The 123,173-nt window shown below is 46.3% G+C and overlaps 6 protein-coding genes across 13 annotated transcripts; 4 read left to right on the top strand and 2 right to left on the bottom strand.

Annotated features, from left to right (window-relative positions):
• The first annotated feature begins 309 nt into the window (after window positions 1-309).
• KIFC1 (kinesin family member C1) lies at window positions 310-21,777 on the top strand. 3 transcript variants are annotated; one of them, XM_081295617.1, is made up of 11 exons: window positions 310-467; window positions 13,040-13,177; window positions 13,311-13,410; window positions 13,920-13,973; window positions 14,089-14,139; window positions 14,346-14,746; window positions 15,810-16,589; window positions 17,174-17,464; window positions 17,575-17,648; window positions 17,787-17,862; window positions 21,592-21,777. In XM_081295617.1, the coding sequence occupies exons 2-11, from the start codon at window positions 13,151-13,153 to the stop codon at window positions 21,634-21,636; spliced, it is 1,899 nt and encodes a 632-aa protein (XP_081151743.1). In that variant the 5' UTR covers window positions 310-467; window positions 13,040-13,150; the 3' UTR covers window positions 21,637-21,777. The 3 variants fall into 3 exon arrangements, with proteins under 3 accessions (XP_081151743.1, XP_081151741.1, XP_081151742.1); XM_081295615.1 differs by lacking the exon at window positions 310-467 and adding an exon at window positions 477-662; XM_081295616.1 differs by lacking the exon at window positions 310-467 and adding an exon at window positions 477-662 and having other exon boundaries at window positions 14,352-14,746.
• LOC308650505 (PRELI domain containing protein 3B-like) lies at window positions 7,348-8,687 on the bottom strand. The gene is made up of 2 exons (XM_081296516.1): window positions 8,009-8,687; window positions 7,348-7,695 (listed from the first exon to the last, which is right to left on the bottom strand). The coding sequence occupies exon 1, from the start codon at window positions 8,595-8,597 to the stop codon at window positions 8,010-8,012; it is 588 nt and encodes a 195-aa protein (XP_081152642.1). The 5' UTR covers window positions 8,598-8,687; the 3' UTR covers window positions 7,348-7,695; window position 8,009.
• A 1,015-nt stretch (window positions 21,778-22,792) lies between the features above and the next one.
• PHF1 (PHD finger protein 1) lies at window positions 22,793-28,229 on the top strand. 3 transcript variants are annotated; one of them, XM_081296514.1, is made up of 15 exons: window positions 22,810-23,382; window positions 24,066-24,240; window positions 24,327-24,408; window positions 24,510-24,605; window positions 24,995-25,095; window positions 25,207-25,355; window positions 25,533-25,628; window positions 25,830-25,898; window positions 26,043-26,166; window positions 26,265-26,332; window positions 26,502-26,606; window positions 26,731-26,920; window positions 26,991-27,105; window positions 27,366-27,446; window positions 27,610-27,816. In XM_081296514.1, exons 2-15 carry the CDS (start codon window positions 24,082-24,084, stop codon window positions 27,672-27,674), a joined length of 1,500 nt encoding a protein of 499 aa, XP_081152640.1. In that variant the 5' UTR covers window positions 22,810-23,382; window positions 24,066-24,081; the 3' UTR covers window positions 27,675-27,816. The 3 variants fall into 3 exon arrangements, with proteins under 3 accessions (XP_081152641.1, XP_081152640.1, XP_081152639.1); XM_081296513.1 differs by having other exon boundaries at window positions 22,826-23,382; window positions 27,011-27,105; window positions 27,610-28,229; XM_081296515.1 differs by lacking the exon at window positions 26,991-27,105 and having other exon boundaries at window positions 22,793-23,382; window positions 26,742-26,920.
• A 269-nt stretch (window positions 28,230-28,498) lies between these two features.
• Window positions 28,499-30,033, bottom strand: CUTA (cutA divalent cation tolerance homolog). 2 transcript variants are annotated; one of them, XM_081295947.1, is made up of 7 exons: window positions 29,929-30,033; window positions 29,795-29,846; window positions 29,333-29,541; window positions 29,105-29,164; window positions 28,939-28,984; window positions 28,804-28,853; window positions 28,499-28,668 (listed from the first exon to the last, which is right to left on the bottom strand). In XM_081295947.1, the coding sequence occupies exons 2-7, from the start codon at window positions 29,834-29,836 to the stop codon at window positions 28,542-28,544; spliced, it is 534 nt and encodes a 177-aa protein (XP_081152073.1). In that variant the 5' UTR covers window positions 29,837-29,846; window positions 29,929-30,033; the 3' UTR covers window positions 28,499-28,541. The 2 variants fall into 2 exon arrangements, with proteins under 2 accessions (XP_081152073.1, XP_081152074.1); XM_081295948.1 differs by lacking the exon at window positions 29,929-30,033 and having other exon boundaries at window positions 29,705-29,841.
• Window positions 30,034-32,055: 2,022 nt separating this feature from the next.
• Window positions 32,056-63,436, top strand: SYNGAP1 (synaptic Ras GTPase activating protein 1; the record flags this gene model as incomplete). 2 transcript variants are annotated; one of them, XM_081296701.1, is made up of 19 exons in its annotated part: window positions 32,056-32,122; window positions 35,382-35,503; window positions 37,665-37,770; window positions 43,884-43,975; window positions 44,395-44,516; window positions 46,350-46,503; window positions 46,719-46,817; window positions 48,761-49,384; window positions 49,512-49,656; window positions 49,857-50,001; window positions 51,486-51,722; window positions 51,857-52,058; window positions 52,255-52,433; window positions 53,123-53,164; window positions 53,548-54,619; window positions 54,984-55,157; window positions 56,482-56,693; window positions 57,842-57,932; window positions 61,573-63,436. In XM_081296701.1, the coding sequence occupies 19 exons, from the start codon at window positions 32,056-32,058 to the stop codon at window positions 61,717-61,719; spliced, it is 4,032 nt and encodes a 1,343-aa protein (XP_081152827.1). In that variant the 3' UTR covers window positions 61,720-63,436. The 2 variants fall into 2 exon arrangements, with proteins under 2 accessions (XP_081152827.1, XP_081152828.1); XM_081296702.1 differs by having other exon boundaries at window positions 56,488-56,693.
• A 904-nt stretch (window positions 63,437-64,340) lies between these two features.
• Window positions 64,341-67,394, top strand: ZBTB9 (zinc finger and BTB domain containing 9). Of its 2 annotated transcripts, none has more exons than XM_081295968.1 (2): window positions 64,341-64,616; window positions 64,783-67,394. In XM_081295968.1, exon 2 carries the CDS (start codon window positions 64,844-64,846, stop codon window positions 66,281-66,283), a length of 1,440 nt encoding a protein of 479 aa, XP_081152094.1. In that variant the 5' UTR covers window positions 64,341-64,616; window positions 64,783-64,843; the 3' UTR covers window positions 66,284-67,394. The 2 variants fall into 2 exon arrangements, with proteins under 2 accessions (XP_081152094.1, XP_081152095.1); XM_081295969.1 differs by having other exon boundaries at window positions 64,341-64,556.
• The last annotated feature ends 55,779 nt before the right edge of the window (window positions 67,395-123,173 follow it).

Genomic DNA, 123,173 nt, shown 5'->3' on the forward strand with positions numbered 1-123,173 from the left:
CGAACCCGACCGGGAGAATCGGTGCTGGAGCTCCAGTCTCATCGACCTGGTTGGGGGTAACGTGTGCATTCCCCGCTGCAGTCGCGAGGAGGCGCTTGTTCCACTTCTTGCCCTGCACGAGTCCAGTTTCGCGCACGCGCGATTCCTTTTCTTTAGTCCCTCCCGCTCCCTCCCAGCCAGTTACGTTTGACCAGTTACGTTTGTGCGGCGTTCTCCACGCATTTTCTGACGTAGGGAGCGGCGGTGGGGAGCGGAGAGGAAGTCTAGCACGCTTACTGTTGGAGGAGGGAGGGGTGAGAGGAAAAACCGGGGCCGGAAGTGGAATCCTTTCGCTTAACTCCTGGGCGCCCGCGATACGCAAAGGAGAAGGCGACGGTCTGGCGGGTGTGGCCTCTGGAGGCGGAGGGCCCTGTGATTGGTCCTGGGCTGTGGCGACGGCGACGATTGGCCCCTGAGTGTGGAGCTAGGTGAGAATGGATGGTTGCCGTTAAAATTCAAAAGTGGCGGGCGTGGCGCGGGGCTGCTAGCCGCCGAGATCCGTAGCGCGCGTGCTCTGTGTGTCGAGCTGGTGCGAGAACGCGGGTCCCGGGAATCCCGGCGCCCTGTCCTCTTCCATTGTACTCAGTGGAGTGCGTGAGGCCGAGGTGGACATGGAGTCGCAGGTTAGTAGAGTGGCGCGCTTCTCCGGCTGGGATGAAAAATAACTGCCGGCCACCTGATGCTGCCGAGTCCGCGGCACCCGGCCGGCCTGGGTCATGCCTGCCTGGAGGGCGGAGATCCGTGTGGCCCTGCGACCGTGGAACGGGCGAAGGGGGCTGTGGAGACCGCAGGGAGCAGTTCCAGGAGATCGGAGGCGACGGCTGTCTAGCGGTCTCCAGCTTCAAGTCTTGGCGGCCGGGACTCCCATTCATACCTCCAGGATTTCCCATTTCGAATTCTCAGTCTGGTCTGGCGCGTTTCGCCTCTCGATTCTTAGGATTGTAGTATGTGAGAAGGGAGAGTTCTGAGATGACCTCTGCCTCTGGGGAAATGGTGTCTGAGGCCCACATCCCTGTCGTTGAACTTTTGTGTTGTCTTTCTGCTTCGAGGTGTTTAGAAAGGAGAGAGAAGGAATGGGGTAATATGGACTGAAGGATTCCATCCTCCCTCTTTACCTAAATTTTGTCGAGATTTCAGCCCAGTGGGGCTGGTTAACTTTAACTCTTTCTCTTATCAGTGCTACAACCTCTCAGTGGCAATATGTGTATGTATATGACAGTGTGTACTGACCTCCGGTGTCAGGAAATGTCTCCTGCCTGAATCCTTTGTTTACTATACTTTCACGTTTGTATTTACCCAAAGTCAGGATTCACCCTGAAGAGGTTCTTTGTACTCTGACAACCAAAGAGCAGTACAGTGTAATGTGATTGAAAAATAGTAAAAACTCCTCAGTTCTGTTCTCCAAATATTTACTGAGCACCTACTATATGCTGGACACAGTTGTTGGGACTTAGGATGTAGCAGTGAATAGGACACATCAGTCTTCTTGCCATGCAAGAGGCCTTGAGTTCAGTCTGCAGCAGCAACAGAAAAGAGATTCCAGCATCATGGAGCTGCCATTCTGTGAGAAGATATACAGAAACTGTAATAGAGTATTAAATAGAGTGGTCTCAGTAAGTCCCACTGAAAGTTTTAAGAGTTGATTGAAGGCCTGAAGAAAATAAAGGAGTTAAACAAGTTGATATTGAGAGAATCCATCAGAGCAGAGTCCCTAAATAAAGAGTTGCACAGTAAGTGAGCAAGTGGGAAAGTTGTGGGGCTGTGAGGTAATGAGGATTAGGGTTGCTGATCAAGTTTGTTTCTGCAGGAACTAATGTAAGGACTTTGGGTTTTGCTCTTAGTAAGATGGAGATTCATTGGATGTAAGTTTTAGGCAAAGAGAGATAAGGTATTAGATTTAAGAGGATCCCACTGCTGCATGGCGATTATACTGTAAAGGGGACAAGGAAGGAAACAAGGAGATCTGTTAGGACATCGCCTTGTAACAGAGTCTCTCAGCCTTGATTTATTGTAAGTTTACTGTTTGTGTGTGTGGGGGCTGTCCTGTTCATTTTTGATGCTTAGCACCCCTGGACTCTACCCACTAGCTGCTAATAGCAACTCCTGCCTAGTGATAACAGTCTAAATGTCTTCAGATATTGTTAAATGTCATCTGGGGGGTAAAACTACCCCCAGTTGAGAACCACTGGAGTATGATAATCCAGAGTGTTAGCCGTGGAAAAAGTAATAACAAGTGGTTGGGTTCTGGGTGTGTGTAAAAATTTTATTTTGGTGGCAGGGTACCAGGGATTGAACCTAGGGGCACTTAACCACTGAGCCATATCCCCAGCAGTTCTTATTTTTTATTTTGAGACAGGGTCTCGCTAAGTTGCTTAGGGCCTAGCTAAGTTGTTGATGCTGACATTAAACTTGCAATCCTTCAGACTCCTGAGCCACTGGGGTTACAGGCATGCACCACCACACCTGGCTCATAAAATATATGTATGTATGTATGTGTGTATGTATTTAAAACAATTTTTTTAAAATTGTAGATGGACACGATACCTTTATTTATTTATTTTTATGTGATACTGAGGATTGAACTCAGTGCCTCACATATGTGGGGAAAGGGTTCCACCACTGAGCTACAACCTCTGAGCTATAACCCCAGCCCCTAGGTATATTTTGAGGACGTAAGACAATGAAAGGACTCTGGGCTTTTTGGCTTGATCAACTTAATGATGGAGTTATGTCAACTGATATGGAGAAAATTGCAAGAGGAACAAGTTTGAATGGGTGATGTATAGCTAAAGGTTAGGTATTAACTTTTTTTTTTCTTCCTGTTTGGTACTTGGGATTGAATCAGGGGGCACCTTACCACTGAGCTACAGCCCTTTTTGTTTTTTGAGTCAGGGTCTCCCTAAGTTGCCAAGGCTGGCCTCAAACTGCCCTAGCCTCCTGAGTCATTGGAATTATAGGTGTGTGCCTCCACACCTGGCTAGTTATTAGACATCTAAGTGAAGTTGAAGAGTCAGTTTGATGTTAAGTTCAGAAGTGAGGTCTGGGTTAAAGATATAAATTTGGGAACTCTCAGCATATCAGTGGTATTTGAAGGTATGGGAGTGGATTATAATTAGAGACAGAGCATAGACGATTATTAATGTTTAGAAAGTTACTGGTGTATTTGCGGACAACAGTTTTGGTGGAATGGTAGGAATGAGAGCCTGATTGAAATGGATTTAGAACAGAACTTGGACACAGTGACTATTTTTTTTTTCTTTTTTAGTTGTAGATGTACATAATACCTTTATTTTATTTATTTATTTTTATGTGGTGCTGAGGATCAAACCTAGTGCCTCACACATGCCAGGCAAGCGCTCTACCACTAAGCTATAACCCCAGCCCCAACAGTGAATACTTTAAACAGTACTTTTTAGTTTTTGTAGTTGTAGATGGACAGCATGCCTTTATTTGTTTATTTTTATGTGGTGCTAGGATTCAAACCCAGTGCCACATATGTGCTAGACAAGTGCTCTACCACTGAGCTACAGCCTCAGCCCTAGACAATACTTTTGAGGAATTTTGCAGCAAAGAGCAGCAAGGAAAAGGGTAGTAGCTGGCTAGGAAAGCACGGTCAAGAGACTTTTTTAGGTTGAAAAGCATGTTTGTGTTTTATACGACTGGATTGCTCTATTAGAGTGTGAGAAGCTAATGATGTAGAGGGGAGAAGGGAGGGTTGCTGGAGCCACATTCCTGAGCTGGCAAGGAGGGTGGGATCTGCATGGGGAAAAGGGGTTGCCTTAGAAGCAGTCATCCATCTGTGATCTTGTGGCAAAGTGGATTTAAGAGGGGTTGGATGAATATCTGTTCTTATCCTTCTCATTCTGGAAAGTTGAGGATCATAGCTTTTTTTTTTTTTTTTTAATACTCGTATTTGTTTATTTTTATGTGGTGCTGAGGATTAAACCCTGTGCCTCACATATGTGAGGCAAGCACTCTGCCACTGAGCCACAATCCCAGCCCAGAGGATCATAGCTTTATAGATGGGAGAAAAATAAAAAACTGACTTATGAATAAACAAATCTTTAAACATCTTTCCTTTCTTCATCCACCTTCCCTTCTTTCTTCCTTTTGGTTCTGGGGATGAAACCCAGCGCCTCACACCTGCTAGGCTAGTGCTCTACCACTCTTCAGCCCCAGAAAAAGTTTTCTGCATCCAAGGGCATAGTTCTGCAGGAAATCTAAAATAGTAGTATATAGAGGAAGAAAGGCACACATAGTGCTTGATGTTGAAATATTTAAAAAGAAAAATTGGTTTTCATACTATATTTGAATACACTAAATTAAAATAAGCATTTGTGGGCTGGGGTTGTGGCTCAGTGGCAGAGCACTTGCCTTGCACATGTGAAGCACTGGGTTTGATCCTCAGCATCACATAAAAATAAAAAAAATAAAGATATTGTGTCCATCTATAACTAAAAAAAAGCTTTTTTTTTTAAAGAGAGAGAGTGAGAGAGGATAGAGAGTGAAAGAGAGAGAGAGAGAGAATTTTTAATATTTATTTTTTAGTTCTCGGCGGACACAACATCTTTGTCTGTATGTGGTGCTGAGGATCGAACCCGGGCCGCACGCATGCCAGGCGAGCGCGCTACCGCTTGAGCCACATCCCCAGCCCCTAAAAAAAACTTTTTTTTAAATTTTTTTTTTTATTGTTGGTTGATCAAAACATTACATAGTTCTTGATAAGTCATATTTCACACTTTGATTCAAGTGGGTTATGAACTCCCATTTTTACCCCGTATACAGATTGCAGAATCACATCAGTTACACTTCCATTGATTTACATATTGACATACTCATGTCTGTTGTATTCTGCTGCCTTTTCTATCCTCTACTATCCCCCCTCCCCTCCCCTCCCCTCCCCTCCCCTCCCCTCCCCTCTTCTCTCTCTACCCCCTCTACAGTAATTCATTCCTCCCCCTTGTATTATTTTTCCCTTTCCCCTCACTTCCTCTTGTATGTAATTTTGTATAACCCTGCGGGTCTCCTTGCATTTCCATGCAATTTCCCTTCTCTCTCCCTTTCCCTCCCACCTCTCATCCTTGTTTAATGTTGGTCTTCTTCTCGTGCTCTTCTTCCCTAGTCTGTTCTTAGTTACTCTCCTTATATCGAAGAAGACATTTGGCATTTGTTTTTTAGGGCTTGGCTAGCTTCACTTAGCATAATCTGCTCTAATGCCATCCATTTCCCTCCAAATTCTATGATTTTGTCATTTTTTAATGCAGAGTAATACTCCATTGTGTATAAATGCCACATTTTTTTTTTATCCATTCGTCTATTGAAGGGCATCTAGGTTGGTTCCACAGTCTTGCTATTGTGAATTGTGCTGCTATGAACATCGATGTAGCAGTGTCCCTGTAGCATGCTCTTTTTAGGTCTTTAGGGAATAGACCGAGAAGGAGAATAGCTGGGTCAAATGGTGGTTCCATTCCCAGCTTTCCCAGGAATCTCCATACTGCTTTCCAAATTGGCCGCACCAGTTTGCAGTCCCACCAGCAATGTACAAGTGTACCCTTTTCCCCACATCCTCGCCAGCACTTGTTGTTGTTTGACTTCAGAATGGCTGCCAATCTTACTGGAGTGAGATGGTATCTTAGGGTGGTTTTGATTTGCATTTCTCTGACTGCTAGAGATGGTGAGCATTTTTCCATGTACTTATTGATTGATTGTCCTCCTCTGAGAAGTGTCTGTTCAGGTCCTTGGCCCATTTGTTGATTGGGTTATTTGTTATCTTATTGTCTAATTTTTTGAGTTCTTTATATACTCTAGATATTAGGGCTGTATCTGAAGTGTGAGGAGTAAAGATTTGTTCCCAGGATGTAGGTTCCCTATTTACCTCTCTTATTGTTTCTTTTGCTGAGAAAAAACTTTTTAGTTTGAGTAAGTCCCATTTGTTGATTCTAGATGTTAACTCTTGTGCTATGGGTGTCCTATTGAGGAATTTGGAGCCCGACCCCACAGTATGTAGGTCGTAGCCAACTTTTTCTTTTCTTTTTTTTTTTTTTTTTTTTTTTTGTGGTTTTTTTTTTTTCCAGAGAAAGTTTTTATTAATAAAAAGTTTTTAATTTCTTTCATTTTTTATGAGATGCTCAAGAGTTCAAGAGTTGCAGTCATCAATACTTTATTTAAATATTCAGTCCTCTTCAATGAATTTGCTGGCTGTGATTATATTTTAACAAAATTAACAAATTATCAGCTATTTAAAAAGATGAAACTAACTGTATTGGAAAATGAAAATAGGATTTTATCATTAGATCAGAATAAAAAAAATCAAACGAAGGACAAAAGATTTTAAAAATTTGTTTTCCATTAGGATATTACACCTTTTTTTTCCAGAAAAAGTATAACAGAAATTATACAAGTCACTTTTTGTGAAACATTAATATTTAGCAATGTTTTCTTTAGCTGAAATGTTATTTCAATTGTAAAAACCATCTCTGGTTACAAAAAAACATAATCAGAAACCTTATCAGATTTAACTTGCTTTTACAAATATCCTAAGAATTCTTTAGCTAAACAGTATTTTCAATAGAAAAACATAATTTAAAAAAGTTTGGTATCTTTCTGTCGTTTTTATGTACACATATTAACTGGTCTCTTTATAGAAGGTGATCTCATTAAGCACTGTAAAATAAAGGCAAGAGCTCATCACCTTTTAACAAAAATATTTTGTATGCAACAACTGCAAGTATCAAAGATATCATTTAGTGATTAAAACTGCTTGCTACAAAATATTAAACAAAGTACATTTATTGGATTGTTTTTCACTTTTCAGCCACCCATCTGGCATCAAAAATAAGGACATCCCATTAATAAAACCTGCAGTGCAATTGGCTCAGTGGTTAGTTTGGGCCACTCTGTCCCCACCTTTCATTATTCTTTTTTCTCCCCAAACGCCCCCACACCCCCACAGTGGCACCATATTATTAAAAACATTAAGTACCTGGGATTTATGCCTCACATCAAGACATCATTTGAGTAATTTCAAATGATGTACAGCTCTTCATGTAAAAAAGATGTTTTGTGGTCACAATTACCTCAAAAAGTAATTATATTCAAATAACCTGACATATCATGCCTTAGCAATTACAAAACCATGATTTTGACACATGGCAATTTATAAGTTAGGCAAATGTGAAATGCTAAAAGATGTGAACAGCTGTTCTGTTTAAGTGTTCTGTTTAAGAGTGCGAAACTCAGGTAATGACTTTATTTTTTTAGTTAACATAACCAGCCCACGGTACAGCATGCTAAATCATAAAGTACAAGTCCAAGGAAGGTAATACCTTTACTAAGTTACAAAACTTTGGCAAATCAATACAGTACTCTATAATACAATAAAATATTATTTATGTTGGAGTCATATATTAGACTTAGTGATGATTTTTACTCCAAAAACATCATTTAAATACCAAATCAAAACACTGTGGTTTTTAGCAGAGCAAGTTATTTTATACAATTTAATGTCTTTTAAAACTACACAAATTCTTATTTTAGAGTCAGTTCCCCCATGCAGGCTGCACTAGTCTGTATTAGCAAGGTGAGTGTGTGTGTATGAGGAGAGGCTCTGCTTGCTTGGCTCTGGGGTTGGTCCAAAGTCAGGTACAGTTCCAATGCCTGAAAAGTGTTAAAATTCTATTTTAGGGAGACTCAATGTCAATACCCATTTCTCTGGAGTACTTAAAAAAAATTGTTAAATTTCACATAAATACCAGAACCCTAGAAATTAGTCATTTCAAGCCACAATAACCTCAGATGATCCCTTGGATTTTAAAAGTCCTGTATCTTTTTGTTTTGATCAAAAGTCACATAGCCTTACTCCAGATTATTAGAAAAAAACTTCTACCTAAAATACAGTTGTACTTTTTAAATAACAAATAAATACACTGTCTGCTTGGAGAGACCTGGGGATTTGATATTCTATACTGACTTTATAATTTTTCTACAAATGCCGCTGCCGCCATTGGTGTCCTTATGCTTCCTCTTGCTGAAGCCGTCAACTCTTCAATCTCAGCATTTAATTTATGTATTACCCATTCCATTGCTTCTCGGCCTTTACTAGCATTAGACGATATTGTAGTCGCCATCAGTCCTTCCAGGTAACTGCTAAGGCTGATTCCCTGCACAGAGATGATGGCTTCCTGAGTCAAAATAGTCTTTTCTGGGTCTTGAGGATGTGGTTTGTAGATAAGTCTCTCATCCACTGAAACCATATTTGTAAAGGAAATATTAGTCGATTTAAGTTCCATTGTTTTCTCTACAGGATCAACTACAGAATGTTCTTGCCCATATGTTTTGGTTCTTGCTGAACCAATAAGAGACTTCACGATGGAAGGCAGTCCCCACTCTGTGCTAAGAAGTCTGTGGCTGTGCAGCTTTCCAGAGGGATCTATATGCCTGTCCAGCACATCAACTCCAACCACACTCGGGTTCATAGGGTTTGGGTATTTCTGCATTGCAGCTGTTGTAACAGTTTCCCATGGGTGGTCGAAGACGTGCTCCGAGGTCCAGATCTTCATGGTGCCGGCGGCCTGAGTCCTGTCCGGGAGACTCTAGGGGACAATGAGGCCACACTACCCAGCCCCACCCGCACCCGGCGGCCATGCAGCATGCAGGCACCATCCCCAACTTTTTCTTCAATCAGATGCCGTGTCTCTGATTTGATATCAAGCTCCTTGATCCATTTTGAGTTAACTTTTGTGCATGGCGAGAGAAAGGGATTCAGTTTCATTTTGTTGCATATGGATTTCCAGTTTTCCCAGCACCATTTGTTGAAGATGCTATCCTTCCTCCATTGCATGCTTTTAGCCCCTTTATCAAATATAAGAAAGTTGTAGTTTTGTGGGTTGGTTTCTGTGTCCTCTATTCTGTACCATTGGTCCACCCGCCTGTTTTGGTACCAATACCATGCTGTTTTTGTTACTATTGCTCTGTAGTATAGTTTGAAGTCTGGTATCGCTATACCACCTGATTCACACTTCCTGCTTAGCATTGTTTTTGCTATTCTGGGTCTTTTATTTTTCCATATGAATTTCATGATTGCTTTCTCTATTTCTACAAGAAATGCCGTTGGGATTTTGATTGGCATTGCATTAAACCTATAGAGAACTTTTGGTAATATCGCCATTTTGATGATGTTAGTTCTGCCTATCCATGAACAGGGTATATTTTTCCATCTTCTAAGATCTTCAATTTCTCTCTTTAGGGTTCTGTAGTTTTCATTGTATAAGTCTTTCACCTCTTTTGTTAGGTTGATTCCCAAGTATTTTATTGTTTTTGAGGATATTATGAATGGAGTGGTTGTCCTCATTTCCATTTCAGAGGATTTGTCGCTGATATACAGGAATGCCTTTGATTTATGCGTGTTGATTTTATATCCTGCCACTTTGCTGAATTCATTTATTAGCTCTAATAGTTTCTTTGTTGACCCTTTTGGGTCTGCTAGGTATAGAATCATGTCATCTGCAAATAGTGATAATTTAAGTTCTTCTTTTCCTATTTTTATGCCTTTAATTTCTTTCGTCTAATTGCTCTGGCCAGTGTTTCGAGAACTATGTTGAACAGAAGTGGTGAGAGAGCCACATCCCCAGCCCCTAAAAAAAAACTTTTTAAAAATAAGCATATTTTTGTGCATGAATGGGAAAAAAATCCACCTCCTTTTTATTTGTATGGTTTGGCTGTTTCACCGTTTAAATATTCCTTCACTGATAGACATTTAGTTCCTTCAAAAATCATAGAGTGTTGGCTGGGGTTGTGGCTCAGCCGAAGAGCACTTGCCTCGCACATGCGAGACTCTGGGTTAAATCCTCAGCACCAAATAAAAATAAATGAATAAAATAAAGGTACTGTGTCCAACTATAACTAAAAAATAAATATTTTTTAAAAATCATAGAGTCTTAACCATGTAGCAGACATTGTAGTAGAGCCTGTGGTTAGTTATGAACAAAATAGACAAGTTCTTATGGTACTCATAATCTAATGTAGGGAAAGACAATAAATAAACTACAACTAAAACAAAACCAAGATATCAGGTTGTTTCAAATTTTATAGTGATACTCAATGACTTTTTTTCCTCTTTCTCTTATGATACTGGGAATTGAACCCAGGGTGCTCTACCACTCAGCTACATCTCCAGCCCTTTTAAGTTTTATATTTTAGACAGGGTCTCACTAAAGTTGCTGAGGTTGACCTTGAGCTTGGAATCCTCCTACCTCTGCCTCAGTTGGAATTACAGGTATGCTACCACCATGACCAGCTTGAACATTCTTGAATATACCTCGCTGTATCACATGTAGCTCAAGCTCCCTTTCCCAAAACTGAATGTAGCATCTTTTAAAACACAACCCTATCGCCAGACATGGTGGTGTGCATGCCTGTGGTCCTAGTGATACCGAAGACAAAAGGAAAGAGAATCGGAAGTTCAAGGTCAGCCTTGGCAACTTAGTGAGACCCTGTCTCAAAATAAAAAATGAAAAGGACTGGGGATGTAGCTCAGTGGTAGAGTTCCCTTGGGCTTAATCTCCAGTACCACAAAAATGGAAAGGGGAAAAAATAAATAAGTAAACCCAGCCCTTCGGGTACTCTTGGATTTCTCTGTATCCAAATGTAATTGTACTTACAATAGTATATGAATCTACAATGATCTTTTTTTTTTCCAGCGTTGGGAATACAACACATGGTAGACAAGTGCTTTGCCACTGAGTTATATCCCAACCCTACAATGACTTTAGAATTTAAAAACAACATAACCAGCCCTTTCTCCTGTGATATGGATAATGGAACTGTAGTAGACCCCTGGGAGTCAGCCTGAACTCCTCATCTTCCTCCCTGCCTGTATTCTTTTCCAAGTCAGTTCCTAGTTAGATCAGTAATTCATTTCTCGTGTTTTGGCCCCTCTTCTTCATCCCCACTGCCCAACTTTACATCTGGTACGTTAAATTCTCTCATGTGTCCAGAATGGTAAGAATCATCTATGTCCTTGGGAGAATTGAGAAAATAGTATTCTGTAATTTTAATTCTTGTTGAGCCCCAGTTGGGAAAGTCTGCCTGAGAGAGTAAGCTCTGGGAAGGCAGAGACTTGCTGTTCATTACTCAACCCAGCACCTAGAGCAACATCTGGACATCAGCAATGCAAATGTCCATCAGATCTGTGGATGAATGATATAGTTTCTAATATTATACCATTCTTCACATTGCTCACAGTTCACTTTTGTTGTTATTGTTGCAGATGGGACAGAATACCTTTATTTATTTTTATGTGGTGCTGAGGATTGAACCCAGTAGCTCATACATGCTAGGCAAGCGCTCCACCACTGAGCCACAACCCCAGCCCCACAGTTCACTTTTTTTTTTTAATTTTAATTTTTATTTTTTTTTATTGGTTGTTCACAACATTACAAAGCTCTTGACATATCATATTTCATACATTAGATTGAAATGGGTTATGAACCCCCAATTTTACCCCAAATGCAGATTGCAGAATCACGTCGGTTACACATCCACAATTTTACATAATGCCCTATTAGTAATTGTTGTCCACAGTTCACTTTTTTAATACCAATGTAGTCATTCTCTTCTAACTAAAAATCATCAGGCTCCCTCCTGCCTTCAGGGTCCAGATCCTTTACATGCCAGATTGACCAGCACAATTCCCTTCTGTTGTTATCTGCTCACTCTATGTACGGCCTATGCGTTCAACTGAGTAGAAGAGATTGTCATTTATTACATACACCCTCCTCACTCTCTACCTGGAATGTTTGTCCTTGACTTAAACTCATTAGGCCAACTCTTCCTTATCCTTAAGACTACCTAAAGATACTCTTCTCTATCCAAATGGGATGCCCACACCTTTCTCTGGTCTGGATTTAGTACTGAAATTTCTCTGTCCCAAGAACCCCTTAGTTCCCAGGAAACCAAAATGATTGGTTACTCTGGATGTGAGCAGCCATGGAGTGAGCATAACCCCCAGGTACTGAATTAAGCTACTTCAAGGAGACATCTCTCTTTTCCCACTGCCAACGTTATGGTCTCTAAATTGGTCTTTCTACTTACTTGACTTCCCCATGCAAGTCAGTATATTTACAACTGAAACATTTAATTATTTATTTGGTACCAGGAATTGAACCCAGCAGTGCTTATCCACTGAGCCACATCCCCAACACTTTTTATTTTTATTTTTAGGCAGAGTCTCACTAAGTTGCTGAGGTTGGCTTTTAAAAACTAGCTGGCTCTTCACAGTATGCAGAGATAAAGTTTAAACTTCTTAGACTGGTATTACAGTCTTATAGGGCAGCATGGTCCAACCAGGCTGGATTTTAAATCTGTTTTACCTCTCAGTGCCTTCCTTCCATCATCTGTAAAACTAATAATTGGCACTAATAACTAATTAGTGTTATTAACTAATAATATCCCCTCAGTGGGCTGCTATGAAGATAAAGTGAGTTGATGCAGATAAAGCATTTAAAACAGTGCTCAATAAATTCTGCCTGCTTCTTTCAACCAGTCTTCAGTCTTCTCTGTCTTCCATTTTCTGTCTAACATCTGTCCAGCTTTTCTCTTAGGTTGCTCCCACTTTTATGTCATGCCCCTCTTCTGTCCATTGTTATTTTGCTGGCACAAAATCTGAGTCTAGCATTTGGGACAGGTGGTACTCAGTTAGTGCTTACTAATGGTGACACTGGGAATTAAGGTTGGGGGGTTAAAATGGGGAGTTCACAGGGAATTTGTGCTCCTGGATATTATCTTTTGAGGGGAAGTACCAGGGATTGAACTCAGGGGCAACCACTCAGCCATACCCCCAGCCCTATTTTGGGTCTTACTGAGTTACTTAGTGTCCTGCTTTTGCTGAGGCTGGCTTTGAACTCACAATCCTCCTGCCTCAGCCTTCTGATCTGGTGGGATTACAGGCGTGTGCCACCATGCCTGGCCTGGATATTATCTTAAAGGTCACTTTTCCCAGCAGAGGTGCCCCTTATTGGAAGTGAAAAAGAATATAGAGTTGAAGACACCGCTGGTCAAGGGTCCTTCCCAACTGCCTCTCTCAAGAAGTAGGCTCAAGAGGGGGCCTAACCAGATGGAAGATGCGTTGGAGCCTGCAAAGGTGAGCTGGGTGTGGAGAGCTGTGCATGTATATATGTGTGAGTGAGGGTGTGTGTGTGTGTGTGTGTGAGAGAGAGAGAGAGAGAGAACCAATAAGGGAAGTGACTATGGACCCTGTCTTTACCTTTCTCCAGAAACGTACACGAGGTGTGGGCGCAGCAACCAAAATCAACATGTCCCGCTCCAGAGTACCACCCCTCACCACAGTACCACAGACACAAGGCCATACTGCAGGTGGGTTCTAGGGGTGGACAGGAACCACGGGCATGGGTGTGCAGTGCTTGTCTACTCATGCTTTTCTTTTTCAATTTCAATCTGTTTTGAATAGGTAATAACATTTTACTTGGTTCAGAATTCCAAAGGCAGGAAGAGGTTATACAGTAAAGCTTCTTTCACACCTTTGTCCTCTAGGTACCAAGTTTACTTTCCCTGGGGCAACTCCATGTCCTAGGGATATTCTGTGGGTATATAAGCAAATATGAACATCATCTCCCACTTTTTTCACATGAATAATAGCATACTTTACATATGGTTTTATCACTCTATTCTTTTTCACTTGTCTCACTCCACCTTGCTTCTTGGCATGGTGAGTAATTTCTGTCCTAGGAGGGGTGTCATCAGGAGCTGATCATATGTAAGGGATGAGAGAAATTATCTCTGATCTTTAGAAAAAGTATGCTCCGTGCTTCTGGCTCAGACAGTACATGATTGTTACGCATTTCCTCTCTCCCTTCTCTGGATAGTTCAAAAAGTTCCCAAGAAGACAGCACCCCGTTGTTCCACAGCTATTACTGCAGGTAATTGTGCTTAAGAGCTGGGGCTGAGAGGGAATTGGGGTATGTGTTAAGGGAAAATGGTGGAGGTAGAAGGACGTTGGTTCTACAATTCTTTTGTCAACTTCCAATTCTCTAGTGTTGAAGAACCAGAAGCCAGTCCCTGCTGTTCCTGCCCAGAAACCTGGCCGTAGGTGACAAACATAATCATTGGGTGAAAGGCTGGGATAGGGAAGAGAAGGTGGTGAGTGCCCAGAAAAATCCATTGGTCTCTTCCCTATTTAGAGGGGAAAGAGATAGGTATGGCATCGGGTGTGGAGGCCCTGAAGGCCAGAAGGGAGGAAGGATAGAGCACCAAGATTCCATTGACTTCTGTCTTTTTTGTGTCCATGTTAGCAACAGCTGTTCCTCCCATAGCGGGAGTAAAGAAACCCAGCAAACGTCCTGCCTGGGATTTAAAGGGTCAGTTATGTGACCTAAATGTAGAGTTGAAACGCTGCCGTGAAAAGACTCAAACATTGGACCAAGAGAACCAGCAGCTGCGGGAACAACTTAAAGAGGCCCAACAACAGGCCAAGGACTTGGGGACAGAACGCAGTACCCTAGAAGGGGAGTTGGCCAGGGTACGCACCCAGGCTGAGCAGGGCCAACAGCAGCTTGGGAATCTGAGTGCCCGTGTCCTAGAGCTGGAAGAAAGGCTGGGCACACAGGAAGGTTTAGTGCAAGTCCTCCAGAAAGAACAGTTGGAATTACAGGAGGAACGGAGGGGGCTGACAACCCGATTGGAGGAGCAAGAGGTAAAGGCAGGATTCTCCAAGTGCAAGCCCCCTTTCCTTGCAGAGGTCATGCCCTCTTTCCTTTCCAGCCTCCCTTGAAGTCTCTTTGGGCCTAGAACTCCTGAACCCACCTATCTGTAGCACTATGCCTCTGTCCTCTACCCCAGTCCTTTATTTTTTTAATTTTATTTATTTTTTAGATTAGATGGACAGCATGCCTTTATTTATTTATTTTTAATGTGGTGCTAAGGATCAAATCCAGTGTCTTGCACATGCTAGACAGGTGCTCTATCACTGAGCTACAGCCCCAGCCGCCCAGTTCACTTTTGACTATTGCTTTCTGCCCCAACTTCTCCCTATGCTTCCTGTGTATCTCTCACATGGATCTGGGTCTTGCCCTAGTCATCTACTTTCCTATTTTTTTTTCAGTTCTCCAGCTTGAATACAAATATCTGTACAAATCTTTTCCCTTGTGCTTTGAACTCCTTGGTGAACTCCAACTAGACTGAATTACTCGCAGTTTCCCAAATGACTCAATTCTCACTTCTGGCACTTTGCATGTACACTTTTCTCTCTTTTATTTATTTATTTATTTGATATGGGGGATTGAACCCAGGGGCACTTAATTTCTGGGCCACATCCCCACCCTAACCCTTTCACTTTCCTCTTTCTGGAAAATTCTTTCTGTACTTTATCTTTCCCTTGGTTCACTCCTATAGTTTTGGGTATCAGCCTAGATATCTTCCTCATGCCCCTCCTTGATATTCCCATAGCACTTTCTATCCTAGTACTATGATTCCTTCTTTTTCTCTTCTTTCCTTGTACTATAATTCCCTCTTTTCTTTTCCCATTTTCCTTTCTTCTTTTCATCCTTCTCACATGGTAGAAAATCATTCTATCACAGAGCTACATCCCCAACCCCTGATTCCCTATTTTCTTATCTCTTTCTCTACCAGACTAACACCTCAGGGGCCAAGGAGCCCACCTCCACACCCTCTCCCCACCATTTCATTTTTGTTACATGACTTTTTTTAAAATTTTTGGTTGCATATCACCCTGTGTGTGTGTGTTCTGTTTTGGGCAGAGGAGGCTACAGGCATCAGAAGCAGCTCTGTCAAGCAGCCAAGCAAAGGTGGCATCTCTGCAGCAGGAGGCTGCAACCCAGGCAGCCTTACTGGCTGAGCGAGGAGACCGTCTCCATGGGCTAGAGATGGAGCGCCGGCGACTGCATAACCAGCTGCAGGAATTGAAGGGCAATATCCGGGTATTCTGCCGGGTTCGTCCTGTCCTTGAAGGGGAATCCACCCCATCCCCTGGCTTCCTCTTGTTTCCTCCTGGCCCCGGTGGGCCCACTGATCCTCCAACTCGCCTTAGCCTCGCCCGATCTGATGATCGGCGTGCAACCCTGAGTGGGGCACCAGCCCCCACTACCCGCCACGATTTCTCCTTCGACCGGGTATTCCCACCAGGAAGTAGGCAGGATGAAGTGTTTGAGGAGATCTCCATGCTTGTCCAGTCCGCCCTGGATGGCTACCCAGTATGCATCTTTGCCTATGGTCAGACAGGCAGTGGCAAGACCTTCACAATGGAGGGTGGGCCTGGGGGAGATCCCCAGTTGGAGGGACTGATCCCTCGGGCCCTGCGGCACCTCTTCTCTGTGGCCCAGGAGCTGAATGGCCAGGGCTGGACTTACAGCTTTGTGGCAAGCTACGTAGAGATCTATAATGAGACTGTTCGAGACTTGCTAGCCACTGGGACCCGGAAGGGCCCAGGGGGCGAATGTGAGATTCGTCGTGCAGGACCAGGAAGTGAAGAGCTTACTATCACCAATGCCAGATATGTCCCTGTCTCCTGTGAGAAAGAGGTGTGTACCTATGGGGACTGGAACAGGAGAATGGGGAAGAGAGGGCAGGGAGTTACAGATGGAGCAGGAAAAATTTGAAAGATAAAAGATGAGTTATGGGGATGGGTTATCACATCAGTTCTGACTAGTCAGCTGTAAGGTGACAGACCTGCCTTAGCAATCAGGGAGTAGAGAGGAAGGGACAAGAGTCACTCAGCTCCTGCTGGTTGCATCACAGGTCTCTTCCTGCTGTGTGTCTTGCTCAGTTCACTGTAGCCATGCTGGCCTTTTGGCTGTTCTTCAAACCACGTCATAATCCTGGTTCAGAATCTTTTCTTGAACACTCCTCCCCTGGAGATCTCAAGGCAGTAGGCCATCTGCACTCTCTTCTCTAAACTGCACACTCTACCCACCTTCACAAAACTTGTTCTCTGGTTTTGCTCCTTAGCATTCTCAGACATATGGTATATTTTATTTATTTTGTCCTTTCATTGATTAAAAAAGAAAGCTTCAGGGTATTAGGGGCTGGCATTCATTGCCACACCTGACAGTATCATCTCTGACTTCATGAATGCCTTTGCCTCTTGGCTGTTCCCCATTCCCAGGTGGAGACACTGCTTCATCTGGCCAGCCAGAATCGGGCTGTGGCCCGAACAGCCCAGAATGAGCGATCATCACGCAGCCACAGTGTGTTCCAGCTGCAGATCTCTGGAGAGCATGCTGCCCGAGGTTTACAGTGTATAGCCCCCCTTAATCTTGTGGACTTGGCTGGAAGTGAGCGGCTAGACCCTGGCTTAGCCCTTGGCCCAGGGGAACGGGATCGTCTTCGGGAAACACAGGCCATTAACAGTAGCCTGTCCACACTGGGGCTGGTCATCATGGCCCTGAGCAATAAGGTGGGAATGGGAACAAGGGCAAGTGAGACTTGGGGAGCCCTGGGATGGCGCATGCAGAATACTGCTCTATCCTAACAGCCAGTCCCTTCTTTCCACTACCAACCCTCTAGGAGTCTTATGTGCCTTACCGGAATAGCAAGCTCACCTATCTGCTGCAGAATTCTCTGGGTGGCAGCGCTAAGATGTGAGTGAAAAGGGCAGCTGGAAGGGATCTGGTAGGAACTATGATGATATTGAGGTGACGGGTAGGAAGGGGGAACAGTGGTGACCTGTCAGCCTCTACTTACCACTAATGCTGGTTGGACCTTTTATCTTTCCACAGGCTCATGTTTGTGAATATTTCCCCTCTAGAAGAGAATGTCTCGGAGTCCCTCAACTCTCTACGCTTTGCCTCCAAGGTGCGATTACTACCAAGCCCAGTCCTTATCAGAACCCCTGGCTAGATGTAAGGCATCTCCATCCCAACCTCCTCTTCTTTCTGCTTGAGAGGTAGAGGCATTTATCAAAAAAAGGATTTACTTTTTTTTTTGGTACTGTGGATTGAACCCAGGGGTGCTTAATCATTGAGCCACATCCCAGCCCTTTTTATTTATTTTGAGACAGGGTCTCACTAGTTGTTTAGGGCCTCCCTAAGTTGCTGAGGCTGTCTGAACTTGCAGATCTCCTGCCTCAGCCTCCTGAGTCGCTGGGATTACAAGTATGTGCCACCCTGCCCTGTTTGCATTAAGTTTTTAAAAATAGGTGACTAGGGGCTGGGGGTATGGCTTAGTGGTAGAGTGCTTGCTTGGTATATGTGAAGCCTGGGTTCAATCCTTGTCACTGCAGAAAACAAAAACCAAATAGGTGACTAAATGGTCAAAACTATATGTTTCAAAAAGAAGCTATATGCATATGCATTTCTTATTGCCTTATGTGTGTATATAGTTTTGTGCCTTGTTTGTAATATTATTCCTCATCAGCACTCAGGGATCATAGAATTATTTTTAGGTCTGCCTAGCATTCCACTGTGAGGATAACACCAAAATTTATCCACCAGTTCCCTCTACTGGACACTTGGATTGTTTCCACTCACTTTCTATTATGAACAAAGCCACATTGACTAACCTTGAAAACATGTCACTTTGTCTTCTTTTAGTTACATCTAACTAGGGAAATACTGTTTGAAATGGAATTGCTAGAACAAAAGAGATAGGCTGGTTTTTCAGAGCATTCCAAATAGTGTGAAGTCAGCCTCCAAATCCCACAAGGGTCAATCAGCCCAGTGGCCATGAACTCTCAAGGACACGTGGTGTTCCTGTTAGAGTTACACAAGTCAAGGGAGTTTCTGTTTCAGGGAATAAAAAAATATATATATGTATTTTTCCCCTGAACCTAGAGCCTTTCAGTGAGTTTCTGGCATTATTTGTGGTCTGATTGTGTCTGCCCTTCTGGTGTGCTTAGGCTTCCCCCATGCAGTACTGGCTTGCTACCATGGAAGCTGTCTCAGCACCTGCATTGGCTGTGCTCAGGTTTACCCCTGATATTTGGCAAGTTCAATTAAAAGGGCATTGGCGTTTGTTTCCAACTATTTATATATGTATTTTCTTAAATATTTATTTTTTAGTTGTAGATGGACACAATACATTTATTTATTTTTATGTGGTGCTAAGGATCGAACCTAGGGCCTCAAATGTACTAGGCAAGCGCTCTACTGCTGAGCCACAACCCCCAGCCCTTATGTATGTGTTTTTATTTTGGCATTGGAGATTGAAGCTAGGGCCTCCTGCATACTAAACACATGCTCTACCACTGAGTTATATGCCCAGTCTTTTAATTATATCAACATGCAGCCATATGAACCTTTTTTTTTTTTTGGATAAGAGAGATTGAACCCATTGGCACTTAACCATCAAGCCACAACCCCAGACCTTTTTGTTTTCTATTTTGAGATGTAGTGTCTTGCCTAGTTGCTTAGGACCTAGCTAAGTTCCCGAGGCTGGCTTTGAACTTGCCATCTTCCTGCCTCAGCCTCCTGAGTCGCTGGGATTATAGGCATGCACCATTATGCCTGGCCAACCTGAATTTCTTTTTTCTCTTTCTTTCTTTCTTTCTTTCTTTCTTTCTTTTTTTGAGAGAATTTTTTTGGTATTTATTTTTTAGTTTTCGGTGGACACATCATCTTTTTTTTATTTTTATGTGGTGCTGAGGATCGAACCCAGCACCCCACGCATGCCAGGCGAGCACACTACTGCTTGAGCCACATCCCCAGCCCCTGAATTTCTTAATATCCCCTAATAACCAGTTAAGTTCATCTAGTTGCCTTAGTTAAGTTTTACTTAATTAAATTAAGTTTGTTAAATCAGGATCCAGGGCTGGGGATGTGGCTCAAGCGGTAGCGCGCTCGCCTGGCATGCGTGCGGCCCGGGTTCGATCCTCAGCACCACATACCAACAGAGATGTTGTGTCCGCCGAGAACTAAAAATAAATAAATAAATAAATGTTGAAAATTCTCTCTCTCTCTCTCTCTCTCTCTCTCTCTTCTCACTCTCTCTTAAAAAAAAAAAAAAATCAGGATCCAAGCAAGGGTTGCTCATTTCATTTTTTGGAATATTATTGTAGTCTGCATCAAGCCCTCTACTCCCTTTTATGCCATTTGTTAAAGAAGTAGAACAATTTGTTCTACTTAATGTGCCATATTCTGGATTTGGGCTGGTTGCTTCCCCTGCCATCTACAGGTATTACTTCAGATATTGTAGGTTTGGCTCCAAAATACTAAAAATACAAAATAGTAAAATAAATCAAATGTTGCAATAATGTAAGTCACATGAAATTTTTGTTTCCTAGTGTATATAAGAGGTATGTTTACATTATACTGTAGTTTATTAAGTCTGTAATAGCATTAGGTCTTAAAAGTACATACCTTGGGGCTGGGGTTGTGGCTCAGTGGCAGAGCGCTTGCTTGGCATGTGTAAGGCACTGGGTTTGATCCTTAACACCACATAAAATAAATAAAGGTATTGTGTCCATCTACAGCTAAAAATATATATATTTTAAAGTGTACGTACCTTAACTGAAAAATGGTAAACAGTACTAATGATCATCTGAACTGTTAGGAAAAATGGCAGCAATAGAATTGCTCAATGCAGAGCTGCCACAAAACTTCAATTTGTTTGGAAAAAAAACAAAAACAAAAAAACCCATTATCTGCAAAAGTGCAATAAACTGAAGTGCAATCAAATGAGATATTCCTGTGTTTGGATGCTCAGTTCTTAATAGAAAAAAAAGATGCTGAATTCTGATTGATTTCTCAGTATTTAATTGATATCTAGCAACTCCAAAGATGGTTGTTAAGGTTTTTATTGGGGTGGGAGGCAGACAGTAATTTTCTACGTACTTATGTATTTGAAGTCTGTTCTTTGTAGTTATTATTCTTTCTGATGCTCAAATTACCCCATCTTTGGCAATATGAGCCCCTGCAAGTTGGCTCCTGTGTTCTTCATTTTAGGGGTAGTGCTGGGGATGGAACCCAGAGCCTTGCACATGTGGGGCAAATGCTCTACCGCTGAGTTATATCCCTTAGTCCTCCTGTCCTTTAAAAGGAATCGCAGCAATCTTTTTATTTTATTTTATTTTTTTAGTTGTAGATGGACAAATGCCTTTATTTTATGTGGTGCTGAGGATTGAACCCAGTGCCTCACATGTGCTAGGCAAGTGCTCTACCACTGAGCCACAACCCCAGCCCAGTTATCTTTGTTTCAAGATTCACCTTGTATATTTCCTCCTCCCGTGTTAGGATGATCCATTTTCTAAGGAACCCTAGTTCTTAAGTTTTTTAATATTTTGTCTAGGTTGTTTTATAGTAGAAGGGTTAGGATGTCTCTAGTCCAGGGTGTTGCTGGAAATGAAAGTATTCTCTCTGCTCCTATGTCTTCATGTGAAACTTCCATCACTTCTTGGGCCTTTTCACCTTCAAACCTCAGTGGTAATAGAAGGAACCTTAAGTGGGACCAGCATGAACCTGTCTTCAGAGCCCTTTATTTCAGTATTCCCTAAGGGCAGCCCTAGCATGGGGTGGGGGGTAGTAGAAGAAATTGTTCTTCTGGTTGCTCTGTAATTTGTTTTTATCCTGTCTAACCTTTCATCTCCAGGTGAACCAGTGTGTGATTGGTACTGCTCAGGCCAACAAGAAATGAAGATGGATCCAGATCTTATTTGTGTGTGTATGCGCACTCATATGTTTTTGTGTGTATGTGTTGGGGAGTGGGGAATGCCTTATTGGGTGGAGGGCACTATGTACCCCAGCTTATCAAATAAAGAACAGTTCTTGATTTTTATTTTTTTTAATTAAATTATTTATTTATATGTGGTGCTGAGGATCGAACCCAGGGCCTTGCACGTGCAAGGCAAGCCCTCTTCCGCCGTGCCATAACCCCAGTCCCCAGTTCTTGCTTTTTAAATAAACGTTTTATTAGCGGTTGGCAGAGGAAGCAATTTTTCACATCTGTAAAGATAGAGCTTTGAATTGTCCACTCTGCTGTTTGTGTGGTTGGTTTTGTTGTGCAGTACTAGAGACTGTACATAGGGCTCCTTCATGGTAGGCAAGCTCTACCACTGAGCTATATCCTCATCCCTTTTTATTTTGACAGTGTCTCACTAAATTGCCCAGGGTGGCCTCAAACTTGCAATCTCCTGCCTCAGCTTTTCAAATATGCTCCAGCGCGATTGTGTTTTGCAGATCCATGACTAGCTTTTCACCCATTTCTTACCTGGTCTGGAACATTCTCCACTCTGTAATACCCCCTCCGTGTCGTTCGCAACTGGAGGCTGTGCCCTTAGCTACCACCCTCACCTAAGTTTCCCCTTCTCGCAGGTCATCCCACCCCCAAGCAGGAATGCTCTGCGGGTGGGTGTGGAAAGGTGGGGATCTGAGGCTAGAGGCGTGGCCGGAGTGTGCTACCACAAACTGCTGGCTTTTTCCTCCCGCCCTTTTCCTTCCTTCGTGTTCGAACGTCCCGGGCCCTACCCGCCCGCTGCCCATTGGCTGGCTCTAGTGGGCGTCACCACCTTGGGTACTATATCTCTACGTCCTTGCACCGCCCTGAAACCGCGGGTTGGGACGAGCATGCGAAGAGGGCGCACACACCCACCTACTGCCTCGCGCCAACCGCGATGGGCCACCGCCCCATAAAGGAGGGGCTCAGTCTTCCCAGGTGCCGTACGCGGGAGGAGCCACGCGTGCGCACGAGCGCGGCGGAGGGGGGACAACTTGCCACGGAGAGGGCGGGGCCGGGGCAAAGGCGGGAGGAGGGCGGGGCGCTAGGGAGGAGGGCGTGGCAGGGGCAATGGGAAGGGTGAATGGAGGGCGGGATTGTGAACTGGGGCTGGGGGCGGGACTTGGAATGACCATGGGGGTGGGGCAGTTAACGGATGTGCCATGGGGCGGGGGGCCAATCTGGAGGCAGGCGGCCGAGGAGGGGGATTCCCTCTTGCCCCAAGGGCGCGTCTCCCATTGGAGGAAGGGGCTGCGGGGATTCCCTCTCCCTCTGGATCCGGCTATCCGCGCCCCCCTCCGCGGAGCGGCAGCCTCTTGCTCGGCGCCCTCCAGGCCGGTTGGAGGTGAGGGAGGTGGGGTGAGGTGGTACCCGCCCCCCACTTCGGCTCCTCCTTCCCCCACCTCGTCCTCCCCTCCCATCACCCTCCCCCCCAGTCGGTCGGTCCCTCCCCTCTCTCCCCCCGCCGCCTCCTCCTGCTGCTGCCGCTGCTTTGGCTGCTGCGTCATACGCCCCAGAGCTGCCGGGACGAAGGGGCTGGGCCTGGGGACCCCCCGGCCTCCACCTGCACGCCCCCTGACGCCAGGACTTGCCCTCCCCGCGCGGGGGGCTAGCCCAGGTCTTCTGCGTCGGCCCCTGCCCAGCTCCCGGCGGCCCCAGCTGTCACTGGTAAGAAGGCGGCATGAGGCGCCAGTGGGGGGGCAGGGAACCGGGGGTCGGCGCGCAGGGCGCGGGCGGGAGAACCCCGCCACCCTGGCCTCGGGTCCGGGCTGGGCCGACTCAAGTCCCTTCTTGGACTTGCGGTCGTGGGGAGTAGAGACCGGGACTGGGACACGCCCCCCTCCCGGGGCACTCAGGGAAGTTATCTAACCCAGGGGCGGGGAGCCCCGAATTTGAGGGTGACCTGACATAACCTGGCACAAGGATGATTGTTCCGAATGAGACATGCAGGCCTAGGGGGAAAGTGGTGTTTCTACTCTGAAAAGCGTCTCTGAGCCCAATTATGATACCTCTAAACAGCTGGGGAAGGTGAAACTGAGTGGTAACCTCTGGTTCTGCAGCCGTCATTTCTCCTAGGAGCTCAAGGCTAGGAGCTAAATATCCCAGGAGAGCTCTGAGGCTGGGAAACTAGAGAACTGGGTTGGGGGGTTGGGGTTAGGAAGAGGAGAGCCAGCCACTAGAGTTGGAAGAGCTAGTGAGTGGTGCCCAGTGGTGTCCTATTCAAGTATGTGAGGGATCTGGAGACTGGCTTGAAGATGCTTGCTTGGTCCGTGGTAGGAGAAAAAGGCAAGGAAAATGGGGAAGCTTTCTCAGCATTTATAACCTTTTTTCCATCTCTTGTTTCGGTTTAGGTCACCCCAGGATGCAATGGCGCAGCCCCCCCGGCTGAGCCGCTCTGGTGCCCCCTCTCTCTGGGACCCAGCTTCCCCTGCTCCCACCTCAGGCCCCAGGCCTCGACTTTGGGAGGGTCAAGATGTGCTGGCTAGATGGACTGATGGGCTGCTATACTTGGGCACTATCAAGAAGGTAAGACCTTTAATCTCTGACCTCTCACCTTTTCTCTATTCCCTTTATGTGTTTCCTATTTCATCTTTTGTGCTCACCCATTCCAGGTGGACAGTGCTCGAGAGGTGTGTCTGGTCCAGTTTGAGGATGATTCCCAGTTTCTGGTTCTTTGGAAAGACATTAGCCCTGGTGAGACCCTAAAGATCTGCATCCAATGGAAAATAGAAACTTGGCTTGGTGGGCACAACAGGACTTGAGGGCTGGCCTCCTGACATTATGTTCCCTCATAGCTGCTCTCCCTGGGGAGGAACTCCTCTGTTGTGTCTGCCGCTCTGAGACTGTGGTCCCTGGGAACCGGCTGGTCAGCTGTGAGAAGTGTCGCCACGGTGAGAGGACAGACCACCTGAATGGTCTAATTTGCCCTGCACCTTCTAGATTGCCACCAGCCCTTTCCTCTAGCACTGGTGCTTATGTCCCCTGTCCTGGTTTAAGTTCCCAGGCCACCACTCTGGCCAGTCTCAACCCTGTAACCTCATCCCCTTCCAGCACTGGGAGAGGTAGCCAGAGAGAGGATGCTATGAAGTTCTATAGGCAGAGGGTAGCTCACATTTTTTTTTAGTCATATGACTTTGGGCAAGACCCCAAACATCTAGGAGCATTAGTTGACTCATTTATAAAATCAGAATAATATACCCACCCCAGATTATTCTGTCTCTGTATCAACCACACACAGGCATTCAATACAATAACAACAATAAACGTTGTCGTTTTTCAGCTTATCACCAGGACTGCCACATTCCCAGGGCCCCAGCCCCTGGAGAAGGAGAGGGCTCTTCCTGGGTCTGCCGCCAGTGTGTCTTTGCAATTGCCACCAAGGTAATGGCATCTCTTTGTTGCCCCTTACTGTGGGAGCTTCCCACCTACAGCCTCTCCTAAGCCATTCATCTCCTACCCTTCTGAGGCCTCCTACCTGTTCTTTCTTTGCAGCGGGGGGGTGCACTGAAGAAGGGTCCCTATGCCCGGGCCATGCTGGGTATGAAGCTGTCTCTGCCATATGGACTAAAGGGGCTGGACTGGGACGCTGGACATCTGAGCAACCGACAGCAAAGCTACTGTTACTGTGGTGGCCCTGGGGAGTGAGTAATGAGGGGTGACAAGTTATGGAATGATTGATATGGTTGGTAGATTGTGAGAAATGAAAGAACAGGGTGAAGGAAACACTGCAGGGGAGGGGAAGTAGGTGACAAGGAGAGTTTGGGGCAGTTAAACAGGTACAGGAAGTATTTGGAGGCCACAGTTCTGTTCCCCAACAGGTGGAATCTGAAAATGCTGCAGTGCCGGAGCTGCCTGCAGTGGTTCCATGAGGCCTGCACCCAGTGTCTGAGCAAACCCCTCCTCTATGGGGACAGGTGAGGCCAGCACAGACTCTCTAAGAGCCTAGGACCCCCTCTGGCTCTACTCCACCCTGTTCCCCCACACCCTCTGCATTCCAGGCTTTTCTTTTGCAACCTTTCCTCACCTGCTTACCTCTCTCTTGCCTGGGAGTTTTGCATTGTCTGTATGAAATTTACCCAAATAAGGTGTGTGTTCTCCCTTTTGCTGACATCCAGGTTCTATGAGTTTGAATGCTGTGTGTGCAGGGGGGGCCCTGAGAAGGTCCGGAGGCTACAGCTTCGCTGGTAAGCTGGACTGGGCATGTCCTCAGCATAACTCCTTCCTCAACACCCCCAGTTTTTCATCCTACATGCCCTCAACCACTTACCTCAGAACTCCCCTAACTTGTGTAATTATTTCATGGTCTTAACAACTGGATGTTTCTCTAGGGTGGATGTGGCCCATCTTGTTCTCTATCACCTCAGTGTGTGCTGTAAGAAGAAATACTTTGATTTTGACCGTGAGATCCTCCCTTTCACCTCTGAGAACTGGGACAGTCTGCTCCTGGGGGAGGTAGGAAATAGTAGAATTTGGGGGATTAGGGTGGGACAGAGAATAAAGAGAAAGGGGGAATCACTGCTCTCCTAACCTTTTTCTTTCTCTTCCCCCAGCTTTCAGATACCCCCAAAGGAGAACGTTCTTCCAAGCTTCTCTCTGCTCTTAACAGCCACAAGGACCGGTGAGTTGGAAGGAGCAGGGAGGCAAGAGGGAGGCCCAGAGAGATGAAGATCTGGATGTCTGGGAGGGGAAAGGCTGCAAGCACTTGGGGACCATCTCTGAAAGGGACTAAAGAATAGTATGGGGGAATCTTGCAGCACAACCTCATACCATTTCTCTCCTCGCCCCAGTTTCATTTCAGGAAGGGAGATTAAGAAGAGGAAATGTTTGTTTGGTCTCCATGCTCGGACTCCTCCTCCTGTGGAGCCCCCTGCTGGAGATGGAGCCCCCACCAGGTCACTGGTCCAGGGAGGATGGGGGAAATTCTCAGGAATTAGTCTAGGGGGGTACATGTATAAAGCTGGGGAGGTCTTTGGGGTGTCCGGGAGGGGGCTGGGGGGATAAGGAGGCCTCTTACAGCTTCCCTTCAGGGCAGGGCCCTGGGGGAGGGGTCTCACGTCCCCTGGGGAAGCGCCGGAGGCCGGAGCCAGAGCCCCTGAGGAGGAGGCAGAAGGGAAAAGTGGAGGAGCTGGGGCCACCCTCAACAGTGCACAATCAGCCCGAGTCCCAGGAGCAGAGGGAGCGGGCTCGTCTGCAGAGGGCACTGCAGGTACAGGGGCATGGGGAACCCCATGAGTCAAAAGATGGGGTGTGGGAAGGAATCAAAGATTCTCTCTCAGTCCTCTGCCCCTTCTTGTAGGCCTCAGTGTCTCCACCACCCCCCAGCCCTAACCAGAGTTACCAGGGCAGCAGCGGCTACAACTTCCGGCCCACCGATGCCCGCTGCTTGCCCAGGTTAGTGCTCCTCTGCCCCCCCAACCAGATATATGCTCCCAGTTCTTTACATCCTCCAGACTTGTCACTTAGAATTCTTTCCCTTCTCCCTTGGTTACTCACTACTTGTCCTAGTGAGATGTCTAGAACCAATGTCTGGTACCCAATATTATTCTGGGGATGGGGGTATTCTGGGAGTAGTGTTTAAAGTCTATTTCCCTGGGGGGAGAAAATCTTGTTTCCTTGCTTCAGGTCTTGACTTTCTTCCTCTCCAACCCCAGCAGCCCCATCCGGATGTTCGCTTCCTTTCACCCTTCTGCCAGCACCGCAGGGACCTCTGGGGACAGTGAACCCCCAGACAGGTGAGATTCTATCCCTTATTACCAGCGATACCCCTTCCCCTCTGTGGTCGCAGGTCTTTTATTCTCAAACCATTTCTTTGCTCCTCTGATCCACAAGTGGCCCCCATTTCTGGTGAGTCTTTGTCTACACCTGTCTCAACTTAGAATTACATTCTCTCCCTAGGTCACCCCTGGAACTTCATATTGGCTTCCCCACAGACATCCCTAAAAGTGCTCCCCACTCAATGACTGCCTCATCTTCCTCAGTCTCAGCCCCCTCCCCAGGTCTTCCTAGACGCTCAGCACCCTCTTCTCCCCTGTGCCGTAGTTTGTCTCCTGGGACTGGGGGAGGAGTCCGAGGTGGGGTTGGCTACCTGTCTCGAGGGGACCCTGTCCGGGTCCTTGCTCGGAGAGTACGGCCTGATGGCTCTGTGCAGTACCTGGTTGAGTGGGGAGGAGGGGGCATCTTCTGAACAGACTGCCTCTGCCCATCTCCCCATTCACACACACGGCACTTTCGTACCCTGACCTCTGACCTCACCTACAGCTGGGATGTACCTGGAGAGATAGGGGGTAGTTCTCCCTATTGGCCAGGCTGGAATCCAGGAGATGGGTGGGGAAGAGGCTCTCTCTTCTCTACCCCCTTCAAGATTCCTGACCCCTCATCCTCTTCCCATTTCCTTTGATGTTATTTTGTTACAGCTTTTTAAATATTTTTTAAAATTATTTAACCCCTGGGTGCAGAGACTGAAGAGGGAGGGATAAGGGATTCCGGACTCTGTATGATTGAAATAAAGAGAAATAAACAAACCTAGTGGTTATGAGTCATGTCTGAAACATGAACAGAATACAGAGACCTACACTTCTGACCTTCCCTAACCAAATGTGCATATGTTACAAGAAATTAAGGCAAAAGGCAATAAGAACCAGACAGGATTTAGTAAGGGCCCAGTCATCATCATCACGTGGAAGTCAAAAGTGTTTTTTTTTTTTTTTAATTAAAGAATCATGGCAGACCCCAATGATACAAATGTATGAATTGCCAAGATCATTTTAATGTCATGTGTAGATAATTAAAAAAAAAAAAAAAAAGAATCATGGCAGGAACAGGGCTCATCATGGTTGGACTGTGCTGGAGTCAGAAACTGACTCTGTGACCTGGCGTACCCAGTGAAGGTAGGGGGAGTTCCCCTGTTCCACAGGCAAGGCAATCACCTCAGCCACTTCATAAGGATGCACAGAACTGCAAAAATAATAGGGAAGGAGGAAGATTACTCAAATATTTACCCTAAGAAGCCCACCCCTCAGACAATTGCAGACTGCTCAGCAATTCCCAATCCACAATACCACATCCTCTCCCCTATCTAAAAGTTCTTACCGAACAAAATCTGTCAAGGCTGGGACCAAGGAACTTTGGGTTTTAATCATCTAAGGGGCAAAGTAAAACACTGTTGAATCAAGACATCAGAGGTCAAGGGAACTGGAGCAATTTGGGGTGGGGGATGTTTCTCACCATCAGCACTTCACTGTCTTCTTCCATCTCTCCCTTCCACTCATAGCTGAAGAAATCAGAGAAACAGAGGGAGAGAAAGTCTTGGGAATGAAAGACTTTTTCCCCTAGGAAAAGGCTCCCTGTCAGCCTCTAAAGTTAGATTAACTTTCCAATTCTTATGACTCACATGGATGTAATCTGAGGGATGAGGTTGACGCAGGCTGCTAGGCGCTTCTCCACCAAAGCTCTGAAGGTGAAGAGAAAGCCCCATTCAGAGTGCCCCGGGAAAAGGACTTTTGTTCAGGCAGCCCAGAGATGGCTTCCAAAGATGGAGAGCAGGAAGAACCACCCTTCTCCTCCGCCCCCAATTCTCCCTTCATGACAATACTTTCTAGCCCTACACCAAGGTCCCCACCTGGCAATTTCCTTGGCGACCTTTTCGTTGGGGCAAGTGACAAAGGCTGCAGAAACCGATCCTGGAACATAGCTAGAGCCAGATGCCGTAGTGGGCTGGGACGGGGGGCTTCCAGAGGCCATGGTCAGCAGTGCTCGGGGTAGCAACAGAAGGCGGGAGGCCACAGGCAGCAACGCAGGCATCCAAAGACAAGACAGGAACAGAGCGGCCTGAGAACAGGGGGCGAATTCGGTCTCTTCCCCACAAATACCCCCGGAAATGGCACCCCAGAATGCTTTGGCTGGGATAGAGCCTCAGGCTGTGCCCTTCTTATTCTGCACACTGAAGGAAAATGTCCCTGAAAATTAAGCCCAAGACTCAGTTTTCATTCACACCTCAGCGGGCCAACCCCTGGGATTTGGGGTGCGGGGGGTGGTCTAAACTTCGAAGACCGGAAGGGAGGAGGCGGGGCCAGGCACTCACCCCTCCGCCGAGTAGAGCTGCGGACGCTGGACCGCCCCGCATGCAGCCTATACTGGTAAAGGAGGAGTGATATCAAAGGCCACACATTACACGGAGAAAGGACCCCAAACCCAAGAAGAGGGGCCTCTTCTTACCTGGGTGGCAGCCACGTGATAAGAAAACAGCGCACCCCACGTGACAGTAGAAGCTGGAGGGCCGGGAGTCTCCAGAATCAGCCAATCCTGGCCCTCACGTGGCGCGGATTGCCCCGCCTCCTGATTAGGGAGGAGCGAAGGGGATTTGGCCAATGGACAGCTGGATCCGCAGAAGTGCGCGTAAATGGCACGCCCGTTTCCGTGAAACCCAAACCCGCCAGTGGCTGGCGGAGGAGAGCCTCTGCGGCGTTCCACTGTCACGTGAGGGGGCGGGTCCGCTCGAGCGGTTCTACCTCCCGGAATGATGCGAAGATGCCAATCGCAAGCCAGTCCCACAGGCCACGTGATGAGAAAGCTAGAACTAGGGGGGTTGCAGACCCCGCAGACTCTATGCGTCAGGCGGTGAAGTCCTTATACCCCAGAATGTGCCTAGTAACAGCCCCATCACTATTTCAGAGGCCTTAAGGAGTGGGAGGGTCTGAGAAGACTGAACCTCAGGGGTGAAGAGAGCGCCCCCTGTTCAATTAGGATTGAGCTGTGCCTGGGTTGAGGAATGAACAACTATGATCTGAGGAGATGCCAGCTGTCCCTGGGTAGGGGGCAGTGATTAGGCAGGCGAAGGCATGGCATGACAGTGGCTAGGTGAGGAGAGATGCATTTTAATCGGACAGGGGTGAGACCCTGTCAGTGGGATACAGGATGATGGGAAGAGCTTAAGGGCACTCTTAACTGAAAATCCAAAGCTTGAGGTAGACGGTGATTCAGAGTTGAGGGTTGCAGGTTAGGGAGAGTAGCGATGGTCCTTCTGTCCCCTCTCCTCTGCAGGATTGGTCCACCTCTGAGCCTTGGGTCTCCTTTCCTTAACCCATCCCCCAAGGAGCCAGGACCTGCCCTACATAACCTCCCTGGGGCCCAAGCACATTCAGTGACCCAAAAATAGAGGGGCCAATAAGAGGCCAGAGAAGTGGGAGGAGACAACAGACAAAAAGACTCTGCTACCCAATAGTCCCCCTCCCTCGAAGATCTGGGGTCACTGATATGGTGGGCGTGACTGTGACTGGGAGTTTCCCAAGCTAAGGTCAGAATTCTCTCATATTTACCTCCCTGGAGTTGGGGGTCTCCTGTGATCTCTGGATTTGGGGCTTATCTCAGATCTCTGAGGGGTTTTCCAATATTTGTGTTGGAATATTTCTCAGGACTGAGTTTCTTTTATGTTCTTTAGGGAGCTTCTGTGTTTCAGGATCCAGTGGTCACTCTCCCTGAGGTTTTTCAAATTATTATGAGTTTTCAGTCTCTAAATTCCGGGTCTGGGCTAGCTAAGTGTCTCTTTCTCTGTCTCCCACTAAAACTGGACTTTCTCTCAGAGTTAACCAGTCTCTGAGTCTGGTCCCCCCTCCCCCCTTGGGATCTGAGTTTGGGGTCTCAGATCTCTCGCTGGGCTTGAGTTCTGAGACCTAATTCTGTGTCTGGGTCTTTCTAATCTGGGTTTCATCTTTTTCTTGAGTCTAGGTCTCAGGTTTTAGTCTCTAAAATCTAAGATTTCTGTGGCTGTGAAGAACCTTTTGAGAGTGGATCCTTAAGATCTTGATCTTTGACTCCCCTCTGACGGGTCTGGGGTCTTTTTTCCCCCTCCTATATCAGGGATCTCCTTCCCTTTAGATTTGGGGTCTGTGTCTCAAATTAACCTGCCTGTGGTTGGGAATGACTCTCTGAGTCTGGGGTCTGTCAATGTCAGGGTCTGGGGTCTGCATCTTCATGACTGTTTGCTCTCATGTGTGTTTGAGGCAGGGGTCTTTTTCACTCTCTTTAGCTCCCTGGGTCTCCCTGGGTAGGGATGGGGGCTGCAGTCTCTCCCTCCTCCTCCTCCTCCTCCTCCTGCTCTCTTCTCTCGCTCGCTTCCCCCGCCCCCCTCTCTCTCTCTCCCTCTCTCTCTCTGCTGCCGCTGCTGCCGTTGGCTCTTATTCTCCTCCTCCTCCTCCTCTCTCCTCCTCTCTGCTCCTCTCTGCTCCTCTCTCCTCCTCTCTCCTCCTCCTCCTCCTCCACCTCCTCCTCCTTCTCCCCCTCTCTCTCCCCCTCTTTCTCTCTTCTCTTTCTCCCCCGTCCCCCCGCCCCCTCCCCCCAGGCCTGATGAGCAGGTCTCGCGCCTCCATCCATCGGGGGAGCATCCCCGCGATGTCCTATGCCCCCTTCAGAGGTACGGTGGTGGGGGAGGGGGAGGGCCAGATGGGGGGGCAAGAGGGGGAGGGGCAGGGGGCGGGGGAGAGCCGGGGCCAGGGAAGGGAGGGAGCGGCTGAAATGGAGGGAGAGGAGGACCGGGAAGGCTGGGGTGGGAGCCATGGGGAAGGAGAGACTGGAAGCTAGAGGGATAGGGGTAGGTAAGGAACGGAGGGGCTAGGAAACAGGCCTTGAAGGGTGCTTAGAGAAAAAACGAAGGGGAAAGAGAGCGCCAGAAAGGGGTGGAAAGGTAGGAGGATAGGGTTGGGGGAAGAGCTACAGAAATAATTTGGCGGTGGGAGCTGAGGGATGGGGAAAACATCAAGGAAATAGAGGCACAGAGTCTTAGGAGAGAAGATGAGAAGGAGAAATGAAAACATAGGGGTGAAAAGAGAAGCCAAGATTATGAGGGGAGAATACCGTGGGGGGCTTAGAATGGTAGGGGTTATAAAATGAAGAGGATGAAAGGAAAGAAGAGGCCAGATGGAGAGAGAGGGAGGCAGTGGGGGGGGATGGAGGGTCCAGATGGAGGGAAGAGAGGAGAGAGGGAAAGGATTGGGGGAGGGGAGGCCAGGGTACGTGGAGGGCCAAATTATGTGTATATTTTTGGGGGGAAGATACAAGGAAGATTGAGTGATGCAAGTTAGGGACTAGGTTGGGATCCTGCTCCCACTTTGACCCTCATTAAGTTCCTTAACAAGTAAAATGCAACCCTAGGGGTCTTATCTGTGCTCTTCATCTCACCACTTTTACCCCCCTCCCCCACCCCATATCCTTATTTCCATTCCTCCTCCCTTCTTATGCTGTCCATCACTTATATCTTTCCCCCCATATGATGTCCGTTCCTTATATGAGTCCCCTTTCTGTCCTTCCCCCATATCAGTTCCCACTCTGATGTCCATTCTCTCTTGCATTTGTATCTGGTAGCCGCCTTATATCTATACCATGTCTCTTGAACTCCTTCTTGACCTCCATGTCTTAATCTCCCTATTAGGTCTTCCTTGTTTCTTCTGCCCCATGTGTGTTTGAGCCTTTTTGGTGTATTCCCCTGTCCCTAGGCATTTATCATCATCTTTTCCTCCTTGTCTTTTAGATACTTCCTATTATTTGTCCCTGGCCCATCTTCTTATTTCCAATCCCACTCCCCATCTTGTCACCACAGTCTGTGCCTACTGACTTTCCCTTTGTACCCCAAGTTTTTATCAGCATTCCTCTTTTCTTGTCTTCTCTACTTTCTTGGGTATTGGATATTTGAGGTGCAAAGATAGAGAGGGTTTTGATGCTTATAACAGGGACTATAAAGGATCCTTATCTGAATTCTTACAGGATTTCTCATTCTGGTAAAATTTCCCTCTTTCTCAGTCATGTTCCTTTGCCTCCCAGATCATTTTCATTCTTGCTTAAGTTCCAGAGTCTGTATGCATGTTTGTTTCCAGAGTTGTGTCTAAGATAAATTCCCTATATTTTTCCCTGCTTCCAGGACAAAGATACCCCCTGAAGTCAAACTTGCTTTCCTAAACTGCAGCTCAAACCACCCCTTCCCATTAGTTACATGTATCAACAGATTTTTCCTCTGGGTGAACCAAGTGCCTGAGTGCAGTGGGCATGTTACCTGCAATGTCTGTGGTCTCAGATTGGGTATCAGTGATCATTGTATCTAGAGACTGTTGAGTCTCTGAGATGGCCTTGAGACAGTAAAAGTTTCAGAGCATTGCGGTTTATAGACATTTATGTTCTGGGGGGTTCATCTGATCTGCAGGTTGAGTAAATTTGGTATATTTGTGGACAGACAGGGGCTGGACTTTTTCAAAACTCCTACTCAGGGCATTCTGTTGGAATGAAACTAAAAGATCAGTTCTGCTGCAATATGCCCATGTTAATTATCCCATAAATGGGACAGAATTTTATTTTTTCTGCTTCTAAACCCTTTCTTACTCTTGATACCTTAAGCCTAATTTCTGTTACTTTGCTGACACCAATTTGACTTCTTACGTTCCCATAGGTCCTGTCCCCTTGTCCCCCTGTGATGGTGTGTGACAATGGAATTTGAAGAAGAGGAATTTTGAAGGGGGGGGGGCATGGCAAGGATAGCAAAAATGGGGAAGAGAGACCCTGGGGCATGTCTGAGCATGGGCCATCCCTGATTTGCTGTTACTCTCTTCTGGTAGGTTTGTTCTCATCTCCAGCTCTTAACTTGGAGATTTCTATGTCACTGGATATTCCATTTCCCCCCCATATACTCTCTTTGTTCTTTAAACTCCTCATTATGCCTCAGGAAGGCTCCTAACTTGTGGAATTGGCTTTCATTCCATCCATGGGCAGTAGATGGGGAGGAGGAGATTGGTATTGAATCTTTAATGCCTGGACATGGACTGGGGAAAGACATCAATTTGGTCTATTCATCCAAAGGACATATTTCCCACCTTCTCCCACCCTGGCTCTTCCATAGCCAGATGATGACAAAAGCCATGTTCTCTCTTCCACCAGAAGAACCAGAACCTTCCCAAAGGATGAATAGGGTAGGACTAGGCGAAGGGGAAGGAAGAAGTGATGGGGGAGGAGGTCCTCTCGGGCCTCTCCATCAATAGGAAAGCCCTCCACTTCCTCTTTTCCAAATGTTTAGCTCTCAAAAGCTCATGACCCAAATGTTCTTATACACATACCCTATCCTTCTTCCCCACAGCTGTATAGTTTTCTCCTTACTCTCTTACATACAAGTGCTTCTGTTCCCAGAGTTGCTCCTAAATTCCCTATGTTCTTCCCTGCTTCCAGGAGAAAGATACCCCCCGAAGTCAAACTTGCTTCCCAATACATTCATTCCACCTTCTAAGTCCATCTGATGAGTGGCCTCCCTTTTCTCAGACTCCTGTCACCAACCTGTTTTTCTTCTACCAGTTGCACTGCACCTCCACCTTTATATTTTTCTCAAGTGGATGAATAGTTCCTTTACCTTTCCCTGCCCGCAATTTTGTTCCTCTCTGTCATAATATATTCCCCTCCCTGAAATCTTTCTGCAAGTCTTCATAGCCTCCTGTGATGTGATTCCTCTTTTTTCCTCTAGATGTAAAAGCTTATTTTTTGTTCCTTTAAAGTTGCTAAGTACTACCCTCAACTATGATCTCCTCAAGGCGGGTGGGGTTCCTTTCTTCCACTTTGTGGAATTGTTTCTTGCCATTTAGGCCTGTGCTCCCAAATGCATAGAACATCCCTTACTGTTTCTGTGTGTCTCCATCCCCCAGATGTACGGGGACCCCCTATGCACCGAACCCAATACGTTCATTCCCCGTATGATCGTCCTGGTTGGAACCCTCGGTTCTGCATCATCTCGGGGAACCAGCTGCTCATGCTGGATGAGGACGAGGTGAGCAGGGTGAGGAGGTTGGGAAGAGACCACACTGGGTAACTTGGGAGAATGTGGACAGAACAATGGGAAGAGTCCTTTTAGTGAAGGGTAGACAAAAAGAAGGTAATGAGAAACATTTGCAGGCAGTAGCAAGAGGGTAGCATTGAGATTTGGGTTGGGGTATGATAAAAAGGACATTCTCTCATCTTGGCCTGGGGGTCTTTTGAAAGTCATAGGCAGTTTTGGAGAGGAAATATAGCTCTAAAGATATGGGGGTGCCTTCTGTTTTTATCCTGTCCATATTAAGGGATAGGTTTGAATAGGGAGGAAAAACTGAAGGGCTTGGAGAAGGGGTGAAGAAATGGGAAGTCTCCCCTTCAAAGTAATCCTGAGGACCCCTTTCCTCTTCTCCAATGATCAAGACTCATCACTCACCAGTCCTTTATCCTGAGCATAGTGTAGGAAGGGGAAATGAGGGATTCAGAAAAAAGGCAGAGGACAGTGGAAGGAACAGGAGGGTACTGGGAAAGATACAGATGTTACTAGTTCTTGGCTTGAATGGGGTGAGGACTGCAGGTGCCTGAGATTAGAGTTTAGAGAAACACTGAGGTTTGTTGGGACTGATTGAATATCAAGAAGGAATATAGTGAAGGAGATGTCTGTGGAGAAGGGGAACTGAGAGCATAGGAGTTGCCTAAAGGTGTAGAGGCAAGGACTGGCCAGAGTGAAGGAGATGAAATGGACAGATGTATCTTATGGGAGGTGGTGGCCATGTAAGATTTGAGAGCCAGGGTCATGTGGATTCCGATTTGGGAGAAGCAGCATTAGCAGCAGAGGGTCCCTCAGAGGAAGCAGGATACAAATATGAAGGGTGGATGCCCCATAGGTGTGATTTCAGCAGTTGAGGGTGTTTGGGGGACAAGCTTTAGAGTGATAGGGTAGGTAGCCTGGAAGGCTAAGAAGTGGTGAGAGATGTACCTGAAAGCTACTGGGGATGGTGTTGTGAGGCAAGGCTAGAATTGCAGTTAGGGCTAATCAGGGTGTGAAGGGTCCTGGGAGGCAGATGAGTGTGTGGAGATAGCTGTGTAGAGATTTTCCAGACCACAGAGTAAAGAATAGGTGTCTAGGAGAGGACATGGTGACTCTCTGGAGGAGTCTTAGGTTTTAGACATTGCAAGGCATTTGAGTGATTCACTAGTGGTCATCAGCCTTGACCAGGGATTTGGAGACTTTAGGAAAACTAGAACCAATAGGAATAGGGACTGGTGAAAGGATAAAGAGGGAGGACAGTGGGTGGAGCAATGAGGGAAGGACAGAAATGGGGACTGACTGAGAGGACCAGTGACCAGGCAGCTGAGGGGCAACAGGAATGGCTAGAGTTTGGGGTAGGAAGGTGATGGGAGGAGAAGCTGGGAAGAAGTAGATAGAACTAGGATAATGAACAGTTCGACTTGGAACTGGATGGGTTGTGGGATTGACGCTGGGGTTGGTGGGGGTGGGCTCTGGGTCTTGTGAGTCCTGGTAGGACTGGAGGGTTGGACATATTTGCCAGGGGATCTGGAGGTGAGGCTTAGGGAAAGGTAATGACTAAGGGAACAAGGGAACTAAGAGATGGGGGGGGGGTTGGGGGTGGAAGTAGATGAAAGGTGGGGGGGAGGTGACCAGGCCCTCTGGGGGGAGGGGAGGTTGGGTCCCAGTCTGGCCGCAAGCCTGGCCGTGGGAGGGAGACAAGCTGTGGATCCTGATTATAAATGCAGCTTCTGCTACCCCCGTGACAGGCTCGGAGGGAGAGAAGGGGTAAGGGAGGTGGGAGGTTGGGAGAAAAGAAGGGAGAATGGACGAACTGAAGGTCAAGGGGAAACTGGGTTCAGGAGGTAGCTAACTCCTGAGGAGTTGAAGGAAGATCTGAGAAGGGCTTGGGAGAATTCTCTGAGGGGTGCTGCGAGATAAATGCAGGGAGCACAGAAAAGGGTGAAAACGGGAAGATATAAGAGGGAGAGAAAGGGACCGGGGAGATGGGAAAGAAATCCCCTCACCCCAAGCCACCTGGCGAGAGTGGGCAGGGGCAGGGGCGGAAGGTGGCAGGCGGCTTGGAAAGGGGCCCAGCCTTCCGTGGAGGAGGCGGGAGAGGAGGAACTGCGCGGGCCAGTGAGGTCTGACACACCCCCGCATCCCCTAGATACACCCCCTCCTGATCCGGGACCGGAGGAGCGAGTCCAGCCGCAACAAACTGCTGAGACGCACAGTCTCCGTGCCGGTGGAGGGGCGGCCCCACGGCGAGCATGGTACGGCGGCCGAGCAGGCTCGCGTGCCCCGGACAGTCGCGGGGACAGGGCTGGAGGTGGTCGGGCTGGCGGCGCGGGGGCGTCGGGCACAGGGGGCGCTGGCAAGGGGCGGGAGGAGGCGGAGACCGAGTCTCGCAACTCCTAGAGGAGACGGCGCCCTCGTCTGGGCTGTGGAGCGGGACAGAGGCTGTGGGTGAGAAACCCCAGCGCGTCCTTGCTCTGCTTCGCTCCCTTTTTCCTCTCCAGCAGCGAAGTTTGACTATTTTCCCGGTGCTTTTAAAAATAGTCTCTTTAGATCTTTAGCTTCCTGTCCGAGTGTTCCTGTCCCTGCCCCTCCCAGCCCTTGGTCTGGGATCTTGGAGAGATTGACCTAGTTCCCGCCCTCCCCCCAGACCTCTGTCCCACCCCCTGCTCCGGATTCTTCTTCTAGATCTGCAGGTCTGTGGCCCATTCCCTCTTTCTTGCCCCCTTTTTTCTCTTTTCATCAACTGCTCTATTTTCTGCAACTGTATCGCCCCCCTTTTCCTCCCCATTTCTCTTTATTTTCTGTACCCCTCTTGACTCCCCAGTCTGTCCCCTCTGCTCCCAGTGGAAATCCATTAGACCCTCCTTTCTCATCTCTGTCTGTAGAGATATCTGCTCAGTCTGTCTCTCCAATTCTCTCCCTCTCTCCATCTGTCTCTTCCCCTCCCTCCCCCTTTCTGCCCCCCCCACCCCCCCTTTAGTCATTTAAAAAAAGATTTTTGTCTTCCTGAGAAGTTCGCTTAAAAGGTTTCCATGGGAACAGTGAGGGGATATGAAGGCAGAGAACAGAGATCTGCAGCCAAGGTGCAGAGAGACGCCCTCAGTCCCGGAAACCCCCTCGCCACTGCCCCCTTCCTCTGTATTTCCCTCCCAGGACTTGGGATCCAGATCCCCCATCCCTCCAACCTTCAGATGATCTATTTCTCCTACCAAATCCCCCACCCCTCAGACATCCAGGGTTTCAGTTTCTTCTTTAGAGAGCCAGTGGCCTTTCCACATCCTTTGGCTCCCTCCAGCCACCTTGTGATAGGTCCAGACCTCTCTACCCTTGGGGGCCTGTTCTGGGACCCTGAGTGGATGGTCAGGGATGTGTGTCATTGTTATGGAAACCTCTGACCAGGGGTCTGTGTAGGTAGCTCATCTCTGAGGCAAATCCAGGTGGTGGTTGTGAAATGTGTACAGAGAATATGTGTGATGTTTTTCATATCTGTGTCTATGTGTATGTAATGTCCATATCTGGTGCATGTGTTTCTCTGCATGTGTGTGTGTATACCTTTGTGCCAGGCCAGAATGGTCACATGCTCACAGAGCATGTTTATCAAATATCCTGTGGTTGGCTGCTCTGCCCACATATTCTCCATCTTTCTCCTTCCCCTGAGTCCTCAGAATCTGGGGGTCTCTGGCATGGGTCTTGGGTGGAGGCACCATGTGTGTTTGAAGTTGGGGTAGTATGTGGAGGTTGCTGTATGGGACTGGGAGGGGCTCCAGGGCTATAAATATATTTGGGGAGAGGGTTTAGTCAAAGTTTGATAGCTGGTGACTGGGGTCTTCAGAGGGACATGGAATGTGTAGAGAACATGGAGAATGTGTAGGAGACATCAGGGTCGTTGAAGTCTTGGGGGCTTAGATCTGCGAAGGTGTTTGCTGAGGCTGTGGACTCTTCAGCCCGAGAGAGGTTGCCGGACCTTTGAGGGGCATTGGAATCTAGGGCTCCTCCTCTGCTGGGTGGAGCCGCGAGCCCTCCTTTCCTCCGCGATTTTTTTTGGGGGGAGGGGGTCCTGCTCAAGAGGGGATGGTAGAAGACCCGGTTGGTTTGGGGGGTCCCCTTACCCCCCTCCCCCGTCTCTCTCGCGCTGTCTCCGGGCGACGGGGCTCGTGACAGAGGCGGCCACGGCAGCAGCGGTCGCCTAGCAACGGCGGCGGGGCCCGGGCAACGGCGGCAGCGGCGGGAGCGGCGGCGGAGGGAGCCGTTCCCGCGGCCGTCACCGCGCGGCCGCCCGGGCCGTCCCGGGCCCCGCCGCCGCCCCCACCGCGCCGGGCGGCGCAAGCCGGGCCGCACCGCCCCCTCTCCCCCCTCCGCACCCCACCCCCTCCCCCGCGCAGGGGCGGGGCCCTTCCCCCACCGGGGACACCCCCGAGCCCCCCCGGGGGGCGGTGCGAGGTAAGGGCGGGGCCGGGCGGACGAGGAACGCGCGTGGGGGGGCCGCGCGCGCGTGGGGCGGGGGCGCGCGTGTGCGTGGGCGCAGGGAGGGGGGTGGGGAAGCCGCGGCGGCGGCGGCGGCAGCTGCTCCCTCCGCATGTTCTCGCTGCATCTTCCGAGTGGGGGGAGTTATGGTAACTGGAGGGGGGGTGCAGTGGAGGTCGGGTGGTCGGGACGGCCTCTTGGGGACAGGGTTACAAGCTCGCGGGGGCGGCTGGTCAGGGGGGTCTTGAAGCCCCTGCTAGAGGGGCAGCCTGTGGGTTTTCGTGTGTGTTCATGTCTTTGCTCATGTCCCCTGTGTGTCGGTGCCATGTGCACAAGGGGCCCAGTTCCTCGTGCACACATGTGCAGCCAGCCATGTGCAAAGCGTGTCCTGTCTTATGCTGCCTCTTCCTGCCTAGGGGTCTGTTGGGCCAGCCACTATCTTAGTGGGGCAATCCATGGCCATACTGATTCATGTCACCCCTGACCCTGAGCTTGCATGTCTATGGTTGGGGCTCACTTCTCATCAGTCTCCTGTGTGTAGGAATGTGTGACTGGATGCATGAACAAAATTTTCTGTGTCCCTGGTGGCAAGTGTATGTCTTTGCATGTGTGTTCTAGCTTTGGCCTGAGTATCTGTGTCAATCCCAGCACTGGTGTCCAGGGCGTGTCTGGATGTGGGTGATGTGTGAGTGGTGAGGGGAGAAAGTGTGTGTGTGCTTCTTGGAATCCTAGTGTGTATGAAACACCTTTGGACTAGGCAGGTGTGAGCCCCTGCCTGGTCTGGAGTGGGAATAGAAAGGCTCAAAAGGGAAGGAGTGAGATAAAGAGGAAAAGTGGGGAGGAAAAGGGAGAGGAGCAATGAGAAAGGTTTCTACAGAGGGGAGAGTATGCCAGGGAGAAAAGAGAGCTGGAGAATGGGAACATGGAAGAGAACTCGCCAGACTTCAAAAAGGGAAGAGTGGTAGGCTTAAGATGGGGAACTGGATGGAGATGGTGGGAGAAGGGACCTCAGAGATGGGGAGCAGGGAGAGGAGAGAGGCCTTTTGATAAAGTAATCTGTGAAAGAAGGGAGGGGAGATTGGAGAGGGCACTGGATTCAGGCAGGCCCTGTAGGATCAGATTTGGTTGGATCAGGTGAGGCCACATAAGTATAGAGGGTGGCTCACAGAGAGGCCTGTCATGGCAGGGACTGTTTTTAGAGGTTCATGTTCCCAGTGCAGAGCACTGTCCTCTATTTCTTTGCTCTCTATCCAACGCTGTTCCTCATCCTTCTGTGGCAACGTTTCTGCCCAGGCTCCCCTTGAAAGCTGCCAGCTGAGTGTGGAGAAAAAGGCCAAAGGGAAAGTTAGGGTTTTGGGGGATTGGAGGGCAGGGACAAATTCTGTGGGTGGTGGCAAGATTAGAGACATTGGAGAAGCAGGAATCTAAGCCCTTGTTCTGTGTGTGTGCAATTGTGTGTATACAGGGTGTGTACATGTGTGGGTGTGTGCACAATGCCTGTGTTACGGGTCTGTGTAGGTGGCTGTGATGTGTGTGCATGCGTGTATACATCGTGCAGGAGATGGGACATGGAGACCCAGCAACTCAGTGTATGCTTTTCAGGTTTGCTCTGTGAATGTGTAAGACTGTGTTCTGTGTTCTCTGTACATGTTGCTGCATACAGCACTAATAACAGGATGTTTCTGTCACTCTGCCTGCCTTTCCTCTGTGTTTCTCTTATTCTTTTCTTTGCAGTAATGAGAGTGTTTGTAAGCATGTGTCTATGTGGCCTTCATGTACCTGTGACTTGAGTTCATAGGTTTTAGCTTCTGGTGATATGTATAAGGTTATATTATCTCCAAGAATCAAGCAAACCAGGTACCAAATTCTTTTTTCTTCTGGTAATGCTTTAGTTCCAAAGCAGAATTTTAGTGGATTCAAAGTTAGACTTTATGCCTTTAATAGAGGAGCTCGTATGTAAAAATAATGGCTGAGCTAGGTTCCCTGAAATGAAAATGGGGCAGCTCTACCTTGAAAAGCAGAGAAATGTGACTAGGAGGAAGATATTTGGCCCTGGGATGCACTGTGTAGTGTATAACAGAAAGATAATGCATTTGCTCCTTGGTAGCAATCATGGATGCCGGTATTGAAGGCAGGGAAGAACTGGGGAAAGAGAAGGAGGTTGTCCTGAGACAGAGTGGATGTGATTGCGCTTTTCATGTGAATGAAGGATTTTGTCTTTTGGGAATATGGGGGAAACCTTTGTGTGGTTGGGATCATAGTGTATGTATTGTACAGGGATGGAATATAGTGTATTCAAGTATGTGTCCCAGGAGTTAAACTGGTATTCTCCTATGTGGGGGACACGTGTATGTCTTCAGGTTACATGTCCATTTCTGTAATGTGCGCTTGCATGATTGCCCAGAAGACTCAGGCCACAAAACCCACATTAGTGGCTCACATGTGGGTGTTTTGGTTCAAGTATGTACACCACTGTTGCAGTGTTCACACATGTGTAAGCGTGTAGGGTGTGTGGGCCTCAAAGTCTGAGAATATGGACCTGTGCTCACAGCTGTCTGTATGTCTCATAAGCACATAGATTCTTATTTATTTTTGTATTGTGGTTCTGATATACACATACCCCCACAGGTCAGTGTATGTTTCTGTGTTCTACACGTGTTCCTGAGGGACTGATAGGGTCCTTGTATGATGGGATCCAGATTTTGTGTGCAAACCTCTAATGCTTGGGTTTTACAGGTAAAGGGAAGCTAGGGACTGATTCTAGGGCAACTTGGGGGCAATTTGCACTTCTGGAAGCAGACAGTGGAAATGTAGTATGGCCCTCTCTTGTTTTGTTCCGGAACCTTGAGGGTTAACAGGCAGCTCTTCCGGTCCACCTCCCCTCCAGCCTGTAGCTTCATGTTGCCGTGGAGATGGTGGCCCCGCCCCTGATGCAGCACCTGCCCCCCCATTGGCTGCAGTGGTGACTGTGGGGCTGAGGGGGGAGCCCAGGCCTGGGCAGCCATTCTGGAGCTGAAGCCGGAGCTTGGCATCCCCCCCACTTTCATTCTCCTCCAGCCCCTTGGCCCCTCTAAATTCCCTGGCAGCAGAGCCTCAGCTTCCCTCTTTGGATCTACCATCCCTCTAGGCTCTTGGCAGGCTGAGCTTCATCCGCATTCACCTCCCCTCCTCCTCCTCTCCTAAACCTTAGTTGGGAGTCCCCAGCACCCCCCAATCCTCCCCACTCCCCTGCATTCTTTTCTTTTCTTCTTCCCCCTTCCCTTCTAAGTCCCTGCCACTGCAGTGCACGTGGAACCGGCTCCTTCTCCCCACCCCCCCATCTGCCTCTTAGATTTTCTCTCTCCAGCTTCTCCCCCAGCCACTCCTCACAGGTCCCTTCTAAGACTCCCCCCTCTGTCCAGGGAGGGGGTCATGGGAGGCAGCTCTGGCCCTCCAGACAAACAGGGGTCTGGGAGGTGCAGGGCAGGTAGAAGATGTCCCCAGAGAGGAGGGGAAAGCCAGCCTATGGGCAATGACCTTTAACCCATCTTTCCCCCCCAGCTAGCCCCTTCTGGGGGGGTGGGTGGGCACCGGGACCTAGCCTCCCTGGATCTTCTATGTCCTTCATTACTGGGGTTTTACTGACCCCCTTGGCCATGCGCCCCTGCTGACTGCCAACACTAGTCATGGGCTTAAGGCCTCCCACTCCGTCCCCCTCTGGGGGCTCTGGCTCGGGTTCCTTGCCCCCTCCTTCCCACCGCCAGCCTCTCCGCCGCCGCTGCTCTTCCTGCTGTTTTCCGGGGGGTAGGTGAGGCCGGAGCTGAGGGGCAGAGGGAGGTGGGAGAATGCAGTGGGGTCAGGGGTGGAAACCTGGGTTAACAAGCCCCTTCCCCAACTTCCCTTGGGGCCCTTTCCTCTCCTCCAGAATACCACTTGGGTCGCTCGAGGAGGAAGAGTGTCCCAGGGGGGAAGCAGTACAGCATGGAGGCCGCCCCCGCTGCGCCCTTCCGGCCCTCGGTGAGTGAATGGAAGCCAGCGCTTGCCAGATGTGGCTCAGCTGGGTCCCTCCCCTCCAGCCCCAGCTGGAGCCCTAGGATTCTGAGAAAGGGGACTGGAGGGAGAAAGATTTTGTGTGTATGTGTGTCCCCACCTCTTTGGTCTCCCTCTTCTTGGCTCTGCCCCCTGCTTCTTGGACTAGCCCTCCCACCTATTCCAAGCTAGTGTGTGTGTGTGTGTGTGTGTGTGTGTGTATTTCCTTCACTGTGCCCAAGGGAGCAAGGAAGACAAGCTGGTATCAGGGCTCCTGTTCCCTTTCCCACCTCTAGGGACTTTTCTCCCATCCCACCTTATTTTAGGGACTCTATACCAGCTGAGGGGTAAGTAGGTAGGACTGACCCTGCCCCAACCCACCCCTATCCCCATTTCCTCCCCCCCAGCAAGGCTTCCTGAGCCGGAGGCTTAAAAGCTCCATCAAGCGTACGAAGTCACAGCCCAAACTTGACCGGACCAGCAGCTTTCGCCAGATCCTGCCTCGCTTCCGAAGTGCTGACCATGACCGGTACAGGGGAGGGAGCATGCGGGTTGAGATATGTGCAATATAGGGGACCTCTAGCGGTATGGGAAGGGAGGGGGTTATCTGAGGGCAAAGGTTGAAGGGCTCATGTTGATTGAGGGGTGTTATGGTGCAAGGAGAAAACAGAGAAGAGCTAGGACATGGCTGCAGGCGGCAGGAGAAGGGTGGGACATAGGGAGAGGACAGGCAGGCAAGGAGGCGAAGGTAATGCCAAGGAGGGCATCTTTAGCCTGACGGAGGGTGGGCTCAGGATCAGAGGAGCTGTACAGAAGGACAGAGAAGAGCCACACAGCCTGCCCATAAGGAACTCTGAATCCTAGGAAGTGGGCTCACTGGTTGGTGGAGGGGCAGCAGTGAGAGCTAGGTGGAACTGCCTGAGGGAAGGGCAGGAGGGGCAGGAGCAGCAGGTTGGAGTAGTGCTTGGGGTGACTGATGTTAACGGGTACAAGGTGGAGCTCATCGTGAGGGAAGGAACAGTGTAGAGTATTACAGAAAAAGGCAAGACCGGCACCAGTGTGCAGGGTGACATAATGGGGATCAGGGGCTGCAGGATTAATCCATGGACTGAACCATGAAGAAGCCCTCAGAGAAGTCCAGAGGGCACTGTCCTGAGGCAGGACTGAAGGAGACCTTTTGGTGGTTGTCTCTGTTGTTTGCTTCTTGGGGTCCCTCTCTGGGTATCCCTTTTACCCAGTCATCCCTGCAGAACCCTGTCCTCCCTTTCCCCTCTGTCTGGCCACCCCCGGAATTGGGCAGGTAGGGAGGTTGGGATAAGGTGAGTCAAACCTTTCCCTGCCCCCTTCCCATGTCACCAGAGCTGGATTTGGGGCCGGCAGGGGGTGAGGGCATGGTATTCCTGGCCGCGGGGGCGGGGGGGCCGGGGGAGCGTGGCGCGCTGACGGCAGCCAGAGCCTGTGATGACGGGGCTGCTATAAATAACTTCATGGAGGCTCCCACACCCGAGCTCCCCCTCCCGCTTCCCTACTGCTCTCTACTCTTTATCCCCTACCCATCTCCATGCTGCTCGCCATCCTGTCCCTCTTCATTCCGTGCCCCTAGCCCCCTTTTTCTTTTTCTTCCCCACAGTGATTTTTGCCTTTCAGCATCCATCGCTTTTCCTGCGTCAGTCTAGCTGCCCCTTCTCAGCCTCTCGCATCCTCTTTCTGCACATGCTTTTCCTCCTGCTTTCTACTTCTTGCCTTGCCTCCTTCCCCTCACTCCCATCTCCAGTGTCTAACCTTCATTCTGCTCCTTTCTCTTGTTTCTTACACTCTTCCTCACTCTTTCCCCTGATTCTACTGTAACTTTGTCTCTTATTCATTCATTCATACTTTGAATCATGAAATGTTATTGGGCACTAACTAGCTGTGTGCCAGGTCCAGGCCAGACAAGGATCTTCTGTGTGATTCTCCAGTTCTTATGTTGTGATCTTCTGTGCGACTCCCAGCTTTGCCCTTATGTTGAGACTTTGGTTTCTAGGGTCACCTAGAGGTCCTTCCTCCAAGGGGCCCTGGGCCCACCTTGGTTTTTTTCTCTTTCTTCTGCCAGGTCCATTCCTGCATTTAGGTATTTCTAGGTGTTCCCATTCCTCACAGCCCCTTAGATGTGAATAGAATGACTGGTTTCTCTCATATCCCTCATGTCCTTCCTGAGGGGAGGCTGGGTTTCATTCTGTGAATTTGTGTCTATGTACAGAGTGGTTCAGGAGGCCTTTTCACCAAGTCTCCATTCTAAAATCACACTGATGAGTCAGGACCCCTGAGTCTTTAAGAAGAGTTTGGGGTCCTGACCCTCTCTCTTGAACCTTCTGCCTGCCAGGGCCCGGCTGATGCAAAGCTTTAAGGAGTCTCACTCCCATGAGTCCTTGCTGAGTCCTAGCAGTGCAGCTGAGGCCTTGGAGCTCAACTTGGATGAAGATTCCATTATCAAGCCAGTGCACAGCTCCATCCTGGGCCAGGAGTTCTGTTTTGAGGTATTGGGTCTAGTGGGCTTAGGACCAAAGGGCAGGGATGCTGGAGGGTAGAGACAGAAAGTCCTAGAGGAATTGGCACAGGGGTTGATGTCAAGAGGATGTCAGAAACCTCTTGGGGCTAGGATAGGCCAGGGAGGAAGAAGTTGTGGAGAATCTTCAGTTCTTAGGAGTAAGCACCCTCTGGAGTCCCATTCTCAACTCCACACCCTTTCTAGGTAACAACGTCATCAGGAACAAAATGTTTTGCCTGTCGGTCTGCAGCCGAACGGGACAAATGGATCGAGAATCTCCAGCGGGCAGTAAAACCCAACAAGGTATTGGGGAGTAAAGGGGACCTGCATGGCATGTCTGGGGCAAAGAATGAGCCACAGGGGGCCTAGTGAGTAAAGGAGTGGGAGGCTTGGGGGAGGAGGAGACAACCTTGTAGGGGCCCTGAATGAGTGGGGGTGTCCACCCCCATTATTCTTAACCCCCCCGTTTCTTTTCCCTTTTTTTTTATACTGTTACCCTACTTTGTGATCTATATCCCTACTATAGAAATCATAGACTTAAAAGAGAGTTGATGGTACACTAGAAGTCCTCTAGTGCAGCTTCCTGTCAGGCAGGAATGCCTCACTGACATCCCAACAGGTGGCCACTCAGCCCCTACTTACAGCATTTTTGCAGAACATACAAAATTCAATTAGCCAGATCTCTGTGCCTCTATGAAATTAGTGAGAATGGAGTGGACTAGATAATCTCTAGGGTCCTTCTGGAGCAGAGGTTCTACAAGTCTGTGTTTTTCCCAAAACTTCTACTTCCCAGGAGAAGTGCTCCCAGTTCTGTCATCTAGGCTGTGTATCCCACTTTCTAGCAAGATCACAGTTCTGGTCACTCTCATCTTGGGAAACTTGTTTCTCACTGTCCTTCTTAAGAATTCTGACCCGGAGCTGAGGTTGTGGCTCATTGGTAGCGCATGTATGACACAATGGGTTCAATTCTCAGCACCATATACAAATAAATAAAATAAAGGTCCATCAAAAACTAAAAAATATTTTTTAAAAATTCTTTTTTTTTAAAAAAAGAGAGTGAGAGTGAGAGAGAGAGAATTTTCAATATTTATTTTTTAGTTATCGGTGGACACCTTTGTTTGTATGTGGTGCTGAGGATCAAACCCGGGCCGCACGCATGCCAGGCGAGCGTGCCACCGCTTGAGCCACATCCCCAGCCCCTAAAAAAAATTCTGACCCATGCAGAGTCCAAACATTTTGCTTTTTTTCAGCACATTAGTGCTAATTAGTGTTGAAAAATGTCACCTAAACCTCACTGTGAGCTTGTGCTCAGTTATATCCCCAGGACATTCATACACCAGCTATCAAGCCTCACTCATCCTGTATTTATGCAGTTAACTTATTTTTTTCAGTTTCTGATGATCTCTATAGAACTTTTCCATTTTCCTCTTCAGAATCTGTCTTAATATTTTTGTTTTATTATTCTAACTTTTTTCCCCAATACTGATTAGCGTCTAAAGAACTACCCTTCTATGTTAGTTTCTTAAGCTGCTGTAAAAAATTACCACAAACTAAGCCTGGTGTGGTAGCATATGCCTGTAATCCTAGTAACTCTGGAGGCTGAAGCAGGAGGACTGCAAGTTCAAGGCCAGTCTGGGGAACTTAGTGAGACCTTATCTCAAAATAAAAAATATGGAAGAACTGGGGATATAGTTCAGTGGTAGGATGTACGGGGACAGAGGGGGATTACCACAAACTGGGTCACTTAGAGCAACAGAAATGTATTCTTTGACAATTCAGGAGGTCAGAAGTCCAAAATAAAAATTAGCAGGGCCACATTTCCTCTGAAGCACAAAGAACAGTCCTTTCTTGCTTCCTCATAGCTCCTTGGAGGTTGCTGGCAGGCCACGGTTTCTAGCTGCATCCATCTAGCTTTTGCCTTCACCTTCACATGGCGAGCTCCTTCTGCATGTCTCATATCTCCAAATCTCTCCTTGTAATAGAAACACCAATTATTGTTTTAAGGGTCCACCCTATCCAGTATGTCCTTAATTTGACTATATCTGTAAGGACCATATTTCCACATAGGATCATATTCACAAGATCTAGATAGACGGTGAATGTGGGAGAGACTCTCTTCAATCCAGTACAGCTTCTCAGCTGTACAATTGTTGTCTGGATCCCACTTTCTCATTGTCTCCTCTTTTGGTGTCTCCATCTCACTGTCCCCTCCCTTTTATCTACCCTATCCACCACCCCCACACCAGGACAACAGCCGCCGGGTGGATAATGTGCTGAAGCTGTGGATCATAGAGGCACGGGAACTGCCCCCTAAGAAGCGGTACTACTGCGAGCTCTGCCTAGATGACATGCTGTATGCACGCACCACGTCCAAGCCCCGCTCAGCCTCTGGGGACACCGTCTTCTGGGGCGAGCACTTCGAGTTTAACAATCTGCCGGCTGTCCGCGCCCTGCGGCTGCATCTGTACCGTGACTCAGACAAAAAGCGCAAGAAGGACAAGGCAGGCTATGTAGGCCTGGTGACTGTGCCCGTGGCCACCCTGGCTGGGCGCCACTTCACAGAGCAGTGGTACCCTGTGACCCTGCCAACAGGCAGTGGAGGGTCTGGGGGCATGGGTTCGGGAGGGGGAGGAGGCTCGGGGGGTGGCTCAGGGGGCAAGGGCAAAGGAGGTTGCCCGGCTGTGCGGCTGAAGGCACGTTATCAGACAATGAGTATCTTGCCCATGGAGCTGTACAAAGAGTTTGCAGAATATGTCACCAACCATTATCGGATGCTGTGTGCAGTATTGGAACCTGCCTTGAATGTCAAGGGCAAGGAAGAGGTTGCCAGCGCACTGGTTCACATCTTGCAGAGTACAGGAAAGGCCAAGGTAAGTGCCGTGCCCTCAGGGAAAAGTGGCTTGGGAATGGGCACTAACGTGGAGGGCAGCGAGGACAGGGCACACTTGCAAAATTGGGTTGTGCAGAGGCTGATCCTTGAATTTTCTTGGGTCCCAGGACTTCCTTTCAGACATGGCCATGTCAGAGGTAGACCGGTTCATGGAACGAGAGCACCTCATATTCCGCGAGAACACGCTCGCCACTAAAGCCATAGAAGAGTATATGAGATTGATTGGTCAGAAATACCTCAAGGATGCCATTGGTATGGTTCACCTTCAGGCCCTCTTCCCAAATCTGCCAGATGCCTACCCCAGCCCTAAACCTGGCTACCCCAGATCTCAAGTCCAGAGCCCAGGACCCCAGCCTCCAACCACCTGGTTCTGAGATTCCTCCAACCCAGGCAGCTCCCTGCCCCCGCCCTTGGAAAGAATGACGACTTTCTCTTGTGCCCCTATTCCTCAGGGGAGTTCATTCGTGCTCTGTATGAATCTGAGGAGAACTGTGAGGTAGACCCCATCAAGTGCACGGCATCCAGTCTGGCAGAGCACCAGGCCAACCTGCGGATGTGCTGTGAGTTGGCCCTGTGCAAGGTGGTCAACTCCCATTGGTGAGACTGGGAACGCTGGGCTGGGGGGCCAGGGTTGGGGCAGTTGTGTGTTCATCTGTTCATCCATCTGTCCATCCTCAAAGAGGACTGAGCACCAGTTATGGGCAAAGCATTCTGGGTGCTGTAGAACAGAGGTGAATGTGCCTGGTCCCTGCCCTCAGAGGGCCTCTACCAGAATGAGTATAAATCAAATGAGATGCACAGAAAACCACAGAACCATTGTAGTACTTGTGAAACGCTGAGTAAGAGCCCCACCCCCACCCCCATGTAATATCAGGACAGAGAAGGTAGAGCTTTGATTGAGATAAGCAAAAAGAACTGCCTGGTGCTGGGCTTTGAAGATTGGGTTAGGTGCTGATGTTTGCACATGGTGGGAAAGAGACATTTCAGAAGGCTGTGGGACAGGCATGTGTGGGAAGGTGAGAAGGCCCAGGAGCTTTCGAGGGACAGTAACTAGAACAGGTTTAATAATGGAAATAGTAGGAAAAATATGTGGATGTGGGATTAGAGTTGGAATCTAGAAGGCCTCAAGTTAAGGAGGTTGAGTTCATCAGTAGATCATAGGATGCCATTAAAGGTGTAGGCACCAGGAATTTTCATGATTGAGAAGATGAATCCATAAGTACAGTGGAGTGTGGGGGTTGACCAGAGTAGGGAGAATGAAGTTCAGGCTACTGGGGACCGCTGTTAATGGGTTAGGAATGAAAATCAGATCTTAAATCAGGACAGTGATAGGAAACTTAGCAAGAGGCCACTGTTAAGGGCCCTGTGAGGGAAAGATCAGCAAGAGTTGTTAACTGATTGCAAAGGAGGGGGCCTGTCTGTGGGGAGTCAAGGATGACTCAAGAGGCCATGAGGCTGTAGCTGGGAGACTGGTGGCCTCATTGACAGAACCAGGAAAGTCAGGAGGAGGAGTCAGTTGAGGTGTGGGGGCGATGGTGAGCTCCGTTTTACACTAGTCAAGTTTAAGGTGTCAGTAGGACATTGAAATGGAACTGGGAGGTGGGGAGAGTGAGCTCTGAGCCATTCCAGGGACTGGGGATCATGCCTGGGGCACGTCCATCCCCATTTCCCTGGAATCCAGAAGAGTTGGGGGGTCCGAGCTCCCTGTACCTCAAGTGACCCTCCATCTCTCTCCCATCTCTGTCTCTCCCTGGTGTCTGTTTTTCTTCTCCTCCTCTCCTTGTCTCTCTCACACATCCCTCCATCTCTCTCCCATGTGTCTCTCTGCCCTCGCCTTCTCTCCCCTTCCATTTCTCTCTCCCAAATCTGTCTGTTCCCTCTACCGTGGCCCTCTTCTTCCAGCAGCCTCCTGTCTTCCTCCTGCAGTCCCTCCTTCCCTGTCTCTCTTACCTCTGTTTCCACACCCTCACCTCCTACCACCCCCCTCAGCATGTTCCCTGGAAGCTGAGGGTCTCTGGGGCTCAGTCCCGGTCTCTCTCTTTCTTTCTCTCTCTCTCTGTCTCCCCACCCCTTCCCCCCAGCGTGTTCCCGAGGGAGCTGAAGGAGGTGTTTGCATCTTGGCGGCTGCGCTGCGCAGAGCGGGGCAGGGAGGACATCGCCGACAGGCTGATCAGCGCCTCGCTCTTCCTGCGCTTCCTCTGCCCAGCCATTATGTCGCCCAGTCTTTTTGGGCTCATGCAGGAGTACCCAGATGAGCAGACCTCACGAACCCTCACCCTCATCGCCAAGGTCATCCAGAACCTGGCCAACTTTTCCAAGTGAGGGAAGCTTCAGGCATGGGTGGAGCATGGGTGGGCAGGAAGGGTCTCCTGACTCCCCAGAGACCCTGAGATGGGTAGATGTAAGGCCTTCTGTACAAGTGTGACCTCTCCCTTCTGGACCCCTTGGCCAGGTTTACCTCAAAGGAGGACTTTCTGGGTTTCATGAATGAGTTTTTGGAGCTGGAGTGGGGTTCCATGCAGCAGTTCCTGTACGAGATCTCCAACCTGGACACGCTGACCAACAGCAGTAGCTTTGAGGGCTACATCGACTTGGGCCGAGAGCTCTCCACATTGCATGCCCTACTCTGGGAGGTGCTGCCCCAGCTCAGCAAGGTCAGCAAGTGCTCCCTGTGCCCCATTGCTAGATGTTGCCAGAGGCACTTGGGGCCTGAGAAACTACTCCCCTGCACAGATTTTTCTCCCCTGCCTATTCCCTGAGATGTCATACCACTACTCCTACCCAGACATCCTCCACCTGCACCCTCCAAGGCCCTCTTAGAGCCCACCAGTAATAGCCTTGCCCTTCCAGGAAGCCCTTCTGAAGCTGGGCCCACTACCCCGGCTCCTCAACGACATCAGCACAGCCCTAAGAAACCCCAACATCCAAAGGCAGCCAAGCCGCCAGAGTGAGCGGCCCCGGCCGCAGCCCGTGGTGCTGCGGGGGCCATCAGCTGAGATGCAGGGCTACATGATGCGGGACCTCAACAGGTGAGCCCTCAGGGGGTCCCTGCCCTTATGTCCTAGGAACCCCATCTCTTCTATTCTGGATATTCTCACTGGGCCCCGTGTGCATCTCTAGGGCTTGAAAGGAAGGGATAAAGCAGCAAGTTCTCAGGGGAAAATGTTAAGGAGATAGGTACAGGCAGTGGGAGCCCTTCAAAGCCAGAGGGAACAAGGAACACAGCCCCAGAAGTGCCAAGGCTCCTCCAGCTCCCAGCTTAGTTGTAAGCCAAGGGGATCCCCATTACAGGCTCGTATTTGCTTTGTTCCTCTGCCCACCCGTGCTTATCTCCAGGCTGAGGTTGAGCCAGTGTACATTGGCTCAGCCATGGGGTGTCAAAATAATCAAACATCTCTGTATGACTCAGAAAATAAGGATCCCCCCCTCCGGCCTACCACCAGAACCCCGCAGACCTCCCCAAGATCCAGCACTTAGAGAAGCAGCAGCTGGAAGCCTAGCAGCCCCCAGATCCTGTTCTGGAACCTCAGCATTTGTTCTGAAAACTTCAGCATTTGTTCTGATGGGGCAGGCCCCCGGCCTTATTTGATGATCACCCTGCTGTTCTCTTTCCCTCCGTGATGCCATACCCATTCACCATTCCCACTGCTCCTGCCATCCATCCATGCCTTGCTCCTTCTCTCTGTCTGTGCTCGCCCCTCTTTCCATCTCTCTCCAGCTCCATCGACCTTCAGTCCTTCATGGCTCGAGGCCTCAACAGGTGAGGGGCTCTCCCCTCCCCAGCCCTCCTCTCCTCTCCTGTCAGCTCCCTCTCCCCCTCCTGACCTTCACCCTCCTCCTCTCCTCTCCTCAGTGCACCTCATCTCCTTCATATTTTCCCAGACTGCCCTCATCCCTCCTCTTGCTGCCCCCATTTCCCTTCCTCTAGGCCTCACCCTTTCCCAGAGGGGCCTGGTCCTTTCCCTTTTCCCACCTTTTCCGTCCCATCCTCCCTGCCTACCTCTTTAGGGCTGTCACCACTGGCTCTCAGCCCTTCCCTGTGGGTCCCAATCTTCACCTAAGGTCCATACCAGCCCCAGGAGGCTCAGTTGCCTGTAGCCTAGCTTTACCCTGCTTGTGTGTCTGTCCCCTTTCCTTTGACAGCTCTATGGACATGGCTCGTCTCCCCTCCCCAACCAAGGAAAAGCCACCCCCACCACCCCCTGGTGGGGGTAAAGATCTGTTCTACGTGAGCCGACCACCACTGGCCCGGTCCTCCCCAGCATACTGCACAAGCAGCTCGGACATCACAGAGCCAGAACAGAAGATGCTGAGTGTCAACAAGAGTGTGTCCATGCTGGACCTGCAGGGCGATGGGCCCGGTGGTCGCCTCAACAGCAGTAGTGTTTCCAACCTGGCAGCTGTCGGGGACCTGCTGCATTCAAGCCAGGCCTCACTCACAGCGGCCTTAGGGCTGCGGCCTGCTCCTGCTGGACGCCTCTCCCAGGGGAGTGGGTCGTCCATCACAGCGGCGGGCATGCGCCTCAGCCAGATGGGTGTCACCACGGACGGTGTCCCTGCCCAGCAACTGCGCATCCCCCTCTCCTTCCAGAACCCTCTCTTCCACATGGCTGCTGATGGGCCAGGGCCCCCAGCGGGCCATGGAGGGAGTGGTGGCCATGGCCCACCCTCTTCCCATCACCACCACCACCACCATCACCACCACCGAGGTGGAGAGCCCCCAGGGGACACCTTTGCCCCATTCCATGGCTATAGCAAGAGCGAGGACCTCTCTTCAGGGGTCCCCAAGCCCCCTGCAGCCTCCATCCTTCATAGCCACAGCTACAGTGATGAGTTTGGACCCTCTGGCACTGACTTCACCCGACGGCAGCTCTCACTCCAGGACAACCTTCAGCACATGCTGTCCCCTCCCCAGATCACCATTGGTCCCCAGAGGCCAGCCCCCTCAGGGCCCGGAGGTGGGAGTGGTGGGGGCAGTGGTGGGGGTGGTGGGGGGCAGCCACCTCCGTTGCAGAGGGGAAAGTCTCAGCAGTTGACAGTCAGTGCTGCCCAGAAACCCCGGCCATCCAGCGGGAACCTTTTACAGTCTCCAGAGCCGAGTTATGGCCCTGCCCGTCCACGACAACAGAGCCTCAGCAAGGAGGGCAGCATTGGGGGCAGCGGTGGCAGTGGTGGCGGAGGGGGTGGGGGGCTGAAGCCCTCCATCACCAAGCAGGTAGGTGAAGGGAAGAGGAAGCAGGGTGGGTGAAGGCAACAGTGGAGGTGGAGCAGTCTGTGCCCTAAGGTTTTGATTTTCTCATCACCTTTCATAAATTAAAACAATGTGTGTTCAGGGGCCGCAGTGTGACATGTGCTGTTGGGGCACCATGGAGATGATGGTGAACAGACATAAATGCTTGCTCTGATAACACTCATTCCAGAGAGGAGACGTGATCAATCGCTTCTCTAGCCCCTGGGGTTAGGGTGGGGACCCAGGATACCCCCTAAAGCAGGGGAACAGGCCTGGGACTGTCCTGTCTTTTGGCTGTGTTCTCTCCCTCTGAATGTGCCCTGCCTTTTCCCACCTTGCCTTGTCCCAGCATTCTCAGACACCATCCACGCTGAACCCCACAATGCCAGCCTCTGAGCGGACTGTGGCCTGGGTCTCCAATATGCCTCACCTGTCGGCTGACATCGAGAGTGCCCACATTGAGCGGGAAGAGTACAAGCTCAAGGAGTACTCAAAATCGATGGATGAGAGCCGGCTAGATAGGGTATGCTGGTACCTGCCATCCAAAGTCTCAGTTTTTCCTTTCACCCATAGGGGAGACCTGTAGGTCATTCCAAGGGAAACATCTAGGCTTAGGCAGTTATAATAGAAAGAAAAGACAAAAACTGATCCCCTCTTGAGAAGCCTTCAGTCCATTAGGAGAACCCGACATAATCAGTCTGCTTAAAAGCCAATTCAGCTACACTATAGACTATCCAGGGAGAAACACGTTCTGTTCTAGGCTTGCCACGATGTTCTTCCCCAGGGAAGCCAAAGCTCTACTCCTGTTACTGCTCAGGAAAGGAAGTGACTTCCCTAGCAGTGGGAGCTACTTAGTAGGGCTGAGGCAGAGGGGATTATGGTTGTACTACAGGTGATGTCTGGGTTATCCACTTACTGTCCCTTAGGAATAGGTGGCAAAGGCTTGATGGGCAGGGGTCTTTCAAATTGCTCCTGTTCTGGGCTTCAGATGCAGAATCCTTGAGAAAGGCTCCAGACTAGCACTTTCTAGAACATTCTGAAGTGATGAAAATGTTCTGTAATATGCACTATTTGGTGTGGTAGCTACATGTGGCTAGTGGCTACTCTATTAGACATTGGTTTTTTGTGATTCAGAACTAAATTTTTAGTGTTAGTTTTAAATAGCTACGTATGGGCTAATGAGGTAACTGAGTGATAGTTTGTGTTTAGTCTGTGTGAGGCCCTAGGTTTGATCCCCAGCACTACAAAAATAAAAGTAAAATAAATAGCTACACGTGGCTTAGGTCTATCATTATAGCATAGCTCTAAGCTCTAGAGCCAGTAGAGCAGATAAAATGATTCTTCTGAGCTCTCTTGTTCCCAGAATTCCAGGGTCAGATTAGCAGAAAGGCATTCCTAAATTCTCAGCCTGAGATTCCCTTAAGATCCCCTATCCCTAGGACGGAGCTAAGGAAGGAGTATAAGATAGTACTCACCCCTCCCGCATCCAATGTCTTGCCCTCTTTCTCTCATGTGTTCATTCCTAGCTTGGGGCTGGAAAGTCACTTTTTAATTTCTGGGTATATTTAAGGTGTGCCTGCAGGTAGGTTGCTCTGTGGGTCCTCATATGTTCCAGTGGACACACTTCTCAGGGCATAGGTCTATGACCTTGCTCCATCTTGAAGGAGCCCTAGCATCATGGCAGGGCATTCTCAAAAGCAGGCCTGAGTGAGTGTAATCCACAGGCAGAGAAAGGGTTGATGTCCTTCCCCATGCGATGGCTGTGCTGGGCAGACAGGGATGGGGGCTGGGTGGCTGAATGGGGCAGGGCACCTCTCACAGTGCGGGGTCTTGTGCCCGGCGGGCAGGTAAAGGAGTACGAGGAAGAGATCCATTCACTGAAGGAACGGCTGCACATGTCCAACCGGAAGCTGGAAGAGTATGAGCGGAGGCTGCTGTCCCAGGAAGAACAGACCAGCAAAATCTTGATGCAGTATCAGGCCCGACTAGAACAGAGTGAGAAGAGGCTGAGGCAGCAGCAGGTGGAGAAGGATTCTCAGATCAAGAGCATCATTGGCAGGTGAGGGGCGGCCTGGGGAGGGGTAGCAAGGGAGAGCCTGAAGCTGAAGGGAGTGAGAGAGTGAGCTAGTCCTCAGACCCCTGTGCCCATCTCAGGAGACCACCAGGAGAGCCTGCCACTCTCTCCCAGGGAGACAACCCACTCATCTCCTGCTTAGGGCATTAAATGTTTCTTTGCTAAACCCTGACATTTCTTCTGGTAGAGTAACTTTTGAAGCCCTAGGAAAATAAGGCAGGTACTGTCCAACCATCACTGTATCTGCACAGAGCCTGGGTCAGAAAACTTTGGTTGATTATTCTCAATGCAGTCTGTGAAGTTCACCCCAAAGCTGAGCAGGGATCCCTAGCCAGAGAAGCCCCTGAGCATCCCCATCTTGGGCACAGCCTCCCTTTCTAGCCTTGGTAAGGGATGCCATCAGAATGGGCCATTTACCCTGCACATGTTTCTAACTCCTTCACCAAGCCCTGGATTCCAAAGGAGGTATCTTAGCAAGGGGATCAGTTGTCTTAAAAACAGGGGGTGAGAACACCCAACCCTGTTCCAACCAGAACCAGTTCCATTTTGATCCATTAAAAATGTATTTCTGCATAAGACTTAGAATACATTGGAATAAAAGGGCTTCTTGACCTGAAACATTTTTTTGAAACCACTGTTGTAATTGATACCATTTATGAGAGAGAACCTTGAGAGTCTTCACCAAAGTCAGGAAGATGCTGGGAATGATAAGGCTTGTAACAGGGACTCCTCCTGGGCTGGGAGGTACCCCAAGTTCTGCCACTGGAGGTGGCCTAAGTTCACTGAGGTGGCATAAAAGCCTGATCTTTAGCCTCAAAAGTTCTAAAGGAGGGGTACTGCTGTCTCTGTTGGGAATGGGGCTGAGGGTGTGTGGGTGGTAGAAGTCTTTGAGGCATAGAAAGCTACCCTAACCAGAGAGATACCTGAGGGTCCGGACCCTGAGAGGAGGGCAGAGAGTAGCACCCTGAGTGACAGGGAGTCTTTTGAGTCATGACAGTGGAGGGATTTTAAAAAGGGGAGAAGGATTCCTGAGGCTTTTCCAGAGAGCTGCAGGGGTTTCCAGGATCAGGAGTTCCATGAACAGGCTCCAAGCCCGTGCCCGCCACTAACCCCACTGAAGCCCGTCCCTTCAGGCTGATGCTGGTGGAGGAGGAGCTGCGCCGGGACCACCCCGCCATGGCTGAGCCGCTGCCTGAACCCAAGAAGAGGCTGCTCGACGCTCAGGTGGAAATTACAATGTCATTTATCTTCTCCGTGTCCCATCCCCATCCATCCCACTGTCCTTTGTGCTCTCACTGCACCAGCCACCCCAGCCCCATCGCCATCTGTCTCTCATTGTCCTCTGTTTGTCTACTTGCCACTCCACTCAGCCCCCCAGTGACCCATCTTCATTCCATCGTCTGTGCCTTTGTCACTCCTGGCAGTGTCAGCCCCACCCCGTGCCTTCCTGCCCCATCCTCCCACTCCTTTCTGCGGCTCAGGACCTTCTCCCAGATCCTCACCCTTTCTGTCCCTAGACCCCTCCCAGTTCCTAGAAGCCCTGCCTGTTTGCCCTGTTGAAGGCAGGAGTTCACCTTCCTCTGAGCTCTTCTTGGGTGAGGAGGGCTACAAGTTGCTCTTTGCTGGAATGGAGCCCAGGGCAGTCTGAGTGGTAGTTTCCCCAGGCCCTGGAGACTTGGGATCTGGGATCCCTATACCTTTGTTCTCCTGGCTCCCCATTCTGACTCCTTGGCAGCTTCTGTAGAGCTGCCTCTTCCTGGCTCTTCAGACCTTGAAGGCCTCCCTGGAACTTCCCACCCCATCCCAATCCCTCAGTGTTTCAAGTCTAGCTTCCCTTTGGCCTTCCTCCCACTCAGGCCTCACACCTGACTGACCCTCCAGCTCCCTGCCACCACTCTCTGCTCACCTCAGTCATGGTGAGCCTGAGGTTCCACATCTTACCCTTTGCTTTCCCAAAATTTTGGTCTTTCCTACCCATATTCCTCCTTCCTCTCTCTGACCACCAGGCCTCTCCACCCCCACCACCAAGGCTCCTGACCCCATCACCCCACTCTCTCCCCCTGCAGCTCCTCATCAGGTAATTCTCCTGGTTCCGCTTTGACCACTGGCGGAGGACACAGGGGGAGGTGACTCCGGACCACTGCAGGTTGGTCGTGAAGCCTACCCCCTCCACTCTCCAGTGCCTTTCCCCCATCACTGCTGCCCTCTGCCCCCAGAGAACCTCCACAGTCTCCACCTCCTGACACCTCCAGCACAGACCCATCTCCCGAGGTATACTACTCAGAGACCACATGCTGATCCCTCCCTGCAACTGCCCCTGGAGGCCTTAGCAATAATTTGACCCTACAGAGACCCAGCACATTCACAAGTCACACCCCTTCCCTCCAGGCACACCTCTCCCATCCTCCTCCTAACTCGGCACCCTCCTCTTCCTCTACCTCTCCAGTGTATGTCTGTCACCCCCCATTTCACCAGAGCGTCCTTGGGGGTTGGGCTTTATTAATGGGGTGGAGGTGATGCTGGGTTGGGGGACCTTGGCTATAGGGGCTGTGCCGATTGCAGCAGGTAGGTTGGGGTTTCCTCCTCCTTCCCTAATCCTGGTTCTCTACCCTCTCCTTCTTCCCATTCCTCTCCTCTCACTCTTTCTCCCTTATACCTGTGAGGTAGAAGGCATTTGGGGTTCATGTTAGTCCCCATCTGGGTGGGAATTGGGAGTGGGCAGTTAATTCAAGGGGACTTTGAGGGGCCCTGGAAAAGTCTGTTGAGGTATCCTGATAGTAGGCAGGGTGGGTGGAACAAGAAGGAGCAAGGAACCTTGGACAGTGTTAGGACATGAACTGCCCTTGTGGCCTGGGAGTTACATCATGGGCTCAGTGGCCATGTTCTTTCCCAGGCAGAACTGATAGGAAAAGCATATCAAATAACCTCTATTCCTGTAAGAGCTCACATCCTGGGTTGCTAATGCCACTCACTACCCCCACCCCTCCTGCCACCCAGTGGTCTTACTGGACACACAATCCTACCTAAAAAGCCAGTAAATGGGAACCTGTCGGCCACAGACATCATTTCTGAGATGCTTTATTTTTGTGGGATTGATCTGCAGTGGGCAGTGGCTCCTAACACTGTAATTTTAACTCTCTGCCTGCCCAGCCTCTCTGTCAAAGTAGTTAGTGATCTGTAAACAGATGCTAAAAGGCACCAGGGGACCTTGCCATTTAAAAGACTCCTGCGGTGAATTCTTTTGTAAATGAATAATGGCACCCTAATTTATCTTCTTTCTAAATTTGGGTCCATGGGGGTGTAGGGGGCTTGCCCATGTGCTGTCACCAGCAGACAAATGGAGGGAAGGAAATTTGAGGATTCCTTTCCCTGCTCTCCCACCACACTCAGGCTACCCTACCACATGCAATTTCCTCCCCCTCTGACTGGCAATGTGGGATACCAGTGAAATAAGAGGGAAGCTTTGCCTAAGACTGGGGTTTGGGTGACCTGAGAGGTGAGTCCTGGATCCTGGGATGGAAGGGAAAGCTGATCTGGAACTGTACTTGTATCCTTTGGAGATTTGGTCAGACATAGCTATGTTGCCAGGCCTAAATGCCCTATGGCCCAGAAAGTAATATGGATAATTTTTCTAAACCATTTTAGGTATTAGTCCCTTTGCAAATCAGCCATTAATTTAAAAGCCAGTTTTGAGCACAAATTTTTAAAAGCCAAGTGAATGACCTAGAGGTGTGGGGGAATTCAGGTGGCTTTTCTCTTCTCTCCCAGCAGAGGAACAGAAGGTTGGGCTGAGGGCAGGAACCAGGAGTTGGTCCAGGAGCAATAGGAGGTGATGAGAACAGATCCTGGGTGGGAGTAGGGTCAGGCACCCCTCACCCTCTAACTGGCATCCCAGGGAGAAGAACTGTAAGGAAAGTGGGGGTGGAAAGGAATGGAGCCAGTTACTGCTTCCTGGGGATGCAGAGATTGGGGCACGCTGTGTCTCAGCAGAAGCTCCTAGTCATTTCCGCCAAGTGTGTGAGAGAGGCAGCCCTCCCACAAGATTTTCCCTTCCCACATCACTTCCCTGAATCCCCTTCCTTTCCCCCCAGTACAGTTAAACCTCTCTAATTTGGGATGTTATATTTGAGAAGATGGCCACTCTGAATAAGTGACAAATCTGAATGACAGTGTCTATTTAATGAAATGCATGTCTTCAAAATATATACAGTAAGTAGAACTCGGTGAATAAGGCCCTCAGGGAGCATGCCCTAATGAATAGATAGGAATGAAAAGTCTGTTTGCTGGTATAGGTTAAATACCCCCTCCCACAGACACTTTCCACCACTAATTTGCTTAGCCCACCCTTTCTGCATAGATAAAGGAAAACTCAAGCCCAGTTTTTGTTCAAATTATGAAAAAAATTCCAAATCCACAGGGGTTTGGATTAATGAGGTTTTGCTGTACTGCCTCCCTTGGTTCCTCAATACAGAGTTCCTACCTGAGATTGGGGGGTGGGCTGGGAGGGTGTTCCAAGAGGTGGAGGGTGGGCTAGGAGGGGAAATATATTGGTGAAGCTAGTGGGGTTAGGTTGGGGGTGAGGTGGGAGCTTGCTGCTTTTGAGCTGGTTTCCTGGTGCGACACTCTGGGTTGAAGGTTTGAAGGCCCCTGTTAGGAGTCTGGGAAATGAGTCTCTACCTGATCCCAGAGGATCCTACAGGTGAGAAACAAAACAGGAGGCTGGTGGGGATTGTCCTGGGAGGAGCGGGTGGACATGGCTTATGGAGTGGGTTGGCTAGTGGGGAGGTCACTGATAGGGGTCTGGCATCCAGGCCCCTGCGAAGCGTCTCAATAAGTCCGCGCTCTCCTCTTTGGTATCTTGCAGGAGAGGCAGCTTCCCCCCTTGGGTCCAACAAACCCGCGTGTGACGCTGGCCCCACCTTGGAACGGCCTGGCCCCCCCAGCCCCGCCCCCCCCACCCCGGCTGCAGATCACGGAGAACGGCGAGTTCCGAAACACCGCAGACCACTAGCCCACCCAGCATCACAGACCTCCTTCTCCTTCCCCGTGCACTCCACCCCGGAACAGCACCAACCACCAGGACTGGAAGTCACCGAGGGACAGTGGGATTGCCTCCCTGAATGCCTCCTTGGGGGTCACCAATCCCCCACCCCCATTGCACCATTTCTAGGAGGGAGAGCGGGAACCCTCAGCCACCCTCTCTTCCTTCCTGTCGGGGTGCTGCCCCCTCTCTGACCCCCAGGGACCCTTGCCCCAGGACACCTCCTAACCCACACAGACCCCCTTCACTCCGGGGTGCTATCCCCATCCTCTGCCTCATCGTTCCCCTGAGCACTGGGGGACAGACCCTCACCCCCCACCCTGGGGGTGTGGCACCTCCAAACTTTCAACTTCAGGGTGATTTTTTAGCAGTAACCAGAGCTGACAATCTAACTCCTCTCCACCGCCCCATTTTTGGCCTCCCCTGCCCCCCTTGTAATGGGGAGGGGACCCCGGGTGAGGGGGCCCTATTACCCCTTGATTTCTCAGGAGCGTCTGGGGGGGGCTCAGTACGCACAAACTCCTACTCCTCTTACCACTCTTAAATTTATTCCCTCCCCACCCAGAACCCAGATGGGGTGGAGGGGGCCGCCGGGGCAGGGAGGGGGCGGCAAGGGGGGAATGGGAGCTGTCTCCCCTTCTTCCCACACCTGATCTGCTCTCGGCTGGTCCCAGAGCGGGGTGAGGGGGCTTATGCCCCCCCCTCCCCCAGTGTGTTGGGGTGGGGTGGAATTGAGGTTAGGGTGAGGGGTTAGGGTTAGGAGGGTGTGTGTGTCAGGGAGGACAGACTGATTATCTGCCCTACCCTGACACACACAGTCCCCTGCCCCTCCCCTCTCTCTTGGTCTCTACTCCCAGGGGGAGGGGGGAACTTATTCTAGGAAAAGCCATGTCTCTCTCCCCCAGGGTGGGGGGACCTGTGTTGGAGGAGGGGTGTTGGGGGCCCCCTTCCATGACTCTGTCCCCCTGGGGAGGTAGGACAGGGCTGGGCTTCCCTCTCATCCTCCCCCCCCCCAATCTCCTTTCACCTCCCTCCCTCCCGCCAGCTCCACAATTTTTCGGTGTTTCTCTGTACATAGCTCTCTGGCGGGATAGGGGAGGAAGGATGGATGGGGTTTGGGGTGGGTAGGCCGTGGGAGGGGAGAAGTCCCTCCCTGGCACCCCCTCCTCCCTGACTGCTGTCCCCTACTCAGCCTTGCCCCCTCATCCCTTCTTGCGTTTGGTATTGAGATTCTTCCCAGATTCCACCCTTCTTTCTTTTGTATGGACAGTTCCCCTTCAGTCTCATCCCTCTACACACATACACCCAGCCGGGGCCAAATTTATACTTATATAAAAGTTGTAAATATGTGAAATTTTATCCCTGTGCCCTTTCCTCTGCTTTACCCACTTCAGGCCCTACCCCTGGACCCTTTCCTCTCTTCTTTGGCTGTTGTAATTATCTGGGGTTTGTACTGTACATATCGGGGTGTGTGTGTGTGGGCTGGGGGCGACCCCCCTCTGTACAGAGCTTCCTGGCCCCCTCCCCCCCCCGACCCTCCCCTTCCCTCCCCCCCACCCCCTTCAGGGTAGGGAGATGCTCTTCCTACCCGTTTTATTTTGTTTTCTCGTTCTCCCCGCCCCAGTCCCAGCCTTCTCTATCCCCCACCACTGTCCCCTTTTCTCCACTCCCAGCCCCATTTCCTTTTTTTCTGGAGTGTGTGGTGAAACAGAAAAATCATGTTTAATAAACGGAGATTGTTCTTTTATCGCTGCACTGACTTTATTAGCCTGGGATCTCCAGATTGACCAGGAGGTGATGAGAACTGCTTTTTAATTGCAATGCTGTGTATTAAACCTGGAACCTTCCACGTGCCCTGGAACCAAGCCGTATATCTCTGCCTTGATGCTATGATCTCACTGTCTACGATCACCCTCCCATTCAGCGAGATTTATTCTGTTTTAGAGCAGGGGTTCAGCTCTCCTCTCACCCACTGCTTCACATAGCTCTAAGGAGCAGGGATAGTATTTGATGAGAGTTCCAGTATAAATCTACGTTTATTCTTTAAAAGAAATTACCTATAAATAAGGCTTATCTAAATTGTTGGTTAAAATTCTTACGTGCGAGTAGTGAAAAATAAAACCAAACTGGTTGGTTTCTTAGTAAATCCGGGATCCACGCCCTCTACTTGCCAGCCCAATGATTCTTGCCAGCCTCCGATTCCCCGCATGGAAACAGGACGGGAACACCTACCTCTCATGGTTGGTGGTAGAACACGAAATAACGGGGGTAAGTGCCCATCCCACACAATAGGTACCCAATTAATTTTGCGCCTCTCCGCACCTGCTGGGGCGGGCGCTACTCTTAATTACCAGGAAACGTAGCTTTCCCGGGCGACCGAAGGGCTGCGCTCCACTGAGAACCAGCTCCGGAGCCTCCGCGGCTGCCGGGACTCTGCAGCACCTGACAAGTCCAACCGCCGACGTCTGGGGATCAGCGGCCTCCTACCAGCCCCGCCTTTCTCGCCAGCATAACCAATCATCACGAGGTTTGTAGGACGCCGCTCTCCTATTGGCTTCAGTCCTAGCTCCGCCCTGCGCACGCGGCGGCGGTGACCGACGGAGAGGCCGTGGCTTCCGGCCCGGAACGACGCGGTAGCTGAAAGGGTCCGGAAAAGTCTGATCCGGTTGTGTAACGGTGGGGGCGTGTCGGAGGGGAAGGCTACCGGGTCCAGATTCGTGGTGTCGGAGGCTTGCCGCGAGCCTGCTTCTGTGTGCACCCTGAAACGGATCGGAGCGGCGGGGCAGGAGCCGCCCGCGGCTGGCGAGGTCAGGCTTCGCTGAAGGATTACCTCCTCATCTCCCTCGGGGCCTGGAAGTTAAACCCCGGTTGGTGTTTTGTTGTTTTTTTTTTTTTTTCCCCAGGCTGAGCGGGACTGATCTGCAGAAAGTGTCACTTACTGAAATTTCCAATTGTTAGTTGGGGGCAGTTGTTTGAGAAGACAAGGGGAACTTTGTCCAGGGTTTCTGTGACTCCTGTTTCTTTTTTCCACAGCTTTTGTCTACCCCCAAATTCCCATTTCTTCCCGATCCTCTGGGATTTTTCCGAGGAGCCCATGGATACCTCGACACCTTTACCTCCTGCACCCACCTCCCCGATCTGCAATCCAGCCCCTCGGACAATCCAGATCGAGTTCCCTCAACATAGCTCGTCTTTGCTGGAATCCCTGAACCGCCATAGGCTAGAGGGAAAGTTCTGTGATGTGTCGCTTCTGGTGCAGGGCCGGGAACTTAGAGCTCATAAAGCAGTGTTGGCTGCTGCTTCTCCCTACTTCCATGACAAGCTGCTTCTTGGGGATGCACCTCGTCTCACCTTGCCAAGTGTCATTGAAGCTGATGCCTTTGAAGGGCTACTTCAGCTCATTTATTCAGGGCGCCTTCGCCTTCCCCTGGATGCTCTCCCTGCCCATCTCCTGGTAGCCAGTGGCCTTCAGATGTGGCAAGTAGTAGATCAGTGTTCAGAGATTCTTAGAGAACTAGAAAGTTCAGGTGGTGGAATTTCAGCTCGTGGAGCAACCTCCTACCATGCACTTCTTTCCACCACGTCCTCATCTGGAGGCTGGTGTATTCGCTCTTCCCCTTTTCAGACCCCAGTGCAGTCCTCTGCTTCTACTGAGAGTCCTGCATCCACTGAAAGCCCGGTGGGAGGGGAGGAGAGTGAACTAGGAGAGGTGTTACAAATTCAGGTGGAAGAGGAGGAGGAGGAGGAGGAGGAAGAAGAGGAGGAGGAGGAAGAGGAAGACCAGGGATCAGCAGCTACACTCTCTCAAACTCCTCAACCACAGAGAGTGTCAGGAGGTTTTCCCCGGGCTCGTGGATCCCACCCAGTACCCATATCTGCTACTCCCCGCAGGCTTCCAGAGAGTGAGAGTGCATCACTTGAACCTCCTGCCCCACCTACCGCACTACCCCCCAAAATTTTCTATATCAAGCAGGAACCCTTTGAGCCTAAGGAAGAGATATCAGGAAGTGGAACTCAGTCTGGAGGAGCAAAGGAGGAAACCAAAGTGTTTCCTGGGGGAGACACTGAAGGGAATGGGGAGCTGAGATTCTTATTGCCCTCAGGAGCAGGGGCAACATCTGGGGGGGGGAGTCCATCCTGGAAGCCAGTGGATCTTCATGGAAATGAAATCTTGTCAGGGGGTGGAGGACCTGGGGGAGCAGGGCAGGCTGTACATGGGCCTGTGAAGCTAGGGGGAGCACCCCCTGCAGATGGAAAACGCTTTGGTTGCTTGTGTGGGAAGCGCTTTGCAGTCAAGCCAAAGCGTGACAGGCACATCATGCTGACCTTCAGCCTTCGGCCTTTTGGCTGTGGCATCTGCAACAAGCGCTTCAAGTTGAAGCACCATCTGACCGAGCACATGAAGACCCATGCTGGAGCCCTGCATGCCTGTCCTCATTGTGGCCGTCGGTTCCGTGTCCATGCCTGTTTCCTTCGCCACCGAGACTTGTGCAAGGGTCAGGGCTGGGCCACTGCCCACTGGACTTACAAGTGATTGCTGAGGCCATACACTAAATTGTAGAACAAGATAGCCACTGCTGCTGATGCTTACTTACCCTTCCCTACCCTAGTGTTGGATCTTGTAATCAAGTCAAGAGATTAGATATATTATGGACCCCTTATTCTTGAGTATAGACCTCAAATTGGCAGGTTGAGAAGCTCAGATTTCTCACCTCAGATTTTTACTAATCACTCTATAGAAAAGTGTTTTATAGGCCATACTTAAATTGATCACTTGGCCATCTTGGACTTTCTTTTTATAGTGTTGATACCATTGAGGAAACTAGATTTCAGATTAGAAGGTTATTTAGTGAAAGAAGAGTTAGAGCAAAATGAAACAATGATAAATTTTTTTTTTTAGTTTCCACAAGAAGTTAAAGGAGCTGGTCTCCAACTAGGGATATGTTTAATTTGGAATGCTAGTAATTCAGTAACTAAGCTCTAAGTTTTCCTTTCCCTTGTCATTGCTGGAATGATATGAGCAGAGTTCTTTTTATGTTTTAAAAAAAAAAAAGTTCTCCCCTCCCTCACCCCCTGCCTCCCAGTACAGGGGATGAAACCTAAGTCCTTTCACACTAGAGCAGTGCTCTACCACTGAGCTACACCCCCAGCTCCTATGTACTTTTTTATTGAACCCTTCCAAAATCCCTTCAGAGTGAACGTTCCTTTCTCACCAGTGGACACCTTCCCAACATCTTGTTTTTAATGTAGGTGAGCACTTTAACAAGTTGAGCATTCCAGGTGTCATTTCTAGAACCTTCTTTATTAGAGGATAATCCCCCTGCAGCCTGTGCCTCTCGTTTACCTTTGACCACTGATAATTTGTATATTGATCACAGGTGATCGTGAACTCAGGAGATGGCAACTGACCTAAAATGCTGTCAGAGTAGCACTGCTCTGAACAATTGCCATGGTCTAGGGACTCAGGGCTAAGACTGCACATGCTGAAGGCTAAGGAGTAACTGTGCAAGGGGAGCACGCTACCTTTTCATTCCACCCACATTTGAGACAGCCCCTCTGTTGAGAGGTGGAGGCATAAATATTGGAATCGGGGTGGAGGGAAATTTTACAGTTACTTAATTTCTTCTAATAAACTTTGCCCTGAAATCTAAAGTGACAGTGGACTGGATTGAGTCATTTGTGTGGAAGAGATGAGAACAGAGCTTCAGAGACAAGTGTTTCTTTTGCAGCTTGGCAGTGGTGGGAGAACGGGATGTTTTCACAGGTAATTCATAGAGAACACTGTCCTGGACTTAACCTTGAGTAACCTTACCTTTCAGACTTTATACCCCAGGTGTTACTTAGTATTGTGTCTTCTTTTTTTTTTGAAGGGGTGGACCCACTTTCATTATTTATTTATTTATTTATTTATTACGATACTGGGAATTGAATCCAGGGGCATTTTATCAGTAAGCTCCATCCCCAGCCCTTTGTATTTTTTACTTGAACTTGTCCTCATGCCTCAGCCTCCCTAGTCACTGGGATTACAAGTGTCTGCCACTAAGCCTGATTTAACATGATTTTTACCCATAAGATCCCTCAATTTTCTGTATTATGTATAACATTTGGTTTATTCTACAAACAGTGCAAAGCATTGTGCTAGACTGTGATTAATACTGTGCCCTCAAAGAGTTTACAACTACTAAGCTAAATAAGTAATTGCTTGTTGCGGGCCACCATGAACAGGAGCTGAACATGTAGGAGCTGAGCAAGTACCCTTAGCCTTGAACAATAAAGGTGTGGAACTGGCTTGTTAGCAGCACGGAAGCAAGTGGACCTCAGCTTTGCTCAGCCAGCAATTACAGCCTCATTTGGGTGGAACCTGCTTGAGTGTCTTCCTCCCAATAAATAGGGCTTCAGGCTCTCTCTTTTGCCTGCCTCTCTTGCCACACTTATTGGAGCTAGGACAGAGGAGCCTACATGGAACCACAAGAAAAAGGTACTTTCTCTATCTGCGTGGTTATTTAGTTCTAGCCCAATTCACCTGAAATGACCCTGACTGATTTAGACTTGTGTTGTGGCAATTACTGTGTAGTGTAAGTCCATGATAGTGGGCTGAGTGTGGTGGTACATGCCTATGATCCCAGCAGCTCAGGGGGCTGAGACAGGAGGATCACAAGTTCAAGACCAGCCTCAGCAATTTAGCAAGGCCCTAAGCAACTTTGTGAGACCCTATCTCAAAATAAATAATAGCTCAGTGGTAAAGAACCCCTGATTTTATCTCCAGTACCAAAAAAACATAAATAAATAAAATTATTAGGTATGAGGTATGGCACTGAAGGAAATGCAAGGCTCGATGGGCAAGGTAGCACACACCTGTAATCCCAACAAGTTGGCAGGTTGAGTTAGGAGAACAGAGCTGGGTTCAATTCCCAGTCTCACAAGAAAGAAAGCAGGGAATGAAAAATGAGACTTGGTGACCGAGACAGTGAATTTTCCCAAATTTGTCAGACTAAAAAGAGGCCATTGTCCCATTCCTATGGTAAGGACTGTGAACAAACCCGGAAAGGGGGCAGGGAAAGATTTGGGTCAACTACAGTCCCACCTGCCTGCCATTCTTGGCACATATTCTCTAAGTGGCTATATGTGGCCATCAGGGTCCTTTGGTTATAGGCATGGACACAGGCTCTGACTAACCTTATCAAATTGGGAATTTGTGGAAAATGTGGGGTGGCTCCTGGAATGGAAGGAAGGACCTAAGCATCAGCTTTCAGAAGGACAAGACCTGAAAAAAATTAAAAAAGGACAAGAACTGGGTCAGGCGCAGGGGTTGTGGCTCAGAGGTAGAGCGCTTGCCTAGCATGTGCAAAGCCCTGGATTCGATCCTCAGAACCACATAAAAATAAATAAAATAAAAATAAAGGTATTGTGTCCAACTACAACTAAAAAAAAAAGAAAACAATAAAATATATTTTAAAAAGAACTGGGTCAGTCCCAGAGATCCATGGAGCAGGAATTCCTGGGCATATATTTTGAGGTGGTGACCCATTCCTGTTTTTTGTTTTGTTTTGTTTTGGACTGGGGATTGAACTCAGCGGCACTCAACCACTGAGCTATACCCCCAGCCCTATTTTGTATTTTATTTAGAAACAGGGTCTCACTGAGTTGCTTAGCACCTCATTTTTGCTGAGGCTGGCTTTGAACTCACGATCCTCAGTGGTATGTGCCACTGCGCCCAACTCTATTCTTTCCTTTTTTTTGGTTTGTTTTTGGTGCTAAAGATTGAAGCCAAGGCCTTGTACATATTTAAGCATGTGCTCCACCACTGAGTTATACCCACAACCCGGATTCTTGTTTCTTGTGTCACTCATCTAAAGATATAACTTCCTAGTAGAGAACTTTAAGCCTCATGTTCTCTCTCTGGCCAGAGCACCCTGATCATATGTCTCATCAATATGACAACAAGTAGGCATGGAATCTTCAAAGGGAAATGAAATTCCTGGGACAGAAGAATGAAGAATGGGTACAGCAATCTCCATTTATTTCCCATATGGAGATCCTGAAAGCCTGGTACTTTGTGTGTGTTCAAGAAATGTTAAGCTTACCCTATGTACTTATATAACTATACCACCGGTGGGATTCTACATCATGTATAACCAGAAGAATGAGAAATTATACGCCATTATATATGATGTATCAAAGTACATTCTACTTTTATGTGTAACTAATTTAAACAAATTTAAAAAGTTGAAAAAAAATGTTAAGCTGAAAACAGGCACAGAGGCACATTCCTGTAATCCCAGCAGCTGGGGATTCAGGCTAAGGCAAGAGGCTCCCATGTTCAAAGCCAGCCTCAGCAATTTATTGAGGCCTCAAGCAATTTAGGGAGAACTTTAAAAAAAAATGTTTGAAAAGAGCTGGGGATGTGGGGCTGGGGTTGTGGCTCAGCGGTGGAGCGCTCACCTAGTATGCGCGGGGCCCTGGGTTCGATCCTTGTACCACATAAAAATAAATAAAATAAAGGTAAGGAAATAAACATTTAAAAGGGAGGGGGGCTGGGGATGTGCTCCATGGCTAAGCACCTCCTGGTACCAAAAGAAAAAAATATGTTAAACCTACCCAACTTCCTCCTACCTCTGCCTGCTGAACTTAAGACAGAACTAATCCCTTCCTCTCTTTAATTCCTATAACACTTTGTTATTAACTTTTTTAAAAATTATTTTTAGTTGTCAATGGATTATTTTTTATTTATTCATTCATTCATCCATTTATTTATTTATTTATATGTGGTGCTGAGCATTTACCCCAGGACCTCACACACGCCAGGCAAGTGCTCTGCCACTGAGCCACAACCCCAGCCCTGTTATTAACTTTCATCAAACCAATTAAAATACCTTGCTAGCATATTTTAAGTTTTTAGATATTCAGAAAACAAATTCCATAATATATTTTGCTTTAATATACCCGTGTTCTCTCTGCCTCTGTTCTTTTCTCCTAATAGTGAAAGAGTTGCCCTCTGTCCAAGGCTAGCTAGCATCATTCCCCTTCCCCCATTCTTTTAATTATCCACTCTTCTGTGTCTGCACCCTCTCTGTCTCTGTAGTTGCTTATTAGTGTTACCATGCTCATGGGTTTGTGAGAATTGATGAAAATACTTAGAACAGTGCTTACACACTAACCACTCAGTTTCTGTTACTAATATGAATAAGAACAGTAGTCACCAGTTCCCCACAACTTAAATCAGTTCTCCCAGGGAGGGATTATATATATGGAAGGAAGTATATTTTCAACTAAGTTGGAAATTGGCATGCAGTACTCAGTAAGGATTTGTTGTGGTTGTTATTAACTGGCTCATCAATGCTGGATTCCAGGACTTTTTATGCTCTCTTCTAACTTAATACTCTTGAGTGGTTTTATCCACTCTTTTTAAGTAGTGATATCTGTATGTCTCCAGTTTTCCTGACCCCCAAACCCACTTGGATTTTTTCCTTCTTCCCTTAACAATAAGTGCAAGCTGTGTACCAAGTACTGCTGTGAAGAGAAGAAGGTACTATGGGTACTCGGACCCTGAATGTTTAAACCAGCTACGTAGCTACTTTATAGACATCTCAAGCTGAATATGTCTAGAATGTTCTGCTACCCATAATCAACTGCTCCTCCACTGTGTCCAGCTTTGGCAATGGTTCCACCATCCACACAAATGCCCGAGATTAACACCTGGGAAGCTCCCTTAACCCCTCTCTTTTACTTCCATATTTGTCCTACTAATTCTTTCTTCTAAATATTCCAATTCCTGGATGCATTTCTTCATCTTCACTACTACCACTGCAGCCTCTGCTGGTTGTCTTTTGTCTTGCTTCCCTTCATATTTCACTGTATGCAATATGGTCAGAGTTAACTTTCTTTTTTTTTTTTTTTTTTTTTTTTTTTGGTACTGGGAATTGTACTCAGGGGCTCTCGGCCACTGTGTTAGTTGTGGAGCAGGCTGAACAAATGTTAGCTGTAGGGTGGGCTGAATACTCGACCCCCCTCTGGTTCCTTATCACTTGTTTGCCTGATCACTCAACCCCACTCAAGGCTGAACACTCAGCCCCCACACCTGGCCCGTGCCCAATCTGCCTGAGGGCAGAAGATGACACCCTTAGCAACTACTGTATGATCCAATCACTGTACACCATCAAGGTAGCCTGCAGACCCAGAGACCCCCATTAGATTTTGGCTATAAAAACTGTCTCCTGGAGGCTCGCTCCCCCATCTTCTCTTCCACTCCTGCGCGATCTCTCTTTCCCTGTTCTCTCCCTCTCTCGCTTTTTCTCTTCCTTCCCTGTTAATCAGACACCGCCACAATAAATATCTCTTGGTCACTCCAAGTGTTGTGGTCACTTTCCTTTCACACTGAGCCACATTCCCAGCCCTATTTTGTATATATATATTTTTTATTTAGAGACAAGATCTCACTGAGTTGCTTAGCACCTTGCCGTTGCTAAGGCTGGCTTTGAACAACTCCCCATCCTCCTGTCTCAGCCTCCAGAGCTGTTGGGATTACAGGTATGGTCCACTGCTCCCACCCAGAGTGAACTTTCTAAAGCAAAGGATACTGTTGCACCAGGCCAGAGTGAACTTTCTAAAGCAAAAGACACTGTTGTGCTGTGAGAAGCCATCTGTGAATTATATGAGGGTCTTCTCTGTAAGATCAGTCGAGGCCAGCAGCGACCAAAGGAGGCAGATTTAAAAAGGCCACCCAATGAGGCTTTATTTGAGATATCACTCCTGGGCGGAACTCGATCAGATTGACAGAGTGGACTAGAGAAGGGTCTGAGGAGAAACCGCATGGAAACTGACTGGACTGGACTTTTATGGGGCTTAGGCAGGAAAGGAAGGGCTTGGGACAGGAAAAGGTGTTTTTAGAGTCCCTTGTCCCATTGGAGTTGGTCAGAGGAGCTGGCTGAACTCCAGGATTGGCCAAGGGGTCCTGATGATTGACAGGCGTTAGTTAGGAGATCCCGCTGATTGACAGGCATTTCTGTTGTTGCCTGATTGATGTTTCTTTCCCCGTACGGGCTGCTTTGTCCTAAGTCACTGCCACGGACTATCCGTGGCTCTCCCACAGCAATAGATTGCCCAATGCATGTGACCTTTATCTCCACTCTGCTAGAAAGATCCCTCATAGTATCTCCAGAGATGGGCGTAACCCTTTGGAAAGTGGACAGCACAAGTTTGACCTTTTTTGGAGAAGAACATTCTATGGAAGGCCTTTGATGTTTCCTGATAGAAATAAAGCAGGCACGGGCTTCATTTTGCCAGAGTCTAAAGCTCAATCCCTCTGATCGGCTTGCCAGTCCTTCCCCCACTTTTGAAACTACTGTCTGCTTCCTGTGATTTTTTTCACTGTTCTATTTTTCTTAGCTTTTATTTCTCCATCAGCCCATTCCACCGAGGGGAACCCCATTCCACTGCCTGCAGGACGCAGGTGGAATTGCACCACTCTCCAGGTTAACCCTTTCACGAAGCCCAAGGGATCTGGTCCCATTACTGCTATCTCATTGCTCATTATGTCTCTCCTAGGCCTCTGCTTCTGCTTCTTGTGCACATCTCTCACGCAAATAATCCCAACTTATTGGATATCAGTTTAAACATTATTTCATCTAGAAATCTCCCTGACCAGGGTAGGGCCTCTGCTGTGTGGCTCTCGTAGCTCTTACTAACCTATATCTTGCAATTTCCTTTATTCAATAATTATTTGCCAGTTTCCCAGGGTCTGGTGCAGTGGACAGCTTGTCTCACAAGCTTATCTTTCAGTGCAATAAAGGAAATAAAACAGGTTAGGTGGAGAGTAACCCAAGGAAAAGGAGGCCATTCCATAAGCATTGACCTAATAGACAAAGGAGGGGGAAGAAGGTTCTGGCAAAATGTTAGCAGATGCAAAGGCCTGGAAAGAATGTGTTGGCTTATTCAACAGGGAGACCAGTGGAACAGGAGCTACAGGGGGAAAGGAATGAGATATGATGGGACAGGTAGGCTGGGGATGGGTCATACAGAACCTTTCAGATCATGAAAAGAAATTTTGCCGAATTACTTGCGACTAAAACACTCAGGGTCACTCCAGGGGAACTGGGTTGCGCGAAATAATCACACAAGAGACAGAAATACCTTTTTCTTTGGAGGTGCTGTGACTTAAGGGTCTGGAGAAAGAGAGAGAAAGAGAGAGAGAGAGAGAGAGAGAGAGAGAGAGCGAGAGAGAGCGAGTGAGCACCTACATATGCTGACCTCTTTTAGTGAGGAGAAACCATTCAAATGAGGCAAGGGGTCAGGTTTCAGGGGGCTGAGTCTAGCTTCTGATGTCCAGAGAGAGAGAGAGAGAGAGAGAGAGAGAGAGAGAGCGCGAGTGAGCACCTACATATGCTGACCTCTTTTAGTGAGGAGAAACCATTCAAATGAGGCAAGGGGTCAGGTTTCAGGGGGCTGAGTCTAGCTTCTGATGTCCACTGTCAGCAGGTTGACTGACATCTAGGAAGGCCACACCCAAGGGCACAGTAAGAGAAGGGGACACACAACGGGCATTTTCATGGATCATTCTATCCCAAACAGGGCCAAGGGATAATATCACAAAGGAACAGGTGAGCGTAGCTCCACCCATGGGGCTGCAGGAAGGCAAGCCTTCGCATGAAGACACATTTGGCTGCATTATTTCTACCCTCAAGATTGGGGCTATTGTCTTCAGCAACTTAAGAAAAGCCAGATCAGAAGGGATGACCAACAGTGCAGCAACCCATCAGGAGGGGGAAATGCTGGTCACATGACATGACGGCCTCTCACAAAATTTGGATTTGGAAGTATAATGGGAATGCTGTAAAGAGTTTTAATTAGGGGGTAATGATATCTATCTCTCCTCCTCTTCCTCCTCCTCCTCCTCCTCCTCCTCCTCCTCCTCCTTCTCTCTCTCTCTCTCTCTCTCTCTCTCTCTCTCAATATTTTTTAGTTGTAGGTGAACAACAGTTTTTTAAAAAAATTTATTTTTATGTGGTGCTGAGGATTAAACCCAGTGCCTCAAAGGTGCTAGGCAAGTGCTCCATCACTGAGCTACAGGTCTAACCCCGGAAATGATCGCTTAACCATTTAAAAATATTCCTCTACAGAGTGAATAGGGAGCTACAGTAGAAAGAAGCAGGGAGACCAAGTAGACTATTTCATTAGTGCAGATGAGTTGGGTAGAGGTAGCAGAAATGCAGAAAAGTAGATGAATTAAAGTTATTACATATGGAGGAAATTCTGACAGGACCTTCTAATGAATTAATAGATGGTGGGAAAGTCAAAATAACAAGGAAGATCTCTAGAGTTCTGGCTTGAGCCCTAAGAGGTCATTTGATGGGGGGAAGATTGGAATACAAGGACTTGGAATTGGATCATAAGCTTTCCTTAGCTAGGTCTGGTGGCACATGCCTATAGGCCCAGTGATTACAGAGGCCAAGTGAGGGGGATTCCAAGTTTGAGGCCAACCTCAACGATTTAGCAAGACTAAAAACAAAGAGTTGGGGATGTAGCTCAGTGATACAACATTTGCCTAGCATGCCCACAGTTCAATCCCTCATATCTTAAACAAACAAACAAATAAATAAATAGCTTTATTTCACTCACCTTAAACTATTCCAAGTTGTCCAGTGTTGTTTTAGAGCAAAATTGACAAATTTTTTCTAGAAAGTACATACTTGGGTTTTGCCTGCCAAGAAGCAAAACCAAGCTGGGCATGATGGCCCATACCTATAATCCAGCAGCTCAGGAGGCTGAGACAGGAAGATTGCAAATTCAAAGTCAGCCTCAGCAACTTAGTGCCTGAGCAATTTAGTGAGACCTTGTCTCAAAATAAAAAATAAGAAAAACTGGGGATGTGGCTCAGTGGGAAAATGCCCCTGAGTTAATCCCTATTTTTAAAAAAACAAAGATATTATACATGCACTTAAATAACAAAATTTCCATAAATATTTTAAAATTCAATAATTGAAGCCAGGCATGGTGGCACACGCTTGTAATCCTAGCAGCTCAGGAGGCTGAGGTAGGAGGACAGCGAGTTCAAAGCCAGTCTCAGCAATTTAGTGAGGGCCCGAGCAACTCAATGAGACCCTGCCTCTAAATAAAATACAAAAATAAGGCTGTGGATGTGGCTCAGTGGCTGAATGCCCCTGAGTTCAATCCCTAGTTCCAAAAAATAAAAATAAAAAAATACAATCATTGAGTACAATTTTTTATAATTCTGCTCCTTATCAGGGATTCAAACTTAGTGTGGTATGTCATTAAAATCAATTGCAAATGTCCATTTGTTAATGCTAATCTATAATGAGATTTTACATCTTTCATTTTTGAAAATGTCTGCACAGATAGGTACTACCAAATGTTAATACCAATCCAAGAGTATATTTATTTATTTATTGGTACTGGGATTAAACCCAGAAGTGCTTTGCCACTGAGCCACATCCCTAGCCGCAGCATCCCCCGCCTGTTTCTTATTTTGTTTTGTTTTGTTTTTTGTTTTTTTGAGAGGGTCTCAATAAGCTGCTCAGGGCCTTGCTATATTGGTGAGGCTAGCCTCAAAATTTCAATCCTCCTGCACCACCTGAAATACAAGCATGTGACACCATGCCCAGCTATTTTTTTTAATATTACAACTATTCAATCTTCATTACAGGCATGGAGTATAAACAAGGCAAGTAAAGCACATATCACACCCCTCCCATTTTGACATTTTATGGTATGCAGGTTGAATTCATTTACTTGAGTTGAAAGCTGGCAACAACAAATTTTTGTGATTTAGTTCTTCCTCCATAGGTACTCCAAGTATCTCAATTCTTAAACTACACTAAGAGGGCTGAGTATGTAGCTCAGTTGGTAGTGTGCTTGCCTTGCATGCCCAAGTCCCTGGGTTCAAACCTCAGCACCACACAACAAAAAACAACAACAACAAAAAAAAACCCCAACACTATGAACCCTGAAAAGGTGCGCTGCAACATTCATGTCTTAATCTGACACTTCTTGTTTAGTTCAGGAACAGCTGTCTTGCTCTTAGCTACCCAGACCAGACCACCAGCAATCTTAACTGTTAGTTATTATATAAAAATAAAACTGTGCTTCTAAGTATGGATTGAAACTGTTGTGCCCAGAGCTCTTTTCAGAGCATTAGCTCCCTGAGGGAAAAAATAAATCCTAACCAACTGCTTTCATGAACAGTGACCCCTGACAGTGTACCTCAGGTCCTTTGCAGGAAAAATCAAAACGTCAGACAACCCTGATCATCCTGACTAGTTTATCATTATTAACATACAAGATATACTTAAAACTGATCTCAGAACAACTGTTGCAACCATTTCCCAAGAAATGTTCACTTTTAACACCTTTAGTTCCTGCAAGATACCAGAGCAAGTGAGTAATCATCTCCAAACATCGTTGCCTCATCATTTACAAGTGAGAGGAAAATATCTAGAATCGTTCCCTCCTAAAATTCTCATCATACCCAACAGCTACTTATAACCTTAGCTGAAAAAATCTCAGAGTCCTCAATTTCCTGATTTGAGGAATCAATTTTCAAGATGACAGTCAGGATTTAGAAGAGCTTTCAGGGTTTTTTTTTTACCATGGTCCATGAACTCATTAATGAGAATCTCCTTTTCTGGGGCTGGGGTTGTGGCTCAGTGGTAGAGCACTTCCCTAGCATGTGTGGGTTCGATCCTCAGCACCACATACAAACAAAGATGTTGTATCCGCCGAAAACTAAAAAATAAATATTAAAAAATTCTCTCTCCCTCTCTCTCTCTCTCTCTCTCTCTCTCTCTCTCTCTCTCTCTCTCCTCTCTCACTCTCTCTTTAAAAAAAAAAAAAATCTCTTTTTCCTTTGTCATTTTCTTCCCCCGCCCCCCACTCCCTCCCTGTACTGGGGGTTGAACTCAGGACCTCACACTCCTTTATTGATTTCTGAACACACTGCTGATATTGCTTGAAGAGCTCAGTGCCTATGTTCCTAGAACTGTGTTCTTTGAAGAATGTCTTGAAAAACCAGTGATTGAAAAAACACTGATACCACACTTCCTGTCCAATGTGTCTTCCCAACATTCATGACTGTCGCGTGGTGCTGGACCCAAGAATGTAGCATTTTAATTGAGCATATTTATTGCTTGTAAAGTACTTACATAATCTTATGTTCTTCCCAAAACTTACCTTTTAGTATGTCATTACATTGTAGATTAATCACCTCCATTTGAAGGTTAGGTGGTAGAAGGAAGCTCCTCAATTGCACAGTTAAATGAAATATGGAAATTTTCTTTCTTTCATTCTTTCTTCCTTTTTTTCTTGTTCTGGGGATTGAATTTAGGGGTATTTTACCACTGAGCACATTCCCAGTCCTTTATTTATTTATTTTTAAAAATTTTTTGTAGCTGTAGATGGACAGAGTGCCTTTATTTTATTGGTTTATTTTTATGTGGTGATGAGGATCATAGCCAGTGCCTCGCGCATGCTAGGCAAATGCTCTGCCTCTAAGCTACAGCCCCAGCCCCCAGTCCTTTTTATTTTTTATTTTGGGATGTTTTCACTAAATTGCTAAGGCTGGCCTTGAACTTCTGATCCTCCTGCCTCAGCCTCTCAAATCTCAGTGATTACAGTTAAACATCACCATGCCTAGAGAAATATGGAAATTTTCTTTGTACTTGCAAGGAGGTCACAAAAGCTTGCTGAAACTGTACTTCAAGCTTCAAAAATGTATCTGCTCCAAATTTGTAAGGAAATGGAGTTTTTTTTTTGGGCTGGGGATGTGGCTCAAGCGGTAGCGCGCTCGCCTGGCATGCGTGCGGCCCGGGTTCGATCCTCAGCACCACATACCAACAAAGATGTTGTGTCCGCCGAGAACTAAAAAATAAATATTAAAAATTCTCTCTCTCTCTCTCTCTCTCTCTCTCTCTCTCTCTCTCTCTCTCTCTCCTCTCTCACTCTCTCTTTAAAAAAAAAAAAAAAAGAAATGGAGTTTTTGTCTCTTTTATCTCCCCACCTCCATTACTGAAGATGGAACCCAAAGGTGGTCTACCACTAAGCTACATCTCCAGCCACACCCCCACCTTTTTGGGACAGGGTCTCATTAAGTTGATGAGACTGGCCTCCAACTTGGTATCCTCCTGCCTTAGCCTCCGGAGTAACTGAGATTATAAGCATTTGCTGCTGTGCCCAGCCTTGTTGTAGCTTTTGATAGACCAGGAAGTATATAAATAACTTAAACAACTTTATCACAGTTTGTTTCCCATATAAGCACTCTCTTGCCTTGTAATTTTAGGTTAAATTCATCAAAAAATATTACCACATCTGCAGCAAAAGCTAATTTTAAAGTCATTTAGTGTTTGATAATAATGGTTGTATCAAGGTTTTCCAGAGAAACAGAACCCATAGGCTATATATATGTGCACAAATATTAAGAGATTTATTTTGAGGAACTGACTCTCGAAGGTTGGCAAGTCTAAAATTTATAGGGTAGGGCCAGCAGGCTGGAAACCCAAGCAAGAGTTCTCTGTTTTGAGGCAGAATTCCTTCATTTCCAGGAAATCTCAGTCTCTGCTCTTAAGAACTTTGACTTGGGCTGGGATTGTGGCTTACGGTAGATTGCTTACCTAGCACGTTCGAGGCCCTGGGTTCGATCCTCAGCACCACATAAAAATAAAATAAAGATATTGTGTCCATCTACAACTAAAAATTAAATATTAAAAAAAAAGAACTTTAACTTATTGGATGAGGTTAACCCACATCACTGAGAGTAATCTTAAAGTCAACTGATTGTGGATATTAACCATATCTATGAAATTCGTTTAAAGAAATATCTAGACTGGTGTTTGACCAAACAGCTGGGTTTGATAGCCCATTCAAGTCGACTCGAGAAGTTCAACCATTACAAGTGGATTGGGGGCGGTGAGGGCCCATTGATTGCCAGGTTTTATTCAGCTGCTGGCTGACTGAATGGGTGTCCCCTTCCTCTTTGACCACTCCAAGTGTGTCCCTCCTGAAGCTGCCCACATGGTTGAAGAGGTCAACCTTCCCTGATAGAGGAAGAGCATTCTTGGGTCAAGGTTACACAGGTAGCTGCACTCTCCTACTGGAATCTCCAAACAAGTTCTCAAGGGAGTGAGGGCATGTTCAGAAAAATCTTAGTTTCCATTCTGAGCTCAAGAAAATCTCAATAGGGCTGGGGATGTGGCTCAAGCGGTAGCGCGCTCGCCTGGCATGCGTGCGGCCCGGGTTCGATCCTCAGCGCCACATACCAACAAAGATGTTGTGTCCGCCGAGAACTAAAAAATAAATATTAAAAAAATAAAAAAAAAGAAAATCTCAATAAACTTACTACCACTGAGCCATCGAACATTGGTAGGATAAGTCAGGATGTTCTGCTTCTATTTCTGTCAAAAACTAATTGTTTTCCTTCAGGTTGCTATAACGAGTTGCCATAGTCAGAGTGGTTTAAACAACAAATATTTATTTCTCACAGTTCCAGAGGCCAGGAAGTCCCAGATCAAGGTGCAGGCAAATCTACTATCTCACTTCACATGGTGGAGAGCAGAGAGAAGCAAGATTTCTCATGTCTCTTCTAAGGACAATAATCTCATTCTCCCCACCCATCAGTACTGGGGATTGAACCCAGTGACACTCTATCCTCAAGCTACATCCCCAGCACCCCCCACACCTTTTTGTATATTTTTTTTAGTTGTTGTTGGACCTTTATTCATTTATTTATATGCGGTGCTGAAAATTGAACCTAGTGCCTCACACATGCTAGGCAAGCGCTCTACCACGGAACCCCAGCCCCAGCCCCCCAGCCTATTTCTTTTGACACAGGGTCTTGCTAAATTGCTGAGGCTGGTTTAGAACTTGTCATCCTCCTGCTTCAGCCTCCTGAGTAGCTGAAATTACACACCCAGAATACTAATCTCATTCCTGAGAGCTCCAACCTCATGATTTAATTACCTGCCAAAGACCCCACCTCCAAATACCACCACACTGGGGATTAGGTGTCAATATACACATTTAGAGGGCAACCCCTCTGGGGGGTCTTCTCTTGCCCTGTCTCTTTTCTTCCCATTTAAATAAATCCTACTTCTTTATGCTGGAAGAAAGAAAGAAAGGAAGGAAGGAAGGGAAGGAGGGAGGGAGGGAGGGAAGAAAAGGAAGGAAGGAAGGAAGGAAGGAAGGAAGGAAGGAAGGAAGGAAGGAAGGAAGGATTGAGAGCCAGTACAGTGAACCATCCCAGCTACCTGGGAAATGGAGGGGTAGGAGGAGAGCTTGAGCTCAGAGGTCAGGACCAGCTAGGGAACAGAGTGAGACCTCATACCAAAACATAAAAAAACTTTGAGAATATATGTGTTAAATTTTTATCTAATTGGGGCTGGGGTTGTGGCTCAGCGGTAGGGCATTCACCTATCATGTGTGAAGCCCTGGATTCGATCTTCAGCACCACATAAAAACAAATAAAAACAAAAATAAAGGTACTGTGTCCAACTACAACTAAAAAATAAATATTTAAAAAAATTATCTGATTAAAAATTGCATGATAAATAAGATGATAATAAAAATTAAAATAGGTAATTTTTTTAAGAGTGATACTCAGTTCTCAAATGATAGCTTAATTGCATTAGTTATTTTTAATCCATGCATTAAAATCACGTTGAATACATGTTTGAAAATTTTACTTAAGGGCTGGGATAGAGTGCATGCCTACCATGTTCAAGGCTGTATATTCCATTCCTAGCACCAAAAAGAAAAGAAAAAAGAGAGAGAAAGAGAGACCTAAAAGGGATTACTTCTTTTTGTACTTTGTTTTGTTTTTGCAATCCTGGGGACTGAACCCAGGACCCTACACTTGCTAGGTGGGAATGTAAAATGGTGCTGCACAGAGGGTCCCCCCAGCTGAACCAGATTACCCTATATCCAGCAATTCCACGTTTGGGTGTATACTCCAGAGAATTGAAACCGGGGCTCCTGTAGATATTCATATAGCTGTGTTCATAGCATCATTATTCACAGTAGCAAGATGTGTTTTATCTACACTCTGTGTACCATCATGCATCACTTAGCACTGGGGATGTGTTCTGGGAAACGGGTCCTCTGACAATTTTGCCACACTGACACAAGTGCAAACCACTACACACCTCAGCTAGATGGTATATGCCATCTGCAGTCTGTTGTGGGCTGAAACATTATGTGGCACGTGACTGTGACAAGCACACAATGGGATGTTATGCAGCTTCAGATGAGAAGGAGATTTTGACACATGCTGTGACCTCATGGAAGTCATATGAACTTTGAAGATGTTATGCGAGTGAAATAATTACACAAGGATGAATGAGTCCACTCTTGTGATTGGTTTAATCACAAATGTGTTTGATTACGTGTGTATGATTCCACTTGTGTGAGGGAGTCACGGTATAGTCACATTCATAAAGACATCGTAGAATGGTGGGTGTCAGGAATTGGGGAGGGGAGAGTGGGGAGTTACTGTTTAATGTGTGGAGCTTCAGTTTGGGAAGAGGAAAAAAGTTCTGGAGAGGGAATGTGATGATGGTTGTTCAACAATGTGGATGTTCTTAACACCAGAGAACTGCACACTTAAAATAGTTAAAATGGCAAAGTACATTTAACCACAATTAAAAAATCAACCATTAATGAAGAAATCGGTCTAGGCCTTGAACATCAGTGGCTGCTCACATCATAGAAGAAGATAACCAGACGTTATTTTCCTCTTATGGAAAATACTGCCACCACCATAAATTAGTCTTACCAAAAATATCAAACTTGAATTTGATGAAGTCTCAAGATTTAACTACCAATTTACAGAAAATGCAGAGGGCAGGGAAACATATTACACCACATAGTGATGCAATCAGCAAAATTGGGAATGTCAGGAACTCTAAAGGACAAACAACTCATCTTCACCAAAAAAAAAAAAAAAAAAAAAAAAAAAATTGCAAGGGGAAGAAAAGAGATGGATTTAAAGAATTTAAACATATAATAACCAATCATAACGTCTAGACTTCTTTGGATCATTGTTTTTATTTAAAAAAAAGTTTTTAAAGGCATAGCATTTATGAGACAACTGGAGGCTCAACCACTGACAAAACGTTTGATGATATTAAGAAATTATTGTTAACATTTTTGGTTGTAAAGCAGGGCACAGTGACATGCACCCGTAATCCCAGCAGCTCAGGAGGCTGAGGCAGGAAGCTCCAGAGTTCAAAGTCAGGCTCAGCAATTTAGCAAGGCCCTGTCTCTAAATAAAACATAAAAAAGTACTGGGGTGGGGGGAGTGCTGGGATTTTGGCTCAGCGGTAGAGCTCTCGCCTAGCACGGGCGGAACCTGGTCGATCCTCAGCACCATATAAAAATAAAGACATTGTGTTGTGTCCATCTACACCTAACAAAATAAATATTTAAACAACAACAACCTCAAAAGTACTGGGGGGCTGGGTTTGTGGCTCAGTGGTAGAGCACTTGCCTCGCACAGGGAGGCCCTGGGATCAATCCTCGGCACTAAATAAATAAATAAATATAAAAATACTGTGTGCATCTGCAGCTAAAAAACTATTTAAAAACAAAGTACTTCAATGTGATTCTGCAACCTGTACAGTAATAAAAATGTGAAATTATACCCCATCTGATTCAAATATATGATATGTCAAGATCACGTACATGTGTAACTAATTAAAACAAATAAAAAAATTTATGTTGAAAAGAAAAAAAAGTACTAGGGATGTAGCAGAGTGGTAAAGAGACCCTGGATTCAATCCTCAATACAAAAAAAAAAAAAAAAAAAATCCTCTGTGTATAAATTATCGTGTATAATTTGAGTCATGTAAATTTCATTACCTAATCCAAAAGTAAAATTTTAAAATTCCTAGCTGGATTCTGTAGCATACGCCTTTAATCTCAGCAGCTCAGGAGGCTGAGACAGGAGGATCCCAAGTTAGAGGCGAGTGGCAGCAGTTTAGCGAGACTCTGTCTCAAAATTTAAATAAAATAAATAAAATAAAATTTAAATAAAATAAATAAAATAAAATTTAAATAAAATAAATAAAATTAAAAGGTCTGGAAAGGTAGCCCAGTGGTAGGAGCACCCAATGAGTTCAATCCTTAGTAACACAAAAAGTTAAAAAAAAAAAAAGATCATACTTTAAACTCATATTAAACTCTTGAATCTTAAGCTTTTCTCAGAAGTAATATTGTTTTTAGTATTATCAAATTTTGAGGCTGGGGTTGTGGCTCAGTAGTGGAGCGCTTGCCTAGCATGAGTGAGGCACTGGGTTCAATTCCTGGCACCACATAAAGAAACAAAATACAATAAAAAAAATTTAAAAAATAAAATAAAGGTATGCAAAAAAACATATTATCAAATTTTGAAATATATTACTTCCTATAAATAAAGGATTTCTTTTAAAGTAATTATATTACTATAAAGAATTGACATGTTTAGCATAAGAAAAACAATATGCAATTATTATTTCAAAAGACACTAAGTAAAAACATGATATGTTAGAAATGGAATTGAAAGAGTGGGATGCAGTCCAGTGGAGGGACCTTGCCTACCATGCCTGAGGCCCTGGGTTTCATCCCCAGCACTGCAAGAAAGTAAAACTGAATTAAATTAAATTAACAATAAACATCAGCTCATTGCCTTCACATATGTATTTTCTGTCCTGCCACTGAAGTGGACCAGCAGCTCTGTGAACCCCTGGTGTGCATGTTGTGACCTCCACTGCCATCCTGGTGTGCATGTTGTGACCTCCACTGCCATCGGCATTACAGCGAAGTGTGGCTGCTTGGAGAGAGTGCGAGCTCGAGATCCAGAGCAGGCCCTTTTCCAGGTAAATCTAGGACTTCTTTTCATGTTAAAATTGAAAGCTTTAGAAGATAATGTCATGTCAGCAGGACCCAGGAGCCCTTACAAAGATGTCCATACTTAGCAAAAGTTGTGACAATCTGAGCAATTAAAAGAAGAATAAGCTGGGCATGGTGGTGCACGCCTGTATTCCCTGTGGTTTGGAAGGCTGAGGCAGGAAGATCACAGCCTCAGCAATGTAGTGAGGCTGTAAGCAACTTAGTATCAAAATTTAAAAAATAAAAAGGGGTGGGGATGTGGCTCGGTGGTTAAGTGCTTCTGACTTCAATCCCAAAATAAATAATGATTGTATTGAATTAACACATAGAATTGAAGGAAATTCATTAGTTCCTAGTGATACTCAAAATGAGAGAGTAAAGAAGTCTCATTTATTACCACTTGAGGCAACTTCTAAAATAACTCCTTACTTTGAAAATTAGTAATTAAGTAGCTCAGTGATGGAGCATGTGCTTAGCTCACTCGGGGATCTGAGTTCAATCTCTAGCATAAAAGAACGAGAAAGGGAAGGAGGTAGTTCAAAGAAAAGGAAGAAAAGAAGGAAGAGGAAAAAAGAAAATTATAAAGAGAAATTAATAAGTATTTACTTTGCCCTTTCAAGAAAAAAGTTAGCTGGTCGTGGTGGTGCACTCTTGTCATCCCAGCAGCTTGAGAGGTGAGGCAGGAGGACCGGAAGTTCAAAGCCAGCCTCAGCAACTTAGTGAGGCCCTAAGCAACTTATCCTCAAAATAAAAAATGAAAAAGTGTTGGGGATGTGGCTCAGTGCATAAGTGCCTGTGGGTCAATCCTGGTACTACTACTAATAATATTTGAAGAGACTGCGCTCACGGGTGAAGCACTGGGTTTAATCCTCAGCACCACATAAAAATAAATAAATAAAAATAAAGACATTGTGTCCATCTACAACTAAAAATACAACCATAATAATATTTTTAAAAAGAAAAATGTTATTTTTGGATAAGCAAATAGTCCTAGTGGATGAGCAAAACCTTCACAGAATTCTAGTTCATAAATGTGAATGAAATAGAATTATGAAAACAATTTCAGAAACTTCAATGAAAATATTGATTTAGGAAAGGATTATTATTTGGTGCTAACCAATAGATGACTGTGTAGCTCAGTGGTAGAGCATATGCCTAAAATTCAAAAGTCCTTGGGCTCAATCCCCACCACCAAATAATCAACAAAAATCAATAGTTGATTGGTTGTTGTAATGATCATACTTGGCCAAAGCAACATTACATAGAGTACTTTCTAGTCTCAAGAAGGAAGGCATTAATTGTAAATGAAGTAATCAGACTATCACCATCCAAGTCCAGGTGACAATCTTAGCATCACTAATGGTTGGTTCTGTGTGTTCTAAGGGAGGGCCACATTAATTGCCCTTCCATTCGATACCACATGACTCCATCCTTCTCAATGCTTTGTACCCTAGTTCAGGCATCCCTAGAGAGTTTAATCCACTCCTAAAAACATGTTAAACAGTGAATTTTTAGATAATGTGAGTTCATGTGTTGTTGTTATTTGGTACCGGGGATTGAACTCGGGGTACTCCACCACTGAGCCACATCCCCAGCCCTATTTTGTATTTTATTTAGAGACAGGGTCTCACTGAGTTGCTTAGCACCTTGTGGTTGCTGAGGCTGGCTTTGAACTCGGAATCCTCGGTCTCAGCCTCCTGAGCCACTGGGATTACAGGCGTGGGCTACTGCACCAGCATGTGTCATTATTTTAAATGGAAAGAATAATGATATAGCTGTATGCAGTGGTGGGCGCCTGTAATCCCAGCTACTCAGGAGGCTGAGGCAGAAGGATCTAAAGTTTAAGGCCAGCCTCAGCAATTTCGTGAGCCCTGTCTCAAAATAAAATAAGAAGATGGAGCCAGGGGAGGTGTAATCCCAGAGGCTCAGGAGGCTGAGACAGGAGAATCTCAAGTTCAAAGCCAGCCTCAGCAAAAGCGAGGGGCTAAGCAACTCGGTGAGACCCTGTTGCTAAAAAAAATACAAAATAGGGCTGGGGATGTGGCTCAGTGGTGCCCCTGAGTTCAATCCCAAGTACCAAAAAAAAAAAAAAAAAAAAAAAAAAAGGAGGAGGAGGAGCAGGAGCACATCTGAGTACAATCCCCAGTACTGAGAAAAATAAAAATAAATTGGAATATAGTGGGGGAGGGGTAAACCTTGGGGAATGAGGTGGGAAGGCAGAGGAGGGGAAACTGAAACAGGGAGAAAGAAGACAAGATGGGGGCTGGGGATGTGGCTCAAGCGGTAGCGCGCTCGCCTGGCATGCGTGCGGCCCGGGTTCGATCCTCAGCACCACATACCAACAAAGATGTTGTGTCCGCCGAGAACTAAAAAAATAAATAAATATTAAAAATTCTGTCTCTCTCTCTCTCTCTCCTCTCTCACTCTCTCTTAAAAAAAAAAAAAAGAAGACAAGATGGTAGGAGCAAGGAAGAGATTTTCTTTCTTTCTTTCTTTTTTTTTTTTTTGTACTGGGTTTTGAAGCCAGGGGCACTCTACCATTGAGCCACATCTCTAAATCTTTTTTTTTTTTTTTTTTTTTTTTTTTTTATTTTGAGACAGGGTCTCACTTAGTTGCTGAGACTAGTCTTGAACTTGCAATCCTCCTGCCTCAGCCTCCCGAGTTGCTGAGGTCACAGATGTGTGCCATCTAGCCCTAAGAATGCATTTTTTAACATGACTTTTCTGCTTACATCATGAATGCCATCTCTTGCAAGCAAACAGTGATCTTTCAGTCTCTATGATCTGAAATTCTGCCTTAGGACTTATTGTCAAGTATTAGTAGCTAGGGCTACCCAAAACAAAATACCGTGGACTGAATGCCTTTTTTTTTTTTTTTAAGATTTGTGTGTGTGTGTGTGTGTGTATGCACTGTGTGTGTGTATTTTATTTATTTATGTATTCATTTTAATGAGAGAGTGAGAGAGGAGAGAGAGAGAGAGAATTTTTAATATTTATTTTTTAGTTTTCGGCGGACACAACATCTTTGTTGGTATGTGGTGCTGAGGATCGAACCCGGGCCGCACGCATGCCAGGTGAGCGCGCTAGAGCCACATCCCCAGCCCCGGACTGAATGCCTTAAACAGCAGATATTTATTTTCTCACAGCTCAAGAGGCTGGAAGTCCAAGACAAAAGTCCCAGCAGGTTTGGTTTCTTCTGAAGTCTCTCTCCTTGGCTTACAGACAACCCAGCAAACTTCTGCGGGCCAGCAGCCTGCAACCACACCTTCTCCAATAAAATCTGAATCGTGGTCTTGGGAGTACTCTCCCTCTGCTCTAGGATGCCCTCTAGAGTTTCCTCAAATCTCTACATTTACTATCCATCAGCTGGTTATGGTGGCACACACCTGTCCTCCTAGTAACTGGCGAGGCTGAGGCAGGAGGATTGAAGTTTGAGGCCAGTCATGGAAACTTAGACCCTGAATCAAAATAAAAAATAAAACTCTCAGTTCAAGTCATGAAATAAGAACCAGAGAGCTTCCATGATAACCCTGAAATAATCTCCTGTTTCTTGTTGCTCCAGTGCTGATATTGCTGAAAATAAAAAATAAATTTTAATTATGCAGGTTGCTGAATTATAATGACAGTTGAATTCATAGTCTTGTCAAGTTTCTCATGTGAGAGATAAGACGTTGATCAGGAAAGAAGGGGACGCTGAACTTTGAAATTGAAACATTTGAGCCATGGTAGTGGCACATGCCTGTAATCCCAGCAACTCTGGAGGCTGAAGCAGGAGGATTGTGAGTTCAAAGCCAGCCTCACCAGATTAGTGAGGCACTTAGCAACTCGGTGAGACCTGTCTCTAAAAAAATATATTAAAAAATGGCTTGGGATGTTGCCTAGTGGTTAAGCACCCCTGGGTAAAATCCCTGACACCAAAAACAAAAAAAAAAAGGAAACAAACAAAACCCCCAACATTTGAATGAAACAATCTTGAACTCCTAGGTCATTCAGCAGAAGTAGCTTGTCCTATGGTGTCTAAGGATACTAGCGTTCCTCTGCTTTAGAATTTGTGACAACCTCACCTGGGGCAGATGATTTGAAAAGGGATGTTCATTCTCTTCAAGACCCACCATAGCCATACCCCATTGCCTTTAGGCACATTAGTACTGTCAAATCTTAAAATGCTACACAAGAAGAGGGGTACACCATGATTCAGGAGGACATAGCTTGGACACCAAAAGAATTGCAGGATTTAGCTGATATTTACCAGTAGCAACAAGGGGAATACATGTGGGAATGGATTCTGAAGTTCTGTGTTAGCTGACTGTCACTGTAACAATTGCCTGGGATAATCAACATATGAAGAGGAAAGGTTCAATTTGGTTCATAAATTTGGAGGTTTCAGTCCCTTGTCACCTAGCCCTGTTGCTTTTGGGCCTGGGGTCAGGCAGCACATCTTAGTGGGGAGCCTGCTTCTCACCTCATGGCTGCTGGAAAGAAAAGAGAGAAAGAGCAAGACGCTGGTATCCCACAATTCCCTTCCAGGTATATGCCCAATGACCTAACTTCCTCCCACTAGGACCCACTTCTTAAAGATTTTACCACCTCCTGATAGTGCTGTGGGCTAGGGACCAAGTCTCTATTTAACACATGGATCTGTGGGACACTATCTAAACCATAGAGCAGGTTGATAAATCAAGGAAGTCAAAATACAATACTTTGTGAGGTAAAATTCTTTTTTTTTTTTCTTGCTGTGCTAGGATGAAACCCAGGGCTTGTGTATACAAGACAAGTGCTCCACCACTGAGCTACCTCACTAGCTCTCTTTCCTTTTTAATTTTGAGACAGGGTCTTGCTCAGTTGCCCAGACTGTCTTCAAACTCATGATCCTCCTATCTCAGCCTCCTGCATAGCTGCGAATACCAGTGTGCACCATCACATTTGGCCCGACATTCTTTTATACAAGTGTGCTCACCAAATTCTGAATGTAATGTGTTTGCTTTTTACCTGAAGGTGGGTCTAACTGCTAATTTGATTTGTTGAATGAAACTCGAGTTCAAAATTAGAATGTAATGAGGTCTAACTTAATAAGATTAGAACACCAGAGCTTCCCTGGCATGTAGAGGAGGAAATCCAAAGGTACAGAGAGGGAGAGAGAGAGAGAGAGCAAGGCTGGATTGGATTCTGATGATGTTCAGCTTATTCCCTAACCAGATTCTATGTGCAGGCCCAAGACCATACTCCCTTTACTAAGGCATTGGAAAATGCATTTAGGCTAGGAGTGTCACTCAAAGAGCATGCATATGTTGTGCTCGGGTTTAATCTCCAGCACCACCAAAAAGTGAAAAAAAAGAAAAAAAAAAGCATTTGTGAAGGGAGGGAGACCCTGCATCCTTGAGAACTTCTGGAATGTTCTCTTTTGGAAGCCAGGTAGGGAATCCAACCTTTAAGAGGGACCCCTGACTTCAATGGGAAGGATGGCATTGCATTGTAAAGAGGCCAAGTGAAGCACTTAACCATTGAAGACCAGGGGACACAGCAACCATAAAGGGCGTCAGAGATGTTTCTTTAATCAGAACACCTTGACCTGCAGAGATCTTTAGTGGGAACTAATTGATGGTGGTGTTTCTAGGAACTAAATAGATAATCAGCCTACTAGAATATTGCTTGATCTACATACGTTACAGGAAAAACTCTAGGTCTGGTTGTCAGAAACTTGGGTTGGGCTGGGGATGTAGTTAATGGAGAGTGCTTGCCTGGGGTTTGATCCCCAGCATTCCAACAACAAATAAACATACCAAAATCTTGACTTAAGTCACCCCAGTAGAGAATGATGGCCTCCTACCAGTTCCAAGTATAAGTCAGTTCACAGACCCAGAGCCCTTTGATAGAGAAGAAGGTCAGATCCCCCGAGAAAGAATGTTGAACCACCGCAGCAAGAAAACACACCCATCTTCTTCCAGGTGTCCCTAAAGTAACCTGCAGCAAGTTACTAGAGTTTGCAAAAGAAAAGGAGATACCCAGGTCTTTTCAGGGATTATTAGACACTGGCTCTGGATTGTAAGGAATACCTGTGGAGAAAACCTGTGAAGAGATGAACAAAAGGACAGACACAGACCCTGCAGCAACAGGCAGACAAGGTGGAGAGAGTCAAGAGAAGTGAAGTGAGAAGTGTCCACTCCTCCCTCCTGCTGGGTTTATTAACTCAAAAAGTTACCTACCACGTTACCATGACTACATTCTAATTAGTATTTCTTTAACCCCGAGTTCTAGCTAATGGAGATAGGTCCAGGTTAGTACAAACACGAGCCCCTTCTCACCAAGGACATTGCTAAGGAAACCAGATAGTGCACCTGCATAGTTATCCTAGTAGCTTCAAGGAGGGGAGATTGCTGGGCATTCCAAGCCTGGGAAACAGGGTAAACTTGTGGAGAACATTGTTATGGCAGCTGGGCATCCCGTGATTTTGCATAGGAATTTCCCGGTAGCCAGGTATATCCTAACAGCCGGACATTCTGTGTCTTTGCACAGAAACTTCTTAGTTACCAAGCATGTCACAGTCACGAAGTTTGTCAGAGACCCCAATTCCAAACACAGAACTCCTTCACTGGGTTGATGCCAATTCCTCGGGATTCCAATGCCACTGTGTTTTGCAATCCAAAGTAAGCATATATGGAAGTCAGGTGACAGATGAAGTTTAACTAAAGCTTGACTCACAGAGGGTCCAGTAGGTCTACTTTTCTCTGGTTCCAGAAAGTATGACTGAACAGATATATTTGACAACTGGAAGAATTCACATATTGGCTCTGATCCACCGCATTATTATGGGGTCATGATGGTGGGCAGGGTAAGTAGAAGCCTGTGTCACCTTCACCCCCACCAAGATAATAGAACAGAAGCAGTACTGCATCCTGGGAAAAATACAGGGATCAATGCTTCCATCAAAGACTTGAAAGAACCCGAGGTGGTGATGTTTCTCCCTTCCATCTAATTCACCAGTTTGGTTTGTGTGAAAGCCATGTGGATTTTAGGACCTGACTGTGGTTATCATAAACTTAATCTGGTGGTGACTCAGACTGCTGCTGCTGTTCCAGATGTAGTCTCTTTTTACTACAGTATTTTACTAGACTTATGAGTCATCTAAAAACTGCATATGGTTTTGTTTGTTTGTTTTATTGCAGTGCTGGGGATCAAACTCAAGGTCTTGCACATTCTAGGCCAGCGTTCTACCACTGAGCCATACCCTCAGCCCTGTGCATGCTTCTTCTTTACTAGGGTCTGAACATCCAGGAGCCCAAACATGCCAAGTGCTCTACTATTAAACTACAACCCCAGCCCTTTTCATGTTTTAGGAATACTAAGGTCTTGCTAAATTACCCAGGCTGGTCTTGAACTTGTGATCCTCCTACCTCAGTTTCCTGAGTAGCTAGAATTATAGGTAGTGTGCATTATGCCCAAATCTGTGTATTTTTTAAGTTTACAGATAGATGAAGCTTTTTTATTTTAAAATTGATTTCTAACAATTGCATTGTGATTCAAGTGTGCTAGTCAGCTTTCCATTACATCGACAAATACCCCAGAAAAACAATTTAAAGAGGGAAAGGTTTATTCTGGCTCACAGTTTCAGAGGTTTCAGTCCATAGTCAATTGAATTCATTGCTTTTAGGTCAGTGACCAATAGCAAGGTAGAGAGGGTGCGGTAGAGCAGAGCTGCTAATCTCATGGCAGCTGAGAAAGAGTGAAGGCTAGGAAGGGGCTGGGGACAAGATATACCTTTTCAGAGACTGGGTGCAGGGGTGCACACCTGTAATCCCAGTGACTTGGAAGGCTAAGACAGGAGGAGAGCAAGTTTGAGGCCAGCCTGAGCAATTTAGCAAGACCTGGTCTCAAAATAAAAAATGAAAAGGGCTGGGGATGTGGCTCAGTGGTAAAGTGTCCCTGGGTTTTTCCCCAGTACAAGAAAGAAAGAAAGGAAGGAAGGAAGGAAGGAAGGAAGGAAGGAAGGAAGGAAGGAAAGAAGGAAGGAAGGAAGGAAGGGAAAGAAAAGAAAAAAGAAAGAAATTTTTTGAGATATATGTTAAAATATCCGACTATCATTGAGAATTACATAAATTCTTATACTTTGGTCAGTTTTTGCCTCTTATATTAATAGGGTATGTTACTTTGTGCATAAACACTTAGACTCTCTATAACTAATTAGAATAAAAAAATTAAAAAGAAACAGACGTTTTAGTTAAATCCTCTTTGTGAATTATATCTCCTATGATTATGTAAAATTCCTCTTCATTCTATTAATGCTTTCTTTTAGTTAGCATTTGTCTGGTGTATCTTTCTCCAAACATTTATTTTCAACTTTCCTGAAAATAACCTGTTTTCAATGTAGTCAACTAAATAGCCTATAGCTTGCTATTTAAAAATAATCCAGTAGCTCAGCGGTAAAGCACTTGCCTCACATGTGTGAGACACTGGGTTCAATTCTCAGCACTACATAAAAATAAATAAAGAGGGCTGGGGATGTGGCTCAAGCGGTAGCGCTCTCGCCTGGCATGCGTGCGGCCCGGGTTCGATCCTCAGCACCACATACCAACAAAGATGTTGTGTCCGCCGAGAACTAAAAAATAAATATTAAAAATTCTCTCTCTCTCTCTCTCTCTCTCTCCCCTCTCTCACTCTCTTAAACATAAATAAATAAATAAAGATACTGTGTGTTCATCTACAACTAAATAAATATTAAAATAATAATAATAATAATAATAATAATAATAATAATAATAATAATAATCCAGGCAGGCATAGCAACCCAAGTCTGTAACCTCTTCTGCTTAGGAGGCTGAGGCAGGAGGACCACTTGAGCCCAGAAGTCCAGGACCAACCTGGGCAACTTAGTAAAACCCTGCCTCAGAATTTTTTAAATGTTGGGAGTGGGGCCAGATGAGGATGTAGCTCTGTGGTAGAACACCCCTGGGTTCAGTTCCTAGTGATGTGCGTACACGCACAAATTAATTGGAATGATTTTGTTTTCTTTTTCCTCTTATTTCCTTTTTGTGGTTTGAATATAATTTGTATTTCTATTATTCTGTTAATGGGTCTTTAATATTTTAACACACACACTTGACTAAGTCTAAAGTTGGTTGACTTTTTTTTTTTTTTTTTGATTTAGGGATTGAAGCCACTGAGCAACATCCTCAGTCCTTTTATATATTTTAGTTAGAGACAAGTCTCACTGAGTTGCTGAGGCTGGCTTTGAACTTGTGATCCTCCTGCCTCGGCCTCCTGGGCTAATGGGATTATAGGCTTGCGCTGCCACCGGGCTGAGCTAAAGTTAGCTGATTTTTTACCTTCTTTCAGAGCAAGGAGCCTCTGATTGCTACCAAACTGACCACCCCCCTCCCATCTGGTGTGTTACTATGTCTGGCATTCCATCTTATCTTATTTTATATGCCCCAAATTGATGTTGTTATTATTACTTTATATAGTCAACAGCTGTTTAAATGACCTCAAGTCCTTACCAATTTATCTGATTACTTTTCTCTCTTGAATAGCAGTGTTTTAAGTTTCCTTCATCCTGAAATATAGCCCTTAGGAATCATCACTGAGGCTGGGTAGGTGATAAACTCCAAGTTTTTCTTTGGGTTAAAAAAAAAAAAAGAAGAAAAAAAGATTTTATTTTCCCCTTATTTAACACATTTTATTATTTACTTTATACTTTTAAAAAGCCAGATTTTTTTTTTCTTTTTATGTTGCTAGGGAATGAACCCAGGGTCTCATATGTGTTAGGCAAGTGCTCTACAATTGAACTACATCCTCAGTCCCATAAGAATCCAGAATTTAGATGTCTAATTTTTTTAACCCAGGGTCACTTGCCGCTGAGCTACATCCCCAGCCCTTTTTTAAAATTTTTATTTTTAGTTGTAGATGGACACAATACAACTGAGCTATGTGCCCAGCCCCATGATGGTAGATGGTAGATGGACACATTGTGTATGTGATGCTGAGGATTGAACCCAGGGCCTCACACGTGCTAGGCAAGCATTCTACCACTGAGCCACAACCCCAGCCCTCCCCAGCCCTCCCCAGCCCTTTGTGTTTTTTTGTGTTTTTTTGTTATGAGACAGGGACTCACTCGGTTGTTTAGGGCTTCACTAAATTACTGAGGCTGGCCTTGAACTTGCAATCTCCTGTTTCCTTTTTTTTTTTTTTCCTCTCCCAGTGGTATTGGGGATTGAACCCAGTGCCTCATGAATGCTAGGCAAGAACTCTACCACTGAAGTATATTCCTAGCACATTTAAAAAATTTTTTTGTTTTATTTTGAGACAGTGCCTTGCTGAATTCTCCCTATTTGCCTTGTACTTGTGATACTCCTGCCTCAGTCTCCTGAATAGCTGGGATTATGGTCATATGCCACCACATTCCAGCCTCAGAATTTTAGGTGTCTTGATACTCCAACTTTAAATATAAATTTTGTGTTTACATTAAAAGAGAATTTTTCTACAGGGCATGATTGTTCAACACCTGTAATCTCAACAATTTAGGAGACTGAGGCAGGAAGATCATGAGTTCAAGTCTCTTCGATTTAGTGAGATTCTCAGCAAATTAGCAAGACCGTGTCTCAAAATAAAAAATAAAGTGGACTGGGTATAGCTAATGGTGAAATGCCCCTGGATTCAAGCCTGGTACTTAGAGGGAGCAGAGAGAAACTTTTCCTTTGCCAAATTAACACTAACACCCCTGGCAAAATGAACATTTTTTTCTTTTTGATACCAGGGATTGAATCTAGGGGTACTTAACCACTGAACCACATCCCCAGCCCCCGCTCCTTTAAAATATTTTTAAAGTTGTAGATGGACATAATATCTTTATTGTTATTTGTTCATTTTTATGTGGTGCTGGGGACCAAACCCAGGACCTCACACATGCAAGGCAAGCGCTCTACCACTGCGGTACATCCCCAGCCCTTTTTATATTTTATTTTGAGACAGGGTCTTGCCAAGTTGCTCAGGACCTTGATAAATTTCTGAGGCTGGCTTTGAACTTGAGATTCTCCTGCCTCAGCCTCCTGAGCCGCTGGGATTACCGTTGTGCACCACCATGCAGGGCCCTTATATCACTTTTAACCTGGAACAGTCCCTTTTTTCATTGCAGTGAAGAATAACTAAAGAGAAGACCTGATGTCCTGTAAAAAAAATTCCACCATCGTGGGGCTGGGCATACAGCTCAGTTGGTAGAGTGCATGTCTTGCCCTGGATTCAATCCCCAGCAACACACACACACACACACACACACACACACACACACACACAAAATATTCCACCATCTAGGTCTCTTTGCTCCCTGTGCATTTCCTATAAAATGTAAATTAGATTCAAAGTTTGATTGGAGTCAAATCAAACACTATTGGCTAAATCCCACCATGGTTGATGCAATATTCACATCAGAAGGCAGTACTATACCAATTCCCAATAGCAAAAATAAACAAATAGTCGGGCGCGGTGGCACAGGCCTGTAATCCCAGTTGCTTGGGAGGCTGAGACAGGAGGATTGCAAGTTCACAGCCAGCTTCAGCAATTTCGTGAGGCGCTAAGCAACTCAGTGAGACCCTAAGCAACTCAGTGAGACCCTGTCTTTAAATAAAATACAAAATAGGATTGGGGATGTGGTGCAGTAGTTGAGTGCCCCTAGGTTCAATCCCTGGTTTAAAATAATAATAATAATAATTAATTAAATAAATAAGACAATACTGTAATGTCTTATTGATCCACTTGTTAAATAAGCTTTCTTACACAAAGTTCTATGGTAAGATGGTGTCCTTTGTAAATGGTTTATTCCAGGTTTTTCCTAGGTCGGGCTTCTTCGTGATGTACACTGGATAGTACAATAAACAAAAGATGAAAAAGTGGTGGGAAAGGACTCTGGGGATAGCGGGTCAGAGAGACCCGACCTCTAATTAGCAGGCATTGGGACAAATTGGAACCTGCACATGTGGGAGAGTTTTTCTTGGCTATACATTTAAAAAGCAGAATTGCTGAGTAGGAGGATAGTGCATTTTCACCTTTACTACTTACTGCCAGGTGCAGTTAGTCAATTTGCACCTCCACCAGCAGACTGAGGCGTTTCTTTGCCCCAGCACTTGTTATTTTCAGACTTCTTTACTTTAGCCAATGATTACATGAAATAATATCTCATCATGATTTTTTTTTCAGTATTTAGAGATTGAACTCAGGACCTCACACATGATAGACAGGCACTCTACCACTGAGGTATATCCCAGTCCTTTTAAATTTTTTATTTTTTATTTTTATTTATTTTTTTTTTTTAATTTAATTTTATTTTTTTTATTATTTTATTGTTGGTTGTTCAAAACATTACATAGTTCTTAATATACCATATTTCACAGATTGATTCAAGTGGGTTATGAACTCCCATTTTTACCCCGTATACAGATTGCTGTGTCACATCAGTTACATTTCCATTAATTTACAAATTGCCTTTCTAGTGACTGATGTATTCTGCTGTCTATCCCATTCTCCACTGTCCCCTCACCCCTCCCCTCCCCTCCCCTCCCCTTCTCTCTCTCCATCCCCTCTACTATAAATCGTTTTAAATTTTTTATATTGAGACAGAGTCTCACTAAATTGCTGAGGCTGGCCTTGAACTTGTGATTCTCCTGCCTCAGCCTCCTGAACTGCTGGGATTACAGCTAATTTTTATGTATATTCTAGTTTTGCTAATATAAATAGAATATTTTTGTGTATATGTATATGCATATATATATATACACAAATATATATATTATTTTTCTTTTAAATATTTTTTAGTTGTAGATGGACACAACTTCTTTATTTTTATTTGTTTATTTTTTTTTTATTTGGTGCTCAGGACCGAACCCAGGGCCTCACGCATGCAAGGCAAGCACTCTACCACTGAGCTACAACTCCAGCCCATATATATATTCTTGAATACATATAAATATACATATTTTTTTTCTTTTTTGTTTTTTGGAGGTACTGGGGATTGAACCTGGGGTTTATATGCTAGGCAAGTGTTCTACTACTGAGGCATATTCTTAGCCCCTAGATCTTTATTTGATTGATTGATTGATTTTTAGTTATAGATGGGCACAATACCTTTATTTATTTATTTATTTTTATGCAGTGCTGAGGATGAAACCCAGTGCCTCACATGTGCTAGGCAAGTACTCTATCACTGAGCCACAATCCCAGCCCCCCAGTTCTTTTTTTTTTTTTTTTGTAGTTGGACATGATATCTTTATTTTTATTTATGTATTTTTATGTGGTGCCGAGGATCGAACCCAGCACCTTGCACATGGTAGGCAAGTGTTCTTCCACTAAGCCACAACCCCAACATCCCCCCCTTTTTTAAAATTGCAATTGTTTTTTGTTGGGTGCTGGGGATTTTTTTTTTTTTTTTTTTTTTTTGGTAGTTGTAGATGGACTAAGTGCCTTTATTTTATTTGTTTATCTTTTATGTGGTGCTGAGGATCAAACCCAGTGCGGGATTGCAGGAGGGTTTCATGCATGCTAGGCAAGTGCTCTGCCACTGAGCTACAGCCCCAGCCCCCTTACTGTGGCTTTTAAAACAATTATTTCAACATTATGGCATCTTACCAATATTTCTTTTCCTTCCCTCCCTCCCTCCTTCCTTCCTTCCTTCCTTCCTTCTTTCTCTCTCTCTCTTTCTCTCTCTCTCTCTTTTTCTTTTTAAAGCTGGATTCTTGTTCTATTGCTCAGGTGTCCTCAAACTGTTCAGTTCAAGCCTTTACCTCCCAAGTAGCTGGGACTTAAGTTGTGTGCCATCACACCTGGCTCTTCCCCACTATTCTTGAGTCTTCCTTTTATAAAATTAAGGACATCTACTTAACCACAATATTATGTTACTAAAAAATAACAATAACTCCTTATACCATGTAATACACAGGTTAAATTCATATTTCCCCAACTAATAGGGATTCAGGTAAATCTAAATGGGAGTTGACTGCATTCTGGTGATGTGTTTATCATCTCCAATCCTGAATGATGAATTAGCTTGGTGTACTAGTCTAGGTTGCCAGATACTTCCTTTAAGAACTGGGAAGGGCTGGGGGTGTAGCTCAGCGGTAGAGCACTTGACTAGCACATTCCAAGCCCTGGATCCCCACTGCAAAAACAAACAAACCCTTGTCTTCTAGTTTCTATAGTTACTGTTGAGAAATTTGCCATCTGTCCAAGCATTGTTGCTCTGTAGGAAACATGTGTTTTCTTTCTGTTTTTTTCTAACCCCCCCTTCCCATCTTTGAGTTCTCCAGTTTCTCTCTGATGTGTCAGGGTGAGGATTTAGTCTATCTTGGGACTCATTTCCTGAGACTGAAAATTCTTGTCCCAAATCAGTTCTGGAGAATGATCAGCCATAATCTCTTCTTATTATCTCATTATCTGTTTTAAGAGCCTAGAATAGTGCCTGGCACACATTAGGTGCTTATAAATAGTTGTTGAATGAATTTGTAAATGAGCATTTTTTCCACTCCTCATTCTATCTATAATCTCCTGCTCAGACTGTTTTTTTCAGACATTTGTTGGAACATCTCATTCTATCCACCATCCTTCTTCATCTCTTTTACACATTTTTCCACCCTGTATCTTTCTGTGCTACATTTCAGATAATTTTGTCAAATTTATCTTCCTCTTCCAAATTTTGCCCTCAACTATTTCTCTAATCTTCAACCCATCCACTGAGTTTACAATAATCATTTATAAAATGATACCTGTTTAATTTTCTCATAGCAATCTGCTTATTTCTCATGAAGATTCCTTGTTTTAGGACTTAAGTAATTTTTGCCATACCTATAGTCTGAATCTTATTCCATTGCCTGAAGGACTTTAGGGTCTTATTTTGCTATTGGTTGCAAAACGGTAGGTTATTTCCCTCTGGAAAAAAATTATATATATTTACATATATAATTATATATAAAATCTCTATATATACATATTTTAAGTTGTCAATGGACCTTTATTTTTATTTATTTGTATGTGATGCTGAGAATTGAACTCTGCCTCACACATGCTAGACAAGCGCTCTACCACTGAGCCACAACCCTGGCCCCTGCCACTGAGCTACATACATCACCAGCCCCCCCGTTTTTTGGGGGGAGGTGGTCAGTATCGGGGGTTGAACTCAGGGGCACTCGACCACTGAACCACATCCCCAGCCCTATTTTTTTGTATTTTACTTAGAGACAGGGTCTCACTGAGTTGCTTAGCACCTTGCTTTTGGCTGAGGCTAACTTTGAATTCGCAATCCTACTTACTGTCTCAGCCTCCCCAGCCACTAGGATTACAGGCATGTGCCACCCCGCAGGGCTCACCAGCCCTGTGACTTTTTTTTTTTTTTCTTTTTGAGACAGGTCTCACTAAGTTACTGAGACTGGCCTTGAACTTATTACCCCCCTACCTCAGCCTCCTGAGTCGCTGGAATTGCCAGAGTGTTTCACTGAACCCAGACATACTTTCTAATTTTGGATTGTGAGCTCATGTAAATGACCTTGAGACAGACTTTCATGGGTTGTTGTGAGGACCCAATAAATTAATTCCTATGAATTTATATCTGAAGTCCACGGGGAAATGAAATCACATTGAAAAGAATTTACAGAAGGGCAAGAACAGCCCAACAGGTTATTCCATGTGTAAAAAGAAACATAAATGCCCACACGAGTGTCACTTTTTTTTTTTTTTTGAGTGTCACGTTTAATCTGATAAACTCTGGCAAGAACCACCCAGGGAAGAAGGATGTGGTGGCAAATGCCTCTTATTTTAGCTACTTAGGAGTCTAAGGTAGGAGGATCGCAAATTCCAGGCCAACCTCAGCAATTTAGTGGGACACTCTCTTAAACAGAAATGCCTGGTGCAGTGGCTCAAGCCTGTAATCCCAGAGGCTCAGGAGGCTGAGGCAGGAGGATCTCAAGTTCAAAGCCAGCCTCAGCAATTTAACAAAGTCCTGAGCAACTTGGCAAGACCCTGTCTCAAAATAAAATACAAAAAGGGCTGGGGATGTGGTTCAGAGGTTAAGTACCCCTGGATTCAATCTCTGGTATCAAAAATTAAAAAATGGTCATTTTGTCAGGGGCATTAGTATTAATTTGGCACTGGCAAAGGAAAAGTTCCCCTCCTCTCCCCTCCCTTCCTTCTCCTTCTCCTTCCCCATCTCCTTCTCCCTCTTCACACTGGGGATTGAATCCAGGTGCTAAGCAACTCAGTGAGACCCTGTTTCTAAATAAAATACAAAATAGGGTTGGGGATGTGGCTCAGTGGTAGAGCACCCCTGGGTTCAATTCAAAACAACAACAACAACAACAAACCCATAGGGTATAATATTAATGCCATGTTCTTTACTCATGTCATCTTCTTTTTTCCCCCTTGGGTACTGGGAATTGAACCCAGAGGCACTCTGTCACTGAGCTACATTCACCCCCAGCACTTTTTATATTTTATTTTAATAAGGGGGGGGTCTCACCAAATAGTCCAGGCTGACCTTGAATTACTTTTCTTCCTTTCTTTTGTACTGGGGACTGAACTCAGGGGTGCTCTAATACTGAGCTACATCCCAAGTCCAAATTTTTTTTTTTTTTAATTTTAAGACAAGGTCTTGCCAAATTGCTGAGGCTGGCTTTGACCTTATAATTGTCCTGCCTTGGCCTCCCAAATCACTGGGATTACACAGGTGTGTGCCACCATACCCAGCTGCTCATGTTATCTTTTTTTTTTTTTTCTTTAGAGAGAGAGAGAGAGAGAGAGAGAGAGACTCTTTTTTTAATATTTATTTTTTAGTTCTCGGCGGACACAACATCTTTGTTTGTATGTGGTGCTGAGGATCGAACCTGGGCCGCACGCATGCCAGGCGAGCGCGTTACCGCTTGAGCCACATCCCCAGCCCTCATGTTATCTTTAACCATCCTGACAACCACAAGGAAGTGATATTCCCTTTTTACATAGCAGAAACTGCAAGAAGTTCATTAATTTATAACTAATTGGGATACCCCATTTAAAACCCAGGTCTGAATGACTGTAAAGTCCATACTTTTTCAAACGCATCCCACTAGCCCTCAGAACTCTTGGGCGGCGAGGAGGAAGCCATTGTTTGGACCACATACATATTTTTTCCCAGTTTTAATTTTAATCAGCCAATTACCCCCATGCATCATAAAATGTGTTAAATAGTTAATGGAAAGGGAAAAAAAGGATACATAAAACTAGAGAAGAATTTCATTTTAAGTAGAGAAATTTTAGTTCTCTATTTTCCTTCATTTTTCCAATTTGGGATTTTGTTTATGTACAAAAAAGGCAATTAGCAAGCAGTATACTTAGGAGAAACCCCTAGAGCTTCCAGAATCTAATAAAAATGTATCTGAGCTGAGTATTCCAAATGCAGCAAGGCAAGCCAGTGTAATTTTAATCCCTTAATAAGTAAGGAGTTTGTTAATGTGCCCTCAATATAAACAGTTTTACACCAACAAATCAGAAAACATTAAAGCCAACTGATTTGTGACAATGCACTTCAGCAGGCAATCTCTTTTATTCTGCAGTTCCAGACAGGCTTCTGGGTGGGCCCACTTGGGGTGTGAGGTTCTGGGCGGGCCCCACTCACCTATGGAGATCTTCTTCCAATGATCATTTTCCAGAGACAAGGCAGAGATGTTCAGGAATTGCAAACTGTTTTACATATTATCAGTATAAATTGCATCTAATATTTGGAGCAAAGGGATCTGATTTTAATAAGATAAATTCAATTCACTATATAAAGTGTAGGTATGAATGTAAAGTATAGTAGTGGTATGGATCTATTGATTTAATCAATTTTGCATTAAAAAGTGAATGCTCATTGGGGCTGGGGATATAGCTTTGCTTGCATGCAAAAGGCCCTGGGTTCAATCCCCAGTACCACAAAAAATAAAATAAAATAAAATAAAATAAAATAAATTAAAAAGGGAGTGCTTGTTATTTGATATTAATTTAACATGTGATCTTTGCATCTCAGATTTGGCAATAGGTTACATTTTATTGTAAGGCCTCAAAAAAAATTTTTTTAAACTAATGATTGAACCCAGGGGGATGTTAGTAATGAATTACATCCCTAACCCTTTTTTATTTTTTAAATTTTGACTCAGGGTTTCACGAAATTGCCAAGACTGGCCTTGCTGTGGTGGCTCACACCTGTAATCCCAGTGACTCAGGAAGCTGAGGCAGGAGGATTGCAAATTCAAGCCTAGTCTTGGCAATTTAGCCTCTGTGTCTCAGGGGAAAAAAAATACATTGCTACAGCTGGCCTGGAACTTGCTGCCCTCCTGCCTCTACTTAGTAATCTGGGATTACATTGGGTGGCCCTTACAAACATTTTAATGCCATTAAGTAAGTAACTAAATAATTAAAGATAAACATTAACTTTGCAAACGTATCCAAACATGGACAAATTATTGTTAATGTATTTAGCAAAAATAGATGCTACAAATAATCAGAGTCACTGGGAAATGAACTCACTCCAACTAATTGGTCAGTTTTATATTTTGGCTGTGCATTTACTTTTACCAGACTCTGAGGAGACCTATACCATTGCCAAAAAAAAAAAAAAAAAAAAAGAAGAAATTATAAAAGCTTTTTATTTTTCTAAAACAGCCATGTCGGGCTGGGGATGTGGCTCAAGCGGTAGCGCGCTTGCCTGGCATGCATGCGGCCCGGGTTCGATCCTCAGCACCATATACCAACAAAGATGTTGTGTCCGCCGAGAACTAAAAAATAAATATTAAAAATTCTCTCTCTCTCTCTCTCTCTCTCTCTCTCTCTCTCCTCTCTCACTCTCTCTTTAAAAAAAAAAAACAGCCATGTCATATAATATGAATTATTTCTTCTATAACAAATATATATGGACTTTAACAAATATATTAAATTATTTTGATGCTTCTAAAAAAATATAAGTAAAATACCTTTTTTTTTAGGGGGCAGGGTGGGATTGAAGCCAGAAGCACTGCAACACTGAGCTACCTTCACAGTACATTTTATGTTTTATTTTGAGAGAGTGTCTTACTAAATTACTGAGACTGGCCTTTTTTTTTTTTTTTTTAAGCTCACATGTGAGACAATGCAAGAAGGTTCAGAGTAGAGAAATGATTGAGTTGTGAGAGAGAGAGAGAATTTTTTAATATATATATATATATATATATATATATATATATTTTTTAGTTTTCGGCGGACACAACATCTTTTTGTTTATATGTGGTGCTGAGGATCGAACCTGAGCCAGGAGAGCACGCTACCGCTTGAGCCACATCCCCAGCCCCCCTGAGACTGGCCTTGAACTTGTGATTCTGCTGCTTAGCCTCCCCAGTTACTGGGATCATAAGCATGTGGCATGTGCCCTGTGCTGTGACACTGTGCCCAGCTCTCAACTTATTTCTTTAAAACAATGGACCTAGTTATTTTATAGTCCATATCAGATAGTTCCAAATACATAAAATATTTATAGGACTGTCACTAAGCCATAGGATGCCTTTGTGCAAATTAGAAAAAGTGGCCCTTTTGCCGTGCATGGTGCACACCTATAATCCCAGAGACACAGGAGACTTAAGAAAGGTGTCACAAGTTTGAGGCCAGTTTAGGTAACTTTAAAAAAAAGAAAAGGGGGTTGGAGATATAGCTCAGTTGGTAGAGTGCCTGCCTTGCATGCACAAGGCCCTAGGTTCAATCCCCAGCACCATAAGAAAGAAAGAAAAGAACAGCACCAAAAGAAAGAAAAGAAAACTTGGGGGCTGCTCAATCAGTAACTCGCTGGGTTTGATCCTCAGCACCACATAAAATAAAATAAAGATGTTGTGTCCACCGAAAACTGAAAAGTAAATATTTAAAAAAATTCTCTCTCTCTTTAAAAAAAAAAAAAAAAGAAAGAAAACTTGGCCCCACTTTAAAAATACCTTTTGAAACTTAAAATCTTATTCCAAATTCCGATTAGCTCTGGCAGGGAGGACTTTCAAGCACTCTTGGAGCACACAGGTGTACCCACATTCTCACCCACTCATGCAATCCCTGGATTCTGGGGCACAAAGCTCCTAGTGGCCACACAGTCTTCTGCCCACCCCTGCCCCAGGTGTCAGATTGGACGTCTAGCAGTTACAGAAACTGGGATTACAGGACAGTGGCCAGGGCCTAATTCCCTTGTGCCTCTAGGCATCTTTGATTGTATGCTGGTCATTATGTTTGGAAAAAAAAAAAAAAAAAAAAAATATATATATATATATATATATATATATATATATATATATATATATATATCTGTTGGAATAATTTGAGGGCCAGGATGAATAATTTCTTTCAGAGAGAATTTGTATTTACATTGACCAGGAGCTGGGGAGCACAAGAGCTGAGGAGCACTATCCAAAGTCAAGGCTTGGGGTTCCCTGGGTTACCCAGGCCTAGAATCTGGCCATAAATCAGGCAGGTGGTCCACTTGTTTCTGCTTAAATTGAGTTTACAGGGGGAATGGGGATGTCCTATCAGACTTCCCAGCTGTGTGCCATGCAGACCATTCACCTCCAGAGACCATCAGAAGGAGGTACAGCTCTCCCTTAGTGGGCAAAGGGCCTTGTTTGTGAGCAGCTCTGGGCTCCTCCCTCCCTTGATTCCAGTTGCTCTTCTACCTTGTCAATTCTGTACAGAGGATGTCTTCAACATTCTATTCAGCTTATTTAGTTGTATTCAGCAGGAGTGTTGCTTGCGACAGTTAATACTGGAGAAATGAAGTCCTGTTGTTTTAATTTGCATTTCTTTGATTAGTTGTGAGTCGCAGCATCTCCTCCTCTGTTGGTAGCCATTCAAGCTCCTCTTCTGGGTAATGCCTGCTCATCCTCCTTGCCTTTCCTCTCCTGGTTTCCTGCCTTTCTCTTGTTCATTTTTCCAGTGTTCCTTAAATACTCCAGATATAAATTGCATTGGTTTTATGTAATATCTCTTCCTAGTTTATTGTCTAGGAATACTTTTAGAGTGTCCTTTACTGAACAGAAATCCATAATTTAAAAATAATTTAGTTGTAGATGGGCACAATACCTTTATTTTTTTAAATTCATTTTTATGTGATGCTGAGGATTGAATCCAGGGCCTCACACATGCTAGGCAAGCACTCTACTGCTGAGCCAAAACCCCAGTTCAAGCAATCCTTAATATTGATGCAGGCAAATTCTACACACCTCTGTCCTCTAGAAAGTTTGCAAGTTGTTGACATGGTGGTTCAAAGCCAGTTGGTTCTTCCAGGGTCCTTTGACCTGCACTAAAGTAGAGGGACTCTGACTTCTGTCTTTTGTTCACTGAGTATGTATTTTCAGTCTGTCTGCAGTGCCGCTGAGCCTACCACACTTCTGCCTCAGTCACTGGTTTCCAATGAAAACCACAAGGCCCTCACACATATTGCCATTAAGTCACATACCCCTCACCCTGTGCACAGGGATTTGTTTTAGATTGAAAGGCAGAAAGGATCTCTAACATTTTTCATCTTGGTTCAGCCCACCATTCCAGGCTGCAAAGTTATTTTTGGACCCTGATTCTGTCATCCAGTACTTTGGCTGTCCCAGTTTTCTGCCACCTGAAACTTTGATAAATATGTCATCCATTTCCATGTCCAAGTAACTGGTAAGAATGCTAAACACGAGAGCATGAAGGCAGAGCTGTAGATTGTTCTGGAAGTCCTCTACCAGGCAAATTTTCATCAATCAATGATAACATTCCTCCAACATTTCTTTTGGAGCATCTAAATGACCAACTCTGGGGTAAGTGCTGGGAATACAAAGGTGGCAAACAAAATAAGTTCTCTATCCTCAGAGGGGTCACAGTCTAACGGAGGAGACAGATACAGGAACTGCAGGATATAAATTATAAATCCCACTTGTGAGGACATTTGTTTACAAAGCACACCCTCATGGATTGTCTCTCTTGAGACCTGTTTGGGATAGGCAGCCAACCAGGGATGAGAGCCCTTAACTACAAGCCTCACACATTCCCAAGTTGTCCTTAGGGCTTGTAATCGGGAAATTAGTTCAGCACTTTGTTGAATTTCAGAGGTGCATGTCATGTGCTAGTAGAAGTATTTCAAACAGGAAAGAAGTCAGTCTGGTGCCAATTGTTCCTTGTGAATGCATGCAGTTCTCTTTTATGGGTGCTTATTAACAGTCATTGCTAGTTTCACTTGTGGCACTTCCCTGAAGATCTCCAAGACAAATTCTCATCATGCTGAATACTGTTCATCAGGACCAGGAGATTCAGAGTGCTCTGAGAGCCCTTACTGTTATAGGAAGTGACTGTTTGCCCTTCAAGCTCAGCAATTCAGAGGAGTCTGGTAAAGCTCTATGAGTCCACACCCTTGGTCTCCACAGCCAGAGGTGGTAAGCAGAGTATAGTGTGTTTCTGCACCTGTGAGGTCCTGTCCCGGAACTGCACTCTGAAAAGAACTTAGTGGGTCGTGACCAGCACTTCTTTTTAAATAAAAGAAGGCTGGGTATGGCTGAGTGAAGTGATAAACCTCATGCCTAGTTATGCCAGGCCCTGGGCTTAATCCCCAGGGCACATGCGTGCGTGTGCACACACACACAATCAGTGAGGTAGTAAGGGTAAATATTGTCTCGTGAAATTTTCCTTTCAGTTGCAAATTTTATACACACGTGCACACACACACACGAAATGGATTATCTAAATGTATATCTTACTGTGGATCTTAGTCAAAAAAGTTTGATGTTGTCAAGTGTGGTGTAATCCCAGTGATTTGGGATGCAAAGGCTAGAGGATCACAAGTTTCAGGCCAGTCTCAGCTACTCAGCAAGGTCCTAAGCAACTTAGGAAGAACTTGTCTCAAAATAAAAAATAAAAAGGGCTGGGGATGTAGCTCAATGGTAATATGCCTCTGTGTTAAATTCCCAGTCTCTCCACCCCCAAGTTTGACGGGCACTGGCCTAGTGATTCATTCCTTAACAGCTAGAGCTGGGTTCAGCCAGGTGACTGGACAAGCTGTTACAGAAGCTCAGTCCTTGTCCCCAGTGCCAATCCAATAAATAGGACTCGGTTTTGAGAAAAAGGAAAAAGGTTTATTGCTTTGCTAGCAAAGGAGAAGCACAGGGGACTCCTGTTCCAGAGATTGTGATACTGCCCATCAGGGAGAGAGTTTTTTTTTTTTTTTTTTTGGTTACTCAGGGGCACTCAACCTCTGAGCCACATCCCCAGCCCTATTTTGTTTAGGGTCTCGCTTTTTGCTGAGGCTGGCTTTGAACCCCCCATCTTCCTGCCTCAGCCACCCAAGCGATTGTAGGCGTATGCCACCGTGCCCAGTATAAGGTCTTTGCTTAGCATCTGGACGGCCATCTTAAGTGATAACCACCATTTTAAGGAAAAGTCTGTTTCTGAGAAAGACTCACCACTCCTTCACAGCAACCCAACCGCCAACGCCTGCTTTAGGACCAGACCCCTCTGATTCCTGAGCCTGCTCCATAAAAGTCCCGGAACCCAAGCCTGTTTTGCCTCTCTCCTATAGAGACATGGTCTTTATTTGTCAGCTCTGACTAATCAACTCTCAAGTGTATCTCTGCGTTCCTCGCTTTCCCTTCACCCAGCTGAACAGGGGGCTTTTAAAGAGGTGATTCAAAGGCTACATTCTACATGTTCTCTGTCAGAATTGTAATTCGTTTAATTTGGGAAATAGTTATTTCTTATATCCTTCTTAGATCTTAGATATTTGGTGCCAGCACCAAAGTCTGAATTGCTTCCTTTTTAGTGGTGGGTGTGTGTTCAAGGACAGATAACTCTGCCCTGGATGAGAAAGAAAGGTAATTCTGTTTCCCCTGAGATTAGGGAGGGGGAGAGATTAGGGAGAAGGAAGGAGAGAGGAAGAGAAAGAAACATGTCCTTTGAAAAATAAATTGGATGGGCTGGGATGTAGCTCAGTGGCAAAGCGTCTGCCTTGCATTCGCAAAGCCCTGGGTTCAACCCCCAGTTCCAAAAAAGACAAAAAAAAAAAGAACCCCACCCAAAAAATAAATAAATAAATTGGAGTGGCAGAGCAGCAAGGGTTATATTCAAAGCATAAAGTGGACACTGTTACAAAGCCATTAAGGGGATTTCCTCAGCTAACAGCGGACAGTGGTGCCCATCCCGAATCCCAGCAGCTCTGAAGCATGAGGATCACAAGTTCCAGGCCAGTCTCAGCAATTTAGTGAGCCCCTGTCTCAAAATCAAAGAAAAAGGGCTGAGGATGTGTCTCAGTGGTAGATAGAGCACCATGCCAGCCCCTCGGTTCAATTTCCAGCACCAGAAAAAAACGATTCCTCACTAATAAGGCAAGATTGTAATACTGTGTAATACTATAATACCCACCTCTGTAGGTTTTTATGAGCATGAAATGAAATAATAAGTACAAATCGCTTAGTTCAGCACCTGCAGTGTGAGGTGTTCAGATGTGGTTCTTATTTTCTAGTTTTGAAGACATGCTCACAGGGCCCTATTTCTCTCATCCCCAGCACTATTAATTTCACTCCCTGTTTTCTATTTTCAGCAATTTGGAGAAGCACGTCTATGGCTTTCTAGCAATTCTGGATTTTATGGATATTATCTCTCACACCCCAGCGGGTTTCAAAGCACATCAACCTGCTTCTCCGGAGTCTTGAAGCCTCTGTTGCCTGCAGTTTGCTGGTGGAGGAACCGTCTGCGCCGCCCAGCCCGCCCTCCGCCTTCAGGGATCGCTCCCCGAACCCCCACCCCTAGTCCCCCGGGTCCTCTGGTTATTGGAGGATGCGGGGAGGGTTTTGTTTTTTAAATCAGGCTTCCCAGCCAGGCGCGGTAACACGCACCTGTAATCCCAGCGATGCGGGAGGCTGACAGGAGGGTTGAAAGTTCAAAGCCAGCCTCAGCAAAATTAGCGAAGTCCTGGGCAATTTAGTGAGACCCTGTCTCAAAACATAAAAAGGACTGCGGATTTGGCTCGGTGGTAAAGCGCCTCTGGGTTCGATTTCCAGTACAAATCGGAGGCTTCCCTCCTATTTCTTAAGACCTTCCCGCCTGTCCTCCAACGTGAGAAACTTCTTACTTGCTTTCCTTTGCCCCAGCCTGGCCTCTCCTTCCCTTCCTCCCTGCGCTGCTCCTTGACGGTAGCTCATCGGCGGAGGGGTACTGGGGTGCCCGCACCCACGGGGGCATGTCACCCCAAGATATCCGGCAGGGGGCGCTCAGACCGTGAGTTCTCGGGTGTTTGAGGTCCCCGGGCTGAGTGCGCCCTCGGGATCACTCCCTGCACCAGGGCCGACCCGAAGGGGCTGCATTATGGCCACGTGCAGACAGCAGACGTCGGTCAGTCTGTCCTCAGCCAATCATTCATTCATAGCCAGGGCAGTCTCCACCAAACTACGCCATGTCCATTGAAGTCCTAAATCCCAAAATGTCCCTATCAAGCCGCAGGAAACCAACAGTGGAAGTTATCTACCTTAACAATACAGTTGAAATTCAAATATGTAAAAGAGTTTAAAAAGTGGGGGATAAAAACAGGATCAAAGAATTTGAAGGAGGGGTGGGGATAGAGCTCAGTTGGTAGAGTGCTTGCTTTGCGCCACAAGGCCCTGGGTTCAACCTCCAACTCCACAAAAAAAAAAAAAAAAAAAAAAAAAAAAAAGATGAAAAAGTTTTCTTACAGAAACTCTGTTCTCATTTCAAGAATTTCCCTTCTTTTAAAATGCCTACAAATACAGGGTACCGTTCCTTTTTATTTTCTGGTACATACTTAGTGTCCTGTGTGGAGGGTGACAGGGTACTGAAGCATTAAACTGCCAGGTCCCCAAAAGGTCGCATCACATCGAAGAGGTTGGTCTCTTCACAGACCCGGTCATCTCCAAACTCCACTTCTGGAAACAAGTCCCCAAGTGACTGGCTGTGGGACACACCCTCCCTTCGGAAATAGCAAATACACATCCCTGAGGGGAAAAACCTTTGTGTAACAGGGGTCACTTGATGCTTTCAGTATGTCCCTGGTGGCACTGAAACTTACACTTTTTCTTTTCCCCAAATCTTCTTTTCCCTAAACTTCTCCTTCCTGATCTTTTTCTTTCTAAACTTCCCCCTGATCTTCTTTTCCCTAAGCTTCTTCTGCATCTCTGTTCCCTAATCTCATTTTCTCTGAATCACCTTTTAAAAGCCCCCCCACTCCTCCCCCCCCCCCCCCCCCGTTCCTGCGGATGAACAGAATCACAGCTTTTAGGACCGGAGTCCCCCGTGTTTCTCCTTTGCTAACAAAGCAATAAACTGTCTTTTTCCTCAAAACCTTGTCCTTGCTTATGGATTGACATCAGACACAAGGACCAAGTTTTCAGCAACATTTGCAATTGCTACACCCTTGAAAATAAGGCAGAGGGGCTGGGGCTGGGGCTGAGCGGTAGAGTGCTCGCCTAGCTTGTACCGGGCACTGGGTTCGATCCTCAGCACCGCATAAAAATAAAACAAAGGTATTGTGTCTAACTAAAACAAAATATTAAAAAAAAAAAAAAAGAAGAAGAAGAAGAAGAAAATAAGGTGGATACTTCTCAAATATTCTAAGGATACATACCCTTTCAGCTTTTCCATCCCAATTAGGTTTTAATTTTTGAAAGCCTACCTGAGGGCCGGTGTGTAGCTCAGTGATTGTTTAGCATGAGCGAGGCCCTGAGTCAATCCCTAGTAGCATATAAAAGAAAAAAAAAAAAAAAAGCTGATTAGAAAGAAATTACTTTTCTTTTTTCTTGGTACTAGGAATTGAACCCAGGGACGCTTAGCCACTGAGACACATTCCCAGTCCTTTTTATTTTTTATTTTGAGATAGGGTCTCGTTAAGTTATTTAGGGCCTTGCTAAATTGCTGAGGCTGGGGCTGGGGTTGTGGTCCAGCGGTAGAGCACTCCCCTAGTGTGTGCGAGGTCCTGGTTTCGATCCTCAGCACCACATAAAAATAAATAAATAAATAAAGGTATTGTGTCCAACTACAACTAAAAAATAAATATTAAAAAAAATTGTTTGTGCCTGGCAAGGAAAAAAAGAAAGAAAGAAAGAAAGAAAAATGTTTTAAATCTATGCTTTACAAAACAATATGGACATCCCTCTACCCCCCACCCCCACCCCCACCCCACCCCCACCCCACCCCCACCCCACCCCCACCCCACCCCCACCCCCACCCCCACCCCCACCCCCACCCCCACCCCCACCCCCACCCACGTACTGGGGATTGAACCCAGAAGTGTTTACGGTTGAACTGCATCCCTAAAACAGTGGTCCACATTAGGCCCTGAATATAGCCCTTGCTGCTCTGCCACTACAACTTATTTTTTTTTTTAAAGAGAGAGTGAGAGAGGAGAGTGAGAGAATTTTTTTTAATTTTTTTTTTTTTTTTTTTTTTTTAGTTTTCGGCGGACACAACATCTTTGTTTGTATGTGGTGCTGAGGATCGAACCCGGGCAGCACGCATGCCAGGCGAGCGCGCTACCGCTTGAGCCACATCCCGAGCCCCACTACAACTTATTTTTAAAAAAGACATGTTTCTTTCTCTTCCTCTCTCCCTCCTTCTCCCTAATCTCTCCTGTTCCCTAATCTCTGGGGAGGCAGGATTAATTTTCTTCCTCATCCTGAGTTATCTGTCCTTGAGCACACACCCACCACTGGAACAAAGTAATTCAGACTTTGGAGGTGGCACCAGAAAATCTCAGAAATTACTACCTCCCAAATTAACGAGTGAATTGCAACTCCAAACACAACAAACATGTGGAATGCAGCATTTGAATCACCTCTTTTAAAAAAACACTGCTAAACTGGCTGAGACAGGCAGATCACCAGTTGAAAATCATCCTCCTCAATTTAGCAAGGCCCTAAGCAATTCAGTGAGACCTTGTCTCTAAATAAAATATAAAATAGGGCTGGGGATGTGGCTCGGTGGTTAAGCACCCCTGGGTTCAATCCCTGGTACCATAAATAAATAAATAAAATAAAAAGTCCTGCTCCCCTCGATGGGCAGAATCACAGCCTCTGGGACAGAAATCCCCTGTATTTCTCCTTTGCTAGCAAAGCAATAAAATTTGTTTTTCCTTTTTCTCAAAACTGTGTCCTTGTTATTGGATTAGCAATAACAGGGGCAAGGACCAAGTCTTCAGTAACATCCCCAGTCCTTTTAATTTTTTGTTTTGAGACAGGGTTTCGCTGAATTGTCCAAGTTAGCCTTGAATTTGTGATCTTCCTGCCTCAACCTCCAGAGTGGCTAGGATTACAGACATGTGCCACCGTGTCTGGCCCATGTGGACTTTTGTTTTTAATGTGTCAAACTCAAATTTCAAAGGAAATAGACCGTGGAAAGATCAGCTGAGCAAAACCCTTATCCTGAAAACTCTACTTACAAAAAACACTGCTAACTAATGATTAGTAAACAATGCTCATGAATTTTTTTTTAAATTTTTTAGTTGTCAGTGGACCTTTATTTTATTTATTGATATGCAGTGCTGAGAACTGAACCCAGTGCTCACACATGCTAGGCAAGCACTCTACCACTGAGCCACAACCCCAGCCCCTCATGTACTTTTCAATATTTTTTTCCAGTTGCAAAATGTTTATTTAGAAGGGTCGCTGGGCACTGTGGCACACACCTGTAATCCCTGAGGCGCGAGAATTGAGAGTTCAAAGCCAGCCTCAGCAACCATGAGGAGCTAAGCAACTCAGTGAGACCTTGTCTCTAATAAAATACAAAATAGGGCTGGGATCTGGCTCTGTAGTCAAGCGCCCCTGAGTTCAATCCCCGGTACCCCCCCAAAAAAAAAAGAAAAAAAGAAATGTCAAACTGGAGAGGTAATAACATAGAAAGGGGGCCATCTCCTATTTGGAGATGGATAGTAATCCTATCTCCAACAAAACCTGAGAAACAGCCTGGTCCATCTTATCCACAGAACAATGCATGTGCACAAGCACTTCCCAAGGAACAGCTGGTTACAGGGTGAGTGGAAATGTCTGCTTCCATCAGATGGTTTCAAGTTCTCCTACTGGTGGGAGGACAGAGTGGGAGGGACTGGCTTATGCTGGCATTGGGCGCCCTGCCAGCCCCTGTAGCTTTTCAGCTAGGGTTTGGCCAAAAGAGGGAAGGAAAAGGGAAGGGGAGGAACTGGGAAGTAGCCAGTGACTGCTGTGTGACAAAAGAGGCCCAGGAGGCAAACCAATGGAGAAAAAATCATAGGGAGGAAATGTGGCACTCACTGCCTCCTCTGGGGACTAACTTTTGACAGGGTCCTTTGACGTTGGTGTGAAGCTAGGAACTATGGCTCGGAGGAAGGTTCCTTTAGTGGCACAGACACTAAGGTAACTTCTGACCAGCTACTGACCCCAGGGCTCACACGAACATGGGATTGACTTGTAGATGAAGCCCCCCTAAACAGGACGGCCACCATGACAGTTCCAGCGAAGACCAACTAAGGTGAAAACCTCAACTGCCCGACGTGAAGGAGGGGTTGAACGCCTGACTGTCAAAGAGTACTGAAGGTGGTCCCCAATTCTCCTGGTAAACATCAACTGGGGACAGCACTGTCTCCTTTTGTCATTCTCTGCCTGGTTATGGCCCACTTTCTCCCTTGAGAGTGCTATTTGTTTAAGCCTCACTTTTATTTTAGTGTCACCTGACTTTCACTTATAATAAAGTCCTCTGCATGACTTTTGGTGTCTGACTTCGAATCTTTCGTCAGAACACAAGAAATAGGGTCTGGAGTTTCAGCTGTCTGCTTCCTGTGACCCTGTCATGGAGCTGCCCTCAGAGGGTGGTGATAGTCACAGTGTGATGGAAAAGTAGGGGGCCCAAGTCATTTGGGGGTGTGTATATCAAGGAGAGCCTTTTTGAAAAAGCCAGGTAGGTGTAAATTATTTATTTATTTATTTATTGATGCCGAGGATTGAAGCCAGGAGCACTTAACCACTGAGCTACATCCCCAGCCTTTTTAGAGACAAGGTCTCACTGAGTTGCTTACTTAGCGCCTCACTAATTGGCTGAGGCTGGTTTTGCACTTGCGATCCTCCTGCTTCAGCCTCCTGAGTTGCTGGGATTCCAAGCATGCGCCATGGCACCAGGCCTAAATTAAGCCTTAAAAGACATTCCCTCGAACATCTCCCCTCAGGTGCTGCCCCTCTCCTGGCATCCAGGCTTGGGCTACATACAGAAAGGGCATATGGAAACCCGGCCTACTCTGGCCAAGGCCTCCTTCCTAAGATCTTCCTTCCATTACTTTTTGTTCAAGGGATGAGATGAACTCAACACTGTTCCCCAAAGCACATCACCTATTTGAGTCCTTGTTTAAGAAATTCTATGCAGACAAGAGCTGGAGTGGGCTTTTGCCATCAGGGATCTGGGCTTGATGCCAAGCCTAATGTGGTGCCCTGCATTCAAAAGGAAGAGTCTCTGCTTTCTCCTGGAAGCCTGGGGATGGTTTGGGTTCAGCTGCCTTTGGACAAGCTTCATGTGGAAAACGTGAGGGTGCTAGAGGGAGGGCTGTAACTAATGTTTTATGGAGGGCTACCTCAGCAGGGGAAGTAGCTCTGCTTCTGTCAAGGCCTAGGGAACAGGAAGCCGGCAGTGCAGAGCAGCCAGGGGCCTCCTAGGCATTTGAGGGGGCCAAGCAGAGAGCAGCTTGGCATGGCAAGTTTGTTCCCTTCTACCTCCCGCCCACTGGCCTTGGCCATGCCATCCCCACGCTACTGACAACCAAGTTCCTGTAGCCTTTAAATACCTAAAGACCCTGGAGCAACTGCAATTGTGGATTCCAGAAAGATCATTACAAAAGCTATATAAGAGGAGTCTTGTAATACAAGTCCCCACTTCCTCTGCCTCTGCCCCGAATATGCAGGTGTGAGGGGTGCTGAGGTGGGCAGACGGGATCCTGGCTTTCCTCACATGCTCAGTCTTTCCCTCTAGCTCTAGACGTGTGTGCTGTCTGCACGTCCTCTGTCCCCATTCTCTCCAGAAACCCCTCCACATGCTGCCTCCATGGGTGACCAACTGGAGTGGGATGACTAGTGCCCTGCCAAGGCGTGTCCACATCCTAACCTCTGCAACCTATGAACATGAACTGACATGGAGAAAGGGTGTTTGCAGATGTCACTAAGAATCTCAAGATGAGATCATTCTGGATTATCTGAATGAGCCCCAAATCCAACAGTGTCAGACACATGGAAGAAAAACCCAGAAGGCCACGTGAAGATGGAAGCAGAGCACAGACTTCCACAGCCACAGACCAGGAACACCAGAGCTGCCGAAGCTGGAAAAAGCTCTAAGGACTCTCCTTGAGCCCTTAGAGCATGGCCTGCCGGCACCCTGATTTTGAACTTCTGGACTCCAGAGCTATTGTTTTCCTGTCTCACAGGCATCTTTACAATCTTCCATGCTAGAATCCTCACTTCTCCCTACTTCTAAAATATTAGCAAATTTTAAAAGCTAATTCTTTTTTTTTGTACCTGGGGATTGAACGCAGGGGCACTCAACCACTGAGCCACATCCCCAGCCCTATTTTGTATTTTATTCAGAGACAGGGTCTTACTGAGTTGCTAAGCACCTTGCCATTACTGAAGCTGGCTTTGAACTCTCCATCCTCCTGCCTCAGCCTCCAGAGCTACTGGGATTACAGGTCTGTGACACCGTGTCCAGCTTTAAAAGCTCTTTTTTTTTTTTTTTTTGGTACCAAAATTGAACCCAGGGGTACTTAACAGTGAGCCACATCCCCAGCCCATTTTATTTTTTATTTTTGAGACAGGGTCTTGATAATTTGCTTAGGGCCTTGCTAAACTGCTGAGGCTGGCTTTGAATTTATGATCCTCCTGCTTCAGCCCCAGCTGCTGGGATTACAAATGTACACCACCACACCTGGCCTTGCCTAATGCTTTTTAAACTTGGAATATTCACTATGGTTAAATAATGTCTTCACAAATGTAAATATTTTGTTAATAAAATTAAATATTTCAAGGATTTGAAATAAATAAATAAAGGGAGACCTCATTCAACTTTCATGAATCCCTTTGGTGAAACCATGTAGTCTCATGACTCTACCCAGAAGTCACAGGCTGACATTCATGAGCTCACCTCTGGCAGGAGGCGGGCCCAGAGCTCAGCAGCAGCTATTGGAAGAAAGTGAATCTTTTCACATAAATCACCATTTGAAATATGCTTACCAAGCGCAAGCCAGTACATTTGTTTGCTCTTTTCATAGAAGCTTATGGCCTTTGAGTAACTGAATTAGTCCTCAGGCTACTCGAAGGCAGAACTTAGGCCTCTGGACCTTCCCCACATCTTCTACTAGACCCTCTGATGAGGCTGGGGAGCCTGGAAGGTGCTGCTCTGCTGACCCTGATTTCCGTGTGCAAGTCCAACCTAGTCTGACACCCCGCCTCAAACCACTAGCACAGGGGTTGGCAAAGGAGGACCCATGGGCCAAATCTGGCTGGCCACCTGCTTTAGTAAGGAAGGCACTACTGGACCCCAGCCATGCTCCTTCCTGTCCACATTGCCTGTGGCTGCTTTTGTATCTCATAGGCAGAGTTGAGCAGCTGCAACCAGCTGTATGGCCTACACAGCCTAACGTATTTCTTCCCTGGCCTTGTGCCTAAAGAGTTTGCAATCACTGCTTGGAGTAAATGGAATACAAGGGATGCTTTTCTCACCTTGGTTGAGTTTATTATTTACTTTTTGGGGGGTATTGGGTTGAACTCAGGCACTCTGAGCTAAATCCCAGCCCTTTTAATTTTTATTCTTTATTTTTGAGGCAGGGTCTCACTAAATTGCTTGAGGCCTCACTAAATTGCCAAGGCTGGTCTTGAATTTGGTATCATCCTGCCTCAGCCTCCCGAGTCGCTGGGATTATAGGTCTGTGCCACTATTCCCTGCCTTTTTCATTTTTTTATTTGTCACTAAGAATCTCGAGACAGGGTCTCCCTCAGTTTCCCAGGCTGGCCTTGAATTTGGGATCCTCCTGCCTTGGCCTCCAAAGTTGCTAGAATTACAAGCATGTGCCATCTGCCTGGCTCCTTGGTGTGCTTGTACAATCTCTTTTCTACATGAGTTCTGAGAAAGGCTGAACTTTTTCTGCTTTCCCACTCATTACCCTCATGGGGTTTGAAATTGTGTGAATTCTACCATGTTAAGGAAGGTCTTCATGTCCTTAACCTGTCTTCCCTCCTCCCAGGACTTCTCCCAGAGCGCAGCATTGATGATTACTAAGGGTGCTATTCTTCCTAGCAACTTTCCTATCTGGGTGATGCTCTGGGGTTTCTCTGCTGAGCCAATTCTTCGATGGGTCCTGAGATTCCAGATGCGGCTGAAGGTTTCCACTCCTCTGGTCTCCTGAAGACCTCTTCCCAGGATGAATACTGATGGGCATGAAAAGACACTGAGCCCTGGCTTCCCACACTTACCACCTAAGAAGGTTTTCCCCCAGTGAGTGTGGTGGTAAAGCAAGAGTTGGGAGCTTGCCCCAAAGACTGCCACGTTCAGTACTCTCGTGGCTTCTCTCCAGTGGATGAGAGCGAGGTAGTATAGTAAAAAACAAACAAACAACAACAACAAAAAAAACCTCTTCAACACTTGCCAGGTGTATGCAGCTTATTGAGGTCTGGATGTTGTGGAATGAGAGCTGTGCACCTTGTGTCATGGGGTATGATTTGTCTGAAACCCTTTCTGCATTCTTTTTCTGTGTGTGCTGGGATTGAACCCAGGGCCTTGCATGCTTGGCAAGTGCTCTACCACTGAACTACCTCCCAGTGCCAGTCCCTTGTTCATGTGTTTTTGTTTTTTTGTTTTCTTTTTAAGGAGGAAGGTACCAGGGATTAAACCCAGGGGGCACTTAAAGACCGAGCCACATTCCCAGCCCATTTTATTTAAGACACAGTCTCATAAGTTGCTGAGGCTGGCCTTGAACTTGCCGTCCTTCTGCTTTAGCCTCCCAAACCACTGAGATTATGGGTATGTACCACTGTGCCCAACTGTTCTTTTTCTTGTGGTGCTGGAGATTGAACCCAGGGCCTTGTGCATGAGAGGCAAGTATTCTACCAACTGAGCCGTATCCCCAGCCCTGTTCATGCATTCTTTACATCCTACGTGACTCTTCTTCAGTATGGACCACTGATCACCAATGAAAGTAGCCTTCGGAGAGAAGACCTCCCTGCACTCCTGTGTGCTCTCAGTTCTGAAGGTTCTTCCACACCAGCGGTGCTCCTGAATGCAGAGGAGTGCTAATCCCTAGTGCTGCCAGCCAGGAGGCAGTGCCACCTTGCTCACGCTCTGGGGCCTTCTCTGCTGTGATGGCCCCTCCCATGCTCACTACAGGGGTGGGGCTTCTTCCTGGTGTGAGACCCCCATGTGCAGGAGCTGTCTTTCTCAGCGCTATCTCACACCCTGATACCCGCAAGACTCCTCCCCAGTGCAAGTTCCCCAGGCTGCAGGGGAGAGTGAACAGGAACCCCTCTCTCCAGTGTGGACTTTCTCAGAGCAGTGAGATGTGCCTTCCGAGTGGATCCTCCTGCGCTCACTGTGCTTGAGGAATGAGGAATCCCTTTCTTCTCAGACCTCTTTGGTTTCTGGGATTCGGGAGTGTTCAGTCCCATGTCTGCAAATGCGCTGGTGGACTGTTTGCCAACTCCAAAGAAACCTGGAGGACTCATGGAGAGTTCTGGACATTTTATTATTCACAAGTCCTCAGCAGCCACAGGCTGGGACACAATGGAGAGCTTGCGGTTCCTACATTGGGCCGATGGATTTCTTCAGATGTTCTGTATGTACTTTCTTTTTATTTTTACTCTGCTTTGATTCCCACCTAAAGATTGGAGGTGAGGGATATGGCCAGCTCCCCCGCCCCAACCATTTCCTTCATTATCACACTCTTTATAGAGTCCTTATCTCACCACAAGCTTTCCTAGGCAGTGATTAGTGTTTGTCCACAAAAGATTAACAGATTCGGGTGTCTGGAGGTCTCCTGGTGTGGGCAGCCAGGCCATGCTTCAGCACTGTCTCAGTTCTGCTCTTGCCATCTGGCAGACAAAACGTCACAGGACCTGATCCCCAGTCACAGCCAAGACCAACTTGTAAAGAAAAACCAAATGCCGAATGTTTTATTTGATATAAGGAGGCTGATTCATAATGGGGTAGGGAAGGGGAGCATGGGAGGAATAGATGAACTCTAGATAGGGCAGAGGGGTGGGAGGGGAAGGGAGGGGGCATGGTGTAATTAATGATGGTGGAATGTGATGATCATTATTATCCAAAGTACAGGTATTGGGGCTGGGGATGTGGCTCAAGCAGTAGCACGCTCGCCTGGCATGCCTGCGGCCCGGGTTCGATCCTCAGCACCACGTACAAATAAAGATGTTGTGTCTGCCGAAAACTAAAAAATAAATATTAAAAAAAAAAAAAACCAAAGTACAGGTATGAAGACAGAATTGGTGTGAATATACTGTGTATACAACCAGAGAGATGAAAAACGGTGCTCTATGTGTGTAATAAGAATTGTAATGCATTTTGCTATTATATATAAATAAAAAAAAAAGAACAAAATAATCAAGAAAAACAAGCGGACGGTGCTGTGTGGCACCTTAACAGTAGAGTAGGGGTGGCACCAGGAATGGCCACTGCCAAGGGCCATCAGACTGAGTGTGCTGCTAACACAGTGAGTGGGAGGGAACAAGGACAAATCCCAGAAGCAAAGGGACAAGGCAACCAAAAAGAGTTAAAGGAACAGCTGTGGGTGCTGAGGTCCCAGCTGCTCCACCACAGGCAGACAGACCAGGTGGAGGCCACCAGTGCAGGCCACTGGCCTCATCTGAGCAGATGGCTACCTCAGAGGAGGGGAATCTATCCCCTTTAGAGGTTTAGTGGAAGTTTCAAATTTCTAGCTGGTAGCTTAGAGGCCAAGAGAGAAACAAGGGCCATTTAAACCTGTCTTTTGCCTCGAACTCCTCATTTTATGTGGAAGGAGTTGCAGTAGGATGGGCTGCCCCTACCCTCCCCTTTGCTCACCAGCGCATGTGAAGACTTCTGTCCTCAGCGGCCTACAGATCTGGCACCCCTTGTTGCGGCCGATGATCAGATGAGGATGGCAAACAATGAAATTCTGTTTACATCACTGAAGGTAAAAAAGGGAGGATAAGAAACCCAAACCAGCCTTAGCCCTCTTAGCCCAGGGTCTCATTCAGTTGCTAAGACTGGTCTTGAACTTGCAACCCTCCTGTCTCAGCTTCCTGAGTGGCTGGGATTATAGGTGTGCACTACCAATGCCTGGCTCCCCCCCAAAAAATTTTTTTTTTAAAGGCTGGGGATGTGGCTCAGTGGTAGAATGCCCCTGGGTTCAATCTGCAGTGCCAAAAAAAAAAAAAAAAAAAGGCATAAGCCAGGAGCAGAGATAGGCACATATGTGCCTATAGTACCCCCTACACAGGAGGCTGAGGCAGGAAGATCGCTGGAGCCCAGGAGTTCAAGGTCAGCCTCGACAAGACCCTGTTTCAAAAATAAATAAATAGTAAGCATATATGCAAGGAGACCTAGCCTTCCTTAGCACTTCAGAGTATTGTTCCAGCTCCTCCCAAAGGCTTCCAGCTAGGAGAAACAAACTGTTTTCTTCTTTACCCTCACTATACCACTAAGTACTTGCAAAACACTTCACTTCTGATACCAGACGCATGGTTTCTTTCCTTGCACCAAGCAACTTTTTCTGTGGACACTCAAAGAACCAAAACACTGGGCTGGGGATGTGGCTCAAGCGGTAGCGCGCTCGCCTGGCATGCGTGCGGCCTGGGTTCGATCCTCAGCACCACATACCAACAAAGATGTTGTGTCCGCCGAGAACTAAAAAATAAATATTAAAAACTCTCAAAAAAAAAAAAAAAAAAGAACCAAAACACTTCTCCCCCAAATATGAAGGATGACTGAACAAAAGAAAATTTAAAGGCAGGGGGACTCCCTGCCCTCTGCCTAAAAGCAGGACAGAGATTCACAAAAACTAAAGGTCCCTCTACATTCTTCCCCACCTCCTTCTTCCAGCGGGAAGATTAGCAATGAATTCTTCACAAGACTTGCTTATCAGCTCAGGGATGGCAACACCAGAGGAACCTGCAAGCAGACTTTCTTCCTGTAAATTTATTTTCCCACACTTTCCCCACCCTGAACCTTGGACAGTTTTTCCTTTGCCTTGTCACTTTTCTAAAATGAATTGTTCTTCCCGTTGCCCTTCTACACTGGGGACTGAACCCAGGGGCACTCCATCACTGAGCTACATCTCTACCTCTTACTAGTTTTTGTTTTGAGACAGGGTCTTGCTAAATTGCTGAGGCTGGCCTTGAACTTGTGATCCTTCTGCCTCAGCCTCCTGGCTGCTGAGATTACAGGCCTGCTCTATCATACCCACTTTGTAATTGTTCTTTTTAAAAAGATTTTTTTTCCACAAAAACAATCCCACAAGCACTTATTGTCAGCTGGTAAAAACATAAGGGTAATCAAAACAATATGAACAAATGTTTTAGAACTATACTCCCAGAAAAGGACACCTAAAAAATGTGTTGGCTGCTCAACAATTTCTCACTTCATTGATCATTTCTGGGAGGAAGCACTTTGTAGCAGAGTAATATTATCTCCTTTTGGCATGATCCAACCCCACTGTTTTCTTGACTTTGTTTAGCATGAATCTTTTCTGCATCTTCTACTAGAGGTTCATATACTCAACAAAACCCAAAAGACAACCCTCTATGTGCATATTCACTTGCTCATGCAGCCACACCTGAATCAGGATCTATTTTGCAAGAAGATGAGCTGATGGACTGTTCCATTACCTTGCACACTTTCTGGCTACATCATAGTAGAATCTCACAAAGTCTACACTGATCAGCGTGCTACCTCAGAAAGCAAGTTTGGGGATTCTAAAATGTACTTGTTCTTTGTTAAAATACTGTTTAAGGCAGACTCTAAGCTTTGAGTTTCCTTCCTCTCATGTGATATGCACTGAGCATTAATGATACAGGAGGAGTTAGGGCCCAGCCTCTAAAGTCCCAAGTACCAGCTTGGGCCACCTATTCTGAAAAGCCAAACAAAGAAATATTCAGTGGTGAAGACAGGAGGAGAGATTTATTCAGTGTGGCCACAGTGGGAAGCACAGAGAGGTCTAGTGACCTAAGATTTGTCTTCAGGGATACTTGTTAGGTACCAGTTAGACAAGAGCAGTCAGGAAATACTTAGGGCTAGGGTTATGGCTCAGTGATAGAGCACTTGCCTAGCACATGTAAGGTACCACATAAAAACAACAAATTTTAAAAAAATAAAATAAAAGGTATTGTATTCATCTAAGACTAAAAAAAGAAAATACTCAGTACAGAGCAAATCAGTTCATCAATGGCTTTGCCTCAGTGGTGCCACAAGGTCTGACAAAATAGCTATTTCAGGACCCTTGCCTGACCTCAGCCTTATAAACCATTGCTCTTACAACAGGAGACGACAGATAAATTCATGGAGGACAAGTATATATTTTCTCAGCAGGGCCTAATTGCTAACACATCTTAAGA

The sequence above is a fragment of the Spermophilus citellus genome, assembly GCF_964194105.1.
Source record: "Spermophilus citellus genome assembly, chromosome: 5".
NCBI classification, from domain to species: Eukaryota; Metazoa; Chordata; class Mammalia; order Rodentia; family Sciuridae; genus Spermophilus; species Spermophilus citellus.

Excerpts from the sequence above, each read along its gene's own strand:
- PHF1 (XM_081296513.1), top strand. The coding sequence starts at position 24,082 with ATGGCGCAGCCCCCCCGGCTGAGCCGCTCTGGTGCCCCCTCTCTCTGG. Across the intron at positions 24,409-24,509 it reads TTGGAAAGACATTAGCCCTG|CTGCTCTCCCTGGGGAGGAA; the intron begins GTGAGACCCTAA and ends GTTCCCTCATAG. Across the intron at positions 26,167-26,264 it reads ACAGTCTGCTCCTGGGGGAG|CTTTCAGATACCCCCAAAGG; the intron begins GTAGGAAATAGT and ends CTCTTCCCCCAG.
- KIFC1 (XM_081295615.1), top strand. Across the intron at positions 13,178-13,310 it reads ATGCGTTGGAGCCTGCAAAG|AAACGTACACGAGGTGTGGG; the intron begins GTGAGCTGGGTG and ends ACCTTTCTCCAG. Across the intron at positions 13,411-13,919 it reads GACACAAGGCCATACTGCAG|TTCAAAAAGTTCCCAAGAAG; the intron begins GTGGGTTCTAGG and ends TTCTCTGGATAG.
- LOC308650505 (XM_081296516.1), bottom strand. The coding sequence starts at position 8,597 with ATGAAGATCTGGACCTCGGAGCACGTCTTCGACCACCCATGGGAAACT.
- CUTA (XM_081295947.1), bottom strand. The coding sequence starts at position 29,836 with ATGCGGGGCGGTCCAGCGTCCGCAGCTCTACTCGGCGGAGGG. Across the intron at positions 28,985-29,104 it reads ATCCCTCAGATTACATCCAT|CTATGAGTGGAAGGGAGAGA; the intron begins GTGAGTCATAAG and ends TGATTTCTTCAG. Across the intron at positions 28,854-28,938 it reads AAGACAGTGAAGTGCTGATG|ATGATTAAAACCCAAAGTTC; the intron begins GTGAGAAACATC and ends TTTGCCCCTTAG.
- ZBTB9 (XM_081295968.1), top strand. The coding sequence starts at position 64,844 with ATGGATACCTCGACACCTTTACCTCCTGCACCCACCTCCCCGATCTGC.